We start from the raw sequence: 123,198 nt of genomic DNA, 5'->3' as shown, positions 1-123,198 counted from the left end.
GTAGGAGAGAAGTTATGTTGTAATTCAATATTATAAGAGTACATACTTACTTAGATACGTTGTTATTGTGTAGTTAATATAATGTGATGTTTATATCGCGGGAAAACCGAAAAGCCTCTGTCAACCGTAAGAAATCTCACCCCACATAAGTAACCCACATACCAAATTTTAAAAATCCATGCCCAGCTGTAAGGGCTGTGCGTTCATATGTCAGTCAATCATTCAGTTATTGTCCCCTTTACATATTTAGATAGAAGAAGAAAATGAATCGCATGAAATACATTGCTCGTAATGAAAGTAAAGACAACTTTAAAAAGTTTCTAGTGTACGTAGAATATCTTGAAACGCCACTGCGTCTCTAATTGAGAAAGTGCAGTAACTGCTCGCCAACTACTTCTACCTGCTGCGAACGAAATGTAAAGTATGAATAATTTCGACCGGAGCGGGCCTGAATTCCTAAACCGAAACTATTTAAATTGTTCACTGATTTCTACTCGCTAAGTAGGAGCTATATTAACTAGCATAATATTTTTAGTCCGAATGCCTTTTACATTCTTAAACTTTTGGCACTTACATATTTCGAAATAAATTAAATAGGAAACGTAATTCTTATATAAAACAAAATTTGGTTCTGTACTAAAACAGGTGTATTTTTGTAAAATATGTGGTACCTATTTGTATTTATTCGTTAATTTAATATAAGTTATTTTAATTTAATTTTTTTGAGAAATTCTTGAACCATTTCCTTAAAGTATAACAAATATATTATCTACATTTTAGCTAAACTACAGAATCAATCAAGACCCAAGAACCAAAGAAAAAAGCAAGATAAAAATTTAAACACACTGTTGAAAATCCAACAACTGTCTTGATAAAATAAGAATGAATAAAGAATAAAGAAAAGCTCTCAATGCTTCATACATCTGTACTATAAACCTGCATTGGAGGCACTTTAGTAGATCGTACCATCGCACTGCGCTGCACATCGAAACATTTTATTAATTTTAAGTTACATAAACTTTTTAGCCCGCTTCAACTACATGGAAAATTTTATACTGAAATCTGATTTCCTTCCTGTAAATATTGCTGCAATAGCAATCTTACTTTAAGACACTTGTTCAGATTTAATATAATCATCACTTTGAAGAACTCAAGAATGCTAATAATAAAATCATATATAAAATAATAGAAAATATACATATATGGAAGAAATTGCAGATATTTATTTTGAGTTCTAATTTAAACATAAAAATTTTTGAATATAAGTTAAAAAAAAATCTTTCTATAGTAGATAACTTTATAATTCGAATACTTAATAGATTTCAACTTCAACGTTCATCAAAGTTCAGATATAAAAACGGTTGTTTGTAGTATAGTTCTACAATTTCGATGTGGATTATAAATAACTTTTGAAATATATTTTTCAGAGAAGCTATAATATTTTTCATCATTATAATGTAGCGCATACCTGTGGCAGGAAATCAATTCGCTCGTTCAACTTTTTCAGGACATAAATTAAAGTTGAGACGTTTATCAAACTATGAAATCCCGATTGAATTTAGCAGCTAGAGGAAACAGGAAGCAGACGGTCTGGCGCCGGAAGTGGCCGCGGTACCGGGATAGCTTCCGCTTCCGCCGGATGTACCTGTCGCCGCGCGCTCTAAAACACAAATTGGTTGGTATTACTTGTAGCTGACTATGTATTTACAAAGCAATTTTCTGTTCAATCCAGTGACTTTATGAAAGCTTTTACGAAGTAAATGACGAAGCATGTTGCTAATAATAAACTTTAAAAAATTAAAACGCATATTGCGGATGAACCAACTGTGAAACATGGTGTATTTTGTACATTCATCAACTTTCTATAGTTTTCAATCTATACTTATATTGCTATCAAGTTATTTTAATCTAAATTCCACAAATTCATCATTAAGTCTTACAGCTGAACGTGGCATTTAAGTCTTTTCAAGACTGGCTCGGTCTACCCCGTAATATAAAAAGATTTGATTAAATGTATGTAAAAAAATATTAATCAAAGATGATTGAAAAAAAATATTAATTATATTAAATTGTATGTAATGTTCATAGCTTTCACACATCATCCACAATTGGCTGCATGTGGACCTTTAAATTTTATTGACTCGAATAAATGTGTGTTATGAAGAAATAAAAAAAAATCTAAAAATAGAAAGATAATAAATTTCTCTAGATGATGAAAATGTGCTAACTTTTCGGCAAATTTATGTATAGCCAGTTGAGACAGATGGAAATAAACTCAAAACACAATACCCTCAGAGCAGTCAAATATAAACATTACGTCAACAACACAAACACTTAACAGTGGCATAAAGGAGCAGTTAACTCGTATTTGAATTTGTTTCATTTTAATAAGGACACGAATAGAACAGTTATTTATAATTTTACAGTGAACACGGATAATTCTTTTACTCTTTCAGAAATAAATATTTAAATAGGTCAAATATTTACGGATAGTAATTACCTAACTACATATTGAATTACTTTTCCTTAAGACGAGTGGAAAATTAGTTTCATATAACACATGTATTTTCCTTTATTGTGTCTTCTACGTTCTCTTGGCGGTAAACGGTGTTACATCCTCACTTCTTTGGAGAAGAACAGAGGGTGCGCCAAAATTCTAGATTGGATTAGTCATGTCTTCCGTCCATGCTCCGCAACCTTTGCAGGAAAACCCAACCCATGTTGAATCAAAGAAAACGGTGCGCTTGATAAATGCCCTATTTCTTTAGTCGTCTTTTACGACATTCATAGAAAAGAGATAGAATAGTTTTTTAAGTGCCGGGAACCACATGGCAAAATGTTTGAAACTAAAATAAATAAAATAAGTCGTCAATGTAATCGAATATGCGCTAAAGTGAAAGAAATTAGTAATTGTTTCATGTTTTAGAGAAGTACACATCTAAGAATTAATGATTTAATCAATAACAATTGAAATGCAACTTAAAGCTGAAGTCTAAAATTAGACCTTAATTACGTACAACCAGACAAAGGACTCGACAACGTATTAAATTATACTTGCAAAGTGAAGCGTTCCCTTCAGCTACCACGGAATTAGCCAAACTATGCTATGAGTGGCTTCGAGAGTGAATTTCTATGTTAGAGGTTAGCGGCAACTACACGGCAAGTACAATAAAACTTTGGTAGCGTTGTTTTGTTCTACTCAGTCTTGTCTTTTATCCAGCTAAACGTAGCTTGTGTTTATTGGCTCTGTCTACTCCTAAGTCAAGTATAGAAATCTGAAAGTTTTGAAGAGACAAATTGTGACGGCTACCGGCAGTTTCCGTAGGCTTTTAACAAAAAAGTCAGCAATTCCCGATCGAAAGCTATTTTCTTTCGCTGTTAATATTTTACGTTGTAAATATTGCCGCTGGAGGTAATTTTTGTTCCACTCTTTGTCCATGGCCTCATCACGGGGCGAAGTTGATAAGATTTTAATAATGGATGCGGGCAGGGTGTCACCTCCGCTGTATCCATTTGGCATTGCATTTATTCATGGCACGAATGCTGAAACTTGGCCCGCATTTTTGAAGTTGTTTTATGACCGCGTTGAGTAGTCTTTCGCTGTCAACCCCTTTTTGGAGGAAATTTGTGTTCCGTGCAAACAAGGGAAAATATAAAAGCAAGAAATAATCATACTTTGACTTGGCTTTTGGCACTACAGCGTGTTTTCGTATGAAGAATGTTAGAAATAACAAATAATAAGGGAAACAGGAGATCATAAGAATATATACACACTACAGTGTAGGTCAAGACCACCCCAAATCGAGGGCCTTGCATGAAAACATAACATACATACAAAGAATCACGTCGTTGTCCCTCACGGGGTAGACAGAGTCAAAAGTCTTTGAAAGATTTATGAAAATTATTAATCGAGATTAGTGGAAAGTACAAAAACTTGATTGTCTAGCAAGGTGAGAAATGAATTTCCAAATCTAGTTTCCGCTAAACAAACTTGCGCATTAGGGGCCGATCACATTGGCACTAAATGGCAGGGTGCCAGTAAACTTGCGCGATAACCTCGGCCGCCGAGACCCTACTACTCGTGCGGCATTAGTGCCAGCTATCCAGAATCGATTTGCTCCGACAATTCCGTTCTTAATTTAAAGTGAAATTAAATCTTGAACTTATCTAATAGTGTGTGATTAATCTAATAGTTTATAAGATAAACTCTCAAATATCTATATGCGTCTCGAAGGTATATGTATATAAAACTACCTTCGAGCTAGCGTTTTTTCATATATTCATTCAGTTAAGGTCTTCCAGGTTATATTCTACCTGTGCACTAAATTTCGCAAAAAAGAGTAACTAACGAACACACACTCATCCACGCATCTCTACAAATTTTCACATTTATAATTTTAGGAGGAATGAAGTAGAATTAATTACGTGACTATGTTTGCTCTTGAACGAAAGTGTGTGAGACCAAAACTGATGATTCTTACATGAATTGATTCATCTAATGTCTGTTCATAATACTCTTAATCGTAACAAACGTATATATAAAATATGCATACGCATGAATGATTTTCTGAGCAAAACTCCAATTCATTAAAAACTCAAACGAATTGCCGAAACCTGTAAGTCGGTCACGTAACAACAAAATGTTATTATTTGACGGAGTTTAACGTACATTGTGCTGAACTATTTCACAGAAGGACTTATGCGAGTTGAGTATAACTTTCCCTAAGCTTATTATTCAACCTACAGCCAACACACTCGGGTAAACAACAGATTGCGAATGCGAACGGAAACGACGCCATCTTAGTACCTCCGCTACTTCCGGTGGTCTAAACTACTTCCGACAACAACTTCCTTGCAATGCGCGCTTTGGAAATGCAAGCTGTTCATTTAGTGCTGTTAGTAGCTATTAATATTCCGGGGAAAACTTACTTGTCATCTTTTGTGATTGCAAATTAATTTATAATATATATTTATTCTTCTAATATAACAACATCTATAAGGATTTTGATAAAACTGGATTATAACTCGAGAAGTAACCCTAATGATGCCGTGTGACGATATGATTTAAGTGTACCTTAGTACCTTATAGGAATAGTTTTTACAAGTTGTTTTTACATGTATTATCGCTGAATTTTCATTTCATCGACATTAACCATGTAAAAATATTTTTGATTTAGCGGCATTTCACACAAGGTAGGTTAAGGTCAGGTGTAACTGAAAAATTAATATTTCTTCCAAAAAGAAAGGTCCTATAACTAAAGTAAGCTATGACGTCATAACAATCCAAAGGTGTTTCAGACAGATGTGCGGCAATCCGAACAGATAAGGGACTTGTCTGGTGCCTCTCGGATCGCAGATAACATCTGCACCTCCGTTAACGTCAGGTGACCCAGTGTAATTAGAGGGCTTCTACTCCTATGGGACTCTTCTTGGACTGAGTATATTCAAATTTTAGGTGGGTCAATATATAAATATGGTTGTCAGAATTATTTAAAGACTAGGTATAAGAAGGGTTAAATACATGCAATTATTTTATAACACGGGTAATCTGATATAGTTTATACATAAGCAATATTATAAAAATTACGTAGTTTCCTGCCTCCGAAAGGTTGTGCCGTATGTAAAGTACATCTTACTACATCCACAGGGATAAATTGTGGCGCTATCTTACTGTACGGGACACCACAACGTGATTCATGATTTTTTCAATACATTAACTCAACAAAAAGAGGTAATAATTGAGTATTTCACTTGGTTCATTTTGGCCATGCAACATTTTCTTGTCCCGAATTCCCCGAGGGAAACTGGGATAGCTCACGAGTGAAATCTCCGGATTTTGAGAAACCCCGGTCTGCCCAAGTGCAATAAATCTCCGTTATTAAAATCTGATTTATGCACAGAACACGATACAAACCATGTAGGTAATTGTTATACGAGATTTTTCTTCCGCTTGACAAATTCGTTTTTACGATGGGAATAATTTGAAACTCCCTTTGATTCGTGAATTGTGAAAAATGTAGGGAGAAGTACAATTTTCCGCAATGAAATTTAGCTGCCGCGTTTTCAATGTGGCAAAATGAATGCTACGGGAATATAAGGATATTTAAAAACCCTTTTTTTAAATATTTAATAAGAGTGTATGAAAAAGGCATTTGTTTTTATTTAAACAACCAAAAAAAAACGTACTTTACTAAACACTTGGCTACTTCTCAGTTATAAAATATAAATAAAACGTTCATAAAAAAAAAATCCAAACTTTGCGAAGCATATCTTTTTAATATTTTACTAGCTTATGCTCACGATTTAGTTCGTGTGTCTAAACGATTTTTGTTAAGCTCAATATATATAGCCAAAGTCTTAAATTGCTTGACTTAAACCCGCTCGCATTATACATTTGGCCGGTACAATTCGGCTTATCCTTACTCTTGGTCTCGAGGGTTCACAAGATTGTAGAGTAATTATCCATTGGTCATAACTATTGTTCTGACTTTAAGTTCAGCCAACCTTACTTCTAGTTTACTATTCTATATCTGTGGACGACACTATATTGAAAATTAATAATTTTTTTATTTTAAAGAAAACTGTTAATTAACTGATTTTTATTCTATTTTCATTTTTATTGATCAATTTTGTTAAAACACAAATTTAATATTTCAATTTATAGATATAATGTGTTATTTTTTAAGTGTAAAATAATTAAAGGCATAATACCTGCTAATTACGGTTTGTTTTTGTTAGAAAATGACATCGCTCCTATACCTCAAAGTTAGAACGAAATGGAAAACAAGCGGAACGGCGGGTACTGACACAGAATGTTCTGAAAGTTAACACATGGGAAAATTTTAAATGATGATTTCAAAGGTAAATGAGGGATTTACAAAGCAAAGTTTGTTAAAACAGACATTTTGTACCAAAAATTTGCCTTACCTTAATTCAAATAGAAACCTTAAAACGAATCTTCATGAGTCTAACTACTTTTTCGTCTTGTCTACGCGAAATATTTTGGTAAAACTTTGTTACCGCTGCAGCATGGCACGCGCGATGCGGTTTTTATCGCCCGAAAATTTCTCGCTTTTAATTGTAACGTGAATTTATTTATTTTTATTTATTTATTTAAACTTTATTGCACAAAAAAACAAAAAATGTACAAAAGGCGGACTTAATGCCGTTTGGCATTCTCTACCAGTCAACCAGCTGACCAAACAGAAAAAAACTTTTGGTCGGTGGTGCGATAAAGTGCACATGCATACAGACAAAACACATACATTACAAAAAAAAATGCGTAAATACATACAAGATATACATACATAATATACACTATAATGAATGACACAGGACAAATGAAAAGGGCGTCGCGAATACCTTGCTACGTTGTTGAGTCATATTGAAAAATCGTTTATCGTTGGATTTGGCGGTAAGGAGTGTAAAACCGCGATCGAATGAGAAGTCACTGGAAAACTAGTTCAAAATAACTATTCATTATTTTATAAATTGGAAATCAAAGTAACTGAGCAACACAATAGATTGATAGTAGTTTGATGTTTTAAAGATAAGATTAGATGATTTAATTATGATTGTATGCAGATAAAAAAATAGTACTTACTTCAACAAACAAAGAAGAAAAAGAAACAAATCTTGTGGTTGTCTTCACCTTGATTTTTGATAAACATAACGTGTTTTTTATGTTTATTGTTTTACATTATGAAATACAAATAAATTTACTATAGTAAGCATTGATTGTACACTTTACAAGTTCGTATTAAAAAAAATGTATTTATCAAAAACTAAAATGAAATCATGAAAGTAATTAAACTATTGAAACTGGCTCCCTATTAAAGTCTTTATCACTTGTTTTTCCACCTTTACATTAAATATTCATAAACAGTGAGAGGAAATTCATTCAGAATCGATCGTTAGGTGTATTTGGATGTACTGTGTGTTGGAGAATTAAAATGTACGTGTTTAATTTATTTCTACCAGTCTTACTATTTACATGTGCTATTTACTCAGTTGTAGGAGATGAATGTGTGTATGACGGTAATGGAATATGTAAGTAGATATCTGACATTTTGAATATTTATGTTAGTTTTAGGTATATCTCCAAACAAATGACCATTTTCATATGTAATGTTATGATAAATCGATCTATGTTGACCTGAGATTTGATTTCCGTTGCTGTTTTAAATTGACTTGTTAAATTAGAACTTCTGATAAAATATCTACGTAAAACAAGATTATAACTTGAACCACTTTTTTTTTAATCTATAAGTATGAAGAGATGACTGGAACCCACAGCTGAAGGTATTGAACTGAATTTGCATAAAGTTATTATGGTTGATCGACTAGACAATATGTTTCCCTGAAAGGAGATAGTTTTTCATGAAATTTGTACCTCAGTATATAAATTTTTTGATACCATTTCTATATTTCATGCGACTTAAAACTATTTCTAGTGAGTAAACCCAATCAGATAAGATGTATATGTCAACAACACGATGAAAGACCACATGATTTATGTTTCGACGTACTTATCAAACAACAAGACACTGATAGGCTGATATTTATGTACAAATATGTCCCTCTATTTATAAAGATAACATATAAACCAAGAAACAGGTCAGCGCATCCAATGTATCTATTGATAGTTACGACAAAGATCGATTTGTGATAGCTTCTCATTCAGTATCATATCTGAACCATCATCATTTTCCCCTTCACCCACTTTAGAAACCGCTTTTAAACAAGAATGATATTATATTTCTTTGTTGGGCGTCTCGCCTGCCTCCGATGATCACACTTTAAGTTAGAGAATAACTGCTGTAACTCTTGAGCAAATGCCATATAAGATAAAGGAAAGTAAACAGTTGTGGGGATTGCCGTTAAAAATTAACTTGTTTTAATAACTATTTCTATTTTTATTAGGTATTGAGGGGTGCCCCCCTGATACATATTCATACACCCCAAGCTGTATGGAAGAGACGATGTCACAAAGGACCTGCCGAGCGCCAGTCGCACGATCATTAGGTCAAATCTGCGATTATTCCCGATGCGATTGTCGCGAGCCCAAAGTGTGGGACGAGGCTGAAAAGAAATGCGTCTTGATTGCAGATTGTTCCGAACAACAAATCATTGATGAAAACGATATTAAAGTGTAAAGTGATTTTTATAAAACCAAGTGGCTGGTACTATGTTGAATTTTGTCCTATTATATTATGCTGAAATTATATTTTTGCTGATACAAACCAACTAAATGTACCATTTTTTGAGAGTCAATTTATGTACCCCTAGTACCTAGATTTACCTAGTGTCTTGAAGTGTCGCTTATTATTTTTGGGATTTGTAAAATAAAAATACGGAGCTGTTTTTGAATAAAATTTGGCTGTATTCGTAAATGGAAAAAAAGAACAAAAAACAATCGGACGCGTGCATTGCGTCAACGCGGCTCAAAAGAGGATGAATAGGAGCTTCAACATGCCCCCGGGCGTTGAAAGCTATAGATTCGAGCTTTCAACCCGTCGTAGAAAATACTGGTAATGGGCATATTTTGCTAAATGCCCTGCGGATCACACCAGCTGCTGTTCTTATATCGGCGACGCGCGCGATGCCATCAAGTCCAGGGTGAATTGCCACGACTCGTCCTAATCTCCATTTTAGCGGCGGGAGGTTATCATCCTTCACCACTACTAAAGTGTCCAGCTTCAGATTATCCTGATTAGTACGCCACTTTGTCCTTTGCTGAAGTTCAGCTATATATTCTTTGCTCCAACGAGCCCAAAAATGCTGGCGTAATTGCTCAATTCGTTGAAATCTAGTCAAGTGATCAAAGGACTTAGTTCGGTAATCATCTTGTGGTAAGGATGTAAGAGGACGTCCAATAAGAAAATGGCCTGGAGTCAACGGAGACAGATCAGTTGGATCCGATGAGAGCGGTGTAATCGGCCGGGAGTTTAATACAGCTTCAATTTGTGTGAGCGTAGTGTATAATTCCTCATAAGTTAAATTACAATTGCCCAACACTCTATGTAAATGATACTTAGTCGACTTTACACCCGCTTCCCAGAGACCCCCAAAATGGGGCGCATGCGCGGGTATAAAATGAAAGTGAATGGATTCAGAAGCTGCACTATCACTCAAAGAATTACAGTTATTTTTCAGAAATTCAGAAATTTCTTTATAAGCTCCAGTAAACGAGGTACCATTATCTGAATAAAGATCAGTAGGTTTACCTCTACGAGACATAAATCGGCGCAATGCGAGTAAAAAATTGTTACTTGTGAGGTCACCAACTAGCTCCAAGTGGATAGCTTTGGTGGTAAAACAAACAAATAGTGCAATATACACTTTCACTAACCTACAGCCACGACCTTGACGACTAGCACACATGAGTGGACCGGCATAGTCTACTCCAACACTTTGAAAAGGATAACCGTCTGGAGCGATGCGCTGCTGTGGTAAATTTCCCATCAAAGGTGTAACAATTTTACCCTTCATACGCGTACACATAACACAATTATGATAACAAGCTTTTGCTAAATTTCGACCACCAATAGGCCAATAAGTCTCCCTTATAGACGATAATAATAATTGGGGACCAGCATGCAGAAGCCGTTTGTGTTTATAATGAAACAATAATTTGGTAAAGACATGAGTGGACTGTATAAGTATAGGGTGATTTTTATCAATAGGGAAATCAAAGTTATCAATGCGACCTCCAACTCGCATGATATTATTTGATTGATGATTTATTTTCATCTATATAAATATTAAATTTAATGAGTTGACTTTTCTTATTCAAGCTCTGCTTATTTAAAAGTAAATAATATTCAGGTTTACTCTTTAACCTACGCTCTAAAGATATAAGACAGTGCTTTGCTCGTGATACTGAATCTCCTAAAGATTCAGGAGTACCCTTTAAAGGTATACGTACGCAAAACCTACCGTCTTCAAGACGAGATGTGTTCTCGATAAAGTGTTCCTCACACATGTGTTCTTCAGGCGAATAATTAGGTGACTTTGCACTTACTTCCTCTAACTGCCAAAAACGCATTAAATCATGTTGAATATCAACTGCAGCTTGAGTAGTTTCAGAATCAACATGTGTGAAGTTGCACTTATGACATGCTTGCGTACTACTAGTGGTGTACTTATCATAAATAGGACCTGAGATAACCCAACCTAACTTTGTCTCACATATAACTGGCTTCCCCTTACCTAGCCGTAATTGTTGTGTACCTAATAAATCACAAAATAGATCACAACCAATTAATATATCAACCTCGGCAGGTTTATACCACATAGGGTCGGCCAAACAAATGTTAGGCGGAATTTCAAAATTAAAAATATTTATTTCAGAACGCGGCACACTACTAGTTATCGTAGGTAAAACGAAACAATGAATTTCGGAAGAAAAACTATTATCTAATGATGCCATACGTGTATGACACGTTTTATTTACAGTCGAAACAGCATTGTTTATACCTAGGATTGAGCTAGTTACCTGACTAGTCTGTAAGTTCAACTGTTGACACAGTTTTTCAGTCATAAGACTCGATGTACTTCCACTGTCTAACACTGCACGCACAATATGCTCACGATTATTTTTATCGTATAATTTAATTAAAGCAGTAGACAGAAGTACCTCGCAATGCCCGTTACGTACATTTGCTGACAACGCAACGTCATTCGTATTGTTAGACGCGGGCTGTGGTGGAGAGGCGGACGATGATGTCTCAGATGGAGAGCTATTTCCCCGACGTGCCTGCTGATTTACATGAATAAGTGTATTATGGCGTCGTTTACATACCTTGCAACCTGATTTCTTACACGAGTTGGCAAAGTGCCCTCTTCGGAAACAGTTAAAACATACTTTATAACCAGGTAGCAAGTTCAAACGGGCCTCAGCAGTCAAAGCCAAAAACTGAGAACAATTATTTAAGAAATGATTACCCTGGCACATAGGACAAGTCCTTTGGGTTGTTTCGGCATTCGACTGCTGACTTGAGTTACCTGGTACCGCCACCATAGACTTAATTTTTGGTGTAGACTTATTGTATGACTGGTTACCACGTGACAACTCCAGTGTTTCTAATAAATCAGCTCGACTGCGAATAAACGTTAAAAAATCATCGAAAGTAATGGACCTACTCTGATCCATACGTCCCTTGTATTCCTCCCACTCTCGGTATGTCTTTTGATCTAATTTATGAGTAATGATATGAATTAAAAGAGTATCCCATTGCCTAACAGGTTCGTTCAAGGACTCAAGCGCACACAGATTTTTATTGACTTGATCAATTAATCGCTTTAACATAACAGATGACTCTTGTGTGATAGATTCAATATTAAATAAAGCTGAGACGTGATTTTGTAGTAAAAGACGTTTGTTATCAAACCTATCACACAGAAGCTTCCATGCAACTGCATAGTTGCTTGCGGAAAATTGAACTGATTGGATCACCACAGCAGCGGACCCCTCCAGAGAAGTGCGTAAATAGTGAAATTTATTTATTTCATCAATATCATCGTTATCATGTATGAGGCTAGTGAAAGTGTCTCGAAATTCCAAATAATTATCGTAAGAACCACTAAATTTTGGAAGCTGTACTGTAGGTAACTTCACAAGACGGCGATTTGCACGAGAACCTTCCTCGCTGCCTGCGCTCAACAGCGGCGTTGAGTTTGTTTGCGCGTGCAATATACCTTGAGCCCTAGCTATTTCTCTATAATAACGAGACTCAAACTCCTGTCGCTCGATAATCTGGGCTTCAGGATTATCAACTACACATTCTAATTGTAATTGTACCTCGTCATACTGTTCAAACAACGATTCCATCTTACCAATACGCAACTGTAATTCTCTGGCGATCGCATCGTCCAAAGTAATGCTTCTAAGTGAATCCAAGTAATTTATAAATGAAGTCAAACGCCCTTTAAAGCTAGCTCGCTTTTTAATGAGTTCCTTCTCGTTCGACATTCTGGGAAACGAGTGTAGTGAACCTGGAATTTATACAATGCAAAAGGTAAATAAGATCACAAGTACACGTATACTTATCACTATACAGCTGCTTACAAATCACGTTATATAATACAAATTTACGAGAAGTATCTAATTATTATAATTAGTCATCAAGTAAAAAAGAAAACTGTATTACAAAACTGCAAACTGCACAATGTATGTACTTATTTATCTGTATTAATACAAGGTAAATAGTATGTAAATACCTAGCAACTTAATATTGCCTTTTATTACAATTGAATAGTAAAATATATTTTTTAATTTTTACTTTTAATTTACCTTTGCATGATAGGCAATGAAATATATTGACATTAAACACAAATTAGATAATATTAAAAAATAAAACAGCTGTAATTAAGCGACACAGAAAATTTATGTTAATAGACTGATTTGAAATTGGAACGGAATGCGAAAAAATATGAACCCACGCGCGAAAATTAAATGATGTGAACAAACAATATTAATTATCAATATTTCGCAAATTTTATAACGAATTAAACTAAATAATGTTGCTCTAATGCACACAATACTATTTTAAGTACAATTTAGTCTTAATTCAACGAAATAATTGTAGAACAAAGTTACTACAAAATTGATTTTTGTTCACAGCGTAATGGGTATTTGAATGAAATAAAATGACCTAAATAAGTTATATAATATTAATAAAAACTTATTTACTAACCTGCTGGATGAAAATACCTTTAGAGTGTTGGGTTATACTACCTATATTTAATGATTACGCTCAACACCACACAAAATATTTCCTTGCAAATGACTCCGCAGATTGTATGTAATGGCCAATTTTTCCGTCCAAACTTTCAGTCTTGATGGAGATTTTTCCAATAAATATATAAATAGCTGATCCTTAAAATGGTATCCGGCTCGAAGGACCATGTCTTGAAGTGTCGCTTATTATTTTTGGGATTTGTAAAATAAAAATACGGAGCTGTTTTTGAATAAAATTTGGCTGTATTCGTAAATGGAAAAAAAGAACAAAAAACAATCGGACGCGTGCATTGCGTCAACGCGGCTCAAAAGAGGATGAATAGGAGCTTCAACACCTAGAACCTCAAGCTCTATACCAGAAAATCGACGGAACAACTGGATTAACTTTAGAATAAAAGCTTCTTTGAGAGAACAATACTAACGTACTTTTAGCAAACAGTTACCAAAGCCTTTTGACCCTCTATCCTAACTAATTGGTAGGGTTTCGATCGTTTTTCAGCAGACATTCAGCTAAATAGAAGTCACTCTTTCGCCATAGGTATCTCAAATTTCAAAGAAATTCATTGACTGAGTTTGGAGAGTTTTCTGCCAAAAGGAAAAAAGGGTGGAAAAGTAGCTTTTACCAGAATTATTTCATACTCTCAAACTTGTGAGTTTGTGAGTTTGAAACAAACAAAATCAGACGGTTGACTTCAAGTCGATCTATCTCATTTTAAAAAAGCTAATATCAATATATTAATATCATTTTGGATCTTCCAAGAACGCCCTTTTAACCTTTTTCACATAACTGGTTTTTTAAAAATGGTATGTGAATAATAACTAAATGCTATAAAACTAATCTGTGTCGTTAGTTTTTTATAGCTTAATATACTTTAAATATAATAAAGATATCTTGTTTTTCTATAATTATAAAAGATATAAATTTCCGTCACAAACAGTGACTTATCTTTTTTGGTTGGTAACTTGATATATAGAGAATTTAATTTATTTATATTATGTCACCATGGAACGAATTTCAAGAAACTTATAATTATAATGTAGAAATACACGTTTGTTTCAGGTAGGGTTGCCATCCGTCCGGGTTTCCCCGGATTTGTCCTAGTTTAGAGGGCATCCGGGGAGCGTCCGGGGAAGGTTTCATTTGTAGACCGGGTTTTAAAAAAAATAATTAATAAAAAAATTTGGGCCGCCCGCGAGACACGCACTATACTCGCACACTACGATCAACCGACGAACCAAGTATATTCACCGTTAAAAAAGCTGATTTATATAAACAATTTGTAACAAATTGTAATATGATTCTGTGTTGTTAAAATAATGAATAAATAAAAAAAGGGATTTATGACATTTTCAAATGTATTTTATTGCATTGTATATGTTTAAAAGATCTTGTTGACATGTCCGGCTTTCGGACTCTAAAATCCGGGGTTTTCGCGCGTCTTGTCCGGTTTTCCAAATTTTAGTGATGGCAACCCTAGTTTCAGGTATGTTTCTTAATAAGGGAAAGTAAAATTTTAGAAATTCAAAAGTTATTAACTCGTGATTAAGTAAAAAAAAAAATATTTATTAAGAAATAAATAGAAAAATTCGTTTCTTTCCAAATAATTGGTTAAAAACTAGAAACTGCAGCGTTTTTCTTTAAAAAAGGGTGTATTTTTTTTAATTATACTCTCTCTTGTAGGCAAAGCGTAGTAACGAAAAAGAGGAATGCAGTTATAGTCGCTTAAGACGACTCGAGGCTAACTCAATCTGAGTAATCTGTCCCGTATGATATACATATGTATATGGAAAGATGACATCTCTACAACTGCGATAAAGTGATGTGATAGCACACCTTTCTCAACATTTATTATTTGTTAAAATTTTACAAATAAAAATGAATTGGATAATTTTTACTTTATCTCCCTAATTGTCTAATACTAGCAATGTGATACGCCAAAATGCGTCGCAATACGTCAACAAACTGCAGTAGTATAGTGGAAATGTTATGAAGGTCAGTGCACGGCTTATATCTATACTAATATTATAAAGCTGAAGAGTTTGTTGTTTGTTCATATGAATGCGCTAATCTCAGGAACTACTGGTTCGAATTGAAAAATTCTTGTTGCGTTGAATAGACCATTTATCGAGGAATAAATATAAATATATACGGGACAAATTACACAGATTGAGTTAGCCTCGTAGTAAGTTCGACACTTGTGTTACGAGATACTAACTCAACGATACTATATATTATAATAAATACTTATATATAAATAAATACTTATATATATAGATAAACATCCAAGACCCAGGCCAATCAGAGAAAGATCGTGTCTCATCATGTCCTGGCCGGGATTCGAACTCGAAACCTCCGGTGTCACAGGCAAGCGCACAACTGCTGCGCCACAGAGGCCGTCAAATCGAGGAAGGATTTAGGCTATATAACATCACGCTGCAACTATATTGAGCAAAGAAATAATTGAAAATGTAAAAAAACGGGCAATTTAATCATCCTTGAGGGCTTCAATGATGCCCATAATAACTATTCCACGCGGAAGACGTTGCGGGCACAGCTAGTATCTCATACACGTGATTATCATCTTGCGTTCATTGTTTTGTACGAGAGAGCTTATCTGTTTGACCTGCGACTCTCATCATAGCAAGGGGTCTTACTTTTGCTGTGATAATATTAAGAATTACGAGTATAAGTAATATAGGATGAAACTAAAAATAAATATAATTTTTTAAATCCATACTTTCATATCCATTCTATACTAGTTCATTCTATTCTATGTATATACATAGAATAGAATAGAATCCATAGTATGCCTGCATCGACTACATAGTATATACATATATATATACATATAAGTATGCCTGCATCGACTACATAGTATATACATAGTATATACATACATATATATGTATATACTATGTAGTCGCAATAAGTTAATTTTATGGTAAATTTTCAAATGTTTTAATTGATCAACAAAAATATACAAACTTTATTCGCAAGAAGCGCATAAAAGCTGAATAGATGAAATGAACATTGGTTCAGTTTATTTCTTGAGAGTCTGTCGGACGAAGTACTCGTAGAGGCGTACTTGAGACTTCTTTAGGCATGGCATACGCGAGACTTTTAGTATCATACTTTATAATCGACGAATGAATACGATTGCAAATATAGCGCTTTTATTGATTCAAGTGTGAATGAGGAAAATAACAACTTTGCGTCGCCTATTAGGCGAAAGTGTTTTAGTAAGAACGTCAATTTTTTTTTAAATTTAAGTTACAACATTTTGTTAATATCGTATTTATAACCCAAATTTATTATCATTTTATTTTGAGTTTGTTCTGAGGTATTAAAACTGTTAACCAAAGTGTATTTTAGTAATTAAAAAAAAAAAATATGTTTCCGCTTTGTAACGTTTCCATTAAAAAAAAAAGATTATGGGAAGTAATATTTACTAAGTACTGTAAATTGTTACATATAAAATTGTATTTTACATTCACAAATAAAACAAGTTATCGTACGCGTTACCTCTTCAATGTAGGATGTCTGCTAAGTTTCCGAGTTTTTCTTAGTAAAAACGTTCGCTTAAAAGAGAGATTGCTGATGATGAATTGCTAAGAAATAAATGAAAGGAATCGCTAGCAGCGCTCACTACTGGATTTAGAGGCAGAATGTACTTATTTATCGCCTCACTATAAAATTAATCATTTATTACTATAAAAACGATTTGATTTCATAGTATCGAAGGTATATGTAGTTTAGCAGTTTTTGATTCAATTATTTTATTGAACTTTAAATTTTCATTACGGTAATCACAAGTTTTAAATAGTATGCGGTGAATGTTAATGAAATATTTTGTAAAGAAAATATGGTGCAAGTTAGAAGTGTGAATTAGGTATAAAATATATGAAAATAAATCCGGTTTCAGGAACCTGGTCGCTATTCATTGGGCGGCATCCAGCTAAATAAATATTAGTTTTGTAGCGTGGTGTTCCTGGATTTTCTTTAGGTTAATTTATTTTGACTTTTGATAATAAGTGTAGAGTATTTAACTGAAAATACCGTAGACAGAACAAAATGAAGAGATAAATGCTTAAAATAGACAGTCGGGGAGAATAATACTGGAAACACGGAAAAAATATTTCTCAAAAAAGACTTTCAATCTTTTTGAGGCTGTTGGCTCTGTCTACCCTGTAAGGGATAAAAGCGTGATTATATTTATGTATGAGAGAAAAAGCCTAGAGTATGCCAGTATACCGATCTTTTTAGGGTTTCCACGAGTATAGCTTTTCTTCCTGTCTGCTACGGAACGCTACGTTACTAATTATGTTTACTGTGCTAGCTGGCTAGTTAATATATTGATATAATTATTTAGATTGTTTCACATTATTAAGTTAATTGCAAAAATATGGTCTTTTGCGCTTGTTTATATTTTTTGGATTTAAAAAGCCCCTTAAAATTACATACAGATTTTTTATTGTCTCTATTTATAAACATACTGTAAATAAAATTGTCCACTCGATAGTACTCACACGCTATATCAGGGAAGATGTTTTCGATACTACACACTATGATCTGACCCGTGAAACAGATTAGATACAGGTCTATATAAACAATGTATAATTATATGATTCGTTATATTAACGGCTGCGAGGTTATGTTTGACTCTCAGTACATATTTGCCAAGACATTAGGTAAGTTAATATTGTCCGTTAATTAGTTATGGACAATAATTAATTCAATATTACTTTGTATTGTTATTTGTAAGTTACATTTGCCTTTATTTTAAATTACAACATCATCGCACGTTACTGCGATTATGATAAGATAATTATGATAAGAGTGAGAAATATTGATTAAGCAAAAGTTTTATTCTTACGGATTTTATGGAGTTCGATCTAAAATGATGTGAATTTGTTATTTAAATATAATAATTGGAATAAAATATTATACATATGCTCCCATGCGATATTGTTATAAAATATTTTCGGTCACTTATTCATTATCAATATTTTTTACAGACATTAAAAATGTGGCTTCAAAGAACCCTCATAACTTTAGTACTACTGACAATGCAAACTGCACACAACGGTGACGCGAAACCAGCTGAGGAAGAATGCAACAGCATATCATCATGTTCTTCATGTTTATCAAAAAGTTTCTGCGTTTGGTGTGTAAATAAAGGCAAATGTACGAGGCAGTCCTGCGGAAGCGATAACCACATTCATCCGAAAAATGTAGCCGACGCTCTCATGTCGGGGCCAAAATTTTGTCCCAGAGTCGTTGAATCAGAAAAACAAATGACATTCGCCAGCGGAAAAAAAGCAACAATTGTAGTGAAAATAACACAGATACATATCTATATGGCTTTTACACCGTGGAAATGTAAAATTGACGTGAACGGCAAAGAGACTGAGGTCAATGCCCTTCTGGTTGATGACGAAGTGTATTGCGAAAGTGTCGAACTAATCAACGATACTGACAGTCCATTTGTTATTGGATACGTTCAAGTGTTATGGGAATATATTAATGCGTTTGATGGATTACAAACTTTTAGACTGTGCAGTTGCGATTTAGATCCGAACTGTGGCGCCTGTAATAGCTGACATTGAAAAGAAAGCCAAAGCCAAGAAAAAAACAAAAAAACCAAGTACCTGTTTTAAATTAAAATTTGGAATGAAAATTATTAACCATAAATTATTTCTTTGAACATTATCCTTATCCATCGCTAAATGTGTTGACAAACCAGTTTAAACGATCAAAATGTTGAAATTGCCAGTTAAAAGTTTGGACGCGCAGTATTATTAAGGCAGTTTGCGCTCGGAAGAAAAACAAGACGCTCAAACAAGGACGCTTTGTATAATTTTATCGGGACTCGCGGTAAATTGAAAACGGGGAAAATTATTTTAAACTTTATTTTGGTTTACAGTAATTAAAAAATATTATACCTCTGCTTTTCTTCGTAGTTATATTCTGTGTGAGGATTGCTACTTTGTTGAATAGTCTATTTGAATAAGGCGAGGGCTATGTAATTCGTACGTGATTAAATTTAAAACAAATAAAAATCTAGAATGGTATTGGATTTACATACAATTCATTCAATTTGGAAGCAGAGACATGCAGCAAGGAGTGTTTTTTTTAGCAATGTGATATACCAGTTAATATAATATCGTGATATATATGCCGCATGTGAAAGAAGATGTAGTTACAGGAATAGAAAAGGGTATGTTGAGATGGTTCGGTCATGTGGAGAGGATGAATAAAAACAGGTTGACTAAGCAGATATACATGGAGAGTGTGGAGGGAAAGGTCGGAGTGGGAAGACCTAGACGAACATATCTTGGTCAAATTAAGGACGTCCTGGTAAAGGGTCAGGTCAAAAGTACCCGAAACCGCCGAGCTTGCATGAAGAGAGTTATGAATGTGAATGAAGCGAAGGAAATATGCAGAGATCGTGGCAAGTGGAAAGAGGTAGTCTCTGCCTACCCCTTCGGGAAAGAGGCGTGATTTTATGTATGTATGTATGTATGTATGTATATGCCGCAATAAATAGAAGCACTGGAAAAATAAGTCCTGAAGAGGGAGTCAAAAAGTAACCTCAAGAATGGACACAGGTTAAAATTGGCCGATAAAAGTTAATAAGTATAATAAAATTGTGTACATTATTCCAAGACTAATAAACTTAACTAATATTTTTGATAATATAGTGTGTAAACAATTTAGTCTCCGGCAGATTAACTACGTCTACCTCTTTTTTAAGTGTCAAAAGAGTTACAGAGCACAAAAGAACCAAAAAAGAAAGCTTCAAAAAGCGTCAGGTATGCAGGCAACTGCAAAAACGTAGCCTTTTCTTTTTGATCCATGGGTACTTGAAAACAACAACAACTTATAAGGTCGGCTTGATGGTCTTGCGAGGTTGTTCATGATTGTAAATCATGAACAACCTTGTGTACTCTTTTCAAAATTGGTGCCTTATATGCTAAGAAATTTCCTATCTTCTAGTTTCTCTTGGAGTTCTGGAGTTCTCACCATTCTGGAGAGAAAACCAGGATGTGCTTTTGACCATGATCCAGGATTGGGTGAACACATAGTCCATTTGACTTCCGCAAACTTTGTAGGAGAATCTAACCCGTATTAGATTACGGATACTCATTCAGGTGCCTGAAAGTGAAGGTTATTTTTCCTCACTGTAGGACAATCGGTTAACCCTCAAATTTAAGTACATAGTTCAGAATAAGAGTCATTGATAGAGGCGTGATTTGAACCTGGGCCTTCATTTGTCCATCAAGCATTTAAATCGGGCACCTAATCAATTCAACCGATGCTCACTAAGACATTAACAAATTATCTAAAAATTCGACATTGTAACTTGAGAAGCAAATTTCGTCTTTACAAGTGTGACATGTTACTAGAAGACAATAGGCATTAGCAATGGAGCCGTAAGGTTTTCAGTAAAGCGTGAAATAGGTGCGCGAATGTGCCGCCAGCCTTAATTGCTCGTCTGCATTTCTTTGAATAGAACGTAATTATGATGAACAACGCCTTTACTATGCACAATTTTAGAAATTAAATTATCGCTCTACACATTTTCTAAAAAAATTATGTCTTCATCAGAAAAAATAATTAAAAAATATACGTATATCTTAGAGTATCTACTTAATTATAAATAATTAAGAAACCTTTATAAGTTATTCCAGCGCGACACTACATACATTACCTAAAATGGTTTGCAGTGTTGTCTATCTATTTTTAACCTCAAAAATTACTTACTTTTATATTATTTAAATTGAAATAAGTATATATATAACTCTAAATAACCAATATAATAGTCTAAAAATATTTTATACGAAGTCTCAGCTCGATTTATTTAAACTCATGACAGTACATCGCCGCATCATTAAGTAGGCAAAGGATGATTACACTAGTTTACAGTATATCTGTTGCCAAAATAATTTTAGCTGTTGCTAACTTTATATGGTATGCATATTTCAAATATATAAATATATTTTTTTTATCAGCTCTAGTTTTTGAGTTTCAGCTATGACGTAAAAACAGAAAAAAAACATGTATTTAATAAGAAATTATTTATTAAAAAATTATTTTAATCATTGGCTTCTACAAAACTTCGTTTCAAAGCTTTTCTCTGATGTGTAGATTTAGGAAAATGGCGTATCAGAGACCAACAATAGTCAGACATCATATTCTTATCCCAAAAACCCTGATAACGCTCTTCCATGACTCGTAAGTCTTGATGCATACGCTCTCCTTGCTCTTCGCTCATATCCCCTAAATTTTCCGGAAATCAAAAGCAAAAGTTTTATGCTCATATTGCACCCCATATTTTTTAATTGTAAAAGAAGGTCTTCTACAAGCTCGACATATGTAATTTTCCGATTTTTTGTTTCCGAGAAAATTCTGCATCACAGAGACAAAAGCTGTCCAAACCCTTAGTTCTAGCTCACTCATTGAATTTTTAAATTGAACATCTTTTGAGAGTTCTCTAATTTGGGGGCCATCAAATATACTGGCTTTAATCTTCTCCATAGTGAGCTGAGGAAATTTTTGCCAAATGTATGAAAAGCAATTCCCTTTTTTATCTAGTGCTTTAACAAACTGTTTCATGATTCATGCGGAACCGGACGCTAAACACAAGAAGGACTTGGGTACTGCCATTTAGCTCGATTTTTAGTGTTTAAACCGTTTACATTCACACTACAAAAGTAACAGCCTTCGTGATGATTTTGTGGTTCTCGCCAAATCGTTGGTGTTCCAAATTTAAAGGCACTTCTTTTACCACTTTTCCATAATCTTAAATATTCCACACACGATTTACACACACAATTGGGAGCCCAAGACTTGTCATTTTTATCCAAGAGCTTCCCAAAGTACTCAAAATAGGTATTTTTCACCAACTCTGGTATAACTTTTCTACTCTCTTTAAACACATATTGTCCGCATATATAGCAAAAATGATTTGGATTATTTAAGCAACGTCTTTTTGAACTACTCATGTTGCAAAAACTTTAGATATTATTTATAATACAATAAAAAACGTACTTTATCGGTAAACAAATAAGCACAAATGATAAAAATCATAAACAAAGTAACTCGAGCTGCACGAAAAATTTTAAGGGTAGATTTGACATAAACGAGTCACAAGTAAACACTATCAACCATCTAAATCACGGCAACTGACAAAAAGTGGAATTTTGTAAACTAGTGTTATGAAAGCACTTTATTTTTTATCTGTGGTTGAGTCCCCAAGGATTTTAATGAGGGTACTCTTTTCATGGCTGTCCTTTATTTTCATACGAAATTTAATTTGTCCCGGATCAAAGGGTGGACTTACAAATGAAATACATAGAAAAAAAATTAATACTGCAAGTAGAATTGCGAATATAATGCTAGTAATTTTTATGCATTTTATTCATAATAATGTAATTGCCACGGGCAAATGGTAGTATACATTTAAATAGCCCAGACACAGTGCCGTGTAATGTAAGTGCTTTATTTCTCGGGTAATTTACCCAAGTTGCTTTTTTCAATTAACAACGTCGCAGGCAATTTTTCTTCCTACTTTTGCCGAGAGTGAAAAAAGAAAAATGGACGTACGCCACTCCGACAGTTGGATACGCACGAGCTCGGAGTGAAAAGGTTTATTTCTTCCCCATTTATTATGGCAACACTATTACTAATGTTTATGAACGTAATTGGGGTAAAAGGGTGAGATAACTCTTGTCTTCGCGTTATTCTTACTGTCTTTAGTCCTTTCAGCGACTTGACTTAATATAGAGATGACTGTACAGATAAGCTTAATGCTGCATGCAAATTTCTTCCTATATGAGTGTTGAATACTCTGATATAAAATCATACATAGATCTTTCCTCACGGACAAGATACATGTGCGAGTACGATACGGAGTAGAAATATTCCAACATACCTACAAATCTAATAATAAAAGGCCACACTCAACTGGATGTATTAATAATGGAATCGAGATTCAGATACTGATAGCTTGTTATGCCATCATCATAAAGATGAATCACAAATTTGGTTTTAAATGTGAATAGCTAATGATGATACTTAAATTTTTATTCCATGCGTAATTTCCAAATTTTACCTAAAAGAGAGGTAATTTTAAAGTCGTTACTGGCTGAAAGTTTCCAGAAGTTAGAATCATACTGTACCCAGTAAATTTAAGTTTAGAAACGGCGTTTGAAATGAGCTTCCGAACTCATGTGGGCACACACGCTTGCCTCCTGCCTGTTACCAACCAAAACTACCCGCCCCGCATTCTAAGTGACTCGTTATGATTTGACATATAACCCAACCCTATGTATGACTTAGTAATAACTACATTGAAAATGCAATTGTATTTATACAGGCACGACCTGAATATTTTCAAAATTTACATACATCACGTCTTTATCCCTTACCGGGAGACAAAGCCAACAGATTCTTTGCTAACAGATAAGCATAGTACTCAAAAATTCACAACTTTAAAATTGGTGGTCTTTTAAATATTGTATGACTGTTGAATAATTTTAAACTTTGTGTCTCCCTGTCCAACAAAGCATTTTATTTATTATTTTCTTTTCTTCATACTTAATTTGTAGTTTGGTAAAAATAGCATATGCAGTGTAAAAGTGTAAGTTAATAAGTTACACTCGTCAACAACTCGCTTTGCACAATTTCTATAAAGCTTATTTTGTAAAGGAAATCATTCTAATTAAACAGAAAAAGATTAAACAGAAATATTTTTGAAGCAACAGAACGGCAAGTCTTGCAAAGATGTACGTACAGTTCAACAATATCTATTATGGCACCATAAAGTTACAAAATGTGAGTACAGAGCCAAAGGGCGGCTAACGTAAGTACCAGCGACGGGATAAACAAAGGATAAGTAGAGTAATATGCTTTGGAGTTGGCTCCGATGCGAAGGTGTAAGCCGGTCTAGTCACAGTTGGTTTACATCGGACGTGTGCTGATTTTATTTAGAAGTTTAATGAATAAGTACTTTTATTTTATTTCTAACTAGGTTTTACACAGGCATGATTTTTATTTTTCGAACAAATTTGATTATAACTTAATATCATTGTGAATTCTCGATAACATTTTTCAGCTATCGGCTTCATAGCTCGGTTAAAAAGCCAATTAGTAAGTGATACTGAATGCAATAAAAATTTGAACAAAATAAAATACGGCAACTTGCCCAGCACTAACCCTGGGGAAAATGTGCACTGTGATTTCATTTCGTCGTCTCATGTCATATAGTCCACGAGTGAAGAAATGGTTCTACTTTAATTTGCTTGTAACCATCTTACCATACAAATAAAAGTCTTAATTATTTTAATTTGTTTTTTTTTTATGAAATGATTTGTTGTAAATTTATAATTTAAAGTTCAATGAATAAATAATTTTTATTATTCAGGTATTTCTGTTGTAAAATTATAATCTTTTATTATCCATTTTTTGGGGAAAATGGCTTATTCACGGTAGATATACATTGTTCTGCCTATCTATATATCTGCCTTACTCTAGAAAAAGATAGCAAATGCATAAATTGGCAATATCGTATCAATGTTGCGGCGAAAATAGATAAAACCGAAATGAATACCGGAGGCAAGAAATAAATATTAAAAGCAATCTGCCAAATCCCATCGTATTTTTGATTCCCTATGCGGGCCAGATGCCGATATACGAATGGATCACAGGAATGGATCCTCACTAAAAGGCTATCCCGAAGTTTCCCGACACGCAATTAATCAGGCCGACACTCCTTCTCGAACAGGGATTATAGTAAATGGCCGGATTAGGTACACGCAACTTTTTCTGCCTTAGGAAAGTTACATTTTTAACAAGCGATTAATGGTAGAACTAGTTTTGTCGGATCTATGATATAGGTACTCTTAAAACTTAATTCTTAGTATTACAAAGTTTCACTCTTTCTTTTCTTGTAGTTGAATCTTACTATATGATTCAACTACAATTGAAACAAATTCTAATTTAATCAATTTCGAAATCTGTCTATCTATCTGACTGTTTCGCTGTTTGTCTGTTCTCCCCTTCTTTTTGGAATGCTGTTTGTTACCTTCCGGCTGTCAAGGCTTATTATCTATTAAGTCGCATCGTACGGCATATCATTATTCTAAAATAGTTTAAAATTGACGGTATTATATATATAAATATCTATTTACACAGTTATTATGGTCACGACTTCGATATCCTTAACACAAAATCAGACACGAGCATACGTATATTTGATTTCATTGTTCAAACAGTAGTTGTCAGTAAAGATTTACTTTAAAAGATAACGAAAGTTAAATTTACTAATCAGCTACCATTCTTCACTTATCAAATTTATTTAAACGTTGTGATCTTTTTCATCTACAAATTAGTTACCTTTTATCAGGCAGTGTGAAAAAGTGGATTGTACTGAAATCGGCCATCCAATATAATGTGAAAACTTTTTCGATTGTATTGCAAAGTTTTGTAAAAATGACTGTGCCTCCTAGCCCTCGATCTATCATCGTCAGTGTAATTGACAGTAAGCGGACCCAATCCGAATCAGAATCGAAATCAGTAGTTACCTGGTGCCGCTCACAATGGAAGGCGATAGCTGCAGAGATTATAGCTACTATGATTTTGTTGCTACTCGGCTGTATGACTTGTTTACCTATCGATGGATTCCATATCCTGCCACCACTCTACTCACCTATTGGCTTCGGCTTGATAGTTTTATCTAACGTTCAGATATTCGGTCATATATCTGGTGCGCATATGAATCCATTCGTATCAGTGATTGGTGTTATATACGGGAAGATATCCGCTGCAACTGGAATAGCTTTTATAATCGCTCAATGCATTGGATCTACATTGGGATATGGAATACTTATGTATCTATCACCGCACAATCTGGCTGAAAAGGGAATCTGCCTGACGCTTCCACACTCAACTCTAAATGATTATCAAGCTTTAGGTATTGAGATGGTTTTGACGGCTGTTCTGTCTCTATTGATATGTGCTTTATGGGATCCAGCCAATGCTGCTAAACAAGAATCAGTTGCACTCAAATTCGGCTTTACAATAATCGGCCTGAGTATAGCGGGATCCTCCTTGACTGGTTGCAGTATGAACCCAGCCAGATCTTTGGGACCAGCATTATTGACCGGGAGATGGGAGTCTCACTGGGTGTACTGGGTTGGACCTTTAGTTGGCGGAACACTTTCGGCTGTTTTCTACAAGTATATGTGGTTAACAAACCCTGAAATCAAAAATTTGGAAGTTCAAAATGTGGAACTCGAACAAAAATGTGATGAAGTTAAATAGTAACAAAGATAGTAATAGAAGGCATATTTTTTGTGGGAATTAAATGGACGTTATAAAATAGATGTATTTGTATAAAATAGAAAAATATTTCTTTAAGTTAATAATTTTTGCGAATCATTTCGCAAGATGGATTCCGGCGGCCTGCTTTAAAGAATATCTTTTTTATTTCTTTAATTTTGTGAATGTCGACATGAAAGAGTAATAAATATTGTTAGCAGATATATTTTTCGTAGCCTATATAAGGGCTCGCCAACAGGGTTCGCCCTCTTTTGCCGCGCGACCGTCAAGCCGTCAACACGTCATCTTGGTGATATTTTTCCGTTTTATACCTATTCTATGCTTTCGTTCTGGTGATTTATAATTTAATTAAATAAATTCAATTGTTATTATTAAATAGTCTCGAAATATATTTTTTTTTTAATTAAAATATCCCTTCTGTGCTAAAATCAGAAGTGGGATAGGCCTTTAGCCCACAGCTGTCTATTTTAGTTAACAAGAACGAAAGCATAATTTTTACAGTCTTGTATCTTTTTACTGTGTGTATTTTGTGTTGAGTGATTTTATTTGTCAGTTGTGATATTGAAATTTTGCGGCCAGTGTTAAACCGTAATTATTATGGCCGGCTCCAAACGTAAACATTCAAAAAGTAGGTCGCGTAGACATAAGTCACGTTCTAAAAGTAGATCACGTTCGTTGCGCCGGAGCCTTTCACGTAGTCCTCCTCAAAATGTACCTTTGCCGGAGACAAGCAGTAGTGATGGTTTAAATGCAATACAACAAAGTTTAAATGTTATTATGTTACGGTTGGATGCGTTAGAAAATAATAATCCGTCTCGTACTACCCTCGCTTGTAAAGAAAATGTCGTAAATTCTAACGAATCCGAATCACGTCGTAATAGCTATGACGGTGTTAACTTGCGCAGTGCCCCCGTAGATACACAACGACACTCTTCCCTGGTTGACTGTGACGACAATACGTCACATGTCGACAGCACTCTGTCGACGGCGCAAGCGCTGGTTGATGCCATCAAAACATTGGCCCCCCCACGTACACATTATTACGTATCGAATTTTGATCCCGCTATACATGATATAGAGTCTTGGTTTGAAGAGGTGGATCGGGCTAAACTCGCTAACAATTGGGATGATCGTGAATGTTTATCGCGCGTGGCCGGTTGTTTAAAAGGCGATGCAAAAGCCTGGTTGAACGAGTGGGGTTCAAATGACCGGTCCTGGTCCAATTTCAAGCTAGATTTTCGATCTCTGTGTCCAAATAAATTAGATTACGCTAATATTTTATTTGACATAATGAATACTACATCAGATAAGTATAGCACGTATGCCGAATATGCGCGTCGCACTTTGCTTAGATTAAGAATAGTAAAAGGTTTAAGTGAAGAATTAATTACACAAATAACCATTCGAGGTATAACTGATGCACAAGTGCGTGCTGCAGCGGCTAACGCCAATCTGAGTCTCGAAAATTTGGTCTCGTTTTTATCTATTTATGTGAAACCTGGCTGCGATAAACCCGATTCTAAGCCTCAATTTAATAGAAAACGTGAATATTCTGACAATCCAAACAATAAATTCTCAACCTTACAATGTGGTTTATGTGGCCAGGCGGGACATAAAAGTTATCGGTGTTATAAGAAACCGCGTCAATTTGATAATGATTCACCTACATCTACCGCCATTTCGTGTACATTTTGTAAAAAGCCCGGTCATACTCAAGATAAGTGTTTTGCTAAAGAAAGATCAGAGTCATGCAATTAACGAAATGTCAATCTCTGTTCAGAGTTATCCCAAAGTTCGTTGGAAACAAATAAAATGCAAGATGAACCTAGTTTCGGCAGTGTAAGGTATTCCTATAGATGTACTTATCGACAGCGGAACTATGAACGTATGTGTTACCATATCGCAAGTACTAAAATAATTTTCGTGCGCCTTAAAACCAACCAATTGTATACTAAAAGGTATTAGCAACCAAGAAATACCTGCAACTGCGTATGTTACTTATCTATCGAATTTGATGAGATCTCTATAGAAGCTGATCTCGTGAAGGTTCCGTCGACGTGTATGAATACCACTATTATTATCGGTACGGATGTTTTGAACAGAGATGGAATAACATTACGATCTCGGAATAGACAATATTTGACTAGAACCCATTCATCCATGAGAAGATACGTGGCCGCGGTTAGTGAGACACCTCAAGTAAATACACCCCTTCAAGGTAATGTTCGCGATTATCTAATGGAGGTAATTAAAACATATTCAAACTTTTTATTACTGGTACAGCTACTACAACTGTAACTACAGGTAAGTTACACATTAACCTTACCAGTAATACCCCGGATTTGCTTAGCGATGTTTTGAAAACTCACACGGAAGCAGGTTTTTGTTAAACTTAAAAAGTATTTCTCCTTGACAACTGAAGTTGAGTACTTGGGTTGTGAATCAGTCGAGGTCAGGTTAGACCGAGCCCTAATAAAGTCAAAGCTTTAATAGATTCGCCAACTCCAGAAATTGTGAAGCAAGTCAGGCAATAACTAACTAATAACTATCCTACCAAAACGACACTAATCAGGTGAGCTCAGTCAGGAGTTTAATTTAAATGGGGTGCTGAACAAGAAGTGGTTCGTAAGGAACTTGTCGCTATTCTCACATAATCTTAAACCTGCTGAGCATAGAAGTGAACTACAGGAAGAACCTGTGGTCAGAAATGTTATGGAAGTTACAACTCATTCTCAATATTACAAAACATAAAACTAGGCAAACTTCCGCGCTTAATTAACTTTTAGGCATAGAGGCTGTTACTCCTGTCATAAGGTCATTATCATATGACGTTGTGCACAATGACTCTAATAAAAATAGAGGAGCGCGTCGTGAACTAAGTAGGTCTCAGGCTAATGATTTACTTCAATCACATCGTGCCTGACAGGATTCCTATGTCAACCGTCAAAGAGAGGCGCCAAAGCAATACAAACGCTCACCGCGTTATCTTGTAATTTTTATTAAGTTCTCAGTCAACAGGCAAAATGGACTCTGGAATGCGTGGTCCTTATAAAGTGACACGTGTTCTACCTGGTGGAAGGTACGAGCTGCGACTCTGTCTGGGTCGTATGGAAAGCCACCCAAGCTGCCGCAGAGTATATGGTGCCATGGCGAGGCGAGTGGTGCCCCGAATCTTGTGCTGCCTTCTTTGACAATGAGTTCAACAGAATATACCTGTTTCCTACAAAGCAATCATAGCCGTTTTTGTCATATTAGGTTCTTTTGGGGTCCCTTTAACTTACTCCCTTTAAATTCTTGCAAGTCATGACATTTTTCCCTTTCAGTTTTTGACAAATTTACTGACAAACACACTGACTGATGAATTGTAGAAGTATGATGAATAACGTTATGATTGTGGGAATAAAGCAGGTAGTAAGGGAGCCTTAACGGACAGACGTAGAGTTACGTGGTCCTGGACAGACGTAGAGTTACGTGGTCCTTTCCTCTCCCTGTGGACAGACGTAGAGTTACGTGGTCCTTTCTTCTCCCTGTGGACAGACGTAGAGTTACGTGGTCCTCTCTTCTCTATATGGACAGACGTAGAGTTACGTGGTCCTGGACAGACGTAGAGTTACGTGGTCCTTTGACATTGACAGACGTAGAGCTACGTGGTCAAATGTTATTTTCCCTTTGGCTTACAGACATAGTGCTATGTGGTCTGCCAAAGTATCAGTTATGTAGACAGACGTAGTGCTACGAGGTCTACATAACTAAAACTAACTGGTCGTGTGAACAGACGTAGAGCTACGTGGTTCACAGGGCTAATATATTTTTCTAGCTATTGTGGTACTGCCTACTAACAGATTCGGCGACTATGTGATCAGACGTAGAGCTACGTGGATCACGAGACCGCTTGTTTTTATAGTTCGTGCAGTGCCACAATACTACAATTTATTTCATTGTTACTATGCGTATATAGTTGCCTTGAATGTTACAGAGTTTCTAAATCCTGTTCGTTACTTTCAGATAATGATATTGATGACGACAGGATTGATCTACCAGCAGGAACCTCACGTGATGACTTAGGTCCCCAAGGTATCTAAGCACAAGAGGTCGAGGACGACCTACGTCAGGAGAGGCCGTGTTAGCAGATATATTTTTCGTAGCCTATATAAGGGCTCGCCAACAGGGTTCGCCCTCTTTTGCCGCGCGACCGTCAAGCCGTCAACACGTCATCTTGGTGATATTTTTCCGTTTTATACCTATTCTATGCTTTCGTTCTGGTGATTTATAATTTAATTAAATAAATTCAATTGTTATTATTAAATAGTCTCGAAATATATTTTTTTTTAATTAAAATATCCCTTCTGTGCTAAAAATATAATATATTTTAATTTTGTACGTACAATACAATTCATTTAACATAAAGCAGTTTAATGTAATTTGTTTAATTTTCTACAATAACTTTTCCTATCTGGTGTTAGTCCGGGAAGTCATATCCTCACGATCAAACATTGGGTAAGTCAACTTTTTAAACTATAAAACAGAAATATATTTCATATTCTAGCATTTTATTTTCGAATTTGAAATCGAAATAGGTAATTATAAGTAATGAGTATATTTGTTTGCCACTTTCTGGATGAGTAAACAAGGGATAAGCCAACTAATATGGGTTGGAGTTAGGCTCCTCACATACTGTAAGCCGGCTACTAGTTCAACGTACGACGGCGGACGTGCGTGGAATCCAGCGGACGGTTGATTTAAAATCCAGCATTGGGTGTCGGGGGATTCGCGATAGTTTTATTTCATAGTCTATGCGATAACTTTGTGGACAGTTAACGAAGTCGTCCTGTCGATTGTCGAAACTAGACCCTCCTCAGGGAGGACACAATTGGGATTAATTCCTGGATATTGGATCAATATAATAAAACTTATCCATTACATATGAGTAAATGACAGACATAGTACAATCGAATACTAAGCATGTATATTTCTTATAAAGTGTTGTGTTATCCCTATCCTAACATTTAGGAGGAATATTCCACGGGAACTGGTCATTAGATACCCGTACGAAGTCGCAGGCGAAAAATAATTAATATAAAAGTAAAATTTGTTAAGACATAGAGATATACGTGTACACATAGCAATATCAATAGGATAACATTTTAAAATAGGTATTATACATCCAAATGCACGTCACGTTACGATATTTTTTCGTTAGGTTATATGAGTTATTGTTAGTAAGACATATCCCAATAACAAATTTACAATCAAGTTATTATCGAACGAACGGATCCGTCTAGTTCTCAACTGAGACAGTGCTATCACCTTACCGTACATAAATCAGTAAGCGAAGAAAATAGCGATAACAACCATCGCTAAACGACATTGTTTACGACAGAACCTCCAGTGAGGATTGTAGGCGAGGCACGTACGGCGCGATGTCCTCAGACACGCTTGTTAGATACCTAATATAGCTTGTAGCGTTACATTTTTTGTATACAACAATACATACAGCCCTTATCGCTATCCTGTGAATCTGGGCACTCTAAGCGCTTGACACAACATATGTTGTGCGTTTCTCGCGTTCCCACTTGCCATGATCCCTGCATAATTGTTTTGTTTCACCCACGTTCGAATATCTCTTGATACACGGAAATCGGTATAGGGTAATCTTGACTTGACCTTTCTCCAAGATGTCACTGACTTAATCAAAGGGTGTTAGTCTAAGCTTTCCTCGTTCAACGTTTCCATTCACACTCTGTTCTGTATTCCTAAGTCAAAGCTTGAGAGTAATACGATAAATTTACTTAACAACTAACTCATAGTTTATTATTATACTATTAAAACAACAACTATGCAGTAAGAAAATGTATTGTAAAGTTGAAAAAAACAATAAAGATAACAACCTTAGGTAAACAGGCAACATTGCATATGTTACTATGTGAGAGGCTTGGAAAAAATAAAATACTAAATAGGCATAAAATAATGGAATGAAATATTATATTCCCTATTTTTTTAAGCAATTCAATAAATTATTTAAGTAGTTAAGAAGTAATATTTAATCGCAACAAGAATACCAAAGTCCTTGTACCTACCATCTTTCATTGCGCTTGCACACTAACTTGATTGTGACCTTCAAGACAGGTTTGCAATATGTATACGCAATATCGATTGCTCTTTGACCAACGTAGACTTAAGTATAAACAAATGAAGTATTGGTAGAATGAAGATGGGTTATTTATATTATTAATTTAAAAAAAACTACAGACAAAATTATGGCCGTCAATTTATTAGCAAACATGTTATAAGCAAGAATGCTATAGAACGTCCAAAGTGTGTAATTGCATTTGTCCATGGATAAAACTATTATGTTAACTAGCTGTCGTTATTTTCGGCCAACTTAATCGGCCGACATCAATTTTTCATACCCACCAAGGGTATGAAAAATAGATGTTGGCCGATTCTTAGACCTACTCAATATGCTCACAAAATTTCATGAGAATCTGTCAAGCCGTTTCGGAGGAGTACGGGAGAATTTTATATACATATAAGATTATGATGTAATGGAATATAAAGAATACATGAATAAATAATTGAAATTTTTATCTAAGTTAAATAGTAGGATCCCATTATAAAATTAAGAATGTAAAGATAAGTATAACATTTGTGTTATCTGCAGATAATTTGTTGTAGTTTATAATAATAATTCCTCCTACTAGTTGTACAAAATATTACAAAAAAACTAGACTATTATCAAGAAAAAGGTCCCTTCCAATGTTCGGTCGATTGAAATGACTTTAAAAGAATTCCTTTCTAAGGGAATCTTTTGTATGAAATAATGATACAAAAATATTATTTCCCTGTAAATTAAGTATATTTATTTCAGTGTAATGCAACCATGCTCACATAAAGAACGCTCAATATCATGCCTAAACTTGATAACACTCCATATCAAAGAGAATTACTGTTATATCTTATTTCGTGTAATAAACTCGGCAGTGGGGTTTACTGTTGAATATCTTTATGTCAACATTAAGGTTGTGCTCGTCGCAGCACAGACACGTCCACAGAACGGTCCAATCGTAAAAATATACGTCATAAAATAATGATTTACAGTTTAAGACAATGACCTTTGTAGTAAACAAAACCATGTGAAAGTGATTCATAAACAGTGAAAGGTGTGTGCTTTTAATTTAAATAAAATTGTGTAAAATTATCAGCCAGGATGACAGTGTCACCTACTCGATCCATCGCTGTGCACGTAGCTGAAAATATACCTTCCAAATCTCCATCTTTATTGAAAACAATAGCTACTTGGTGCAGTTTACAATGGCGAGCTATAATAGCGGAGTTTGTAGCCATGATATTTTTGATTATATTTGGATGTATGTCCTGCATACCCCTAGATGGATTTGAAGTACAGCCTCCGATGTATGCGCCTTTTGGATTTGGTCTGACAGTCATGGCTAACGTCCAGATTTTCGGACACTTGTCAGGCGCGTACATGAACCCGTTCGTTGCAATAATTGCTTGGATTTTCGGGAAAATTTCGTTTTCAGTGACAATTGCTTACATAATAGTCGAGTGTCTCGGATCTATAGTTGGATATGGCATTCTGATCACAATATCTTCTTATGACATGGTTGAAAATGAAATTTGCTTAACGCTGCCGCATCCAAATCTCAACCAGTATCAGACTTTGGGGGTTGAAGTAATATTATCTGCTGCACTTTCATTAATTAACTGTGCATTGTGGGATCCTCATTTTTCTAAGAACCAGGACTCTGCAGCTATCAAATTTGGTCTTACAGTAGTAGTACTATCTCTTGCCGGAGGGCCTTTAACTGGAGCAAGTATGAATCCAGCAAGGACTTTGGGCCCAGCATTGTGGACTGGAAGGTGGGACGCCCATTGGGCTTATTGGGTAGGACCCATGGTCGGCGGTATATTGCCAGCAGTATTCTACAAATATGTGTGGTTGAAAAAAAAAGAACATCGAAGTGGTCCTGAACTAGTAGGTGAAGTCAAAGAGTGATAAACTAATTTTTATTTATTAGATTTTTCCCACCAATTCCGTGAATACAATTCACAGTTTTATATTGATTTATATTGTCTACTGCGGGACTTTTATTATTCGATATTTCGGCACTCTACTTAATGAGTACTGTTGCTAAATGTGTAAATACGCGGTAACGTAAATGAAGTGACAATTGGCTAGTCAACCCATCAATATAAAGTTCGTGTATATGATGTGATCATTCCCAATTTATGTAATTCGAACAATTGAAATCTTAACATTACGTATATAAACCTATATTAGGTTCGTTGTAATGAATACTAATTAGATATTGACAGCAAATGTCGCGCATATTAATGGCAAGATGACATTTTGCGATGACGTTACTACCTTCGACTTTATCAGAGACATGAAAGTCATTACATAATTTTTCTATCTTTTGAAAGGTTCTGCCAATCAGTTCTATTTGATGAACTGGTTATTCAATTAATACCTGTCTACAAATTAACTTACTCCTTGAAGAAAATTGTTAGATATAAGTACCTAGTCACTAGGACGCTTCTACTATTATAATTTTTAAAAATTTTATGTAGAGAACAAAAAGATTATGATTTTTTTTACCAAAACGAAAATTTCATTTATGTCAAATAAAATTTAAAATTTTCATACTTCTCAATACATATTAGGTCCATGTCTCAATATATTAAAATATCTACATTTCCTGTTTGATGACACAATGACAGTGAGTGACATAAATGATGTGACCATGGAAATGGATGTAACGTATTTACGAAATGGTTTTCTAATTAATAAGTGGTTAGGTACTTCTTACTCGTATACTAAAGTAATTCAAAATTAAGTTATTAAATGTAAATATGATCATTGATTTGCTAAGTAGGTTTTAGTGTTAAATGTAGCTATGCTTTTGAATATTAAGTACCTATCTTCTTTACGAATATAATGTAATTTCCTTTAAATACATATCAATTCATTTCCTTGTAATTGTGATCTGCAAGATTTGATGATAGGTTGCCGTAACAAAATTAAAAGTTTGTGGAGATACTATGGTCTTTATTTTTTTATTTTGATCTTTGAAATCAGAAAAAAAACATTGATATACTTTTGTAATTCTATCATTAAGCCAAATAGCTGAACGTGGCTATTCAATCTTTTCAAGACTGTTGGCTCTGTCTGCCCCGCAAGGGATATAGACGTGACCATATGTATGTACGAGTATGTAATTTCGTAGATATTTTTAATTTCTATGATTCAACATCATCAACATATCCATGTAATATCAAATAAATCCTTAAGTAAGTATGTGGATGTTATGATGTTCTAAGGTGTATGGGAATAAATCACTAATCAAATAATTAATTAAATCTCAATAAACACCTTAACTTAAATAATCCATTGACGTCATTCTGAATAACGAGACATAAAAATGGTATTATAAATTTAATAAAAACTACTATTTATAAGAATTAAAGTATTATCAAGTTCAAAAAATGGTCGGTTAATATGAAAGCAGATAGCTTTCATATAAACCGACCATTTTTATTTAAACCTTCCTCTTGGTGTTAATACTAATATTGATTGTTGACTGCTAATAAGTATTCGCAGTCTTTCTATCAGCATATTGAATGTGTACTCGCAAAAGGCTCTATTCGTTTGGGCCCCGAGTGGCTTTCATCGAGACTAAACTAGAGATGGCGGGCGTCTTTATAAAAAATCCAATTTGCTATCAAGTAGAACTAGTTCTTGGAGCGAGAATACGATACGACAGAACAGTATAACCTTGGGTTTTCACGCAGTATAGTCGCTAGCGACTATGATGAAATAACTGTTGGGATTCTACAAAGCATCTCTAATGGGTAAAGTCCGATCAAAATATACCAAAATTTAAGAAAAAGCTACATAAATTCCCAATAAGCTTAAATAAAGTAAAATTGTTTAAAACATTGGAATGTTTATCTTGACTACTACGACAGATTTTCATACAAATATTTAACTATTGTCGCTAGCGCTTGTACGCAGGGAAACTCATAGTAATCTTACGTAGGTACTGTCAACACAACCCGATTTGCGAAAAGGCTCCACTATTTCGTCGGGTAATCTTTATCATGCCAGCAAAAAGGAGATTTATGTGGTACCCCAATAAATTGTCTCTTTTAAGCGTCTAACGTTTGACTTACACAGTTAACAGGAAGGTCTGTTGTCGGGTTTTGTACTTTTTATTTCCATATAAATTCCAATTCAATTTTTATAATGCACTAGCTGCGCCCTGGGGCTTCGCTCCCGTGAATATTTCCGGTAAAATTTTTATAACATCAGGTTATATTCTTATCATGTATTTAATGTCATCAAATTTTGCGTGAAAGAGTAACAAACATTAATCTTCACTCTTTCATTCGGATTTGTGGTTAAGTTAGTTATTATCTAATTATTAAAAATTTATGTAGATAATCGATTTTATTTTGTAGCAGCTGAAACACACACGTCTGTACTATACATATATTGTTGGAGCCTGGGAACGTTTAGCAAGAGCCTTGGATTTGCTGGACGTCTTCCAGTGGGGATTCAGTGTTGTTTGTTATAACAACGTTCAATATTAGTTATATTGGCTTTTTTTAAAACTACACTTTCGGTATTTGAATTTATTAACTTTGCGATTTCTCTGATTGTTCTATTTTATTGTGTTTAAAAATCAAAGTATTTCTGTATACTTATATGTTATAACATCGACGTGTTATACCTGTTTTCGGAGCAGTTGAAAATGAAAACTCAAATAAACAAAAGCCCGCAATTATAGATTCCCGCTAAAAGGATGGAATTAACGGAAGTGTATCAAATGTGAGAGATTAACCCATAAAGGTGCGAGTATTTTTGTAAATTTATTCACTGTATTCACATATATATTTTAAATTTTTGCTGCTGTTAAGTACTCTTTCCCAACATATAAATAAGGAGTACATTTTAATATTTTCTGGAGTACCTACTTAATTCGATTAGACCATTCAGGGCTGTAGAACCTTAATAGAAGAAAATAAAGGTAGGAATATATAGATATAAATGACCACATTTGTCAGCTCTCTTAACATGTTTTGGTTCGACTAGGTATTACATAAAATTTATATAAACAAGTTACACACTCTCATCTTTTGAAGGTTCCATAAAAACCTTTCAAAACTAAGAGAAAACATATTTATACATACATACGTTCGGTAATTATCTTGGAGTTTTAGTAAAAATTCAAAAGTACGTATACCGGAAATAATAAAAATTGTAACAGAACAACAAGAACAGACAACTGTAACATATTCTTCTTTTCAGCTGAAAAGCCATTTTGAACGTACTCCTATTCGGTAGGGTGACACACGGACACATTATGCAGCCTTCGCTCTGTGAATCCTTCGGGGGCGCTGTCTACCCTCGTCAGGGTCGTCACAACTCTAACTGCCTAGTTTCAAGTTTCGCGTACAAGATTCATATGCTAGGGGAAACTCATAATAGCACTTGCATTATTTACTATCCCATTATGTCACGGCAAATTCCTATTAGACGCTTACTTGACCTTAAGTTCTAAGGCTCTCTCGGGTCAAACTGTACTAAATAGTGCTTTGTAGGTACTGAGACTTCGATTTTTTTTTATCTTCGCGGCACCAGTGCGTATTGCTCGGAAAGGCCAATCCTACTTTGAAGTTTAATGTTTCGCTTTACCTACGAGTATGCTATACTAACTTTTTATTTTGCGGTGTTAAAAAAAGTAACGCTTGCAAAAACATATCATTGCTGATCATCCTATATTCCTCCCACAAAGGATTTATATTTTCCGATTGCATATTGTTTTTGATACAGTTTAAATATGTTGCTTGAACCTTGCCAGAAAACTGAAAACTTCTTGGCCAGTGCTGATATGATTTATTTTATTATTTATTTATTTAAATTTTTATTTAAATAACTCAACGTACACAAGCTTCTCAAATACAACATAAAATAATTTAAAAAAAAAAATATATAACTTAACTCTAAGCAGGTGTACGCCGCAGCAATTCAAAAAGGTCATAAGCTCAGCGGATTTCTTTGCTCGGGATAAGCAAAGCACTGGTTTTCAGCTATGACCCGGTTGACCGACTCGGTATTTCCACGCAACTACTAGGTTCTAAGAATCAACAGCACAGCTTTACGTACGTACAATCCTGTGTCAGTTACATATAAATATTCATATTTGTGCATATTATACGTAATATAAATAAACAGTAAATAGAAAATCATGTATATTAAAGATATAAATATCGTACATGAACTATGAACAATTGTGACGTAAGGTATTAAGTTAAATAATTGTGAAATACAAATATTATAATTATATGACAAAATCCGTTATCGACCAACCGTGCGGTATACCAGCCTTTTGCTTGGACAATAATGTGTCTTTCAGATGTTTTTTGAAAGAGTATTTGGAACGCAAATTTCTTATAGGTGGAGGGATATTGTTCCAGCACTTGGTTGCTAGATAACGGAAGCTGCCTGCAAATGCTGCTGTTCTATGGTAAAAGCCTGCTAATATTCCACGTGTCCTTCTAGTTCCATACCTTTCATGGAAAGCGGATATCCTTAACTTTGAAAATAGATAGGCGGGTTTTTTAAAATTTATCACGTCGAACAGGAGAGACGCCAAATGCAAGTGCCTCCTTGAAGTCATATTCAGTGTCAAGGCTGCATTCAAATATGGTGAGATATGGCTTCTAGGCGGAATCTTATAACAGAAGCGGCAGCATGCATATGAATGACTGAGTGCCTCAATTCAGGTTACTCGAGTGTAAAAATATTGAAATCATAAGTTAATAAGGTAAGCTTAAGTTGTGCAGTTTCCATGACTGGCATAAAACAATTGAGTACACAATTAACTAAACTACACTTGATGAGTCGCGCACTGCTATCCGTATTTTCTGAACTCTTGAACCGGAAAGTTTCAGACTCTACGTAAATGTTTCACGTAACTTGTTATAAATTCTGAAAACATTTAGTTTGTATAGTACCTTAATATATTGGCCAAACAAAATATGCTTATTGAGTTGTGAATAATGTAAATACTTTGGTTTACTTAGCCTACTTGAAATATATTTTGTGCAACAAACTGTGAGTTGGAATATATATAAGACCTTTATAAGTAGGTATACGACATAAATATTCACGAAGACTGTTGTAATTCTATTAATATATTCAAATTTGTTATCTCATGATATCTTGGTTTAATTTATTTACATAATCTGAAAGTAGGTCAAATAGAGAAATAGATTCTTAAATTTTTATCTAGTGTCAAAGCGAAGTCATACAATTAACATGGCGGTCAAGTAATTAGCACTATGAGCTATAATACACTGATGAAGATGAAAGTATTAAAAAAGAAAACTAATTTCCACCTATTTACTTACATGTTTGATAACTTCACACTTTATATACTTATATATTAAAAAAATAATAAGTATATTGAGTATATCTATCTATTTGAATATTTGATGTAATAATCTGGGGACACGGCAGTGCCCCCGCCAAGTCGAGCAAAAAAAGCGGCACGGCCGTACCATCCTTTTCTCGAAGCAATTCAGGCTATTTTCGACCCCCCTATAATTTTTAAATATTGACATAGATCACTTATGCCTGTGTATAAACTTTATATGAAAATAATTATGTCCATTTATTTTCTCTTCTAACAATAAGGAACGATACACGGTACAGTAATATATTTTTTCTAGATTCTTTATTTCTTATCGACTTTCCAAAGCAAAATATAGGTTCTAGATATATTAAAGAGAAAACAGAACATTTCTTCACTAACAAAGTTAGTGGGCTAGTTTTCCAATAGGCGGATAAAAATTATCTAAAAAGCGAAAAGTTTCCATTGGCAGTACATTTAATTTTGACGCTTTTGTGCTTTATATATCGAATATCATGTAGGCCTATTTAAAAATTCGCTTAAAGCATATTATAGGTTTTCAATTTCACCTAGTTGCACCGGGACACGTACAAAATTGGATAGTTGCTGAGTGAAACCATAACGTCCTTCTATCAGCTTGCGCAGCTGCTTGCTATATTTAGGGTTGCCAGGCAGACTAGGCTTTTTGATTCCCTGTCCGGCCAACGTTTGTGGTGTTCGGGGTTTGTTAGAGTTTCTATTTTGTAAATAAAGATTCACGCGCGTATTGCGCGCTTAATGGCGTACATTGCAGACGGCGAATTTTCGATCTAAGAAGACTTTCAAATGGAATAAGCTTTTACTGTCACCTTTTAGGCGACAAAAACAAGCATTTCGTTTGTCTCAAAAAACGAAAAATTCTCAACATTGCAATTAACAGCGTATACCTACACGTACATTTGCTTGTATCAGCATTTATACACGACGCGACTCTACTATTTAGTACACAACCATCAACCATCGCGAGCATTCTAAACAATCAATTATTTACTGTAAATATTAAGTGTCAATAATGTCAATCATTTTCTGTCAACCCAAGGTATGAATACTTTAAAAAGACTGTACAGTACAATGTTGAGTGTCCGGCCTTATCACCCAAGGCTACTCTCGCAGGGCTGTCCGGCCATAAGGCATGACAACCTGGCATCCCTAGTTGTATTAGAGGCTACACGAGATACTAGCTCCCGATGAAATCGCTGCAATGTGCAGTGAATGGCGCTAGTCTGTTCTTGTTGTCTTTGCTAATTGTGCAGCAAACATGGATGTGTGCTGTTACCATTTCGGACTCCGTATTGTTGGATGTTTCGAACTTTTATGATGATGTTAGTATAGCCATAAGGAAACATAATAAACATTTGAAAACATAAATAGATTTTAAATTCTACCTAGTTTCACTGGAACACGTACCAAATTGGATGATTACTAATTGTGCAACAAACAAAATGTGTGCTGTTACTACTTCACACTACGTTATAGTAAGCTGTCTCACTTTTCACTTTTACTAAGTAAGTAAAAGTCTACCACCAACATATTATTAGATAGTAAACGACCGATGTCTGTGGATTATCGATTAAGAGTATCAAACGCTAAAAATATAAATTTTAGAATTTGTGTCCTTGTATGTTTGTACTCACATAACGCGAAAACTATTGCTACTACGAGTATGTATTTGGCTTGACTTATTGAGATTATCAGTGAAATTTCAGGGCGAATGAAGTCGCGGGCAACAGCTAGTATCTCCCAAAACAAAATGTTTAGGTGTTAAATCGAGAGAACATTTCGTATGAGAGTGTTTTGTTTTACGTCAAATCGAAAAGGTACTGATTAACTTTGTTGAGTTTTAACACAGTGCTGATAGCGGACGTCTGCGTCATAACTATTTGCATACAACATTTAGTAAAAGATAAGTTAAGTACGTTACGATTTGTCTTTATACATATACATATATCACGATTCTAACCTTTAAGGGATTGAAAGAGACAAAAGACTAGAAAGGGTTCGGACGCCAAGTGCACATTGTGATTCAGTAGTAAAAAAAGTAAAAATGAAGCTCAAGTTTAGAATCCTTTCCTTGGACTAACTTTAACAATGTATGCAGAAAGGGAAATGCAGCTTGTACACACTATATTTAAAACATTTAAGTATTTCGTGGTGTAAAATCCTGTACTAAAATCATGTAAGTAACTAAATAATCACATCAGCTCATTGAATTTTTTTGACAGATATAATAGAATACCTACTTATCGTTCTGGAATAATGTGAATTTACTGCTAAGTACATAAGCCCTCTAACACCGTTTAAATTCACGATTGCCAGCAACAGATGGGTTCGGGAACGTGTGAATTGGGCACTTGGAATAACTAATTGGTGAAACGGTGCAACAATTCGATTAACAGAGTTTACGTTAACTGGAAATGCAATCAATTATGGTGTTCGGGGGATTAGTTCACATTATTCGTTTTAAGTACTAAACGGGTACAAAATTTATTTGGGTATATTTCTTTTTATAGTATATACGATAAATAGAGATATGCACACAAAAAAAAACAAAAAAGAACATTCCTAGCATAGGCAGTGGACTGATTTACTGAAGTTCTGAATGGACTTGCTATTTGAATAATTTTCGACTGTTTGACTTGAAATGACACTACAGTTTATAAAAATCTCTTTACCGATTTCCACATTATCTTATTCTATTTTCGATTAACCCTTATAGTATAACGTAACTCATATCCCAGGCTGAGCTGGCCTGCCCGCAGATTCAATTACCGAAGAAATAAAAAGCTAACAAGCTCAATGTTGTTTACTTCCACGCAAATTCATCTATAACGAAGTTTGCTCTAACCTCCTCGAAACCACTATAGAAAAATGCTAAGCATCCGCCGCAAAGAGCGTTAGTTTCAAGGTGGTTTCGATATTATTAACTATAATGCATATGTACACTTTGTGCTGGAATTTGCCGTGATATCATTAAAGATATAAATATATAAAATATATACCTACTCTAAATATATATTAATGTTTAGTATAGTATTAGTTATTCGTTACACGCATTTGGATGAAACTACAGTAATATCATAAATGCCTAAAATTTACATTTATATTATATTTAAATTTATTTATATACGGGTTGATAGTAGTAGGTTAGTATGAATGTAATAATCAAATCACATTTAAGATTGATTGTGCATCAGCACAAATTAAACACAGTAATCTGATATTCTACATATGTCAATGAAAAACAAATTTTCCCGAATTTTTTATCTAAATATAATCCAGGAAACAGCTAGTTTGTTTTTATAAAATTCTTTCTGAGTTGAACAAGTCATAGGAATTTGCGAATTCGAATTAAATTTGTAACATCCCGCTGTCGGGCACTCGGACTGAATTTGTTTTCAGGAATACGGAACGTTAACTTTTAGCCTCGCTAACTTTGGAACGGTGAGAAAAGTGATAATTCATGCTTGCCCCGAGTTTTACCTAATGGAATTTTTTTAATGCGATTTCGAAGGATTTGTTGCACCATTTTCGGATAAATAACAGTTAGGTAGGAAGGATACAAATACAAAGCACAGTTGAAAAGTTAGAAAAAAATCTATTTATAGATAGTAAATAATTAACTACACTAAACAAGTTTCCAGTGTTTTTGTTGCTTGTACTTCCCGGCCGTGTTAGCCAAATCGCCTATCGATATTTCACTATTATAAAAGGAGTGTTGGTTGTTTTTGCACGTAGATTGACGTTTATGTTAGTAAAAGGCATTTTAATATATGACGATAGACGATACGTATGAATATGCAAATGGGTTCGCTGTGCCAGCGGCGGTGTGCGGTGTTCGAACGATAAATTAAATTCTGTGAAAATACCTGAAAAAAGAGATGGCCTCCGGACAGAGCGGCGTTGAAGTGCGTCATGTAAAATGAACGTAATTTCATTATTTAAGATTTTTATTTGATGAAATGATAACAACTTTTTTACATCTATCGAGCTACTACTTATCGTCAAAGGTACAATAATAACACTCAAAAGGACTATAATTTATGAATGAGAACCCACCTCTTAAAGTAAAAGGAATTCCATTTTGTTATGTTGGTAGGTAGGTTTTACTCTTCTAATGCAATATTTAATGCAGTGATTTGATTTGTTTTTTATTATGATAAAAATTTATTAAAACTATACTATCCACCCAACTCAGTCATTTATAACCTATAATATAAAACCAATTAAAGATAATTTGCCTAGATGATTAAACACAAATTGTAATAACGAATAATTTTAAATAAAATTTCTGGTTTAAATCTGTACCACATTTTCACTGAATCTACATGAAAATCCACATAAAAGTTAATTGTAAATTGCATTGCTCATTTTTCGCTCGTAAAATCCAGTTCAGTAGTGTAAGTACCAAAGATGCTATGAAAACCAGATATTTTGCTTCAACGAAGAGAAAAATAGAAATGAATGGTCAAGTGCGTATTTTTCTCTTTTGTTTTGTATTGTCTGCTTGATGTTTTCTTTGCGAACGCTCACGGCTTGGACAGATACCTAGCTAAACGTCGACATATTGAGATAATATTCTAGGTAGAAGAGAGAAAGATGCAAGATATTAACATAATGGCCTTATACAACTGAATTTCTATTCATTCAGGATATTTTCACAGCATATTTAAACGATTGAAGTGAGTAGATTTCCATAAAAAACATTGCAAAAATTTTTATACAAATGTTTTTTTTTATTCTCGATCCTAATCGAATATTTCCTAAAGCAATAAACCTGTATTCACCTGTATAGTATACTAAGATAACACCGGCGGATATTTCTACGTTATGACAATAGCGGTCTCACTCTTAATTAAACATAAACATTCAACTGCAAATTATTAGAAATCTTCAAATTTCACCGAATAACTTCGTAAACCACATTTTTCCTATATCAATAGTACCAAACGTCGGTCAAAAAAGTATGAATTAATGGAAACCATTTCATCGAAAAACTTGTGCTCATCGGCCCGTAAAATTTCAGTTGCGTACCTAATCTTTGAATTTCGATTACCATGATATTCTTTGAAATATTTTCTCCTGAACGATAAAAGAATACCCGCCCATTATTAAATACTTTTTTCTTTAGCTCTCTTCATATCCGCTGAATATTTGATGGAAACAATTAGTGATGCTTTTTTATTCCATTCCAATACCAGTATTGCGGTACACATGTTAAAGTAAGAATAGTAAGATCAACAATGTTTTATGGTTCTGTATTTCAAATAAAAAAAATCTACTCGGTTTTTTATCAACATCATGCACGAAAATATCAAATTTAATATTGAAAACAGAATTTAATTATCTTTTTTTATTTTAAATTCAGAAAAAAACTTTAGCTATATCCTTCTTTCCTCCTGGCTTTAGTCCCAGTTGTATCCTCACCACTCTGGAGAGGAGCCCTGGCCTTTAACCATGGATCCTGAATTGAGTCAGGTTTTCAGTCAACCTCAAAATGTACATAACTTCGAAAATAGTCACAGTTTATGGCCGAGGTTGGATTCGAACCTGTGCCTTTTTGCGCCACACGCATTATAACCTTACCTTTCCGATTCGACCACTGACACCCTACATTCGATCTACATTAGTTATATGCTTCAATATGAATAAAAAATCGAGACGTGCAAATCTCACTTTTTCTTAAGTTTACAAGGTATTATATTAAATTTTTATTGTATAACAAAAGTGATTTCAACTTCAAAATTATTAAAATTAAATTAAAAATTACATAAAATCAAAATAAGTAATAGAAACAAATATAACTAAGTATATTTTTTCAAGTATACCTTTTATTGAAGAAAGATGTCATAATGTCAATGTTAGTAATGGCTCTTCGAACGGACATTAGAGATATTTCAAAGTAAAAATATCAAGATAAAATTGGTAAGCTGACGCGGGAGTGAAAGCTGCGGTAAGCCGAAAACGCAAGAGCCGCTTCAGGTAGAGCTGGATGAAGAGGTGGGATAAAGAGTAGGCTACGAATTTTTCTTCTTTAATCTTCTTTAGTCTTGGTGGACTAACTATTGCCTACATTGTGAGTTATGTGTATGAGTGAGAAAGCTAACCAATGCTTTTACGATGAGGAAAATCAACGTAAGGAAAGCGACCTGTAATTTTCTTAGAATCATAATTCCATCATTGAGCCACGAAAATAAACGTGCCCCTCGAGTCTTCTGACAGAGTTTTGGCTCTGTTATCCCGTAAGGGATAAAGACGAGATAGATAAGTGTGTGTTTTGATGCAGTGAATTCACTATAGTTGTAGGGGTAAACTTAACACATATAAATCCCTGATCCCTGGCTGCAAATTGGACATTATTTAATTTATGTTGAATCTGAAACTATTCAATTCATCTGTAAGTCTGCCTTATCCAGAACTATACTCGTACCTATATGAGTAAGCAAAAACTGGATTCTCTTTTGTAATAATTCACGGAGTTTATCACAATAGGCAACTTTTCCTACAAAAACCGATGAAGTGTGAGTCGAATTAGCACACGAAGCGTTCCGTATCATTAATTACTTAGACCCTTTTTTCATCGAAATGGTTGGACTTAAAACCGAGGACGATGAAGTCCGAAAAAACTAAATCGGAAGGTGGACCCCAGATCCAAAAGCATTATGGTGAACAAAGAGAACATGAGAACCAGACCAGAGAGAGAGAGAGAGAGAGAGAGAGTAAATAATACTACCACATAATCAGCTGCGAGGTAAAAATGTACCATATTTTCACTAAAACATTTCACTTTACTGTGTATACACCTATGTTGCGATGAAGACAATCTTCTCAAACAATACATTATTAAAAAAGTCATCATACCAATGGATAATAGATACTTAATGGAAAGTAAGGCCTTCTTAAAACAGAACATATCTCATTTCTGTAATTGCGTTCAGGCGATAAAAAATAACAATTGGAAATTTAATTTGTATAAAGTTCAGATCTGTGGTGGCAAATAAGCATAAAGGAAAAGCGATATGCGTTTCCATTTGCATTATTTCCAAGTTTAATGAAACTTTGTGGAACAATGTTTTTCCGCGTTACTTGGTCGAAGTTAACTATAATCCAGATAGGCTGCATTATGTTTTTAGTTGTAATGATATTCGTTTTTTACTTCTACTTCAGAAAATACGAAATTATTTATATATGAAAAGAATCGACTTTTTAATTAGCAGTTTTATTCTTGTGAAATTTGTAAAGACATTTGACAGACTTGCAAGTTTAAATACTGCAAGTCCTATATTTTCTGGTAATGCTCACGGACGCAAAGAGACCCAGGCATAGTTCAGTCTTCGGATAAACCACCAAATGGAGTGTAAACGTTCAAAAGTTACTTCCGAAATTAGTTGGCAACATTAGAGATTACGTATCCCATATAGGTACGGTACGCTGCTAAAGTTTCTAACTCTAATGTGTAACTTTGCTTCGAGCCAGACAGGGACCTGTAGTTGTTTGATTCAGTATCTTTACCTCGATCAACTAAAAATGTCTCGAACTTTAAATTTTCAGTATGAGTATTTAAAAACGACCACTTTTTGCCTAGCTTCTGTAATTTCATCTTACTTACATCCACTATTGTTCAAAATTTCGAATGAAAACTAAGTTATTTAAAATAACATAATTTGATAATACCTGACCGAAGCTTTTTCCAAAATAATACACCAATAATTGCTTATGCCTCAAAAAATACACAATAACATAGATTTTATTTCGTGATGGTTTAAACACAGCTAGTTAATACCGAATAGGTATATTAAATCTTCATGTTGAGATTTTATCATGGATATTGCCAAATGTTCATGATTTATGCAGTGTTTTTATTTTCAATCGTATTTGAGTTGAACTCAGCACTCGCAAAAATAAAATAAAAATAACTAAAATGTTAACAAAATATCAAAAACCGCCCAAAACCAATTACAGACTATGAAATAGATTTTGATATCAGATAAATTTAAAGCTTTAAGTCAGAAGTCATAAATTCATAACCTGAGCGAAATTGACGTCGGAATAAATTAACCTACGTTACTTTTGGCAATATTTATTAATTTAGAGGCTATTATTCCATTTGATTGCGTGCTTTGTAGTCTAATTATAATTGCGCGAGGTTTCTCATATTAATTAAGTAGATAATGTTTGTATATATTACAGAATTTCGAGTAAGTACATTTGCGGGTTAATTGAATTTGGGCAAGATCAAGCCAAACTACTACCTAACTAAACACTAAATGTAATTAGGTTACTATCAGTTAAACGTTATGATAATTGTATCGAAATTCAAGATTATTATAATTTTTTTTTAAACAGCATAGATAAGCATTATATACCATGCCATTTACATACTGTCTTTTGCAGATTCTAAGCATCCAATGCTTATTTACGGGAATGAGAACTTGTCTCTCGCGAATTCTTTAAGCTGTCTGAATCTAGATAGATAGATAAGTAATAAGTTTTTTGTGAATCTGTAACACACAATATAAATGTGCATGCAGATATCACTCGGTCAGAGCGACTGCTGATTTTCAGTTTGCGTCCTTGAGTAAGTTCGTGTTAGTTACTCCGACCTCGTAGGATCTTCCCATGACGTTAGTAGTAAGAGCAGGTGATGACAAAATTTATGTTGGTTCCAATTAATTTTCGATCTGAACAAAATTTTCCTCTAATTTATATAAAAGTTATACATCGAGTGAATGCCATTAGAATACTGGCATATTACATAATATGGTGCAGATTCAAAGCCGCGACAATGGTCACGAGCGATCAAATCCCGGCGGTCGCTCGTTATCGCCGCTTGTGTTTGCAACGATTATATTTTCGGCCTCGTTGCCTACAATTTGTCCATAGATTTTCTATAAGCTTATCCAACATTATCACATGTAGACAAAAAAGTCTTCCTTCTTGATCCCTACATCTACTTCTTTCGTAGATTCATAAAATACGCTACGTACACCTACTTAAAAAAATTATCTCTATAGTCACTCAATTGGTCTATTTACGAACTTTGACAAGACTAGTCTTAGGTATCTTCTCTCTCATTCTGTCGGTTAGAAGTGAAAGAATTCAGGGTAGAAGAAAAAAATAAGTGCAACAAATGCATTTGATGTATGATGACATTTCTTTTAAAAAAGCAAGAAAAATTTGTCCCCAGCAGCATTCTGTTGTCATATTAATATCGCTCCAAGTGATGTGGCCTAGACACTGGTGTTCCGCAAGGCAGTATTCTTTCTCGTATTTTATTTTAATTACCTATCAGAAATAAGTAAAATATGAATTTTATCTTTTTATTAGAAATATTATTTTTATATCTTTTACCAATATTATTTTTATATGATTCTGATAAAATGGATAGTTGATTACAGATATCAGTAAATTTATCATACTTCATAATACATTTAATCCGATAATAACCTCTTGCCACCTGTCTATCTGTTTTTAACGTTGTCGTAAAGACAGAAAAAGATTATATTCTGTATCTATTTGTGTCATCTTTATTTTTTAACATATTTTTAGATAATTAGTATGTATCATACTTATGAAATGCATATTCTAACAAACCAAAAACATCGCACCTAATTTATTTTAACTATGTGTATCCGTGTATGGAGAAATAATATTATTTTTCAGTTCATTGCACTAAGAGATGGGGTCTTGCAACAAACTAAATACAGAAAACAAAAAGTATAATCATATTTATATAAAAACCTTCTAAAAGTTTCCATCTGAATCACTGAATAATAACGCAAATGAAATCAAGAAAACAAAACTTACCTTTTTAAATCTCGTTTACATTGCAAATTCTTACTTTCATTAATTTTCTTTGCAATCTATTTTCAGTTTTACGTTACGTTTAAATTTTCAATTCATTTGAACATGAACAACTTTTTGTAGACAGGATTTTTTGAAACGCCTCGATCCATTTTACTTCGTTCTTTTATGTTTTATTTAATTATTTTATTTTTTCGTTAGTGATATGCAAGGATTGACTTTTAAAGATATAAGATTTCTATTTAATAATTATAAGAATTAATAAATAATTGATTAATGTGTTAGGTACATTCTCATGTGTCAGGTACGCTTGTTTTTGACACCGGAGGTTCGGGGTTCGAATCCCGGTCAGGGCATGAGGAAAAAATAACTTTTTCTGATTGGCCTGGGTCTTGGATGTTTATCTATATGTATAATGGATGTTTATATGAAGTCTCATCGGTCAATCGGTTACATAGATTAAGTATTTTATAAAAATATCAACACCATTTTCTCGATAAAAGCTGAGCCTCCCATCCCTTTTATTTTTGTACAGACACTGAAGGGGAATGACGTAAAGTACATAACAACTTTGGAAAATAAATGAAGTGCGTTACATTACGGCTCAGAAGCGTCTATACTACCACTTTAGACCGAAGATAAATTGACTCTATATAAACTTTTATTTTTTTTCCGAGGAAGAGAAGCCGACGTAACAGCTTGCATTTATTTTGTAAAAGATTTAGCAGAGTATCCTAAGGATACCTTTTTAATATTTTGTGTCCTCAACGCGGCTCTGGAGAGCTTAGCCGGCTTAACTAACCAGCGGCTGACATTTTTTATCCTCCTGTCCAGCAGGGAATTAATTCTTTTTAGGTACTAACAAATATGCTTCTGGCCACAGAAAACCTAATTTATACAATCGGCATGTATCTAAGCATTTCGTTGAATCTCAATAACTAAGACTTTTTTTTAAACTTACATAGCTTTTTACTTCTTGCTTACTTTTGAACATGCACATATCCGGTACAGTATTTTGGATAGGTGATATTTATATGTAGACATAAGGTTAATGAGAATTTCTCTACAGTGTCTATATGATAATATTAAATGATAATGGCAGCTAGGGGACATCTCGTAAATGAGGCTGTACCCGTAAATGGCAAAGTATTTTGTGCTGACCCCAATAAAAGTACGTTTATGTAGGGTTATATAAATTTTGCGAATTTCATACTGAAACGCTATACAGCTGTTATATATAATATCAGGGAATCGTAACAAAACTCATATTTCGATAGTTTCAATTTCAGATATTTGAATTACGGTGTTTTTATAAACGATTTTCAGTTTCAGGTACCAACCAAATAAATTCTTTTTAAGCCTGTTCCATGAACTGCTCCTGTAAAATTTTCGAAGGCAAAGTGACAGAATTTTTTTAACCTTTCTAACGTCGATGGATATTTTTAGTTTTTTTTTTCAGCGGGGTATTTTACTGGGATAAAGTCAGACTAAATCGATGCTTTTTACAAACAAACAAGTGATTCAAGTTTAATGCAACCCAAAAAAAATCCTGTAGGTAAGGTAACATCATGGGCCACCTTCCACTTTCGCATTAATGGGTACCTGGTATACATAGATGTTCACTGCACAGTCATCAAGAAGATTACCAAACACAGCAAAGTGAAACAGAGATAAAGCTGTATAACGTAAAAAGAGCGTCGGCAGTTAAGAATCTAAACCGGGTGGGATGGCAAAAGTTAATTCCCAAGGCTATATTACTATTTCCTCTTTTCTGAATACATTAGTTTGATTGGTACCCAGTGTATCAGTCCAAAGGTACCCGAAACCGAGCTTTCAAGAAAAAACTAATGAATGTGGAATGAAGCGTAAGAAGTATTCAGGGATAGTGCAGATGTAGTCTTGGCGAGATTTCATCTTTGTAGGAACAAGAAGAATGAAATAAACGTTAGTTCTGTACTGTCGATGAATTGTGTTGTGGGGATCATGCGACCCTATCGGATTAGACAACCTCGAGCCAACCTTTGTTGCGCCATTTCAATTATTCCGTTAAAACAGAGTGCGTCTGAACTCTTCTTTAAGCCCATCATATACAATCCTTTAGGTATGTAATTGATATCATGGAAATGTCTTTTCATTTGTAAATATCAGTGTCCAATATTCCTAATAAAAAATAATATTTTCGACAATAGGGTCCATTTTTCAGTTGTTAGTAACAAAATTGAAATTTGAGCAAACCAACGATTGAGCAGATTGTCTGGTGGATATTGCATCCATACTTATATAATAGTTGTGAAAGTGTGTGTTTAATTGTCCGCCTTACACGTCACAACCACTAAATTGATCTCCATGAAATTTTACGTACATATAGTGTGGAGCACGAAGATGGATAAGGGTACTTTTCAGGTGGGCTTAAACTAGTAATGCTATATAACCACTTTACCATATTTTGCGCAACACCAGCACTAATAGCACTTCAGATTAGTAATGTTTCTCCAATGAGAGAAAAGGGATATTTCAATTGAAAAAATAAAAACAGTTGTTCAATTTTAAATACCTATATTTTATACATAAATTCTTCTTTAAACACTTACATAGTTCATCATAATTTTAACTAATTTGACATAGCTTCGAGATACAGCAAATTTCACGTGATTCCAATATCAAACTTAACCAAATATTTGGTACAATATTTGGTCTAAATAATATATATTGTCTTGGGTCATTCAATCTCACCATAATCATAACAATTTAGAAATTCTTTTCATTGTTGGTTTCAAATGTATCTAATTGAAAATGCTACTCTTAATGTACTTTACTACAATGGAATCTCATATAAATACTTAGTTGTTATTGGTATAGTAAAACCTTACATTAATATATTTCACCAGTTAAGATAACTTTGGCTTTAAAGTCGGATAAGTTACACTACATATACATGTTATATGTATAAAGCGACAGGATATATTATATAAAATGCGTTTAAAACTGCTTATACATAAATATATTACATCAGAAGAAGTTTTGGTTCCTAGTTGTACAAAGACTCCAAATATTGTATATAAGTACAAATGGATAAGTTTTAACAAACGAATTCGAGAATGTGTATAATAATATATCAAGACAGGTTTGATGCTGGTATACTTACTATCAAATTTTATTTGCTTTAAGTAGCATTAAAATGATAACAATATTTGTTATACTTTATTAGTTTCGAAGTGACGTTATCAGTCGCATCAATGTAGCAGCTATCAAAGAATATAATCACTTGATGAATATCACTCATAACTTACATAAATTATTTACACCAGCTTAGTAAATAAAGGAGAATCACAACTGCACCATTAATAATTAATAATTAATAATTAATCGTAAGCACATTCATTCCTATATACATTAAATGTCACTAAAATCTCCAATAATTTCTCCATACATATTAATGTATTGTATATATTGTAATACTTACTTCTTATAGGGATATTTCATTTTGAAAAATACTACTTTTAATTGGTGGTAGATATAAACAAGAGCACATTTAGCGCATCTGCATTGTACGCTTAAAGAAATTCTGTTGGATAAACTATTGAATTTTAGGATTAGTATATACCGAATCAGTTCTTGATACGGTAATTGAAAACGTGAAATCAAAGTCTGAAGTAAGAGGTACATAACATTAATAAATATTCAGTTATAAATATTTCAAGATTTAACATGGAATGTGTATAAGGTAGACTAAAATACTTTCGAGATTTTAACAGACAAGAACCTTTAAATAATTTTGTAGTTATAAGTACATATTTTTTTAATGAAAGAAGGCACAACGGACCAAATATTAAAATTGAATGACAATTCCAATAAAAACAGAACTAGGATAGAATTAAATTTTAAGAATGGTACAAAGGAGATATTTTTTTTATTATAGTATCTAAACAGCTCATTTTGCTTAAGATAAAATTGAAACATATCTTTAATGATATCATAATTATTGGAACTCTACAAGTTGATAAGAGCTCAAAGTATTCTACATGTCGGTTATAAATAAAATTGCATTGCTAAATTTTGTATTAATTTCCGTATTTTAAAACATGGCAGTGACGCATTATTTTAGAAAGGTATATTTGATCGTACTGATTACATATATTAAATTGATTTTTAACTTCATAAATACTTACACATAGAAAGTGAATACACTTAATCTGATGTTTTATCAGAAAATGCTCAAACTCGCCCATAATAACGCCATTCAAACAACACACAAACAGATTATGCCACTGCTTTTAGGGGCGTATAGTTTTCATTGAAACTTTAAACATTTTTAGCAGTCAAATCCATATTTCATACATTTAACCTAAACTGTATTGCCATTGATATTCTAAATACTTTACAAAAGAACTAACAACTGTCGAAATATTTATCAATACAAAATTATATCAAGCCGAATTATGACCACTGAGAATGTTAACGAAAAAACTATTTTTTTTAACTAATCAGTACATACAAAAAAAGAAATTATTTATCATAAGATCTGATCTAGTGGAACACCCATGCTTTGGTCACTACTTCCCATCAAATGTATCGCAGCCAACTAAAACCACACAATTTCCACAAACTGTAAATATTACAGTTTCAAATTTAGCAAATGAAAAATTGACTCAACAAATTGAACATTTAGTTTCCGAGAATTCTTGTAAAGATAAAAGAGAGGAGGAGTACCCAGAGAGCGTATGCGAAGTGAATATTGTCGGCGCTGCCCGTGGCCCTGATGTCTGCGTCTAGGACGAAGGGCTCATCTATAACGTGAATGATTCCATTGGTGCATTCGACGTCGGGTCTAAACACGTGGATCCAGTGGCCGTTCCATTCCACATAGTAGTCTGTTCGAAAAATAGATAATTAATTATTATTTATGATTACTCTACTCTAATTTCTGTATCTTTTCTCTATTTCTACTTGCTTCAATGTTTGAGTTCATTTAAATAATATATATAAAGAGGAATAATAAGGTCCCTAAGCCGACGATGTAAAAATAAATAAACAGAGCTTACTTTTATCGGATTCCTTCACACGCAGTCGAAGTGGGTCGCGCGAAGTCGGCAAGACGAACGGATGCGTTTCATTTGCAAGTAATTTCAAATCGGATACTGTGTAAGCCCGCTCAGCTCGGATAAGGTGCCTTTCAAGAATCTGCTTCGTCTGAAAGTACATGTTTAATTTTTTGGGTTGTAAATTAACATTCATAAAAGCCGTAAGATATTACGGCTTTTATGAATGTTTCAGCCCAAAGTTTGAGCTTCTAAGAATGGCTTCTTTCTAAACACTTATATTTTGTTATAGCAATATTATGTAACACATATTTATCTAGCTAGCTATTAACAGGTTTGACAAATTTAAAGCTTACTATTTGTCATTTGGCTGCTTTCAGAAAAGATATGAATTCGCTGTCCATCATTATAATCTTTATTTGTTATGAAAAAATAAATAAAACTGTGATTTTACTCTCGTAGATTGAAAGTGTGTCCGGCAAATAGTTCTTTACTGTTTTTTACGTAGTGAATAAGTATGACTTAGTTCATCTAAGTTGTATCCAAGTTCATGTAAGTTAATATCCAAAATAAACTATTTTAAAACTTAAATCATACAAATTAAAATATACAGAGCTAGCGTGTAATTCAGGTCTACTTACAAAGTAACCGAACTTCTCCTTAAAGAGAGCCTTGAATGCAGACGGATGTCTAATTTGGAACTTGAGCCAAGCGTGATCCCGGGGCACAAAGTACGTGTACCGATGTTCCATTTCATTCAGTTGGTGATTAAACATTTGCCGTTTGCCGAGGTTGTATGTAATGCTAAAATAATGATAAGTGTATTAATTCATGATTGAGAGTTCTATTTTCTGTGAGTTTCGTAGGTATGTTAAATGATTTTTTTTGAAAAATTAGGCATTATAAATTTTTGGAAGTACTTGCAGATTTAAAAGTTTACAAATACTTAATAGAATTGTTTTTTGTATGATGAATTTAAGAACCTTTATTAAAAGTTTTGAATTATTAATACTAAAATAATCTTTTTCTGGCAAACTTTATTTTAATTTCCGTTCAAGAATTATCAAATTATTCTGTGGTTGAAGTAAAACATTTTGAGAACAAGCTTTGAAACTTACTTAAGCATTGGGTCAGTCTTCATTTTCTCATAAACAGTCGTATATGGAACGCCAAGTACTCTATCAATGATATGGACAAAACCATTGGTAGCGGCGATATTGGGCTGGGTGACTGTGGCGTTGACACCGCCTCCTTCCACAGTCAACGTTTGGTTGTGACCGTGCAGTAGTACATTGAAGTAGAGGTACTTCCGAGGGGAAGCCGTCGGCGCTTGGTAAATCTAGAAGTAATTGATTGAAAATATTTCAGGTAAAAAACTAAAAAGGAAACTTAGCTTACCACTTAATTTTATTTCTTAAAGGCGGTGTTTGGTTATTGCTATTGTGACAATAAAAAAATTATTGATTTGATTGTAAAAATCCGGGAAATACTTTGACAAATTTGTAGGTAGATTGTTAATTGTGAATAAATGGAGTAGGTAGAGTCGACGAAATACAAAATATTTTCATACATATTTAAGTTTATACATTTTACTTGTAAAATCTGAATCTTAATATGTACCTACTTTTTAAAATAAATTCATTTACCAAAGAAAGTTAAACGTAATACATTTATCTATATAAATTGAAGGTACTAGTTCTAAATAACAAAGATACGACAATCATAAAAACAGGGAAGTGTCACAAAATATATAACACAAAATATCTATAACCTATCTTTAGAAAAAATAATTGGAAACACTAAATTAAGAAACTAAACGGACCATGCAACAACAATGATCACGCACTATCGAAATGGAAAACTAAAATGGGAACCAAAGAAGGGTGAAATGATGGTTGGTTCCATAAATCTAATAATCCACTTAACGTACACTTCCCGGACTCTGATTCCAAAAAGCAGCAATACCGGAGCGGAGAAATGGAATAAAATCCAATAGTGTTAATTACGAAATTCAATTACATGGAATATTAATACTTGTTATAGAAGTACAAGGTTGCAATTTTGAATTAAATTGCAATTCAGTTCCAAATGAGAATCAAATCTTATTAAACAAGATAAGTCAAAGCGTCTTAATTAAGTTGCACATGTTTGTATTAATATTTTTGGTAATAAAAATATATTTACCTGATTCATGTTGTTATGGATGATAGCATCCATAGGCAGTCTTTCCCGCACTAAGTGTAGATTTAATATGTCCCTAAGTTTTTGATGATTCCTAAAAAGTAATATATTATATATTATTAACTCAAATATTCTTCAAGGCTTTCAAAAAGTTTAGCTCACATTGGTAATGTTTACCTGATTATATTCTGCACACTAAGCTCTTTCCAAGCTTCATTAGATGGAGCGAATAGTGTTGTATCTTTGGCTAAAGTAAGTTCATTGAGAAAAGGATTATTAGGCCCTAAGTCCATTATTACTTCATAGAACTTGCAAAGAGGTCCGTCGTCCTTTTCCTGGAAAAAGAAAAATTCTATTATTATTCGGTTTGTACTCGATTTTTATTAGTTGTTTTTCTCATACTGTTGTTTATATTACCTATTTGGAGTAATATATTTTTCTTACCTTTATTATGCGATATTTCTGATTGCAAGTATTTTTAATTTTATTATTAATCAAGATAAAATATCCTTAAAATATCTTTAAATCTAAACTACATTATTTTGTTTCTACATTAAGGGAAAATTAGTAAAAGCTATTGGTATTTCTTGTCTATTAAATTCGATAGCCCTAAATGTACCTTAGCTTCGTCATATTCTAAAAAATCGGAAGGAAGAGAAATTATTACAAGAATGTTAAAAGTATTCATGATAATAACTTGATTCCATTTGGAAGATTTGATTCATTGATTTTTATTTATAAGTACTAAGCTCTAAATGTAATGTTAAAGTAAGTTTTATGAATTAACTTTCCAAACAGAACATAGTTTTATTAAAAGATAAGCCAATATTTAGGAGAAACTACATGCCAAATGGGTGATACTTACAATCCCCTAAGTTGCCAATGTCATGCAGGATCCACGTCAGGGGAACAGCACAAACATACGAAAAGTGTAGCAAACATATCAATATCATACATAGAAGAAATAATTATTATATAAGTACCTACTTAGGAAATTGGCCAATCATGGGAGTAATTAAAAACGCATTCGGCTTTCTTTACTAACTACTGTATTATTTCAAGAATAGGGGTACATAAGTACACAGAATCTAAATATTTATTTAAAATTTCAGTGGGGGACATTGCCATATTGGAACATAACATAAATCCTATATTTTGGAAACTTTTAGTTGAACACTTCACTTCCTTGGTACAGATTGAATGGTCACAAGTTTAAAAGATTAAAAGACTGTAACCATCTAACCTGTATAAATAAGATAGTTAAAATGCTTAATTCTGCATAAAAATTAACTGCGTCTAAATATAATTTTTGACGACACATACGACTCAAATCATCAAATTTCAAGCACCGCTCAAATAGTCTAAAAGAAATAAGGATTTGAGTTATGTTCTATATTGATCTATAAAAACTTACATGTCATTCAAAATTTGTGGTGCAAAATAAATAATTCGATATGTTATTAGAACTGGTTTAAATACCGCGATATGCACCAACAATGCTCTAATTGGAACTAAAAACCTTCTAATTTTAATGAGAACAAAACTATCTTATTGACAAGTAACGACGGATGGCACAATGGACAAAAGTAAAACGTGCTTCAATCGTAATCAACAGACTTTAAAAAATGTAAAAGAAACAGAAGAGTCTTTAAAGGAGCCAACAGTACACTGAAAAGGATTTAAAGTTACTAAAAAAACAAGGCGCTTTATTTTACCTTCATAGCCTGGTTTCCGCAAATGGAGCGAAAAGTCAATAGCATTCAAGAGTTTATCATTCAGAACATTCAAAGTTAAAGTCATTCATGAATAAAATCTGCGATTAAGGAAGATTTATTGTAGATTTTGAATAGATTGCAAGATGTTCGATTCGATGTAAAATTCATCTACTATTGTAATAGTGTTAAATCTGCCGCGCTTTTTCTAGGTTATTTGAGATAAAAGTAAATTAGCAATATTTGAATCTCAATTGTTTGAAAACTTGTACGTATATGTATACTTGCACATGTTATGAAATGTTTTGATTTGAAATTGGGAACCTTCTAGTTAAAGCGCAGCGATACTACATATTAATGAGGTTAATAATAATCATAAAGCCATGAATTATTTCACTATGATTTTTATTTCATAAGAAATTTATTAATTGCTCTGTAAGTAACTTAAGCTAAATATTTGCATGCCGGGAATAGTCAAATATGTGTTACTGATGGAAATAATTATATCTACTGTGCTAAGCACAAAGGCAAAAGGCAAATTAAAATCTTTGTCTTTTGATTTGACTTTGGAAACGAAAAAAGTCCGGAAAATTTGGCACACGGTCTATGCCACCAACATTTGACATACCTACTTATATCAAACAATCATCTTCAATCCAAAAAATGTTAAAGCTATTAACATATAATTTTTTTTAACCCCGTTACTTTTTACCAAGTTTTGAAGCTACCAGTAGGAAGACTGGCGAGTAACAACTAGGTAAATTCATTTGTCACTTTTACCGATCATAAGTACTATAGATACCGAATCAATCTAAACCCCATTACGACGTCTGGTAAGTTTATCATTTTGATGTTTATTGAAGCCTACCTTGAGGAAATCGATGACAGATGTATCGACCACCATCAGAGGGCGCTGGATGAGGTGGACCACTCCATTCTTGACGGGAATGTTAGCCTTCACGATATCAGCAAGTACAACACCTCGGCTGTGCTTAGCATCGCCTGCTACAGTATTAGATTTCACGTACGCTGTAAAGAAAATTTGTTTGATCAAAAAAAAACAAAGATTTTTAATACCTATCCAATTTATTGATCGAATCCTTGACTTTTGAAAAAAATTGGTTATCCCCTTAAAAAATTGAATAATTTTAAATCCAAAACTCGATTTTTATAGTTCCCATAAACACTTTCTAGGACTTATCTGTTGTTAGTATTTTGTTCTAGGTCTTATCTGTTGTTTATATTTTGTGAAAGGATCAGCTGTTATATTATTAGTAGTACTTACACTTACTTTGTTTGATAACATTAAAACTAAATATTATACTCGCAATATCGCCTTTGTTGACTTAGGACAACTCATAATATTATAACTAGTTTTATATTAATACTCACTGATTTCCTCATTTCCATTCATAGCTGTGCTGAAGGATATGATTACTTTGACGTTATCGCTGAAAGCTAACGTTTCATACTCTTTATCGTCGTGCGTCGCTTTTGTAAAGAGCACGTGTCTAGGTATTACATGGCCATCAATTACTTTACCATCTATGAGGTCCGATCTTGTCGTAGGCTGAAAAAATAAATTATTAAAAATAAATTAATAAAATTATTGTGTTCATATAACGCTACTTACACTGAATTCAACATATTTCTTAAGTACCTTAAAACCTTCGTCGACGGGAATAAAGAAAGTGTTCCTGCCATCGGCATTAAACACTTCTTTCTTTTGAAGCTGATTCATTTTTTGGCGGAAAGACCTGCGGAACGATTGCAGCGTTGTTAAAACACAGACATATTTAAAAATGATTAATATTAAAACAAAAAAAAAACAAATTTATATTTTATTCACAAACCCAACATCAGTATAAATAAATTTTTAAAGTACGTGATAATGATATATGTGTATGATAAACAAAATGTATTTAGACTGTTAAATTTACAATTTATTTCCCCAAAACTAAATACCACTATGTCACTGTCTGTATCTTGCTAAAAGATATGACTCGTGTAATATAAAAATATGAAAGGAGGAACGCAAAACAAAGATTTCTCTCAACTGTTGTGCGAGCAGCTTTGGAAAACCTAATTTGCACTGCGTCCGTTTTTATTCATACCGCGGCAATTCGGAATCAGAGACTGCGGGGAACAAAAGTGCGCAAAACAGCGGCATTATATGCAACATTGCACCCGTTAATTACTTTCTCGCGTGTTTCAATTACACCGAACAACCGGAGTTGCCCTTGCGCCGAACTTTTACACTAACTGAATAATGGTGTTGTTGAGCAGTAACTACAATTTGTTACCATAAACTCGAATGCTAACTCCATGTTTTCACGCAACTGTTTGGCTTATTTTTGATGGCTTGCTATGTACTTTGTTTTGTGATGTTATTTTTTCAGTAATTTTAAGTTCAAAAACGTATTTCGACATACAAAGTTACTGCTTAAACTATACTTATATATCGGGAGCTATTACATCCTCAAATGTCGGTAATATGCCGCTTAGTTTCAGATTATATATCTACGAGTATACTCATTAATATTTTTTATAACACTTCTTTTGTTTTAAAAATAGTGCTGTTTCTGTTATTTATTTTTCTTTACCTTAGTCGATGCTGACCGATGTTAAATTCATCAGAGTGTTCCAAGAATTGATAGGCGTTGGGATTATAGACTGAACTGCTAGAAGATCCGGGACCATGGGGTTGGAGAGGTTGCAATACTTGGTCAATCACGTGTAGAACCTAAATTTTACCAAAAACATGTCAACATAGGGTGATATTGATAAAAGAAATGGTATTTTTATTAGTAATCACGAGTTATTTTCTTATATTCGAATCATTAGAATTTTGGATTGCATGCAACTTATTTTTAAAACTTGAAAGATACGAAGCTGCGAATTTTAATTTTAAGAAAGAAAAAGAGGCATGAATCCTCATTTTCTTTCTTAAAAGCATTTCATCAAAGTTAGAACTAAATTCTTTCATTCGTTTGGTCAACATCATAAAGTCATCAAGAAAAGCCAAAAATCGGACGATTTCTTTCTAATTTTTATTCAATCTGTAAATAATAAAGTCAAACACACCTGCCGCTTTCCATTTCCGTTAACGGCTTGGAAAGACCTTGATACGTAAACCTTAGCGTTGTTTACATAAATATCGTCATGCATGTGGTCCCTCCGACGTGTCACCCACAAAGGAGGGTTCCCGTCGAATTCCGAAGATATTGCGTAGTCCAAGTTAGACAGGGTTGTCGCCAGATTTGCTGCAAAAAGTATTTGCCATTTTAACTTCTTCCCCTTTTAGATCAATAATGGTTTTATGTATATATGTTGAAGGTAACTTTGTTTAGTTTATTATTGCTGGTAGTGGCGCTATTATTTCATATTTGTCAGTCTCTTTTTATTGATTCTTGTTTATTTATATCCTACTTAACCTAATAATGGACGACTGAAAACCATAATCTCTCTACCGGTTATGCAAGAGTTAATGTCAGTGTAACAGTGTAAATTTTCTTTAAAGTATAATTTACGATAAAATAATATCTATCAGAAGTTTGCGACAATGTTTTTGGATGGATGTTATTTTTAAATGCTGCGACGGATGAACGTTATTGACTACTAATTGATGCACGTGGTAATTTGAACCTGTGTTGACTTATAGAATGGCTATGACTATTTGAATCGCAAACTTTATAATAAAGCTTTTTATTTTGGGAACACCACAACATTTCTATAACTTTATGCCTACTGTCAACCCTGTTCAGGAATGATGTGACCTAATAGCTGTCAAGGTAGTTTTTATTATAAAAAGTATCCTTACATATGTGATATAACACTAGAGAATCGTCCATTTCCCCATTGTATCTCTGGAAGGCTTCATTGGTGGGCGCGAACATGGTCATCTGCCGGTACTGAAGACTCGTGTTGGCGACTGCGTTTCTTTCCAACAGTGATAAGAACTGCGAATAAAGAAAGAGTTTTTTTAAACTTAGCTTTCAGTGAACAATACCATAGTGGATAAAAAAGTAAGGATTATATTAAATAAAACCTAGAATGACACATAATAATTTATTTTTGTTATAGACATTTTCTAGGAAGACTGTTAAGTATTTCAAATAAAGAGAACTGCTTAATAAATATAAGAGTCAAAGAAAAGCAATAATATGTTTCTGATAAAACTATCATTTGGTTCATATAATAAGTTCATAAAATTCTTAACTAATCCCCTGTTTCTCCAAGTGTACTTCTTCAAGCCCATAAACAAATAGATCTATTGAGTTAGTTACCTTAATTATGATAGTTTTCTTACATTCCATTAGGTAAGTTACTATTTATGAGTACACACGAAAGTAGGAAATGTTAATAGAAATCACGTTTCGTAGCAACAATGGGTTCCCGCGAGAGTCGTTGTAGTGCGTAAGTGTGGCCTTTACGACGCCAGTGAAGGTGAAATCAGGAAACCATTGTTGGGAACGTTGGGATTCATATTAGCTCTATTGTTAATAAAACTTTGAAATAAAGGATAGTATATCTTCATGAAATTTTAAGAATGTGTTAAGTATTTATCAATACGTACCTAAATAGAGAAATCAAAGAAGTTTACACAATCTGTAGGTACAGAAGGTAAGAAGCTTAAGAAGGTTTCATTATTTACGTATCAATAAATCCTCAATATTACATCAGCTACTGAAAAATTCCCTGTCTATTCCGCTATTCTTATTGAGATTTCTCATTCAAAGACACCAGAATTGTATCGTATTTAGAAGACATAATCCAATGGAACATTAGCTTGTAAAGTCTTTTAAGTTATAATCAAATAATATTTCTAGACATCGGAGACTTATCTCCTCAATTACTCTAATTCTAACTCTTAAATATTCTGATACAATCCAGTCGAACGATGGGTTAATGTATAAAACCGTTTCAATGTAACCGCTGCAGCCTCTAATTGCGAAACACACTTCGATAAAGTGCTCTCTACTTGACATCGCAAATTCCCAATCGAGTATTTGCAGCCGTATGTTCAATGTACATTAGTATAAATAAATAAATAATAAATATAAATATTTAAATATTAATTTTATATTAAACAACGATCGAATAAGAAAAACACTAACCATTGGTGTATCAAGAAATCAAATCAGATTGGTGAAGGATCTTCGTCTCTAAAAGGCAAGAACAAACTCTTATGAATCAATAAAAATATTCCTTTTTAATATTGATTTATTAATATAATAGATTGAACGTTCGTTTGTTTGTTCGTCAAAACCACTTAACCGATCTGGTATGGAACTTGAAAATAAAATATGACATTGCATACACCTAGTGTGGAGTGCGGAAAGGACATAAGGTACTTATTACGCGGAGCCACGAGTGAAAGCTAGGTATTTATATGTTTCATTATATCATGTTCTAATTTATATCATACAAGATGAGGTTGTACTCATATAAGTTAGCAAAACTTTGCATAGGTAACTTCTTTACACCAACTTATTAATTTGTAAGTTAGTTTGCTAATTATTCAGAGCCCGCTAATGGCCAAAGTTTTCGTCATAAAAACAAAAAGCTTGGTAACCGTGCTTGTTCGTGTTTTAAAAGTAAATATATTTTTGTAATTTTAACAAAAACTCGTCTCTTTACATTGATATTATTATTATTATCATCAATAATGTTTTTCTTTTCAAATATAACATAGCACACGTAAAATTAAGTACACATTTAATTTAGGTACTTACTAAAAGTTAATTATTAGAAAACGTTAAAGTTTTAAATAACACGTTGGCTGAAATATCGATTCGATAATTAGTTTCTTTTAGGTTCTGGATATAAAAAAAGACTTTATGAGATCGAAACAATGCACTGTACGCTGATTTAAAACGTATATATAAGATTTTTGGTGGGATAGATTTCAGTCTAAATTGGATACGGATTATTTCTTACGCCCAAATCCTGACGAAACAAAAAAAACATGCACGGGTAATAACTAGTTACCTATATGAGTATCGCTATATAATGTTCGACAGTATTTACTTAGTTCAATTCAATGTCAAAGTTCACACAAAGGCAATCCCTAGACAGCCTCTAAAATTCATACAGCCCTAGTCACCCAATTAAAACCCTTATTAATAATGGTTGGAATCGGAACATCGGCCCTCACTGCTGTTATGCGAGAGAATTACATTTTTATTACTAAAGTGCGATTTTAATGAATGGAAATAATGAATATTAAAACAATTGTGTTAATTGAAAAGTATTTAACATAATTTGATGTGTTATTGTTTGAATTTGTAATGAAACAGTCATTTATTTTTGTTTAATTAATAATGATATAAATTACTTCATTTACTAAAATAATAGAAAGATTTTTTAACTTTGTCTTAGTTTATTTCAAGTTTAATAAAAATTTATGTATCTTTTTATCCTTACATGATCTGGTGATCTAAAGTTCAAAATTCAAAAACCGATTACAAAAAATATTACATTAAAATCTGTTCAATTAAAGCTCTTTTGTGCAACAATACGACAGAAAACAGTACATCAATTTGGAAACAAAACAATTTTCGGAATGGCTCGGGGTCATGAATATAAAAACCGAACGAGCGTAGGTCTGGTCCTTCGAGAGTACCATGCTTGGAATAAAAACGAATGGACAGACAGACTGCGTTACGAGTGGAGGGAAATGTTCGGTTTCTACTCGTACATTGTTGTGTGTGAGTGCAAGTGCGCGATCTACGAATTATTATGTGCAATTACAAATTTATAACTGTTATATTAGTTTTAGTCATAAAAAAACCGTTTTCCTATTATATGTGATCATGATAAGTATCTACATGTTAATGAAGTTACAAATTACATTCTTAATTCGCCATTTCCTCGTGAGATTTTACTAGTAACACACATTAGTTTCCAATGAAGTGCAATTAATTGTATAGAAATCGGAATAATATAAAAGACAATATTATTCCAAATTCTATGTTGAAATACCTGATTAAAAGGAATAGAAAAAATAAAATTTCAGACTTGTGTATATTTATCTCTTTATCTTCAACAGAACCATAATTACAACTCAAGAATAACTCCAAAATGTGCCAAAAGTAATTACGCGAAGTATAAACAGAAATGATTCACTCAAATGTTCAATTACTCATGGTGATTATTTTGTAACGTTTCTTCAACAAAACTCAGCTTATCCAGGATTCTCGGCTCCAAACAGCTCAGTAGGAATTACGTTATAGCCTGTTTATACGTATTAAGTGACGAAGTGATTAAGTTAATTTTAAATAAATTTTATAAGACTTTGATCGTTTTTGTGCATTATGTGATAAAGTTGATAAGCATAAAGTTAATAAGTGATTTTCTGTGTACTTCGCTAAATAAAAACAATTTAGTTAAGGTCACGCTTACTAGGGTAAGTCGTGCGGTGCAGGAAGGGAGGTTACTGATATGAAAAAAGACTCGATTTTGTTCTATGTATTTATCCACTTAATTGGTAACTTATGATTAATGAACGACTAGCTTTTATGCGTAGCTTCGCCCGCGTGGATTTAGCGCCACCTATAAACAAAAACAGGTTTTTTGCAAATCCCATGGGAACTATAGTTTTTACCGGGATAAAAGGAACCCTAGGTATCTTTCTCCAGACTCTTAATAATATTACATGATATTTCAGCAAGATTATTTCAGTAGATAACCCATGAAGAGGTAACAAACAAATAAACTTACTATCGCATTTATAATATTAGTTGGGATTAAGTGATCGTTTTCGCGAAATAATTTAGTTAAATTAACTTTATCACTTAGTCACTTAATACATATAAACAGGCTATAAGTATAAATAGTATAAATATAATTAAATCGTGAACGCGTATCAGTGAAGCGTGCCTGCCGTCTTGGGGATCAGTCCACGTCAAATGGCTTCATTCTGTCCTTAATCCTGTTTGTTCCATATTTTAAACACATTTTTATTTTGTAAACCTAAGCATTATTAAATAGATACTTTTTGTTACAGTGATATTTGTTTTAGTATCTCTGGGGAATAATGAATTGTCTAGTGAAGTAAAAACGATGTAGTTAGGACTTTTCAAACGAAAATATTATCTTCGGTGAAACCCAGTAAGTTTTTCTACATTGAGTTGTGTGTGTGTGTGTATCGTGGAAGAATTGTCAGGATAATATTTGCGTAATGAAATAAGTTTTGGTCAAGGTTTTTGCGTATATGATATTCTTTGTTGTTAATTCCAATATTGTTTACTTCATAACTTTTGATTGAGCTATATACCTACATACCTAAATACCTACCTACCTACTTCAATTTGGCATACTTTCGACAAAATAAAATGATAAGTAGGTACTATAATACCTTAAGAAATATAAAAAGGAATATTCTGAAGCCAGCTACTACTCTACCATGCTACAATTAATAGTAATTATAACGATAAGCTTTAACAAACATCCGAGACGAGACAATTAGCCAAACGGAATCAAATACACAACTTACAATACGAATTCACAATAATTAAACGTATTCTATACTCAGTTATCATTCTTACCCTTTCACTATAAGGCTAGTATTCAAACTGTACATAACTTTAATTATAGTCATAGGTTCATAGACGAGATGGAATTCGAACTTGTGCCTTTCTACGTATCAAGCATTTTAACTGGCACCTTGCCGTTTCGACCGCCGACGCTCGTCTACTTAGTTATCATTATTTGCTTAATATCCTATGCTGTTGAGTTGGAAAGTGCTTATCGGAGCAGCGGAGGCGCGGTTTCCTCGTGTTTCCATTTTCATTATGCTTCCACTCGCCGAGTAATTTGCTGACAGAACAAACGTAATATGTACAAATCTTTCAAAAATATAGGTGCTCGTTTCTCATTGCTTGCATTCTTTTGTTTGCGTTCCTTTTTTGAATAAAACCGAGGATTTTCCTTGGATTTTTCATCGTGAGCATGATGATATGACGTAAAATCACGATGCTGTTGTAGAAGATGAACAGGGAAATAGTATTACTATGTATGCCAATGCATTAAAAAAAAATTCTTTATTTAATTTCATTCATTTTAGTCTTATCTCTCGTCCAAATTCCTATTCTAAGTTTGGATAATTGTGGAGTTGATTTTGTTGAATAAAATGCTGCAGTACAATTTATTTTCGTTTCTTCTGCACTGATGCTTTGGAAGCGGCAGTAAACTTAGTTTTAACTAATCGATTTGACTTCAACCAATGTTGTGAAATCAAAAGATATGACAATTATTAAGTGATATTCTCCTGGCGTTTATAAAGAGACGGCTGAATCTAATCATAAATATGGCAATTATGTGAAGTGATCTTATTTAATGATTTATTGAATTTAATCAGAAGTTGTATTTTATTATTTTGTATTTTTTTAAAAAGAATAAGACCACTCCATTCGTAGGATTCTTGTTTAGGCGATGGGCTAGCAACCTGTCACTATTTGAATCTCAATTCTATCATTAAGCCAATTAGCTGAACGTGGCCATTCAGTCTTTTCAAGACTGTTGGCTCTGTCTACCCCGCAAAGGATATGGACGTGACCATATGTATGTATGTATGTTGTATTTAAATTTAAGAACGTAGTAAAACATCTTTACTTATTTATGCGCAAAGCCAAATAAAATGTCAGTGTCATAAATCCGAAACAAGTGCAGGTCTCGGTCCACACCGCAGTGAAGCCATCAATATTTTAGCTAGGTCAAGGGTCGAAATTTGCAACAAGGATAACCCTGCACTGTACTCAGAATTTTAAATCAAAGGCCACCCTTGTATCTAACTGGGAGATGAAGAAGAAAGTTATTATTGGATTAGCATAATTATAAAGTCACGTAGGCAATAAATCGGCGAAGAAATCAGTTACATTATTTCAAAAGACGTGACGCCAATTTTTTTTTATTTAACAATTTAATATATACGGGACAAATTACACAGATTGAGCTAGCCTCGAAGTAAGTTCTAAACTTGTGTTACGAGATACTAACTCAACGATACTATATTTTATAATAAATACTTAGATAGACAATCAGCCAAGACCCAGACCAATCAGAGAAAGTTCGTTTATCATCATGCCCTGACCGGGATTCGAACCCGGGACCTCCGGTGTCACGGACAAGCGAATAATCGCTGCGCCACAGGGGCCGTGATTAAATATCAAACAAAATAGTTTTTGAGGACTTTATCTTCGATAGTAAACAACACAAGTCAGTCACCCTAAGTTGATAAAATGTGATCGTTCGCAGACTTTTGGCAGCAGAAAGTGGGTTAGTATTTAGCACAAATAAGGGTGAGTTTATGTACGCCGTGTGCGGCGCCAGCCGGCCGAGACTTGGTTGTCGCCAGCGCCGAGATTTGGCACCGAGGGTGAACAACTGCCCTATTTGCGGGTTAGTTTAATGACCCTACGTAAACTACGGCGCAAATTCCCCGATTTGGGTCAGGACTTAAGCACTAAGTGACCAATTACACTCGTGTGTGATGAAGACCTGCATTTCCACGTTGTACCAGAATGCCAGAATTAACAAAGCTACGTTAAGTTAGTACGGTACCGGTCAACGGGGGTAGAATGATTTTCTGTCTGCCCAAGGTATTTACAAACAAATAAACTTTCATAAGGTCATTAGAATTAGCGATTTAATTTATATAAGTTATTTATCAGTCTTTCCAAGTGTAAGACTATATAAGTTATAAGACTATAAGTTATAAGACTCAAAGTTCTGCCAACGTCCAACGTCCTGATGACACTTTTGCAAAATTTACTATCTTGCCCAATAAATAAAGTTTCAATTTCTCATTAGGTATGCTAAAACTTCGTATCGTAAAGGCTTCTTTTGAGATGAAAGAGAGAGGCATAAAATCTTTCATTGTCCACAATTTTTATAAAAATGTTCCAGCCCGAATCCAAGCTCTTAACTCCTACAACAAACATGTTGCGTAGTACATAGCGCCCTTCTAATTAGGGAACGCAATAACAGGAACAACTGTGGCCATACTCTGTGGGCTATACGAGGAAAACCGATGGTACATTCAGAACAATAGCCTCTAATAAGGTACCGCTGGGGGCACCACCACCCGTTGTTTTACTCGTGTTTGTACCCACAGAGCACGCACGCACGAGGGACTGGCATGATCTGCCTTGCTCTGTGGATTGTTCTGCGAAAGCAGTGCTTTGAGCTATAATATTTGCTTTATTAACCTTTGAGCGCCTTTGTATGTATTGTTTCAAGCCAGTATTTTTGTCATAATAAAGAAAAATATTTTTATCATAAATGTGTTAACACTTGTTAAAATTATATGAAACCAAACATAGATAGTTATTACTAATTGTCCCCGAATGCTGTAGTTAATAAAGTTCAACTAATATGTTTTATGAATTACTTCTATTTTTCTGTTTGTTCGTAAGTCAGAGCTTTCTCCCTTATTGTTTTCCGCGTAGGCAGTTAAGAAATTGAACAATTCCTAGACTGTATTTTATCCTTCATAAATATTTAAAATGACAAGCAAGTCAGAGATTGCGAAGGAAGAAATAAATAATGAAAAACATCTTCTTTCAACTTCAGCGAGAATTTCTACCAATATTTTTCAGGAGCGAACTCCTTTTCTACCGTTATTATTTTGTTCAGTGATAGTGTGTATGTTCAGTGTAGTGATTGTAGTAGACAGTGTAGTGTGTAGTGATTTGTTCAGTGATAGTGTTCATAATTGTTATGAATATTTATACTTCTATCGGTTATTGCTAATTGTGAAAAAGTAAAAGTGACTCTAATGTATTTACATTGTAAATTTAAGTTTAAATGCATTTTTGTGACATAACTTTGAATTTACTGCAGAAAGCATTTTTGTGCTTTATGTGACTAATAGTTCAGCTATCTGCAGCCGATTACTTTAGAGGAACTTAATTAAAGAAAGCTTTGAAAGCACGCAAAATTTAGAACTAAATATAATTAAGACATCTTATCAACTAAACAAAAGTAGTGTAGTAGCGTCATAGTAGAAGATTATCATTTTGTTCTGCCTTACAATTTATCCATTGAATATCTTTTCCTGTTAAAAAACTAAACCATAGTTTCTTTTTTCAGAAAATTCGGCAAATATCTATACTTTGACCTTAACTTTCAACGACAAAACGAGCTGTAAAACAAAATAATATGCAAGCAATATGTAAATTAATATACTAATATTGTCTTTGTGTAAATAAACAGGGAATTGATTGAGATTACACGTACGCTCTGCTTGTTTATGGGATAATCTTATTCGTCGCAGTTGGTTGTAATTGTAATAAGATAACCTAATAGGTTGAACACAAGCTCACGTATCTAGTGAGAATTCAGTGATAGAACTAATTTGTACTAAGTATGTGTGTATATTGTATATGTTTTGTGGGCCGTGTTGTTTAGAATAGCATTTAAATACTCCATACTTATTATCAGTGTATGTGTTATATCGGAGAAAAACAAAAGAAAAAATACATCACAGATACCAATGCAAAATCATCTTATATGTAGGTATAACACATATGATATCGATAAAATGAAGGCATAGGAGTAGGTATACTAAATAAGCAATATATATTATAAGTTAATATTGAATAAATCATTATTAAATCAACAAAATCAAATTGTAAATATCTATGAACCAAAGGCTACGTACATACAAATTAGTAAGAAATCGAACCATTTTTCAAGGTATTAAGCGAGCAAAAAATGCTGGCCGCATTGCCACTATATTTATATTTTGTCTAAATAGCCTCTTTCATTTGTATATTTTTATTATTTTTTAGACCACAATTAACCAATATGCCAAATTTAAAATCTACAAAACTTGTAGTTGATGTACGCTGATATGCCAGTCAGTCAGTCTTTCTCAAACAAACCTATATAATAGGATCAAATGACTGTGAAAGGTTGGTATAGAAGCACTGCAGTGTGAAATGCGTGTCTGAGGAGGCTATCTTCCTAGCACGTTCACTTCAGATCGCGTAGAGTTCACGCTAGATTAGCTATCTCGTTTCCAATAGGAAAGCCACGCAGTTCATCCAGGGTATCCACACTTGTTGATTAATTAATAATTGATATTTGATCAATTTTTGAAAAATGAAAGAAGAGTTTCAGGGCCTTTCTATAACGTTAGAAGCATTGTTGTATCATAAAATTACATACAGGCAAAATGATGAATTTGGAAACACGCATGGTAATAAATAGCTAAGTAGTCTTTGCTCAATTTCATATGCGCAAGCTTAGTATTGCTTGCAATTTCATGAACGGTATCCTCAGCATACCTTTTATCCCTTAGCTTTGAATTATAAATTAAAGTTAATTTTGGATCAAACAACTAATTTCCGTTTCTAGTCCTGAAAATACGTAAGCCATGGAATTCCTAAACGCTTCCGTTGGTAAATGCGCATTGAGTATAGTTAATTGTAAGACATTGGTCTGATGGCAGGTAATTGGTTTGCCGACAACAACACTATATTTAGAATTCCTGTCATATCCACGGCGAGTTGATTATCCGGAAACCCGAACCGTGGAAATTGATCACGAACTGTATTGAGATGATTTGCTAGGGGTGTGTCGTGATGTTCCCTCCTAATAAAGCTACGATAAAATCCGTTGCTTTAAGAATATATTGAATCTAGTAAGGAAAGCTGTATATATCAATATATATATTTGTTGCGATAACAGAAAGTACTAGTATTTAATACCTACTCATTTTATGCTGATGACATTATAAAGATAAGATTTTTTTATGAATTAAATAAATTCAATAACAAGTGAACTGATTTTTTTACATTTGAAACAGGCGAAACTGTCTTAAGACGCAACTTTCAGGAGTAAAATATTTATGGGATTCACGTTAAAAAAGTCTAACATACATACAAGCACGTGGATACACTTAATTTTCACATTCAAATCAACTCAAAGATATCAAATCATATTTTTAAAAATTTGTTGTTCTACTTCAAGTTAAATTTTCATGTTCAACTTGCTTCAAACCTACGTGACAAGCCATTAAATCGAAACCTAGCGATAAAATGTCACAGTTCAAGGAAATGTGACTTTTAGCGACATAAAACAAACAGGGAGCAGCCTTTGCCTAGCTTTTATTATTCCTACTTCTAAGTTGGTAAATGCATGTTTGCAAAATGGACACATGACACCTTTGCATATATTTATTGCTTCAAGGAAGCAACTGCCACTAACGGCCGCTGTTAAAACGGTCAACCAAATTGTATAGTTATTTCTATGCAACAAGTAAACTATACACTAGTGTAAGATATTTTTGACCTGACCTACCAGAACATCCCCGGTTTGACCAAGATACGTTTCCGCGTCCCTTCACTTTAAGCGATGTATATATATTTTTTAAAAGATATCCCAATTAACACCCTGTTTATATGTATGCTACCGTTCCTTGTAAATTAAGTATTTTGATTGTGTTCATTAAAAAAAAATCTCTTTATAGTAAGTAAATCGACACCAAAGTTATTTGTAAAACAACCTTTATAACAAGATAATTAAGTTGCTTTCTTTTAACTTGTTTTAATGAAGCGCATTCCATTTCCTTCAATGTTTTACATGCTCATGAACTTAATTAACTCTTATTTTTATACTTCGCATATTTACTTCTATTTTAGCACTGTAGCAAAGTTTTAGTTCGGAATTTTGTTTAATACCTAATTAAATACTCAAACTGAACTACAAATTGAAATCAAATATGTTCTCAAATAAGTGCAAACTCCAGCCCTAGGAGGTGGAGATCGTATAAATTAAATACTATTTACATATGAATAGTTTCGTCCTTATCTGTCCCAAACAGAAAATAGACTCCGCCCGTTGTACATGCGAAGTTTTTGTTAGGCGTTGGTTGATAAAATCGAAAATCTCACAGTGCCCTAATAACAACGTGTGAAATTGTTTATTTCTGTTCGGATTTAACGCTCTTTTGTCGACGGGGGACTTAAATGTAAAGAATTACATTGTCACCCTAATCTTGATTACGCGTTTACAATGCTCCCAACGTTAAAGCGAGTAAGTGTTAATCTGATTTAACTCATTGTGTGTAAACAGCAGGAGGCGATGTATGACATTTTGTTGAATGAATGTCGATGAAAGTTGAATTGTCATTGTTACATTAATGGATTTTCTAGCTTCTATATTTAAACAGCGGCCTTAAGGTAAATTGTAAAGGAAGAAATAAATTGAAATGAAATTAACTTTAAAATATGTTATTTATTTAGTTTATTATCACGATGATCTATAGCCGCACTTTTTCCAAATAGCTGAAAGTGGCCATTCAGTCTTTTCTAGACTGTTGGCTCTGTCTACCCCGCAAGGGATATAGACGTGACCGTATGTATGTACAACACACAACCAGCTGAACTGCTGTCTACTTCGCAAGGGATTTAGACGTGATATGTATGTATGTAATAAAAATAACATGTGCATTCAGATTTTCTTCAATTGTATATTTTTATTATTTTTGAGTACTACAGTTCACCCGTGGATTTACCGATTGAACTTCACTCGGTAAATCCAAAAAAAAAATTGTCGCCCTGATTATGATGTAATAAGGTAAACTTTACAAGGCAATTGTCAAATTTAATAATAACTTTACAAACTTGGTTTTTGTACTTTTCAATCGCTTTTAGAGAGTTATCTCTCCTTTTTCATTTACTTGTATAAATTGCCCTCAGCTACAAATAACCTCTAATCTAATACCTGGCACCGTTTTCCTCATCTTAGGTACGAAAAATCGTATAATTGATACAGGAAGTTCGTGGTAGAATTTATCAAATTCGCACTCGCAATTTAAGGGGACAGAATGACTGACGGCAAAAACTTGTAACAAATTCTTGAAGGGTCTACGCTACATTAAAGGGATAAATTTATTTTCTTCTTTTTCGGTGAAAAACTGTTGGAATTTCACATTCTGACAACATTTATGTAAATTGAAAGAAGGTGATAAGAAGGGATCACCTCCAGGAATCACCAATGTAACCACAGATTAACTAAAGAGTTTTGTTGTGATTGTAGGTATTCTAGTAAATCTATCACCCGCAGCTTCGTCCGCGCAAATTCAGCACAACCTAAAAAATAATACCTACAAGATATTCGCAAATACCACGGTTACTATAGGCAGTTTTTAACGGGATAAAACGGGGTTCAATCAAAAACTCTTGAAGAGTTGACAAACAAACAAACATACTTTCGCGTTTACAATTTAAATTGGGATGAGATTTGACTCTCAAAATTAAAAAGATAAGAATTGTGTGATCTTTTAATTGGGCCAAATTCTGCCTAGAAGAATCTGTAGCCCAGTATTTCTGTTAAAACAAGTTTCAAATAACGCTGGTAGCAGCTTGAATTCATTTCTGGTCTATGTCTATTATTCAAAAAAAAATTTTTATCAAGATACAAAGTAACAAGGTCATTAATACAAGATTCCAAAGAGTTCCGTGTTTAAAAGTTTTGTAAAGCGGCTTGTTGTGAATTATGCTTTTAATTAGAAAGAAAAAACGCCGTATATTTTCTCGCCTGTCCGTCCAATTTGTTACGCTTATATTTTCTTAGAAATATTATTTTTTAAATAATGCACTAAGTTTAGCGCCACGGTAGCCTGAAAAAGACTTAAAATATTTAAGTTCTAACTTTTTGTTTGATATACATAATACAGGCTTAATGATTTGGACAAAATTAACTTGCTTATTTAATCGAATTAATGTACGATCTATTTATATTAAGCGACTGGTATTCTCAAATAATTATTTACTTATTTGTTTAACATTTTACTTTCCTAAATAGTTATGTTAATACTCGTATTTACATAATTACATATATCATGTCTACATTCTTTAGTAACAGTCACATTCTTTAGTAATGAAATTGAGATTCAGAAAAAGTCACAGGTTGCTATCCAGTTAAACCCCAAGTTTAAAAACCCTTCGCTTGATTGTCTTTTACGATCTGTGCAAGAAAAAATATAGCTAGTATACACAATGACTTAATTCTCGCTACCAGACTAGCACGGAAGACATAACATTATTTACTAGATTTATAATTTGTTTCGAAATTTGCAAAACCTATAGCTTTTTGTATTTTTAAGATTAATTAAACATGACGACATTGTTAAAATTTAAGACAATGTGCCCGTAGTAGTATGCGCGGGCGATAACACTTTAGCCGTAAATCACTTCTATTCAGACAGCGTGTGGTCTGGCACCAAGTTGTAAAGACGCCAGTGTGGTACTGAGATATCACAATGAGAACGTTAATGCGTCTTTCTAACTTGATTGCTTAAAACGAAAATATATTGTGAAAATTTTAAAAATAGTGATCACCTGTCTCTGTTTTTCCAATCTGAAAGAAAGAGTTATTAAGCATTTCCCTAAGATACGAATTTGATTTTTATTCCTTCTAATATTAAAATTACAATAGTAACACCTTATACATCGTGAAAAGATCAAATTGCAACTTCTTCAACAAATACATAACGACTTCATTCGAACCCTTTACTAAGTAAAGTTTTGTCCTTACCATATTATTTTATATTGTAATTACCTATGAGATATACAGTCACTATAGACAGCACTTTATCCACTTATTTTCAGGATTTTTTTTTCTTATTACCAAAAGTAGCAGTAAATAATGATATCACACTTAAATCCCAGTTAATTAATGTGAGGAAAGTAGGGGAATGTTCCAGATTGTTAAGCTTCTTTGTCTGCACATAAATTGCGGGAGAATCAGAGCCTACCTCACCAATTTCGCGACATTTCTTAACGGAGTTTAATTAAAGATGAGATTTATTTCCTCAGTTATCTTGTTTATGACGATGTCGTGTCATGCCTTCATAAAAAAAAATGATTTAATAAACTTTATTTCTAATCATACTACTAATTGTTGCTAAGACGTTATCTGTGATGTACTTATGATTAAATTATTCGGCTGTACTTTTTTATCACACTATCTAGATGAGTAATATCAGTTAAATGACAAAGTGAAAAGTAGAACTTATGTTAAATTAAATGACTAACTTCCCAGTACCGGGTTCCTATCAAAGACTTGGAGACTAACGCTGTCAGAATGATGAAGACGATAAATTAAGCATAATGTTGTGGTTACCACCGCAACATTATGCTGAGAGGAAGCCTTTTTGATATTCACAAAAACGCACAAATTGTAAAATCTTTTACTTAGTATAGTTAAGTTTGTGATATCAAATAAAATATTTTTCTTTCTTTCTTTCTTTATTTCTTAAGCTCTTGATACAAAATACATAATAATCCTACACGTTCTTTGCCTTATCTAACCAAGTTTATTATCTGTATAGTATATCGCTATCTCTGTGGCGTTCTATTCCCAAACCACCAAACAGGAATCTTTAAGTACACTATCAAAACAAGTCGCAGAGGACTTTCCTTATTTCGCCAGTAACAAAGTTGTTCTGTCGAGACAAGGGACCCAAGAAATAAAACCTCCAAAAATATTCCCCTTTTAAGAGCACCTGAAATAATAAATGTGATTGTGAAAGAAAGCGAGATTTCGAATCGAAAATAAGCGTGCGATTATTTTCCCATTTTGATTCCTTTGTATCAATACGGCATGATTTACAGTTAAGATATAAAGGTGAGTATACAATAAAAACAAGGTGTGGACTGTTTTAGTTTAGAAAATAAAAGCCATGAAAAATCCTCCTTGAAAAGAAATTTAAATAACGTACAGCTCATAAAGTATTATAGGTATGAAATTCATCCTAGGTAGCATTTACCAGTCTACACATGAAAGTCACGTATCTACATATTGCTGCTACAATTAAAAATCCATTATATTGCAATTTGGAGGTTATGCAAACATTTATAAGCAAATTTTTGCGAGCCTTGCAAATTGAGTTTTGTAATACGTAGGCTGTAAGTATAGCATTACTATATAAATAAAATCATACAAACCAAGTGAAGCCTAAATTTTTAATGGTCGATAGCCTAAGATTTAAAATGGTCACGAAGTTCAGACTGGAAATAGTCGTGATTAAAACACTCGAAGACTGTGCCTATGGGTAAAACCCAGGCTTTGATAAAGAAATGATAAATTATTAATAGGTACGTGTGAGATGTTAGTCAATAACTGCCAAATAAAATTTTTAAACATCACTGAACTATGAATCGTGGAACTCATAAAGTGAGGTCCGTTTTATCGCCATTTCTACCCATTTGCGTGGTTGCTCGAGCAGAATAACAAAAGTTAACTGAAGCATTTACTATTATACTATATTGATCGCCTCTGCTACTGGAAAATCAAGTCAAATTATAATTTTGTAGGCATTTCTCGCGATTTTGTCCTAGTGGATTTAAGAATTAAAACTTTCTTGTTTTTTCTTCGCTTCAATCATATGTTGAATATGTCCTTTCCTAAAGTCTAATGTCATACACATCAAAAATATCTTTCTTGTTCTCCAAAATTTAAAGGCTACCTGCCGATTTTATTATGACATTATCTCTAAGTATAGATAACTATTCCTATAGTCCCACAAATTCCTTTAAAAAATGCCATGTAAAGATTGAGAAAAACTTTGCAAAATTTAAGGGTTGGCATACGGATATCGATTTGGCTATTAAGGTTACGTGCCAAACCTCTAAGTAGCGCTGAATCAGCCCATAAAACAACGGCTCTGAAAGTATCCTGCTATCCTTCAAACTGGGTAACATATTTCCCGATATTTTCCTTTAAATAACCATTGTTATTTAATACATTTTATTAGAGACAAGGTTTTAACAAAGACTTCGTTCGCGTTATACTGCAAATCGCATAAAATTTTGTCAATATGAGAGTATCGTATTTCGTATCATCCTTTTTTCCCAGTACCTCTTAAGGAAATTATTTGAGTAGATGATTCAAAGTATAGCTAAAACAAATCTTAGAGTGAAGATAAATAATTAGTTCAGTTATTAAGGAATCTCTCACTTTAATATATTTTGGCGTGAGTTTTTATAATACTTACATCGATTGAAAATTCAACATATAAACCAAACAAATGAGATCATTCTAAGACAAAGTAGATTGACATCGAAACAGGGAAGCGAGTAACGATGAATGACGCATTTTACGACTGGGGCATGCTGCAGTATTAAACGATGCATAAAATCGACTCCCGAATCGAGTCTCTTTATGTTGGACTCGCTCGATAGCTCCATAGAGTCAATGTATGATGAGGAAAAACATTTATTTTTAAATATTTCGACTTTAGAATTATAAACTGCACTGATGAAAAGTCAATAAGACATAACAAAATATATAGATACTTAATGTAATAACTAATAGCTATGTATCTACAAACCCTTTAGTAGATAATGTAACAATGCTAATAACTGATCGTTATCGGCCCTTTAAAGCCCTTAAGCTTGTTCTAATTGCGAAAACTTGATTCACATAAGTTAAGCTTCCCCATGGGTTTTGACCACGATATGTCGCAAATCTGAACAGATATGGATTTAAATTATCTCATATAAGTATTAGTCTCGCTATCTCATAGGAGAACTAAGAAAGGCTAATTTAAAAACAGACACATAAATATTAGTAATAGATTATTCAGATTTTCATGAAAACAGTCGTAGAAGAAAGAAGAACCAAATTAAAAAGCCAATAAAAAGTTGTAGAAAGAAATATGTTTTATACAAAAACATATTACAATAAATTCATTAAAGCATCATGTCGAATTTCTTTCAATGATTGATCACAAATTCGTTTTCCTAACGTGTTCAATTTTCATAAATTCTTACCAATATAAAAGTTTCGCACCAAAGATAAAGCTTTTCATAAACTAAAAATAAACATACGATGATAGTTCGGATTAGCAGATAGGTTAAAATAAATAAATGTCAGTCATAAAACATTATTATAAGGATACGATAGTAGTTACCGGAGAATTAGACCATGCTACAAGATTACCGTATAGTATAGTATCAATGAGATGTTTTTGCCAAAACACACAACAGAGTCCAAAACATTCGTTTATCTCATTCATCCGGCGATCTCAGATTCCTTGTTTTACTATCAAAGGAATGTGGCGCCAATGCGACGCGCCGATCTCCCAGTCCTGTTGGCGCCAGGAGATGTTTGGTTACACAACAGCTGTAATTCAGCTGGAGTTCACTGAACTTCAACCCTCAATTTGCACTAACCCCTTACAATGGCACACCCCTTAAATAGTAGGTTTAAATGGGTGAAAATTTATGCCTTAACCTTCGTTACTTACGCCGGTTGGTACATATTTAACAAGAGCCTTTCTTTTGATTTAATTTCTACTGAAATTTTACCTCTATATCTATTTAATGTTCTTTCTTTGTGATAAAGTACACGGATTTTCTAAGAAAATAAACAGCGGGGTTCCCGTTAACTCCAGACGGGATTAAGCCCCCGTAGGGTGATTTACTTTTTGAATTTGGATTTTCTAGTTCCTAAACTAAAAAAGATATAGATTGAATAAAAATCAGCGTGTCTTATAATACAATAGTCGTGATTCGCATTCCTAAAATATCCCTACTTTTAACAAGAAAATTCCGAAGAAAAGATCGAAAACATCGTCATTCAGTAACTTAAGTCATCCAGCGAATTATTGTCTTCTTGTCTGAGTCTTATGACTATTGGCTCTGTTAATCCGGTAAAGAATAAAGCTGCGATATGTGTATTATTTGTCTGTAACTTTATGTCATTAAGGCAAATACGAAATAAACCTCATTGACCAAACTAATACCTAAAACCTGTTCGGCTTTGCTTTACAAATTTGTCCAAACATTGCCATCCAAAATCATTGTCAACGCAGTATTCCCGCTAATTCCCCTAGTGTAAATCGGTTGCCGCTCAGACCAGCGAGGATATTAGGATCTGATTAAATTTGCACGAACAATCATGGGGCTTTGTTCGACGGATAACTGGCCGCTTCCGCGTTGAATGAAACATAAGTCGCACTTTTGAACCAGTCGACCCTTGTCCTTTGTTTTTAAAGGTCAAATTATTGATTAATGAAGTGTGCGCTATTGGGTATCTATAGCCCTTTACAACCGGACACATAAAGTTGTGAGTTTATGAAAAAAACTGTACTTAGACTTGTATTATGGTTCTAAAGAATACAGGAAAAATAGAGAAAAAAATCGGAAAAGCCCCATTTCCCGGAAAATGACGTGCACGATCGTGCGCTTCAGATTATAACTGACATTTGCACGATCGTGCAAGTTTTATATTTTTTGTAAATAAAACTCCAATAAGTAACAAAATCAAATATTTTTTTATTAGAAAACACTTAAAAACGCTTTATCTTTAATCAGTCTCAAAAATTTACCAGTCTTCATAATAGGAACAAGCTTTCATAGTTATTTTTAAAAGTTTAACAAAATTAAATGTCTTTTCATGACTTAAAAATTATAAAAATACTCAAAACAAAAAACAACTCTCCATAATTAAAATATAAAATTACTTTTACATTAGGCAGAATGAAAATCTTTGAAACAATTCTGATTACGAGCTATACAAAGATAGGCATTGCATTTGATGCATCGTGTCTTCGTACGACTTTTGCAATTTTCATTTTGACATGCTCTAGGAGACTTAAGGTCATCAAACTGTGGCAAGTGATTATAACCATCATATCTTAAAGATATAGAAGGCTTTATGGCCTTTTTAAACTTTTTTGGCACATTAATCTCCATCGTATCTTCATCAGAGGAACGACGCTGCTTATCAGGGCTATTTAGCAATACCTCCGCTATTTCAAGACGAAAATCTAACAAATCTAACGTTTTATTTCTTGGGTATTTGTTAGCTAAACAATCATTTTTGTAAGCGCGCCAAGAATTAACTAAAGACAAATCTAAAAAATGAATAAGTACCTTCAATGTCCATTTTTTAGTTTTTATAAAAGTTCTATAGTATTCCATTTGCTGGTCCAGGACATCCACCCCGCCCATGTGTTTGTTATAATTCATCACTATTTTAGGGGCTGGTACGTCGATATATTGACGGTTTTTCCTATCCCACCGTTTCACAATATCTGTGGTCGAGGCACCTGTACAGTTGGACGCTAGGGTTACAGTGGTATTGTCCTTCCATTTTACAAGAACTGATGAATCCCGCACCATTTGCTGACTTTCGCCTCGTTGCATAAGTGAGTCCTTTTTAAACTTAAGGCTAGTCCTGTCAGGTATTCGATTATGCATTATAGTCCCAGTGCTGTGGATACCTCGCTTGTTTAACTCCTCTATCAAAGGTATCGTAGTAAAATACCTATCGTGGTACAAGCAACTGCCAACTGGGACACTTCTAGCTAAATGAAGAATGACAGATGGTCCGAGGCCTAGCCTCGTCTCTTCAAACATTGTCTTTGCGCCTTTGTAAATCTCAAAATCCAACATGAGGCCTGAACTAGTCGTCAAAACAAAGTTTTTGAGTCCCACAGGTCGAGGTTTGTTTTTTACCACTTGACGGACGGCACATCTTCCAGTAAATGGTATCATCTGCTCGTCGATAGAGTAGTAACCGGGAGTACGTTCTTGTTTATAACATCCATTTCTTACTTGGTCTATAATTGGCTGCACCTTCCAAAGTACATTAGGTTCTTGACTAGGGGGTTGAATGTCTGTATTAACAACATGCAATGCATTTCTGAGTGCTTGAAAGCGATCTCTGCTCATCTTAGACGTAATTTTTTCTAATGCTATTCCAGCCCGCCAATACATTGTCACCCTTGGATAGGGAATACAACCCATCATGATATGGATTCCAAATAACTTAATTATTTCAGATCGAGATGTTTTTAATTCTCTGCCACTCTTTCGCATGAAATAATTATTTGTACACAAACTTATTAGTTCATAAAACTCGTCATCAAAATATTCTTTGAAATACTCTACAGGAGCTTGAACTGGTCTTACGCTGGGTTTTTCAAAATTGTGTGGCTTATCTTCAAAAGGTGTTTCTTTCCAAAGATCAGGGCGCGAAGTCGATGGTTGGTTTTGTATGGAGAAAGTAGACCTGTTAGTAGAATTCGGTTGAACTGGTTGAATGTTAGCAGTGTTGCGCCTAGTACTGTTCCTGTTTTCTCTAGAGGACGATACAGTAGGAGAATGACTTGATGACGACCTTGTAGATGATCTTTGTGCGAAATTATCAGGGGTTGGTGTATTAATTGTGTGACTTGGCAATTGGCTCACCTGAAGTGGGATATTGTTCGTATTTGCTGAAGAACAGGAGATATCTTCGCCAAATGACACAGCTGACGGCGGTGGTAGACACTGTCCTTGGTCGGGGATGGGCTCAGCATAACTCTGGTCTAATAAGACGTCTCCAGAATCCAGGCCTTCTAATACCAGCCGTTCAATCGCAGTTGGGTCACAATCGTCGTCTGAATCTTCGAATTCGTCAATATCCGAGAGATTACCATCACCCATCGCTGTCAAAACGTTCTCTATATCATTTTCATTTAGAGGCAGGCCTGAAAGAAACATTTATTATGTTATAAATGCAAATAAAAAGCAAAACAAAACAAAATCTGCGAAAATTAAGTTCAGCGCACTCATACCGAAAGCACACGAACGTGCAACATTTTTATTTTAGCAGTATTTCTATTAATTCCCGTGTACATTTTATTAAAAATCTTATTCCATTCGATACTTTAATACCTTTACTACATATAATCATAATAGCACATTCATTTTACCATAAAAAAGTAAATAAAAATAATACTTACGTGAGCCGCCGATTCCGCCAAAAAACCCAGCCATGTTCGACGCCTCACTGCCTGCGACTGAGAGGTCACGAGGTCACGCAATATTTATTATTCGCAGGAATAGATCTTGCACGCTCGATCAGTGTCGTTTGCGTCCACGAAAACGAAATCGCGCGTCGTCCAGAATTTTTCAAAGTATGATGCACGTTTAGTTTGAGTCGGTTGTAAAGGGATAGGCTTTTGCAGGTTATACCATCTGGTATATTAGAACACTAAGGAAAAACCGCGGTATATCTAGATTAAGGCACATAAGACCTTTATTAAGTGCTTGCGAGTAGAGCTATAAATAATTGCACTTATTTAAAATATCGATTTATATCAAATATTTTAAACTCGATCACAAATTGTCGATGACATTCACTATTAATTAATATATTTTGAAAGCTTTAGCTATTGTTCTGAGATATCAAGGCTTTTGAGAGTTTATTCCAAGGCATAACATTATGTAGAATTAAATAATAAATAAGGACACTTTTAGCATAACTACATGTTTTCTTTAAGTAATCAATAATGAGCCAAATAATAAGGATTTTTTTTTATTTCATCGAATTATTTCTTCTTTCATTTTTAGAATTCCAGAATGCCTTTTTATGTCCAAAAACTAAAGAAAAATATAAAAGCTGAAACACCAACAAATAAGAAGTAAATTTCACAGAAATTTTCTTGGTTTATTTTATGCTTGTTGCTCGTTTGGCTTTTATTTTCTTTAGTGCTGTCTTTTAATAATCTTCAAAGAAATGTTCCGTTATATTTTTATACAAAATAAACTCTGAATGATTCTGATCTGGCCATTTTCAAATGGAGGTTCAGCTTAAGTTTCTGATACGGTCTATACTCGTGGAACAACTTAGAAACTTTTAAAAGGATTGTTATTATTCATGATACCCACGCCACTCCATCGCGTTCTACAGCATGATGTATGATCCCGCTGGATGTTGTACTGTAACATATAATGAGCTTAGGACTTTAAGACGGGATCTTGGTTGAATCTTCCAACTACTTGCTTACACCATTTTAATATCAGTAAGGAATAAAACGAAAAAGACACACTGTTCGTCTTTGGGTTGCACAATCTAAAATTATACTCACGAAAAAGTATGGGCTGTAATGACAGGATAGGAAAAACTGTATTCTAAATTTACTAATATACTGCAGGTATTATATTAATAATCCCGAAAATATCTAACCCTAAAATTAAACGAAGTAATTTGAATTACTCCGAACAGACATTTCAGTGGAAAAACAGACAAAGGCCGTCAAACTCTTAAACGGGAGACACTAGAGGACGCATCACACAATAGAGCTGAATAGAGCCCGCATTCGGCCAGACGTACTTATCGACTGGAGTAGTGTTTCAAACGGCTTTATTAAAGTGTCCCTTTCCACCTTTTAGAAGCACATTTCACACATAGACATTAAAAGAATGTACCTGGGTATTGCGTAATTTAAGTAGTTGAAGAAATTACCTTTTGTTTACATTGTATTTTTTAAATTTATAAGTACTTTGCTATTAGAATTACAAAATGGAAACATTTGTTTAAAATGAATTAACGTAAGAAAGTCTTCAGTACAGTTTTGCTTCGAAATGTAGGATAAAATTTTCTGAGAGAAAAAAATGAGAATTTTAATAATTATTTCCAATTATTATAATTAATCCCATTAGTTGAAAAAACAGTTTTCAATTGTAGCGAAACAGACGATATAATATTTACTTGCTAAATCGTAGTGCAACTCGACATACTTGAACGTAAATATTAATAGATTTTATTCGCAATGCTCTTTCCAAGCAAGATGTATGAATTTTAAATTATGATAAGTTTACTTTGAAAATATTAATTTTGACATTTATACGGTTTTATTAATCACAGATGTTAAATAAAGTTTCATGATAATATTAATAGTAAAAAGTACAATTAAATACAATAATTCTATTTATTAAGACTTTTACTTACGCTACACTAACAAGTAAATTACAAAAAATATGGATGCAGATGTACGTGAAATCTCAACTACTTTCATGGATAGTTTCAAAGGATTTAGGATAGGGGGATGGAAACTGGGAATTATATATGAGTTGAGTAAAGGCGAAGGTCAAAGGGCAAGTGATTCATTAACGAGTCAAATTAAATAGGGTAAAAGATATGGGTTCATAGCCCGGGAAGTGAAATGAGAAAGTTACAAGAAGATATTCCCTTGATGAAAGCATTTCTGATTAGTCATTTGTCACCTTCCTTATTATACTTGTTTCATGAACTACTAACTTGTTGACATAATTTACTTAAGCCATTCGATAAAAATAACTTCTGATATCTATCTCGCTGTGTATCCAATTCCGTGGTGATCGGTTCAATGGTTTGACGTGAAAGACTGATATGGATTAGTATTTTAGAACTTATAAAAGTGTGAGTTTTTTGATTATACACGTAAATATCTTCATTATCCCTTGCAGAGTAAGCTGTTTGGCTTAATGATACAATTACAATTCAAATATAGACAGATAACTAGCCCATCGCCTAAAATAAGAATTCCAAATTCGTAAGCCTATCCATTAGTCGTCTTTTACGACATCCATGAAAAAGAGATGGAGTCGTCCTATTCTGTTTTTTATTGGTGCCGGGAACCGACGGCATATTATTCCACATCTAATAAACTACTTGATCGATTTTGTTTTATAACTTAATACCACTAAAGTTCTTCGATAGACCAGGTACACCAGTACTATTAATAATTCTCAACTTGTAGTTCAAATATTATGTAACGGAAATGAACTGCTGAAAATTTCACCGACCATTTTGGAACAGTTGGAAACTTTTCGCAATAATTGGAATTGTGGTATTACTGTGGATTTAGTTAAGCCGTTGTTGTTAATTTGATTGATTCTATTATAAGACTCATGCGAAACTCGAATAATCTATTCAGATTATTATGAAACTTTTGCAGTTTGTGTGAGGAAGATTGACGGCTGTGATTATGAACCAACTGTCCCTATTATATTATTGAGAATACCTTTTTGTTACTTATAATTCATTTTAAAATCAATTTTGCTGTTCATGGGAATTCCTTTAATCAAATACATGAACTCGTAAAGTATTTGATCTATCTTTTTGCTCTACCACAGCTTTATTATTTCTCAATTATGCGCAAGACATACTCTTTTCATGATATAGAACTCTGTCAGTTGTTGTCTCTCAGTGCATTCCTTAAAGCAAATAAAAAAGTATAGTTTTATTAAAGATTGCTAATGTAATATATCTTCTCATTTATTACCATATAAGTATTCTTTTGAAGTACAAGACCACCGCGTGAGTTTCCTGCGCAAACGCATGTCTTTTGATTAGCCGCTGCGCAAGCGCTCGATTGCATTCTATATGAGCTCCTGGAGGACAGACGCCATTGTTCAACGTTCTGATAAGCTTGTAAGACCCCCAAGTATTGTTTTTACATCATAGTGCAAGCCGCTTGTTTGTTTTCATTTGATCAATTTGGATGTTAATATGTTATAGTCGTTTATGGTTAGAGGTTTTGAAAACACTGTGTTATTTTTTAGACTTATAGTTTTGAACGAGTTTAACTAATTTTGATTTTTTGATAATTTGTGATTAAATTTTTGATCACGGCTTGGCGAAGTGGGTGATCATTTCTTAGTGTCACTAGTAATGATTTACATGAGGTGGATACCTGTACTCTGTGTATGCTGTTATATACAAATAAAGGTATGTATTTTAATTACTATAAAAATACGTATTGCCTAAAAATAAGTTGAAATTTACTTAAAACAAGTTGTTTTATTTTTAAGTTCAGTAGAATAACACTCATCTTTATTGTCTAAACTCGCAACCCACGTTTCTATTTCATCAAGCAACATTGAATAATTTAAAAATAAAGTAAGATAATTAATTACATTAAAATATTCCACCAACTCGCATTGCTTATAAAAAGAATAATGTTCCGGCCCGTCAATACTTTTTCAATTCAAATTCTCAGATACTCTGCAAGGAAATTGTTCATAATATCCAATACGTCATAATCGTGATGGAAGACACTTCGCAACATCTTTGTTAGGTAAATTGGAGAAGTAAATTACATTTTGACACTTTTATCCCCCTGGATTGTCCCAAGTTACACTGACGGATATGTTAGCGAACATTTATTGATGGCTTGACGGCAGGACGTTCGTTTATATACAGCTGGACCCAAATAAATCAGATTCGTACGTCACAGTTGTGAAAACTGATATCATTCATTTCGATGTTATTTTATAGTTGTTTTGTTTCTGTTATTTTGTGATTCATTTAAGATACATTACGCCTCTTTGCTGGATTACATCTTTCCACTTGCCACGATCCTTGCATACTCTTATTCTTTTTTATTAAGTCATATTCATCAGTATTTTAATGAAAACACGCCGGTTTTGATCATTCATACCTACATCAATACTTAGCTATATCATCAACAAACAGGTTGTTTAGGTATCAAATAATGAATCGATTAGTCTTTAGTCAGTAATTTGCAAAAACTTTTGTCTTTAATCGCATTGCAAATAATATACCATTAGGCACACTACGAAAGTTCTAGACGTGAACTTAACCGTGTAAGTGGAAGAAAGGTGGATAACTCCGAGTTTTGACCTAAATGAGCATTGAGCATTGTGGCGCCGCGCTCCGGACTAGAGCTACTTTTTGCAGATCACAAATGTCGCTTAGTTACAACTCACAGAATTTCCTGACTATGATTCCGTGAAGACTCACCATTATTTATTGTTTTTGTTCCTCCACTGAAGAGTTTTCTAAGCAGATATTTCTAGGTTTGTTTTTACACTATTGTTGTTTTGTAATCAATGATTGTGTAATGATTAGATAGTGATTAACTTTTTTCAATTAAGTAATAGAATCGATTGAGTGAAAGTAAAAGCTAAGTTTCTATTACCCTACTTTAGATAATAAATAGTACGTAATTGTTGTACTACGTATTGTTCGTTATCGTTTATAGATGTTTCAAAGGGCACCGAAATTTCACATCAAATAAAATAGTGTAAAACAGGTCCTCAAAAATTATTACTCAATTTATGACTTACTTTTTTGCATTTGAGCGGAGTTCAGTTCCGTGAAACCGGAATGCCTTACATGTACATTCCTCGTCATGTTAGGAGAACGAAACCGACGGGTTTACATGAAGAAAATTATGAACGTGGATGAATCGAAAGAAGTACGCAGAGATCGTGACAAGTGGAAAGATATAGTCTGCCTATCCCTCTGGGTATTATGTATGGTATAAAATGGTATGTGTATACCTACCTAGTACCTATATCTAACAACCTGCGTACCATTACAAGCAAGCCGTGTTCCCAAAGTGAGTGAACACGCCTGCGGTCACCGGCTTGAAGCCGCAGCAGTGTCCGGCGATTCGCTGGAAACCGGAACAGTCCCTTACAAGGCTTCCTTTAATTTACCTAGTTCCAGCCGAACGCCACCTCTGCCATACACTGCATTACCGGTAATTACAAACCAGCACACGGTTAAATATACAAATGTACGAAAACTAGCCTTTGGTAGTGGCTTCACTTGATCAGTGTAGTCGTAGGTACATCAAAATCTAAGGAGCAGTAGGTACATTTTTTTTTAAATGAAAGGGCCTTTTATTGTTTAAGTGTTGTTTTTTTAATTTAAGAAAATAAAGCCTAACAAAGTGTACCTAAATGGGTCCATGATGTGGTTAACAAGTTTAAGGGCTCTGTTATCTTTAAAGTTTAAAAATTATCGTTTCGCATAAATATTTTATAAAAAAAAAAGAAAATAGTACCTAGGTAAAGGCGAAAACCTAAAAATATCTTCTAATTATGAGCTTTTGTCGTAAATCAAATATCCATAAATTAGCAAACAAAATTCAACCGGAACCACATAAGCATAAATATTTAAGATTTTGTTTTATTCATATTTAGGATTTTACACAAGTAACAAAATTTTTTGGTTATTCTTGAACGTAGAAATTGAACGATTAAACTTTCAAACAACAGTTACGTAAACAGTTCAAAATACTGACAATCAAGGTTCACCCAAAAATCATAGCATTGATAACGAAAGTTTATTGACACTTTAATTGCATTGATATCACATGTGACCGCGACTTTGTTTACGGGAATTTCGTCATCTGCTCTCCACTTGAGGATATAAAAATAGTTAAAAAGTTATATACATAGTAATTTTAAGGGCCGACCTGGATCTAGAACTTCCGCATCAAGGTCAAATTGGAAAGACAAGGGCGGATGTGTTCACTGTGAAGAAGGAGATAGTAATTTCGTCACTATCATATTACGTACGTCTTCTTCCTCCTGGCTTTAGTTCCAATTGCATCCTCACCACTCATGATAGGAGCCCGGGATACCCCGGGCATACGCCTTTGGCCATGGATCTTGGATTGGGTGAGTCAGGTTTTTTCACGAAAGACTCGTCTGACCTCTACTACCTTTGCAGAGAAACCTTACCGATTCGACTACCGACGCTGTCAATTAAAGCTTTCGTTTTGATCAAGTAATTGTACTTACTTTTTTTGTTACAAAAAGGGATCCCGTCCGAATCAATTTTGCAAAGTATAGAGTAAGATCCCAGAGCCGTAAGACACAACTTATTTTCTAAAGAATGGATCTTTCGATTCTCAGTAGTCTTTCATGTACTTTTAATACCTGCATGTTTGTGAGACTTGCCCAGTGACACCTGCGCAGGTACCAGGCGAGAAAGGTAACTAAAAATCACAGTTACTTAACTTAAATTTTTATGACTGATTTTTATATATATTTTATAGACTATTACTCTGAAGTCATATCAGAGAAGTCAGACGCTTTCCATGCGCCAGAACTTTTGTCAGACGCTTTAAAGCTCTATCAAAAAAAAATTAACATAATTTATTTTTAAATGTCTGACTTTTATATATGTTATTCAGATAACTATTACAAAGTTGTATTAAATCAGTCAGACAGTTTGTAATGACCAAACACCCCTTAAACACAAGAATTACTCAGCCTCGAGTATGAGCGCGATAGCACAATGCGCATGCGCGTCAGAGTAAAATATCTAATATTTGAAAAGTACTTACTGTTTTCAATTTCATATTTTTGCATATCTATTCAAATACGATGAAATTTATAATTAAAATAATAATTAATCATTTTTAAAATAATATAATATATTGCATATAAATAGGGGAAAATGAATTTTTTTGTAGCAATAGCCTTTCAAAAAGAATGATTTTTAATTTATTTAAAAAAATATATCTATTATAATAATTTCAATAAAAAAATAATTAATTATGATTAATCAATTGAATAATTATTTTATTGTCTCTTTATCATCTTCATCATCAAAATAATCATTTGAATTTTCATCATTTATTAAATCTCAATACTGTCTACTCAAGTCATCGTCCTCATCATCAGTTAGATTGTCGTTGCTGGCAGAATATTCCGTAAAAATAAAATCATAAACAATTAAAAAATAGTATAGTAATAGTAAACCTATAACATATAAATATAAGTGAAAGGCGACTAAGGGATAGGCTTACAAACTTGGGATTCTTTTTTAGGCGATGGGCGAGCAACCTATCACTATTTGAATCTCAATTCTATCATTAAGCCAAATAGCTGAACGTGGCCATTTAGTCTTTTCAAGACTGTTGGCTCTGTCTTCTCCGCAAGAGATATAGACGTGACCATATGTATGTAGTCTACTTTAATTTCGACACCACCGCAACGGCTTCGATGGTCCAGTGGTTAGCGCGTGAGACTGTGAAGTTGGCGGTCCGAGTTCGAGTCCCAACAATAACAAGATATATATTAATTTTTATTAAAAATATTTTTTTTGTGTTGTTTGAGTATTTATTAAAAAAACTGAAAATCAAAATACTACATATAATACGGTAAAAATATTTTGTCTGTACATTTAATATTTTGACTGAAACAAATAGAGAATTTTTTTTACATTTTTATTTTTATATACAGTATGCAATATATTATATTATTTTAAAAATGATTAATTATTATTTTAATTATAAATTTCATCGTATTTGAATAGATATGCAAAAATATGAAATTGAAAACAGTAAGTACTTTTCAAATATTAGATATTTTACTCTGACGCGCATGCGCATTGTGCTATCGCGCTCATACTCGAGGCTGAGTAATTCTTGTGTTTAAGGGGTGTTTGGTCATTATAAACTGTCTGACTGATTTAATACAACTTTGTAATAGTTATCTGAATAACATATATAAAAGTCAGACATTTAAAAATAAATTATGTTAATTTTTTTTTGATAGAGCTTTAAAGCGTCTGACAAAAGTTCTGGCGCATGGAAAGCGTCTGACTTCTCTGATATGACTTCAGAGTAATAGTCTATAAAATATATATAAAAATCAGTCATAAAAATTTAAGTTAAGTAACTGTGATTTTTAGTTACCTTTCTCGCCTGGTACCTGCGCAGGTGTCACTGGGCAAGTCTCACAAACATGCAGGTATTAAAAGTACATGAAAGACTACTGAGAATCGAAAGATCCATTCTTTAGAAAATAAGTTGTGTCTTACGGCTCTGGGATCTTGAACTATATAGTGAGTATGAAATAAATCACAGGAACTTATTGAATATTTTATATAAAACACCGATTATTGTGCCCGCATTTCCAATTATCGGTCACAATGGTTTGAGCGCCGGAATCGAATGTTGGGGCCAACAATGGCATGTTACACAACACACATAATACATGGCACCCCAACACTCAAAAAAAAGATTATGACATATACCAAAAAACTTAGTTCATACAAATAAGTCGATGGATTACAACCAAATCGCTGTTCTTAACTGTAACTGTGTGTTCCTCCCTTTTGTACAACCCATTTGTGTAATGGCAGTCAATGCTGACTAGAGATTAAATCTTGGATTATTAATAGTGATTTATTACTGCGCATATGTTTAGTATTCCGGAGGAAATTACTTTGATAAAATGTTGGTAATAGAAAAATGAATATTTATTATGAAAATATTGTAGGTATTCTTTGTAATGATGGTGAAATTACGTAGCAAAACACATCTAAGTTATAAAATATAGTAAGATTAATAATAAAATGATTTCTAAGGCAAGTTGAACTCAGACAGGCAAGCAACGGAGCGTGAAACTGATAACCTTTTAATTTTTACGCGAAGTTCAATCTCAGAAGCTTAAGTAACTGCTTTGTTTGCAATAGGTGATTCACTCCCTATACTACCAGTTACAAAGAGAAATAAGTAGGTATTGATTATGGTTCTCTCTTATAATGCAGTCTTCGAGTGTTCTCAGATATTCATTCCAACCTCGGCGTCCTCTTAAGAGAAACTTTTTAAGTTGACGCAGGTGAAGGTGAAGATTTTAGTTGCAAGGAAACGTATTTGACTCAACAATTACTAAAGCCAACAATTCACAGTGAGGATTCATCATGGCCTTGACTTTCTGTTGTCAATAGCATAACAACATTTAAAGCAAAATACAATTCTTCAAAAATACCTCAGGGATCCTTTATAGATCCTAGATCCTTAGTTAACAGATTTTGAGGAAAGAATTAAGCTAAAAATTTACATAAATTAATTGAAACGCATTTATAATTTTTAATTGAGATGGCAACAATTTAATTGTCGCATACGAAACGGAAAGGGCTTTCCTTTGAGATTTCTAGTTCAACGCTGCGTGTCATCTTAAGGATTTGGTAGAATTTTTACCACTTTGTGGTACAATATAAGATACTAATAATTGTGATAAGCTATCAAAAAACTTCCACTGGTTACGGTTGGCGGAGCGACATAAAATATCATGTTTTAAAGCTCTCCTGGCTCTAACAAAGTAGCGTCCAGTCTCTATAAGAATACTTTTGATATAATGCACAAAGTTCCGAACATTGTTAGAAGTAGTTTGGTTTAGATAAGCATATGAAACAAATTTATTTCGAAATTTGTAGCTACGCCGCATGCACTTGTGTAAAATGTATGACTTTGAAAGTGACTTATGTGGTTGATTATGCCGGGTTCCTCTCAGCGAGGAAAGGGCGCAATCGGGTCTAACGCCAGAATTATGACGATCGTCACTTATGTTTTTACTGAAAATTATTCGATATAACCCAAAATTGATTATATCATTATGTACACCACAAACACTCGAAGATATACTGTGATTGTGAATCACATCACATTGAAGGGATCTCAAAGATAATTTCTTTCAGTCTTGTATTGGCTCTGCCTATAGAAAGAGTATGCCGTCATATGTAGTGTGTATTATTACATATTTTGCAATACTCCTCTTTATAGGGGATCATTGCAAAATCCATTCCATGCTCATTACCATAATACGAAGTATCTATAAATAATCCATGAACATTTAAGTTTAAAATTTGTTCGAATAAATCAGCAATTGCTTCTCAAGAGCAAAAAAAATCTCATTAAGGCAAAGTTTGTGTAAACTCCGTTAAAGGTTCTAATTCTACACACCGTTGTTCAATATTATCTAAGTTTGTTCAGTTGGAACTTCATTAATTTTGATCGTCAGCTTTGTTGCATTGTTCTGGGAAACAACGTTAACCTACTTAACTTGAAGGGTCCAAGTTATAACTTGGAAAGAAAAAGGTTAGTAGACAACAGCATATATAAGTTTCCCACTAAGTTCATAGTTCACATTACCCCGATATAAGTGGCAAAAATTATATCAGAGACCAACAAAGTAGAGTAGGGTAAGACTGGGAACATGCAAAAAAAATCCCAACTGTCTCATTCCAATAATATAGAATTAAGGGTCTGGAGATGGACATGAGATACTTACCTTTCATCCCGGTAAAAAGTATAGCTCCCGTGGGATTTGCGAAAGACCTATTCTTTCATAGGTAGCGTTAAATTCATGAGGACGAAGCAGGGAGTAAATGCTATTATAATTATAGGTACCTAGTTCACAATTATACACAGAATACAGTATCGTTAGGAATGGATTAGTTAAATGATGAATCCAATACAGTAACAATCATCGGTATTTTATTCGAATATGATAACACCAAATATGTACATATTCGCGCAAAAATGTGTTTTCCCTTATTTATATATGCCAAATTCAGTCAATCCGGAATTCGTGATGTCGAATTTCTGATTCATAGCATTATTAATCATTAATTGGGAATGGAAAATGTAACCTCACTTTGTCGGTTAATTGATTGTGCGGAGACAGAAACAATTTGATTATTGTTCATTTGTTTAAAACATTCATTCTGTATCATGGGTAAAACTAACATAATTGGCTATTATTTCTATTCTATTGGCATGCCTACACTTAAAATAGTAGGTAATGAAAACGAATGATTAATTTTTTTTTTAATAATGCAAACGTCAAATCTTTGCCATAAATGTTACCACATGATAATGTTACGTTTGGATTCCTGCCAAAAAGCATCGTCGCCTTATCTATTCGTTTGCTGAAACTTTACAAAAAACGAAAAGCTCATTTCACTAAAGTTAAAAAAAATGTATACTTCTCCTAATCAGTAACAATAATATTTGCAACATGAAGCTTCATGATAACTGCATGCCTACTGCAGAGCGAAATGGGGAATCTTTTATATGACATATGGCAACACAAACGATATTTCATTGACATTTTGCCCTTTGCTTAATTGTATTTTTGTGTCGGGAGGTCGTTCCATTCAGGCTCAATGTGTCCCTGGTCCCTGCTGATAATTTAAATGTTTTATCATTTTTATGGAAACAGGCTCTCTATGAAAAAGCTGTATTTTTCTATTTATAGAGATAACATTGACCAAAAAGTGTTGTTTGTGAAATACTTTTTCAATAACTATTACAAATTTAAAAAACTCGTAGATATACGTATTGAAATAAAAGATTTTCAAGTAAATACACTGTTTCGGACTAATTAAATATTACTTATATTCTAAATGAACCTGTTTTCAAGAATAAAAGTAGTTCAACAACTTTTTCTTCATTTTAATTAAGAATAGAATAGAATAGATTTATTTTCAAAATTGGATACAAGGTATCACTTATTGACGTCACATCACATAAATCTAATTATAACTACTACGACTTCCAAAGCGCATGTGTAGAAGAAGCGGCGGAACAAACTACACTGCAGCATTATCATGGGACTTCAATTTATTAATATAGATCTCTTAAATCTAAATCATGGATGAATGCACATTGTCTACATTAAAAAACATGAATGAATGTAGTCATTTCACACTTGCGATGTACCTATTCATTATAGTCAGTTCATCAATTAATTTCTACCGAACGGCCCCGACGATGTGACCACGCATGGCAACCCCAAACGAGAAAGGCTAGTTAGTGGTGGTCATTTAAATTGCTAATTCTCTAATCGGCGAGCTATTTACGTCGCCGGTTAGAAAAGGAATGGCAAATGCCTACCCAAATGTCTGCTTTTATATCCGCGAATTTTCAACAGAGTTCACAGAATTCTAATTAACCATTATGCTAAGGATGACAAAAAAAAATTAAATAAAAAACTACTAGAAAATTTTTTACTCACCTTTAGAATGTATTTTAAAGAGGATTTTTAATTACTTACAGTTTTTGTCTGCACTTGCTTTGACAACAAATCTGATTATTCCATATGAGTAGAAACGAATTATATTAAAATGAATACCCGTCATCATTTATTTTCTACTAGCTTACGCCCACGACTCCGCCCGCATGAAAAGTACCCTTTGTCCTTCTCCTTACTTCACACTAAATGTATGCAAAATTTCATGCAGATCAGTTCAATAGTTTAACTGTAAAGAAGTAACAAACAAACTCCCTTCACATTTATAATATTAGTATGGATATAAGAATATCTTACCTGTATGAGGATATGAATTATTTTGAAGTTCATAAATTTGTTCATACAAGCATGATAGATCAGATGTTTGAGTAAATATGACTCCTCTAATAAGGCATCTGTGATTGTAATTTAGGAATTCAATATAGCAAATATTATCTGCTTAGACCATTTATCTATGCGTTGGCAATCGCAAGTAATAACATCGACTTATTGCCACATTGTGGAAGTTTTGGCATACTGATCACGGCTCATCAACTTTTATTGGTAGGGTGACGGTCGTAAATCGATGCTGATGACGGATTTAATGGTTCGTGCACGCATTTTAAAATCAGTAGATGTAGACGGGACCCTTCGTGTTATCCGTAGTGTTGTACAGATACCATCAAGTTCACATTACATTAAAACGAACGACTGTCGACTAACATTAGCGACGATGGACTTAAATATATAAAACGTAAATTTTTTGTTCAAACATCTTTCGTTGGTTTAATTCAAACTTTTTACAATAAGGTATTAGAAATTATGTTTGTCACTTTTACAGATGTGAAAATTAAATTAAAAATACTAATGTCGTCTTATGCATTTAACATAAATATTAATTTCCATACCAACGACGTAAATCAGGACCAGTTGTAAATGTTTAGCAAAGTGCAAACAGTTTTGCGCATTCCTTTTGTCCTTTTATCCAACTGTTGCCTGCAGTTAGCAAGCAAAGAACAGTGGGAAATATGATAATATTTCGTAACTAAAATAAAAATAAATAACTATGTTGTTATGTAATGTAACTAATTAACTATGTCGTTTGATAATTTTTAATTAAATCTCTCAATTGAATTGTTTAATATAAACAATAACCGCGTCTCATCAAATCAGCATTTTATATAGATTTGTTTTGTTAAATTAGATATAGTTTTAATGCTATATGTAAGGTGGCCCTACTATATTGGCGATGAAGCGCCACTAAAGTGGTCAAAATAACACAACAAATGAATCTTGATCCTTTAGGTAGGAACTAAAGTGATTTTTATTAGTATATGTTAATCTTTAAATCACCAACTGTTACCTATTGTCTATGCAATTTCATTAAAATACACCATTACGTTTATCTCATTTAAAAAAATATGTCTTTGTTTAAATCTGACATCGTCTTCGCACGTTTACATACTTCGCTTGACAACTCAGCAAATAACACGCTCTTGAAGTAAATTGCAATGCTAAAGTCTAATAAACAGTCGTTTATTTTCACAAAGCACAGTATGCAGGCTACACTTATTTTGAAGAAAATTATTTACTTTTTAATTTCATTTACATTTTTGCATCGTTTTTTATAATGATAATGCATTCAATTTATCTACGTTAATCAAACTTGTACCAACGACTCTTCTCTTCTCTGAGTTCTTTTGATTACTTACCCATGCTTTTATGACGAAGAAAATATTTTAAGAAAACACACTGGGATAGCGTCAGGCAACTGGATATGTAACCATGTTCCAATATGTCAGTCAGTTAGTTCCGGTAACATCTGGACCTTAATGTTATTAAAACCATACGCATTACTTGCGCATTTTAGCCGGGCATCTTAGCCTTTCGACCACCGACGCTATACAAAATTTCCTGTATGCGAATATAAATCCTTTAAACTACATCCCACGCTATATTTCCACATTGCGTGGGCGTGATATGTAAAGGATGAAACAGACGTGATAGCGGTGTCGGTGGACAACATCATGAATGTGCGGACTCGGATATACTCAGGTTTGTCATACTTAAGGCGTCAACATACTAACATTAAGTGTACAAATAGAACAATAACCTGCTAATGCTAGCCCCGCAGATGTCCCAAGACATCGTCGTCATTATCAAAGTTAAATGAATAATGGTAAACACCACACCCATTGGCAAAGCTTGACCTAGTCTAGCTAGTTAAACCAGAGGGCACAGATTTAAAATTATAGGTACTTTAATAATTATGCGTCAGATGAAAATGCATGTAAAAATTATTACGCATTTGTTAGACCAATCTTCTACCATAAATAAACAACGATAATTTTATAAAAGACGCACTGTCTTCAATCCTCTGAATAAAGCACTCATGGGCACACTGACATACATTTTGGTAATGACACTTCCTGTACAAATTCAGATTCGAACTCACGACCCGTAACAACGAGGTCGGCCACAATTTAGTCATCATAACTTGGTCGTATTACGAGGGAAAAGAATATATATCTTAAACACCAGAAAATTGAGTAGAAGCAGTATTTGACGAGCTGACATTACCAAGTTTTTTGCTTCTCAAATTGTCGCTTAAAATTTGGCCTGCACGATATTATTTCGAAATGTCAAGCCATAAGAAATTCGGTACAAGCCTAATGACCTCAAAGCACGTTCGACCATATCGTGGTACATCTATAATGTATAACAGTAGTCTACATCTACAATCAAAGGCAGAGGGTATTTCAAGCTAAGGCTGAGCTGCTAAGCTGAGGCCTAGAAAATATTAGGGAGTTAGAAACACAGAGAAAGGACATAAGCCTCACATATTTCATAAGTTAACCTGACAAATCTGTTACCTACTCAATCATTTTATTACATCGAGAACACTTCATCAACTCTTTATACAGACCATAATACTAGATATTATCATATTTATAGTGGGCAGCAGTCGACAGCAGAATTAACTTTTGACGTACCCTTTTGCGGTTCCTACCAAGCTTTGAAGTTGTTGAATTATAAATAACTTACACATCAACCACTCGCTAGTTATATGAAATACACGCTCTTATATTATCACTAAGTATTATGAAGATAAATATACTTTTGATTTCATCTTATTTATAAGTCTGTCTAAAAATCTATTGTATTATTATTTTTTCTTGAATATACACTAGAACTAATGTAGTACCAATGCCAGTAAAAATACATGTTTATCCAATAGAAATGTAGGTGCTTCGCCAGTGTCAATCCGGTAAAACGTAAATGCCGGCTCAATTTCCCTTTTATAGAAACCTTATTTTGTCATGATTTTTTTAAGATTCCGTACCCAATAATAATGGTACTCTATATCAAAGCCGTTCGCCTGTCCAATCCATATGTCATCTTCTCAGATCTTTTTAAAAGGATATGTTTCGGAAAATGGAATTCGAATTTTTCCGTGCCGGGTTATATTTAGCATCGATCGGGTAATGGGAATCTTGTCAAAATAGCCAAGTACAAACAATTTATCTATATACTTAATTGTATAAAACTCTTAGGTAAATAGGTAGGAGTAACTGACTGATTTTGCATATAGGTTCCTTGTGTAATTTTGGAGTGCACTAAAAAAAATTCCCCAAATTCCCCTAGAATGGTAATTGACTGAATATTAAATTTTACGCGATTTCTTAAATCAAATCGTTTATTATCAAATCGGTGTCTCGAAAGTTGGCGTTGGAAAGGTAGTGATTTCTTTAGTCCGTAATGAACGCTTGGCAAACGGAACGGCTTTCATTACGGTCATGCTAGAGGGAGTTCCTGCATCCGACCTGGGAAATAACAGCCGACTATGCTGCGGTAAATAAAATATATTTTAGTCAATAACTTTACACATATTTTGTAGGTACTCAAATTTGGATTTTTTTGAGATGGTGTTTATTAACAATAGGATCCTTTCCAAAAAATAACATAATCTACTTAAATTTATTAGATAAGTCGCTTCAAATAGGAATCAGATCTTTGCATATCACTTTATTGTTTTTTGCACATTAACGCTTATATCTCTACTCGGAAAACATTCAAGAGATCAAGCTGAGTTTAAGATAAAAATGTATTTTTTCGGAAATTAAGAAGCTAGCTAGCTCATCTACTTATTTAATCAGCTTCCTTGGGTATTTATAAAAGCATCAACAACAATCTCTCTCTTACATACGTTCTCCAAAAGATACCTTCGATATTTGTGGTAACGCTATAAGCTATTTCCGATGCCGACAACGGTGAATATAAAGAAGGCGCGACCCATCCCGGAATCGACACGTGACAGGAACATGTTATGTGCCTCTCCTGGCTACCCGAACATTATTGGATCCACTCTGAACGTCACTTAAAGGTACTATACTGCTAATGGCACCGTTTAAATTGCGTGTATAAAAAGAATGAAAAGAAAAACAATATATTCAAAAAGCCTTTTTCTCGAAGATACTTAAAATCGGTCAAGGATTTTGGTTATTGCTTTTTTTTAATATAATAATTAAATTTTCGTCCACAAGTAAAAAGTTTTGGCTAATACAATAGTTAAATATATATATTAGCAATTTGATTTTATCACTGCAATAATAATAATAGGAGAAGAAAATTAAAGTTTGTATGCAATGACTGTCTCACTTGGATAGTTTACCTTAGCTAAACTAAGTACCATGTGCTTATGGTTTTGTACCGGTTAAATTGTAAAAATGGATTAAAATATCCTCACTATTTAAATTTCCTTTTTTGCGGAATACATACTGAGCAAAAAAAATTATCAAGACATATTAATAATAGTTACAGGCGGCCTGCACAGCAAAGTCGTGATTGTGACATACTTGCTCGTACTGAATATTTAATATACTCGTACATTTATTAACGTGATACCACTTAATCACGACTGAAAAGTCCCTCGATCGGCGTGAGTGACACAAGCAGCCATATTTATCGCATTAATAACATTAATTTCTGTCATTTCCTTTTCCTTTTATAGCACGTTATTGTATCTACCGTTAATTATTACGACTACGACCTATTCTAAGAATAACGAAACAAAAGGTATAATGTAGCTAGGTTACATTATATTGTTTCACGTATTATATAAATTTAGTTAGTGTACTTATGAATTGTATGTGTCTATTATTTGTCCATGGGTGCGTAACTAGATGTGCTTCGTTTGTCTTCCATTTTAGAGGTCCGGATCCCATTCCCAGAAGAAAATTTATATTCACGAGATCGGCCCTGGGACCCCAACGACAATTGTCATTACTTAACTACGCATCAGTGGGCGTCCCGAATATTAATTTGTTCTTCCTGGTACATGACGCATGAAAAGTTTACGCATTAGTTTAATTAAATTATTATTATTTTTTAATATGGGAAAGCTGTATTTATTTATTTGTGTACCTACAACTTCTTTAACAGGCGTTAGTCCCGGTTATATCCTTAACTTTCTGGAGAGGAGACTAGGGTGCGCCTGTACCACCATGATCCTAGACTGGGTCGAGTTAGGTTTGTACACGAAGTAACTCCCATCTTACCCCCGCCAACTTTGCTGGAGAACCTGACTTGTATTTGATCACGGTTACACATAACATCGCGAGGAAACCTGGACTTACAGTTACCTGAATGTGACCTATTGAACAAATGCTTAATAAATGTCACGAATACCATTCATCGATAAACTGGTATGAAGAGATTGTGAAGGAAGCAAAAGAAGTATGCAAGGATCGGAAGGAATTCATAAGAATGAAATTTGGAGATTTCATAATCTGAGTACTTCCTCCGAAAGATATATTTCATTGAAACTGAATAATGTTCCCTCACTTTCCAACTTACCTATTTCAAATAATTGTTAAGTTAATTTATGGTCCCACATGTAAGTATAATAATTCACTAACTCGAAATACCTTTTTTAGCATTAAAAACAAAATTGTATTTTAAGTTTATTATTTAAAAGCATTTCGTCTTAATTCAGACTGTCATTGTGTAACCTATTCATAAACAACTTACTAAATATTATATAGGTACCTACCTATATAACAACGCAAATGGAAACAGCAATATTATTCATAAATCAACGGACGATTAAAATATCACTGCAAATGCAGATTCACAATTAAAATTAACAGAATGCACATTCATTGCACTGAATTAATCATGAACGAATGGACGAGACAAGTTTAATGCACGATTCGTGATTACTCGCCAAATAATTGGTCCCAAAAAGGAAGTTATAATCCAAAGGGACTAAAATTTAATGCCGGCTACCTTCAATCAACTAATTACTTTCAAGATTCACAAATGAGAAAAAAATATCTTTTATGAGCCATTTTACAAAAATCGTTCTATTCTACTAATCCTTAAAAAAAACTGTGCTTATTGTGATTAAGCAGAGTTCACATTGTCCTATGGTATGAATAGTACGTCGATGCCGGCTACTAAAAACGGTCACGTCTTAATGTCAGAAGACGTTACCACATTATGCATGGATCAGGTGATAAAGTGACGAACGAGGAATAAAAATGACATAATCGGTATATGCGGCACGCACGCCCGCATCTCTTTATTGAATTCCCCACCAATTGGTGTGTCGTCGTCTAGGAACGCAGGAAATGAACGGATGGACATTAGATTTTAAAGAAATCGTTATATATTCAGATTTCCAGAGATTATTATTATTATCGAAGTATTTCTTTTTCTCAAATGCTTAGTACACATATTCTCAATAAAAATTTGCTCAATCAAGTAAAGAAAATATAAATCTACAGCTACAACGCGATCAAAAATTAATATTTATTTAAGTGCTAAATGTAATATCGGGTTCAATTCCCGATAAAAACATTAACGAATATCGAAGAGGAGTTCACTACGCTATAAAATAACACTCTGAAAAATGATTGAGAGACACCCGTAACGTTTCCATTGAGCCTTTTATTGTTCGCAGCCTGGCGCTATTACATTAGAACCATCATCATTGACAGTATATTTCAATTATGCAAGGAGTGAATTTGTAAAATATAAGAAATTTCTTGTTTTAAATGTGTAATTTAATTCTTCATAATATTAATAATAAGGTCAAAGTATAGATAGATAGATAGACTCTTTATTGCACTATAAGAAAAAGAAAAAACTACTATACTCAATAGCTCACTGTCTACTAAAACAGGGAGAAATAGCTGACTATTGTCTTATTGATAGGACATAAGATTTAAGAAAATAACTAAAAGGTAAAAAAGTTACGAAAGACAGAAAGACGCAATTAAAAAGAACTAGATAAGATATGTTTTTTTGAATATGTTACCCAGAAAAAATATAGGCATTATAACTATTTCTGACGGGAACTTGTAACTGCAGGAGAAGTAATAAAGTCATAACAAGCAAAACTGTGAGGAAAAACTTTTGAATACAAAAGTTTATCGTCATTCCTCCAATTCATTAGTAAGTACATTTTTTATTGAACACGTACGATAAAAGACTAACAGATGTAGGACTTTGCATGAGTGTTAACTTAAATGTAAGATTGGAATTGGATTTTTTTTAAATAGTCCATCTTGGTCAGAGACCCTATCCATTGTTTTCATAATCCATGCCCTACTTATTAATTCTATGTCCTGGCTATTTTTTATATACCACGTTATATCTAGCTAGATTGGAATCTGACATCAAAAGTAACATTAGTATAGCTCCTTAATTTCTAATATAGATGATCATTACACACATTTTGGAAACATAAAATATGAATAAAAATAGACATGCCTTTTATATCTTGATTGAATAAACTAGTTGTGATCAAATCGTATTTGTAATTGCAGAAAATAGAAAAAGCCATTAAAATTATTTATACATTTTCAACTCAAAATTGAGAGCAAAAATAAACCGTCATTCCCAACGTTTACTGTTGCCCTTATGAGCTGTTTTATTAACAAAAAATACAACTCCAATTTGTTAGGAATTTAATTTTATAAAATAAGGAGCGTTCGCTTGTACGGGGACACGAGTTATTAAAATACTTTAGATTTGCTTCAGATGAACATTACAATGTGCGCTAAAAATCTCGTAGCCCGTATATGACACGCAAAACAATTTTAATCAAAACATTTTTTTCCAAAATTTCGCAGTCAGCGTTCGTATTCCTGTTGAGTAAAGCCATGAAAACAATACTTTAGTAAAAATTTTGTGTTTCTTCTCAATATTATTTGACATATAAAATATTTTTATAATTATTAAAAAAAAACCTGAACGACAGAATAGTAAAATATAGTTTATAAGTGTTTACAGACACACCACACAACCATTACTGATATTAACAGAACACAGGCCGAATTTTAATTAAATAACCGTCGTTGTTTCGGCTATTACTTAATCCAAATAATCGGTTCTCGGTAAGGTAACTCGATATACTCTATAATCTCTACAAAGGAAGTTTGGATGAAATTAAATTATCCGTTGATTGACAAAGGGAGCAGTTGTCTCGATAATTACCCCACGGAGGAAGCGCGTAAGATGAGCGCTCATCGTTTGCTCCAAGCATCAACTGCTCTTTTAATTCTGAGTACCTTCCAATTGCTAGGTAATAACGAACATTGTTTGATGGTCAGTAACAAACAGTTTTTTTCATTAAAGTGAGTAATTATATATAAGTTAACTTACAATATAAGTTATGATATAAGTAAGTATCCGTAAATTTCATGTTTTTGGAAAAACAGGTATAACACTAAGGATTCTTTATTTAAGCAAAGTCAACAACGCATTATACATAATTTTATTAAATAGAAAAGTAATATTTTTTATCAGAATTCAACATAAAACAGTGTATGTTTACTTATCTAAAATCAATAGCTCAGAAATGAAAATATTTTATGAACACCATCGACGACACTTTTAGATCACATAATAAAAAAAAATATGGTATTTTGCGTGAAGGATCAATTTATCAACAACATAAAAAGTATTTTAGAGCTACCATAAAATTTAAATGTTCCTCTTTGTGCTCCTCCATAGTATGTATAAGTATGCGAATTTAAGTATAGGCAAGATTAATTTTTACAATTTTGAAACAAATGATTTGTTGACAAATCACATTATTGTCACTTTCAAAAAAATATAAGAGCTATAAAATAAGAAAATATTATAAAAATTAACTACTTCATCTATGTATATAAATAATACTTAAAAATGTTAGATTATACGTATACTTATAAAAGGATCAATTAAACTTGACACTCTTGTGACAGAGGTCCTTATCCTAACCTCCACTAGGACGGTAAGGAGATTGTCAAGGTAGTTACAATAAAATATGAATATTAAACTTGAAATCACTGGGCTAAAGAAGATGCACTTCAAGACAAACGGATGCGGCCATTTGAGAATCAAGAGCTCAATTATGCAACCAGGGACCGTCTCGTAACATAAATATTCTTTCTTTTTTTAAATGTTCCTTTATGTTTGAACCAACGTTATTTGTGAATAAAGGTCAATTAATATTATATCTTTCTCATCTTAGTGTATTCCCACATTTATTTCCTAATGCTTGCTTGAAGCAATTGCTTGGTTCATGTGATAATATTTAGCATATTTTTTACAGCTAACATAGCCTTAGAAAATTTTGACTGTCCCTATAAGAGATAATGTGGTCTTTTTCACACATATCACATCTTTCGCCTTTACGGGGCAGACCGAACTAGCCGTCATGATTCCCGAAGATGACACGATGGTCGAACGATCGAATTGATACTCGAAAGATAAAGTGAAGTGAAGTATGAAGTGTCCCCATCGCCTATGAGATGAATCTCAGGTGTAAAAAAGCCTTTCCTTTGATAATTTGACGAAAAAAATGACTTTTCTAAATAACTAACGCACTTTTTTTTACTGTTACAAAATCCTAAATATGTTACTAAAACTCTACCACATGAGTCAATGAGATATCAAGACGTGATAAATGTAAGTAAGAAATACCTAGACAGAGGTATGAGAAAGAATGCTTCACCAATTGAATTATCCATCATTTTTGCTACATTTCATTCTCGTATTGGAAAGTGAAAGAATCGTGGGAACAAAAGAATAACGATCATTTGCGAAAAGCAGACAAGGCAGGGTGCAACCACAGGTTTGCACTGCAATGAGTCACTGGTGAGGACAGATGGTCAGCGATTATCCCTTTCGCAATAATTAACCGCAGCTGTTGTTTAGAATTATGCAGATTAAACATTATTATTTAATGAGAAATTTCTAAACAAAAGTATTCAAGTGCTACTGTGACGATTCATATTTCATCAATCATTTATTGCAACCAAATTTTGTTTAGTGTTTTAATTTAGATAAATAGATAATAGTAGATAGCATATTGATCAAACGTATCTTAATTACATTACAGGTATATAATTCAGTTAGGCTTTAATTAATTGGTGTTATGTTTCACAAAACAGTTCCAATCTGGTATATAAATTAATGAAAACCAAATTTAACCCTGCGCTGAAAAATTGATGCGTATTTTCAGTTGAAAATTTATAATTATATATTTTTTTTAGTTTCCAAATCCCTATCCCTAAAAATGTTATAATGCGAAAGTAACTCTGTCTGTCTGTTACGCTTTCACACCTTAACCACTGAACCGATTCTGATGAAATTGTACAGAAATAGAGAAAATAGGGGGAAGAGAGGTTAAGAGAGGACGATATACGACGACGGAAACCCACTCACCATCACGCGGCCCAAGTCGCGGGCAAAAGCTAGTAAGTATTTAAATCGTAATAATCTTTAAAAATGTGTGATAACTATGTCCGCTTTAATTTTTTTTAATGTTAAATAATTTAAAAATGTGTGATAACTATGTCCGCTTTAATTTTTTTGCCTTATTAGAAAACATTTTTCTTTTTTCTGCGTTTTGGTTATATAGGTAAAGGCAGATATGAGGCGGTCAATATCATTACTATCTATTAATAATTTTGTGAGTAACACTATGGAAATATCTTACCAAGGACATAGTTTTAAGTGCTTTTAAGGACTGGTTTCAATATAAGTAAATACCTGTTTTACTATCTTTGTTCGTTATCTAAATTTTACAGAATATTAAGATTTTTAAAAAGTTCTGTATTGATCTCATTAGGGAATTTTTTTATTTAGATTTTTTTTTCACTATTGAACTAGGTATTTAATGTTAATCATAGGTAGTACCTACCTACCTATTACTATTGGTACTTGCTATTACTTCCCTGTCCATCATGCTCTGGATCAGCTAGCTTAATTTAGGTTTTACATTATTTTTATTTGATATCTTATATTGACAATGAATTATTTAGCTGTTTGCTATTTTCTATAGGTTAACTGTTAAAGAATGTGATTAGCATTAAGTCCACCTATTGTACCTTTGAGGCTTAATAAAGTTTTAAATAAATAAATAATATAGTGCGTACGTAAATATTATATGACAACTCCTAGCGTGGTCATACCTACCAAAGGCTCTTGTCTGGGTTGTATAACTTTAGTTTGAATATTAACGGATACTCCTATGGAAAGAGGAAATATCGTGAGGAAACCTGCACATGAGGTACATAGTTATGTTACCATCATGAATATCACGATATGGGTTAGATACTCTACAAACTTTCGCTTCGGAGGGGAGTCACTTCGTGTAAAAACCTGACTTAAGATCTAGGATCATGGTCATAGCTGGCCCCCAGGTTTCTCGACTATATCAGAAAAATGATGACTGCTAGGTCACCGTACTATAAGTAGACGTCTAATTAGGTGGTAAACTATTAGAACGACTGCTCTTTAGGGCTACCTATAAAACCTAAAATGACACTTTGGAAGCCAAAAGTAATAAAAAGAAATATTTAAACAGTACATATGTACGTTAAATGTTTCAATTTGATCAATACAGAAGTAAATTAGTAACAGTAAAAAATCAAAAAACGTTATTTAATTACACTTTTTTTATTTCAAATAAAATCTTTACGTTCGATTTTTTTTTAATATAACACTTTTGTTTAGTTTTAAGCGTATTGATTTATAATTCGGATTGCAAAGAATCGATGATTCGACAGACGAATCATGTCGTGTCCAACGCCAAAACATCTTTTTATGATATTTCAAAATAATAACCAAAATCACAGTTAATGTGACTAGTTTCTCTCGTTTTAAACTTATGCAAAAGTTTCAAATACCTGTGATAGATCCGCGTCCTGTCGAAGTTTTTCCGCGATAGTCATTTTCCTTTCGGCGGCTAGAGAGCCCGCGCACATCACAATTAACAACACTAGTAGCGCACCCATCGTTAAACACGAAACATCCAGGAGTCACTAAGTTATTCACAAAGTAACACTCGCGAGATTCATCTGAAGAGTATCCGTACGGCCGTAGGAGCAGAACGCGCGACGCGAATGCCGGCTAGTGCGGGAGGCGACGCACCGGTTGACGCATACCAACTTCCCTTCCCTTTCTCTCGATCCACGCTTCGAAAAGTGCGATAAAAACAGAAAAACTGGTCATCCTACTAGCGATGGTAAAAAAAATAACCGTTGATGATTCGAAATTCAAATGACTCATACAGGTAACAACACCAATTGTTATTCTCAACAGTCGAATTTCATAAACTTTGTATTATATATGGGTGTAACAAAGTTATACAAAGTATTATTGTACAGAACAAACGCAAGCTCGTCCATCAATCTTGTAGATATGGGCGTTGCGGTTGTTTCTAAGTTATGCAGCACAATTTATGAAAATTGATAGGTTTTCAAGCATAACTTTTTACATTGTAGCTTTAGGATTTACTTACCAAAATATCCGAAGAAAATAAGTTATTTTACCTATCGAATACGCGTGTTATACGAGTATTTTCCGATATCTGTTTTCTAAAATTCACATCATGTCAACGATTTTATGATCTTTAATGAAGATTAGATACAACTTTAGATGATCAAATACCTAACTATTAAATAGCCAAATAATTACAAAATTTTGTTATCTGATAGGTGACTGAAATGCGGTCATAAGTAATCATTTCTTAAAATAAATACGTTCATAACATATGTACCCACTTAAAACTTATTACTCAGATGACCTCTAGGTTTATCAGTGTTTCGTCTAGGTAACCTCTCTTTATAAAGATGTAAGGTGATACCTAAAATTTATTAAACTGGTAGTTAGTGAAACAACCAAACCACTTGCATATCATAGACGCCAACTAAATTACCTAATCATTACTCGCAACTATACATGCAAATAGTTCAGCTGCGTGGCTTAATATTGGAAATAGTATATTGAGACTGGTTGAGCCCTTAGGATTATGGAAGAATCTTAAGTTTATGACCTTTTCCTTTGGTGGCTCTCCGCTGGCTAGCCTCTTTAAGTTCGTTTTAATTTGCTACTAGACCAGCATGGAACCTTATCTAACCAGCATCGTTAGTGTACCCTGAACCTTTAACTTAACGACTAGAAATTAAACCAGGAATAATCTATGAGAATTAATCAAAATAATGAGTAAGTAGGAACAATAAAATATGTCTTCGGCTATTAAATTGTCTTGTTACCCTTCTCGGAATAAATAGAAAAGCACTAAATACCTTTTCTATTTAGCCGAGTGCAATACCTTGGCAAGATTCAAATTGACTTTCATAAGTTAACAGTGTAATACACTTTTTGTTTTAATAGACCAGTCGTCTACATTGATTACTTCTTTATGACTATATTATAAGTATTGTCATAAAGAAATAATGAAAGTAGTTCACATTATAACGGAATGAGGTTTAATTTCATTTCAATGCTTTATCTCTGAAACTAAGCTATTATATTGGTTGGCATTGGCACTTAATATCGCATATCTATCTAAAGTTTACACAAAAAACGAAATGAATAGGTATACTTGATACTTTTATATTTGGTTACTGTGTTAAAATACTTCGGTTTAAAAATCATTTCCTATTAGATTAACCTATTAACAAAACCCTTTGACTGAGATAAAATAAATACATGGTTATTTTTAAACCATGACATTTCTGGAGCTTAGCTGTTCAACATTTTACATTTATTTGATAAACAGATTAATGTAGAAAACTATGCAAGTTAATTATGTGATAAAAACAAATGTAAAGTTTTTGCTAGATGCTTGGCTAAACATAGAAGCAAATGCAATAGAGTCAACTTTAAATTATTAAAAATTTTATATCTACATTTATAAATTAATTACTAGATAATTGGTCACCTTTAACTAACGACCACCTTACTATACTCATGAAGAAGACCAAAAACACTTATAAAGATTATCTCTTACAAAAAAAAGGGAAGGCACCAAATACGAACGACTTGTACCCACTATATTTTGAAGTGGGTTCAAACGAGTATAATCTAGATGTGACAAAAACCGTCCCTGCATGCGTTTACCTGCTCGTCACAGAGTATTGTCGTTTCGGCAAAACGTGACAGGAACCTATTATGGCCTATTGTTCCGTATCATCGGGAATCTGACTTCAAACGTGGTTTTTTACATCCTCCTTTAGTGTGTAAAGTGCTTATTTTTTCCGTAATGTAATATAATTATCTGTACCGTACAGATAATTAATACGGTATATTTTATAAGTAGAATGAATATGTTTTGTTATTTTGAACTATACGATTACATTAAAGTGCTATTATGCAATACATACGGCGACATCTCTACGCCACACGTCACAAAATAAACAACAAAAAAAATTACGCGATGCTATCAGCCAAAAAAAACAGCGATAAACCTAGATTGTGCAAGCAAAGATTTCACGGCTTGGAACATATATACAACCTCCGACACAACATCGTCGGAGCCCCGGTTCCCCAAGCATAACACCTCCCACACACACCCTCGCGGAAGATCTTCCCTTTGGTGGCGGTCGAGCCCGAACTATCGCTCCCGCTCGCGCATAACATGTTTAAAGTAGTTTGTTTATATTTTTTGTTAGGAATTTTGATCATCCTTTCTGTAAAAAATTACACGTATGGACTGTAATATGTTTTTCTAGTAAGCACCTTACAACAGTAGATTCGTTTTATGAAGATTATACGTATTCGCGACAAATTACACTGATTGAGTTAGCCTCGAAGTAAGTTCGAGACTTGTGTTACGAGATACAATCAGGCCAATCAGAAAAAGTTCTTTTCTCCTCAAGCCCTAGCCGGGATTTGAACCCAGGACCTCCGGTGTCACAGACAAGCTTACTAACGCTGCGCCATAGAGGCCGTCGAAATAAATCTTCAGCTTAAAAACACCAATTACATAATGTACATATTCTTTATACCCAATACAAAAATAATCGTTTATCATTAAAAAGCTATCGTTGGCAAGAAAAGTTGGCCGCTCGCCATGGCTTTGGGTGCTGCGCTTACTAACAACTTTATTATGCATTACAGTGCCGTGTGAAACTAAATAAGCACCCGCCAAGTTTCGACTTTACATTTTCATTAGATAGTTCTGTCTCGTCGTGACATGCACTAACGGTATCTTAAACTTATCATCATACTAAGCCAAGGTAATCTGAAACCGTTTCTAATAAAATTGGCATGGTCTTTCGATGAAACGAAAAATTTATAAAAAGTAACCTAATTCGAATTTTTTTTTTTAACATTTAAGGAGTGCAAACATTCTATAATTTTCAAATATGTAATTTCATTTAAAAGCTTTGACACTACAAAATATTATAACACTCAAACACTGTGTTAGCCACTCGACTAATAATACTCAAAGACTAGACTAGATTGCCAGTAATCAGCATAGATAGGCGCAGGGCGTGATAATCTCCTACATCCCCGCAGATTCGTGATAATTGCTTGCCTGACGAGGTTTAATACTGGGATTATCTAGGATGAGAAGCTGCTGTTAAGTAAGATATCTATAAATAAGGTTATCTTAGTGAGTATTGTATTTTTGATTTGATAATTGATTTTAGATCAGATGACCAATATTTACTTGAACATTTTTAATCCGTCCGTGTGGTTCCCGGCACCAATACAAAAAAGAATAGGACCACTCCATCTCTTTCCCATGGATGTCGTAAAAGGCGATTAAGGGATAGGCTTACAAATTTGGGATTCTTTTTTAGGCGGTGGGCTAGCAACCTGTCACTATTTGAATCTCAATTCTATCATTAAGCCAAATAGCTGAACGCGGCCATTCAGTCTTTTCAAGACTGTTGGCTCTGTCTACCCGGCAAGGGATATAGACGTGACCATATGTATGTATGTATGTACATTTTAAATAACGGAAGAATAATATTCAAGTTATTGTAAATGAACCTATAATTATTGCAGAAAATGTCGTACATTATAATTTGTGCATAAAGTAGCCGTTAAAGTAACAAAACAAAAATTTGTATGTTTGAACAAAATATTAAGGGATGATATTTTACTATCTCTGCAAAAAATTATGGCACTTATGTTATATTGGTCATGAGTACATATGGAATCAATAACTATGAGCTGTTGAAGCTTTTTGTCGCTGACTAATCAGATTGTGTCATATGTCCATAAAGCTGCTATAAGAAAGAGCACAGCTCGCATTTAAATAAAATTTGTAATAAATAAATTAACATACCTACCGCTGATCTTAATCAAGCTTCTGTGATCTTAGAATAAATTCTTTATACATTGTTCCACAATCAAATACCAGGTACTACAATCAAATATACCTCACTGATGTGTAAAGAATTAGAAAATCAACTTTCAGGATAAAAACTGACATTAAGAAATATTCTAGATACAAACATTATGGCTTTATAATATGTAACTTGTCCTTCCTTCCCTTTCACAAAAAATTCATTTAAAATGCTACAAATTATCATTTGAATGGTTCAAGAAATGGACTAAAACAGAAAAAGCAGAAGTGGATTGATTGCAAAAAAAAGGTGAGCAGAAAAGCATACTTTGGGAGAACAAGGGACAGGGCTAAGTGCATGAAATATAAAAAATGGAATATCAAACAAGACAGAGGAAATGTAGCCGCTCACCTAGTAACAGTATTTAAATCCATATTATGTGAGCAGTTCAAATGTACGTTAGTATATTTATGTGAACATGTGTTTACAAAAAATGGACCCGGGGCTCTCAAGCTTAATAACTACCTAACCGGGACCATGCAAAGACGAAACAAAATTTTCAGGAAGAATTTGCTCTGCGGTTTCTACCTGCGCCTTTCCTTTGTTTTACCCAGAGCGTTGTTTTATCCAGAGCAAAACCCGTTGCCAACATTAAATAAATTCGCAGCATACTAGTTAAATATTCTGCGAATCTCTTAAATTCAAACGAAGTTACCGACTTCGGCTTTTAGCCTTGCTGTAAAGTTGTTCCTTGGAGAGTAAGTCTAAGCAATGTTACAGTAGTAGACTTGACTGAAATTCTAATAAGTCTCAACGATCTTCTAATTTGCGGATTTAAGATTATCTGTTGGTAGCTAAAATAAAATACTTTTATAAAATAAAATAATGAATCAAATTAGCTTCGCAGTCTGGTTAGGATCCGAAGCATTGAACAAGCATTTTTATGTGTTGAAATAGGTACTTGTAGTATGCAACTGTTTATTTGTATTAGAATCACATCTGCAAATAACAATCCTTTGAACCCTGTTTCGTAAGAATGCAGTACAAATAGCCTGAAGGATCGTATATTTCTTGTTGAGTTGAAGCGTTAGATTAGAGGGCTCTTTGGCTCAAAAGATTTATGACGGCAATACCAAGTCGATTTAGAACGTTTAGAAAGCCTCTACTTCAATTCTTATGGACGAATGTTACTTTTAGAGAGTGGGAAATCCGTAAAAAGTGTGTTTACGCGCAATATTCTGAACACATTATTACAAATAGCGGCAGCACTGCTCGAAAATAAATAAGTTAAGATACTTTTACCCTGCATTATATTATTTATATTTGTTTAAATAGATATATCAAATTATTTGATATGAAGTCTTAGATTTACTAAAATATATCCCAATCCCAATGAATAAGTCAAAATAGAAGCTCATATTTCAAGTAAAACTTTTTAATCATAGCACTTTATTTAATCTAGTCACCAGTAGACCAATATGTCATTTCTCACGGTATTTTAAAATCCAGTTTGTTTATGAATTATTAATTTATATGACCGGTTGCGTGATATTAGTTTTGATCCTCTATTAGATTATCTATATAGTAGAATATCCTAAAAGCTCTTTCAGTCGTGCGGACCCGAAAAGCTGACCAATTTTCCTTTTTAATGCTCGCCAGCCTGATCAAAGGGCGGCCGGCGAAGCGACGACAAAACACATCGTTGCCTCATCAAATTCGTTAGATATTTTAGTCAATCCCACCCACATACATCATACACGTAAGAAAAATGTAATTATGACTATATATAACTCGGCGTAGTATAATATTTAATAATGCTAAAATCTAAAGGCAAAATAAAATTAATGAAATATATTTGAGCTTTTTGTTCTTTATTTATTTATGTACACAAAGTTATATGCATTTAATACAGTTGTAGCGGGAGCGATGATTCGGCTCGACCACCACCAAAGGGAAGATCTTCCGCCAGGCTAGGTGTTATGCCTGGGGAACCGCGGCTCCGACGATGTTGTGTCGGAGGTTGTATATATAGCTCCAATCCGTGAAATCTCTGAAATCGAGATTTGGGTTCTTCGCTGCTATTGGCTGAGCGCGTCGATTTCTTCGAGATGATTGACAGTAGTTGTTTGATTTGATGTTGTTGACGAGTGGCGTAGAGATGGCGCCACAGTACTCCCCCCCCAAGACCGGAGGTCTGAAGTCTTGAGATCTTGCTGTGCAATCTGTGCTTCAGTTGTAGCTTGCAAGTGCCAGTTGTCTTCCAGTGAGTCGGAAGTTGCTCGAAGTCCTAGTGAGTCAGGAGTGAGCCGTTGCGTTGCTCGTAGTCTGCGGTGAGTCGAGACAGTAGAGAGCGAAGTCGACTTGTTGGCGCCGGAAGAAGTCGTGCAGAGCTGCCACGCTGGAGAGAAGAGCGGCCGTCGAAGAGATCCAGGCGTGGGCTGCGGTAGATGCGTCGGTCGCTGAAGTCGATGAGAGTGAGTGCGGGTGGAGACAGGACCAGGAAGCTCGTTGAGTTGGCTGCGATGGACCTGCTGCGATACCCAGTTGCTGGCTTGCTGTGAGACTGCTTGCAGAGTTAGGAGTGATGCTGAGGATTGGAGTTGATGATGATGGAGAAGGTTGCTTCCAATCACGTCGGGGTCACCAATGTAGCGGGAGCGATGATTCGGCTCGACCACCACCAAAGGGAAGATCTTCCGCCAGGCTAGGTGTTATGCCTGGGGAACCGCGGCTCCGACGATGTTGTGTCGGAGGTTGTATATATAGCTCCAATCCGTGAAATCTCTGGAATCGAGATTTGGGTTCTTCGCTGCTATTGGCTGAGCGCGTCGATTTCTTCGAGATGATTGACAGTAGTTGTTTGATTTGATGTTGTTGACGAGTGGCGTAGAGATGGCGCCACAGTAATTGTAGTTCAAAGGTGCTACTCATTACAATAGAAATCTCTTCCAGTAGACCCATGAGAGGATTTGTTTGTCTATTATTAGTTATTTCCTATATTAATTTTGTACTGTTGACAATATGCTTTTTGGGTTCAATATTTTGCACCGACCATAGTTGACCAAACTCAAAAAAGTAACAGCTAAAAGTGAAAAACTGAAAGCACGCTTATTTCACGTTTAATTAAAATGAGAACAAGCCTTTTACACTCTTCACAAAAGAGTCGCCCATTTTTGTGATATACTCATCCATTTTATCTTTTAACGTGTTCAAGTTTAAATCAACTAAATATTTTACTTCTCCGAGAGATACTTGAAGTGGAAAAACAGGCATTGCGAGAGATGTCTCATTAATTTCTTCATCGTTTTGTACGAAACTAAACCAGATGTAATTGTTTTTTGAAGGATCGGCTCTAATATCTGAAACTGGTTGTCTTCGAGGTTTGGCTTCGGCCCACAAAGTTCTTAGACGCAATGCCATGTATCTAACAACCTCCGGTGAACTATCCCATAAGTCATGTTGTTCTATTGGGTCAGCAGTTATATTGAAAAGGCAGCCTTTTTCTGGAAAATGAAAATACGTTTTATGTGTAAATTTATAAAAGTTGGGGTAAAAGAGACTGCTTTCACCTGTTGCACAACAATTTAATAATAAATTAATTAAACAATTTAATAAAGTAATTGCAATTATTATGTACCTTTTGTAGGAAAACACAAATTTTCACCTAAAAATGTTGCATAGTTCATTGATTCATTGCGTTTTATGTAAGCAGAATCAACATCAATTATTAAATCTAGGGTTTCTCTCAGCACTCGAGCAGTGTCACACTCGAGAATTGCATTTTCATATATGGGTACATCACTTCTAGTAGCATCGAATTCCTTCCCATTATAATTACTTAAATTTTTGAAAATATCCCCAACAATTATTTTAAAGTCTCCTTCTCTAAATGCTGCCCAACCTTGTAATTCATCTAACGTGATTAACAAATCGTTACGTTTTGTGTCACCATCATTGTAAATTGCATCCCAATGATTGATACCATCAATAACTTCAGTGACTTGACCACCTGCAGCACTTACTAATGTAGGAAGCCAATCAGTTACATGGAATAAGCCATCGTACACTTTAGGAGATATTGTGGACTGCCATATTAATCCAATAGATCGAGCGGCGCCTTCCCAAGGAGTTCCTTTAACCCCTCTTAAGGGGACATTAGATCCGAAATTTTGTGAGTGGCCCACAGAATCGGCTCCATTGTCAGAAACAAAAACTATTATAGTATTTTGAAGAATATCCTTTTCAGCCAATACTGCCACAATCTGACCTACACTTTTGTCTAAACTTGTAACTTGCCCTGAAATAAATAAATTTAAAGTTATTCAAACCAAATTAACAGTCCTAAAGTATTAAGTAATCTAATAACGCGTGACATAACTTATCTCTACTTCTGTACTTGTCTCTAACAATGAAAACATGTCAACTCATTACGAGTACTAGCGCGCTCAGTAAACGTGTTATTTGATTTAACAAATGAGTGACATACTAGCATCACTATTTACGAAATCACTTTACTCAGATAACAGACTAGCGAAAGGGGCGGTTATCATCGATAATATCTCTATGATCTATGATTGTTTGTTACCTCGTCACGCATTATCTTCTGAACCAATCTTGAAATTTAGCGTATAGGTATGTAATGTCCAAGGAAATAGGGTAGGCACCTTTCATAAAAAAACGGTAGTTTCGGTAAAAACTATATAGTTCCCGTGGGATTTGCAAAAAAACCTGTATTTTTTTGTAGGTGAAGATAATTTGCACGGGTGAAGCTGCGGATTAAACCTAGGTATTTCATAATTTTGAATAACTACTGACACCTAATAAGTAAGTACCTAAATATTTTTCAAATCTCATCCGAATTCAAAATTTTATTACCCAGACTTCAGCCTTCGCCTTAAATAATTCTACAGGCAATGTTATTTCCTGGCTGTTATATCTGTCCAACGGTTACCTATGTATATTGTCGAGGTCTACCGACTGTGAATTTACCTGCGTACAATCTCCGGGCAGAGTGGGCGATGTGCGCATTTGCCGCTATGCTTTCTGCAGGCGGTTGGAGATTCACTAATCCGCCGCCAGCGTGTGGGCTAGCTTGTGAGATGTGAAGGTATAGTGGTGATGACACATTGTGATCTCTTATTACTGAAAATTGTTATGGTAATTGTTCGGTCATTAACAAGGAGAAATGAATCACGTGTCTCTGTAGAAAAAAATATTTTTATGAATGAAATATTTTGTAAGTACCTATACAAACTTATATCAAACAAAAACATAATATATAGCGTCGTTATTGCACTCTCAGTTAGAAAATGTAATACGGTTGGCTACCTGCCTTACACAAAAACGCCTTAAGATTTTTCTAAAATATAGCCTTTACCTTTAGTCGCCTATGACATTTAGTTTTTTTTCATATACCTAAGTTAAATACATTCATCATATAAAGTAGACTGGTAGATAGGTATTTACATATTTACTTATAATTATCTAAGTATAACCTGAAAAATATGACTTACTTTGTACAGCTTCATCTGTAAGTATTTCAGTCAAATGCCCGCTTAAATTCTCCACAGGATCCAAATTACTGAAGAAATTAAGACCGAAAAATTCTTTATCACCACATGTCTGAAAAAAATAATTATCCATTATAAAAATCAATATCATAATTGTATGGCTGTACCTCGCAGTAGTCACGAAGTAGGTACATATTTTTAAGTATCTCGTACTTAATAAAATCTAATGCAACTCTTTTACGCTATAAAGCAATCGTTACAGTTGAAATACTAACGGCTTCACAATTAAATAACAACTATTTGACATTTGAACTTTATTCTTTTACCTCTATAAGATTATACGTATAATAATCCACAGAGCCGTCAAGGAAGCCGTAGAAAGTATCAAATCCTCTGAATGTGGGTAGATAATGTTCCCTAGATTTCCCAACGTTCCATTTCCCGACTAAGTGAGTGGAGTACCCTAATTCCTGGAGATATGCCGGTAACAGACGTTCCGAAACAGGTATGCCTCGGTCTTCGCATGCCGATATTGAAACTCCTTGGGTACCTGCAAAGTAATGGCAATTCCTACTTCTGTTTTTTTTTAAACAAATCTATTTTCTACATAAATATTCTACTTAATCTTTGCTTTAAACGATTAAAATTAATTTAATAATTTGATTAATTGGTCGTTATTACTATAGCTACCTTATCCACTTAAAAGGCTTCGTAATTCGTTGCGGTGGCAGTTTCCCTTGATCCGAGAGAAAAGGGGAAGTACTTATGAGCAGGCAACTAAATGAAACGGCTTACTCCACTTGATAGTTTTTGGCGTCAAATTGACGTTTATTGTTCACATTCGTTAAGAACTTTACCATCTACTCAAATTGTTATTCTGAGACCACATTTTACAATTAAGTCTGAAATACGTACACGACACGCTTCTCGTAACACAGCTGTGAAACAGTGTGACACACTCCGCTTTATTTTCCAGGGCCTCCGTTCTACGGTTTTCACCCATGTGAAACCGTGACGGGCCATCTAGTCTGAAATGTATGTAAGTGTGGCGTTTCGCGCAAAAAGGTACTTACCTACCAGTAGGGAAGCATTGAGTTAAGGTCGGATCTAGAAACTAGAAGAGTCCCATTTTTATAGATGATTACAAAAACTATAAGTATGTGTTATCATACTTTGTTTGTAACAGGCTTAAAAAGTTGCAACTCTGTACAACCTTTCCTCATTGCATCCTCATCACATGGCGTTAGTCCCGGTTTCATCCTCACCACTCTGGAGAGGAGCCCGGGGTATGTCTTTGACCATGGATCCTGAATTGGGTGGATCAGGTTTTTACACGAAGCGACTCCTATCTGACCTCCGCAACCGTTGCAGGTAATCGAAAGACCGATCATGGCTACACATTCAATTGACTAAATGTGCAGGCTTCCTTACGATTTTATCTCTCACCTTTCACCACAATTCTGTAAAAATAGTTTCGATAAAATGAAGTTTGAAAGTTGTACCTAATAACTATATACATACCAAGCCTCATAGGGTATTTTCCAGTGAACAGGGCACTCATAGAGGGTGTCCCCTGTGTGTCGGTGTAATACTGGTTCAATATGACGCCTTCATATGCCAGCACGTCGATGTTCGGGGTCATGATTTGATCAGATCCGTGGAAGCTTACGTCATTCCAGCCCTAACGGAGAAACGTTGTAGCGATTTCATGCAATGGATAGAATTTTTCGCTAATCTATCTTAATAAAATTAAAGACGACACATTTTGACCGAGTGACATATCAACGCACAGCCCAAATTATAACTGGATGTGGAGTTTTGAAATTTGGTATATAGGTTCCGTATATGATCTCGAACGTAGGGTGAAAATTCTACACTGTAGTTAGTTCCGCCGCTACTTCTAGAAGCGGTAGTAGATATAATAAGATTTAAATGATGTGACTTCAATAAGTGATACCTTGTACCCAATTTTAAAAATAAATCTATTCTTTTTTCCAAATTACAGGCGTTCAGAAAAATATTTGAATACTTCATTTTAAAGTTGATACTGTTTACACAATACGAAATATAAGTGCTTACCAAATCATCAGCAACTATGAAAACTATATTTGGTTTCTGATTATCTTCTCTCTCTTCCGAATTTGTTAAAATACATAGAGATAATACACTGAAAAGAGACAAAACAACAATTTCACAACAACAACAAAAAGGGTTAATAGTTAATAAAATATCAGTAAAGTGAGACTAACACACTTTTTTAAACGGCATGAAATCAATATCAGGTCAAAACAATTTGTATAGAACGAGGATATCATTATGATAAACCAAATATTAAAGTGTAATTTACACTTACAAAACTAGTTCGTTTAACATTTTTCTTTGGAAATTACACAAAATATCTATACACACTACCTATTAATACTATATGGGAATAAAAGAGTCGAGAACCTGAAGACGATTCACACTAAACTTCATCGTAAGCATGAGTTTTACTCATCTATTTATAAGAGTAATTCCACACTAATTAAAGAACGGCGGATATTTAATTATTTTTTAAAGTTCTAACTTTCCTTTAATTTGTATTTAGATAACTATGATAATGATAAAAAAAAGTAGGAGAGGTGCAAGTCTGGGCTGCATTTTTATAAATTTCTTTACCTATCAATTAGATTAAGCATACTAAAATGGTTTCGTCAAGTCTTAAAATCGCTTCTCTTGCGCCACTTAAGTCTAAAAGTTCTGAAACACTTGGATAAATAATGGGATTACCGAAATCGATATTATTCATACAAGAATTATTACTTAGAATTAGAGTGTAGGTATGTCACAAAACAAATTGAGAGTTTTAATTAATGTATTGCATGTGTTTATTATGTGCCGTTACTAAGGGACGACATTTATAAATAAAACATAAGATAAACGTTTGATGAGAACATAATGTACAAAAATAACCTTAATTTATTTTTAACCTATAATATAATTTTGTATTTTATATTACACACCTATCAACAAAATTAACTCGAGACAAACTGATCTCATTTACATAAACCTCAGCAAAATTAACTTGAAGGTAAGGTTAAAAAGTGCCAAAAGAAGTTCGGTTTACTTAGCTTGTAAGGAAAAAGAAATGAGCGTATAACAGCGGTTCCCAAGTTTTTGTCATAAAATAATAATTTGCATGAGAAATGAGACCAGCTGGCTTCATGTTGTCGTACAAAAGAAGACCAACTCTCTAATTAGCAACAAAAATTGTTTTCCTCGTTATAAATTGAGTAGAAGGACACTGACTAAATCTTATTTTACTTTGAATATGAAGACAAATACAGCTGCAACATTTATGTATGGTTATTAACTTTACGTAGATGTTACAATTTATACTATTACTCTAAATAAATAATACTCGTTACATCAGAATTTAAAAAATAGTGTTAATATATTATAGAAAAAAATAAAAAAAAATAATTAAAATCATACTATCACTCCATTCCATATCGATGACTTTGTTTATAGCTATCGAAATAATTTAACTTACTTATTGTTCCGATTTATATAAGTTTCTATTGAAAAGAAGCAGGACGAACCAGGAAGGAGATTGATCTCAGATATCCTCCCAAAAATCTTGAAGATTAGTTTATAATTATAAAAGTTATCACCAAACCAACGATACTTTATCATATTGCCCTTCGTATAATAACAAAAAATATACAAATATAAGTTAAATGATCTCCACAAATATGAAAGAAAATATTCCCTAAAAATTCGTAATTCCAGCACGGTGTAAACGTTATTTACAATCACCAGGGCAAGACAATTGGGCGTGAACTAAGAAAACGATGATGACTTCATTATCGGAAAAAGTTTTGCAGCAAGAAGGTCCATTCTTATTGAGTTCAATTCCCATTTACGGCAGAATGTAGGGATTCTCATTAAAACGAAGGTTGGGTGCGAGATACTTGCAAATTAAGCGGGCTTGCGAAATTTATTCAGCGCTTCGTTTTGCCTCATTACGTTTTATCATTTGCCAAAGAATTTGGCCAAAATACTTATTGTTGGTAATAATGCGTCGACCTTGATATTTATATTTATTTTATTTCATGTTATTAATATTATATGAATACTGCGGTAACTTTTCGAATCATTATTAGCTATAGCAGTTTATAACGCAGATGCGTGTGCGTCTAGTTTGGAATATTGCCTAGATTGTTCTTAAAGCAGTTAACAGAAGGTGCGGTGACAATATTCCCAATTTAGAGAGAATATCAAAATGTTATAGGTACTTACAATAACAATCAATAGAAATTTGTCATTATTCAAGACTTAGCTTTTGCTTGCGACTTTGATCGCGTAGTGTCCACACAAACAATCGTCTCCTCTTTTAACCACTTCCCCTTTTTTCGCAATAAAAAGTAGCTTATGTTCTCGGGGTCAATTTTATCCCTATACTAAATTTCATCAAAATCGGTCTAGTGTTTTAGGT

At 33.8% G+C, this 123,198-nt stretch overlaps 7 protein-coding genes across 7 annotated transcripts; 4 read left to right on the top strand and 3 right to left on the bottom strand.

Annotated features, from left to right (window-relative positions):
- The first annotated feature begins 7,888 nt into the window (after positions 1 to 7,888).
- Positions 7,889 to 9,264, top strand: LOC106134679 (uncharacterized). Its single transcript, XM_013334779.2, has 2 exons — positions 7,889 to 8,049; positions 8,923 to 9,264. The coding sequence occupies exons 1-2, from the start codon at positions 7,953 to 7,955 to the stop codon at positions 9,153 to 9,155; spliced, it is 330 nt and encodes a 109-aa protein (XP_013190233.2). The 5' UTR covers positions 7,889 to 7,952; the 3' UTR covers positions 9,156 to 9,264.
- Positions 9,265 to 18,147: 8,883 nt separating this feature from the next.
- Positions 18,148 to 19,458, top strand: LOC106134749 (uncharacterized). Its single transcript, XM_013334878.2, has 2 exons — positions 18,148 to 18,430; positions 18,758 to 19,458. Exon 2 carries the CDS (start codon positions 18,767 to 18,769, stop codon positions 19,340 to 19,342), a length of 576 nt encoding a protein of 191 aa, XP_013190332.2. The 5' UTR covers positions 18,148 to 18,430; positions 18,758 to 18,766; the 3' UTR covers positions 19,343 to 19,458.
- A 6,631-nt stretch (positions 19,459 to 26,089) lies between these two features.
- LOC106134748 (aquaporin-4-like) lies at positions 26,090 to 33,883 on the top strand. The gene has a single exon (XM_060945708.1). The coding sequence runs from the start codon at positions 26,235 to 26,237 to the stop codon at positions 27,063 to 27,065; it is 831 nt and encodes a 276-aa protein (XP_060801691.1). The 5' UTR covers positions 26,090 to 26,234; the 3' UTR covers positions 27,066 to 33,883.
- Positions 33,884 to 34,024: 141 nt separating this feature from the next.
- On the top strand, positions 34,025 to 36,145 carry LOC106134750 (aquaporin). Its single transcript, XM_013334879.2, has one exon. The coding sequence runs from the start codon at positions 34,291 to 34,293 to the stop codon at positions 35,098 to 35,100; it is 810 nt and encodes a 269-aa protein (XP_013190333.2). The 5' UTR covers positions 34,025 to 34,290; the 3' UTR covers positions 35,101 to 36,145.
- Positions 36,146 to 52,922: 16,777 nt separating this feature from the next.
- Positions 52,923 to 109,013, bottom strand: LOC106134644 (fasciclin-1). Its single transcript, XM_013334739.2, has 13 exons — positions 108,814 to 109,013; positions 63,115 to 63,253; positions 62,379 to 62,557; positions 61,898 to 62,037; positions 60,955 to 61,051; positions 60,687 to 60,864; positions 60,163 to 60,323; positions 57,760 to 57,917; positions 57,586 to 57,676; positions 56,520 to 56,740; positions 56,043 to 56,205; positions 55,405 to 55,552; positions 52,923 to 55,233 (listed from the first exon to the last, which is right to left on the bottom strand). The coding sequence occupies exons 1-13, from the start codon at positions 108,919 to 108,921 to the stop codon at positions 55,028 to 55,030; spliced, it is 1,989 nt and encodes a 662-aa protein (XP_013190193.2). The 5' UTR covers positions 108,922 to 109,013; the 3' UTR covers positions 52,923 to 55,027.
- Positions 81,684 to 84,250, bottom strand: LOC132902109 (piggyBac transposable element-derived protein 3-like). The gene is made up of 2 exons (XM_060945947.1): positions 84,043 to 84,250; positions 81,684 to 83,787 (listed from the first exon to the last, which is right to left on the bottom strand). Exons 1-2 carry the CDS (start codon positions 84,074 to 84,076, stop codon positions 81,782 to 81,784), a joined length of 2,040 nt encoding a protein of 679 aa, XP_060801930.1. The 5' UTR covers positions 84,077 to 84,250; the 3' UTR covers positions 81,684 to 81,781.
- A 7,104-nt stretch (positions 109,014 to 116,117) lies between the features above and the next one.
- LOC106134671 (arylsulfatase B) lies at positions 116,118 to 121,191 on the bottom strand. Its single transcript, XM_013334771.2, has 8 exons — positions 121,075 to 121,191; positions 120,801 to 120,888; positions 120,243 to 120,402; positions 119,048 to 119,271; positions 118,725 to 118,833; positions 118,201 to 118,353; positions 116,849 to 117,508; positions 116,118 to 116,714 (listed from the first exon to the last, which is right to left on the bottom strand). Exons 1-8 carry the CDS (start codon positions 121,092 to 121,094, stop codon positions 116,335 to 116,337), a joined length of 1,794 nt encoding a protein of 597 aa, XP_013190225.2. The 5' UTR covers positions 121,095 to 121,191; the 3' UTR covers positions 116,118 to 116,334.
- Positions 121,192 to 123,198: the final 2,007 nt, after the last annotated feature.

Source organism: Amyelois transitella, chromosome 9 (assembly GCF_032362555.1).
Source record: "Amyelois transitella isolate CPQ chromosome 9, ilAmyTran1.1, whole genome shotgun sequence".
Classification (NCBI taxonomy): Eukaryota; Metazoa; Arthropoda; class Insecta; order Lepidoptera; family Pyralidae; genus Amyelois; species Amyelois transitella.
This window is presented reverse-complemented; position numbering and strand designations above follow the sequence as displayed.

Bases quoted from the DNA above. Each gene is read 5' to 3' on its own strand.
- LOC106134679 (XM_013334779.2), top strand. From the start codon at position 7,953: ATGTACGTGTTTAATTTATTTCTACCAGTCTTACTATTTACATGTGCT. The intron at 8,050-8,922 runs GTAAGTAGATAT...TATTTTTATTAG, and splicing joins GTATGACGGTAATGGAATAT to GTATTGAGGGGTGCCCCCCT.
- LOC106134749 (XM_013334878.2), top strand. From the start codon at position 18,767: ATGTGGCTTCAAAGAACCCTCATAACTTTAGTACTACTGACAATGCAA.
- LOC106134748 (XM_060945708.1), top strand. From the start codon at position 26,235: ATGACTGTGCCTCCTAGCCCTCGATCTATCATCGTCAGTGTAATTGAC.
- LOC106134750 (XM_013334879.2), top strand. From the start codon at position 34,291: ATGACAGTGTCACCTACTCGATCCATCGCTGTGCACGTAGCTGAAAAT.
- LOC132902109 (XM_060945947.1), bottom strand. From the start codon at position 84,076: ATGGCTGGGTTTTTTGGCGGAATCGGCGGCTCAC. The intron at 83,788-84,042 runs GTAAGTATTATT...TGTTTCTTTCAG, and splicing joins TGGCGGAATCGGCGGCTCAC to GCCTGCCTCTAAATGAAAAT.
- LOC106134644 (XM_013334739.2), bottom strand. From the start codon at position 108,921: ATGGGTGCGCTACTAGTGTTGTTAATTGTGATGTGCGCGGGCTCTCTA. The intron at 60,324-60,686 runs GTGAGTATTAAT...TTTTCTTTACAG, and splicing joins GAATGGAAATGAGGAAATCA to CGTACGTGAAATCTAATACT. The intron at 56,741-57,585 runs GTAAATATATTT...AATTACTTCTAG, and splicing joins TCCATAACAACATGAATCAG to ATTTACCAAGCGCCGACGGC.
- LOC106134671 (XM_013334771.2), bottom strand. From the start codon at position 121,094: ATGTTAAACGAACTAGTTTT. The intron at 118,834-119,047 runs GTAAAAGAATAA...TATTTTTTTCAG, and splicing joins ATACGTATAATCTTATAGAG to ACATGTGGTGATAAAGAATT. The intron at 118,354-118,724 runs GTAAGTCATATT...AACAATTTTCAG, and splicing joins TACAGATGAAGCTGTACAAA to TAATAAGAGATCACAATGTG.